A 144,179-nucleotide genomic window follows, 5' to 3' on the forward strand; every position below is an offset into this window, starting at 1 on the left:
CTTAAGCATTTAGGATATTTATTTAAATAGGTCTACTGGGCCTATTTCTTCAGAGTAGCCTCTGTAGAACAGCCTTCCAGGATGCCACCCACCCCCCGGCCTTAGTAATGGCAATGGTGCACAGTCACCTCCCAGACCTTCTAAACGTGTTTATGTCATAGACATAAACCCTCCTACTCTGTCTGAGAGCCATTTCAAAGTGCATTCTCCACTACGTCCAGAAAAATCACCACTCATGGACATAGTTGCTTTAATTCATTGGAGCTAGGGTTTTTAATACCATTTTAGTCCAAATACAAAGGACTCGAGTCATAAAGTCTTATAAAAAAAAAAATAGTTTGCCTGCCTTTTTGATGAAATCTCATTCTACAAGCCTCAGGAAAAAAAAAGACCAAAGTAAGTTTTACCCTAGGGTATTTTAAGTAAAAGTGGGGAAAAGAAATAAAAGAACATTTTCAGCCCAAAGTTCTGTCAATAAATTTATTTGGCTTTTATTTGGAAAAGGGTTAATGCAAATTCTTCATAAATATGGCTAGGTAAATGTTTCTAATGGAATAGAACTTGCTCCAGCATAATTCCCAAAGGCTGTAATTCAAACTGTGCTCTCTGAATTCTGTTTCCTGTAAGGCTATCTAGTCTGAGGCAAACAGCAAAGATTAAATCTGTGAGAAATAAATGTCACACTCTCTTCCTGAATAGTCTTCTGACATTTAAGATGTCCATCCACTTCAGGAAACCCGTCTCTGCCTAAATTCATGATTGGTGCTTTGGGCATAGATGTCAACAAAGAATTATATAAATCGATGTTTTATTTATTTTCTTTTTAAAGATTTTATATATTCATTTACTTTAGAGAGAGAGAGAGAGAGAGAATGAAGGGCAGAGGGGGAGAGGGAAAGGGAGGGTAAAGAATCTCAAGCAGACTCCTCACTGACCACAGACCAATGCAGGGTTCAACAGTCCTTGAGCCAAAACCAGGAGTCAGAGGCTTAACTGACTAAACCACCCAGGTGCCCCTAGAAATTGATGTTCTAAAAGGTACTTTCCTCTTCAGAGATTTTGAGAGAGTTTCATGAATTCCAGGAAAAGCATAAGCCATAGAGAGGTAATTTATTAATTATTAACTATTAGATAATTGTTCTCTGCCATATGTCCATACAAAGCTAAAATGTAAGAGAATGATTCTTATTCCCTCATTCCCAACGTTATGTTTGCCACTTTTTCCTGCTGTGAACAGTTTTTTTGTTTTATTTTAATTTTTTTCTTCCATTATTATTATTATTACTTAATTATAACTCTTCTAAAGGAGAATAATACTTGGTCCTGGAAGTGAAGGGAGGTGAGAGATACAGGAAAAGAAAGAATGGTCCTCCAAACGTGTCCAAATTTGAATTCTTGCAACAGGGGACTGTGTCGCTTTATATGGCAAAGGAGATAAACATAAACATTTTCAGCTATATCCTGTTTTCAAGAGATGAAATCTAAGTATAGATACACAAATAATTTATTTTTAAAGATTTTATTTTTTATTTGACCGACAGAGAGAAAGCACAAGCAGGGCGAGGGGCAGAGGGAGAGGGAGAAGCAGGCTCTCTATTGAACAGAGAGCCCGATGTGGGCTCAATCCCAGCACCCTGGGATCATGACCTGAGCTGAAGATAGATGCTTAATGACTGAGCCACCCAGGTGCCTCAAAACACAAATAATTTAAAAGTAAAAGGAGGAGGGGCACCTGGGTGACTCAGTCAGTTAAGTGTCTGACTCTTGGTTTTGGTTCAGGCCATGATCTGAGGGTGCTGATATCAAGTCCCATGTCGGGCCCTGTGCTCAGCAGGGAGTCTGCTTCTCTCCCTTTGCCTCTGTCCCCACCCCCACTCATGTTCTCTTGTACTTTCTCTCTCTCTCTACCTCTCCAATAAATAAATAAATAAATAGTGGAGAAAATGTGTACCATTGTAAATAAAAAAACTATAAGAAAACTGGTTTGGCAAAATTAACATTGACCAGGTTAACTCCCATACCAGAGATAAAGAGCATTTCATGTTGAAGAAAAGGTCAAGACGCAATAAACATACACACACACACACACACACACACACACACAGAAGCAGAGCTTTAAAACACATGAAACAAAAACTTACAAGCTAAGCAGAGAAATAGAGAAATCGACAATCATAAGGAAGTAATTGATAATAACATGTAAATTTTTGAAAAATATGTAAGGATATAGATTTGAAAACTATTGACCAGTTTGTCGTAATGGAAATCTATAGGATATCATGCCCAGCAATTGTAAGATCATGTATTTTTTCAAGAGTTCATGGAAACTTCATGAAATGCAATACATTAAATGCAACCACAAATGAATTGTCCCTCCTCTCATTAAAAGGTAGAACTCATTTTCCCACTTTTTAAATCTGAACCAGTCTTACTATCTGCTTTGACCAATGAAGTATGGCCGAACTGATGTTACACTACTTAGGAGTCAAGGCCTCAGAGGCCTTGACCCATTGTCCCCACACTTTTGCAATGCTGCTACAAGGGAGCCAGGGCTAACTTCTGAAGTTGAAAGAGAAGCCCAGCCCCACCAGGGTCCCAACTGTGCCCAGCCCTAGCGAACTCTCCAACTGAATGCAGTCTCAGAGTGAGATCAAAAGAAATTAGCATGAGGCTCACCCAGCCAACCAACAGAATCATGAAATAATAAATTACTGTTTTTATACCAGTAAGTTTTGAGGTAGCTTGTTTTTTGGGGTAGCTTGTTATAAAGCAATAGATCTGTGATACTCTTAAGAAAGACCATATACTTGACCATAAAAGCATCTCAATAAATTTCAGTGGATTTAAATTATACAAAGTATTTTCTTGACCTCAGTGAGTTAAATTATAAATATTATAAATTAAGAATGAAAAGATAGCTAGGATATTTACAGATTTTTTAAGTTAAGCACATCATTCTAAGTAATTTATGGATCAAAGAAGAAAGCACTAGGGAAATTATGAAGTATTTTAAACCGGATGATAGGGAAAACAGTAGTCAAGATGTATAGAATGCAATTAAAACAGCACATAGAGGGAAATTCATATTTTCATGGGCTTATATTAGCCAAGAAGAAAGCTTTTAATTCCATTGATCTAAAACCACACCTTAAAAAGCTAGACAAAGAAGAAAAAAATAAAACCCAAATCTCAAAGAATGAAGGAAAAATACAGTCATAATTGACAGATATGGATCTGACTGTGTATGTAGAGAACACCAGGACTATAACAACAACAAAAACCTTGGAGAATAATGAGAGAACTTAGTGAAGTCTCAGGATACAAGGTCTACATAGAAAGATCAATATATTTCCACCTACTAGCAATAGACAGATAAAATTAAAACATCATTCACAAAAACATAAAAATATGAAATACTTAGAATAGCTTTAACAAGAAAAGTGAAGGAACTCCACCCTTTAAACTGTAAGATGAGATTGAGATAAATCAATGAGATCCTAAATAAATGTCTAAATAAATGTCTATGCATTGAAAGATTCAATCTTGTTACACATATTTGCCCCTAATTTCACATTTACCTCTGGTAGAATTTTAAGCAAGAGACCAGCATGCTGGCCAAAGCAGTCTATCTTGGTCTGTGTGGGGCTGGGGGGTGCTTCAGCCTCATCCCATATTCTAGGATTCTCTCAGGGGTGTCTTCTTCTTCAATAGTTGTTAGTTGTTCTTCTTGTAAGGAGAGCAAAGTTGGGAGAAACCTCTGTCGCCATCTTGGTTATCTTCTTTAGGAAACTCTCTCTGAACACTCAGTTTGGGTCGTCTGTTCCTTTCTATGCAGTCTTTTAATGGCATCAAAGTGCTTAAACCACTTCATTGAACTGCCAATTTACTTGAGATCATCCTCCCCAAGATCATAAACTTTGTGAAATCAACCGCTTATCCCCTGTTCCCAGGCAGCCTTCATTATCACCTCTCAAGCAACCCCTTGGGTTTGCTGCCACTGTGCCACACTTTTTCTTGTCCCTCCATTATGACTGCCTCTTCTGAATTCTTCCTTATCTCATTATGGGTGGCAGCCTCCCCAGCCCATCTGGGAAGCTGGTGCTTCTTGATATACCCAACTGGAGCAGCCAGGGACCTCATTGCGTGTCTGGGTCACAAGACTTTAAAAAATGGCATAAGGGTGATCATGCCCCTTTGTGGTCTTAAACCAAGAATAATGAATAAGTAGGGAGAGGAAGAGAAGTAAGTTTCTTGGGGACTGCAGCTAACAAAACCAATCACATGGTGAAGGGCACAGTTAAATGGAATTACTTTTTCTTCTCCTGGTCTCTGAATCTATGCTTTGGCTCTTTCTTCTTAATAAATCTTGACAGTCCCAAGAGTATCATGGAAAGTGTGCCCTGTAGAGAATTTCCAGCTTCCATCCACATAGTTCTTGTCATCATAGCAGCTTCTGGGCAGATGTCTTGTGTTCCCAAAGCCCTTGTACAGCTGTGATGAGGCTCTAGAATTACCTCTTATACAGACGTTTCTCCCCATGGTTCTACTCACCCACAGCTGATGCCCCTCCCATGGTTCAACAGCTCAGTTAAAAATTCCTGCCTCATAGCTCCATAGGGCAGGATTTGAAAACATCCAGGTCACCATGATCTACCTACAAGCATTAGGCTCCATTCCCTATGCATCTTGGAGCAAACCTCTTTTTTCTACTTGCAGCTCTAGAAAAAGATCATTTCCCCCTGAAAGGCCATGTTGCATATAGAAAAACTTCTCAGAAACTTGAAAAAGTTACAACAAAATTAAGTGACCACTAACTTGTTTTGGAAAATCAGTAAAAATCCTTTGAGGTATAGTTTGTGATGGTTTTAAAAAAATCACCAAAATTTTACAGGAAATCATGCATAACTTTCATTCTCCCACTGCCTCCCAGCATCTCTACTTCCTAAGGGGAACATCCCTTGAAATAACTTTGAAGTCTTTGACTAATTTACTAGATAAATCCACTGTGTGTAAAATGGCATCTTTACGAGATAATGAATTAATATCTACGTTCCACTGGGGCCTGGAACTTTGAGCTTTGCTGTAAATTATGACACCAGCTGCAATTCTGTATCACACACACACACGCGTGATGGGAACATTTTTTCTGAAGTGATTAACTGGGTCTGAACTAACTGCCTCAAGTATCATCTTAAGGTTTTAAACCAATTATTTCTTAATATGCTAAGTATCAAATTATGTTTATGTTAGGTCATTTATACAAATACAAATTGAAAATTAAAAAAAAGAAACTTTGCCACTGAATTTGGATAAAGGATGAACTTGGAAAGAAAAATTTTATGGATCAGATATTGGTAACCTACTGTCATTAAAATGTGCAAGTCAAAAAAAATTAAGCTACAAAGAAAAATACAAATTATGACCTCTGTTTAAAATGACACATCAGTTGTTAGATGATGGCTGATCTGATCTAATTCTGGATTAGTAAAGATGCATTCATTTTGCTATTTCACTCCATCGATAAAGGAGGGTTGATTAGCACATCATCAAAAATATTAGGCTATGCTAACAGTGTGGGGAAAAAACAAGAAGAATAGCAGTCCCAGTCCAAAACAGAAGCAACACAGAGAGCTTGCTTAATTTTGGCATATATTTAGTTAATGAGACATATAGAATAAAAAAATAATTAATCATGTTTAAGAGCAATCGGATGATAATCTTTATCCTGGGAAGCGTTTAGGAGTATTTTCAGTAATGGAGATGCTGTCTTCTACCTCACAAGATTTACAATGTGCTTTTCTCTTCAGAATTACGCATTTTGCTCTCTTCTGGGAGAGGGAGGAAAGCCCATTCCCTGCCCCCATATTTCTATTGCGTTATCTAACTTATAGCAGTAGATTTCTGTCTGGTCTCTGCCTACTACTTCATTTCGTAGGATTTCTCCAAACTCTTTTGAGGGTATGACCACAATCCATCATATTTTAGTTCCATCTTGAGAAGTGAGTGCTGCCCTTAGGTATGGGCCTAAAGGACATTTATTCTCCCAAAAATGACTTTGCCAGTGTTACCAGTTGCATGGTTCCCTGTGGAGTTTGGTCCCAGCTACCTAGTCAACCCCGTAGAAATGGATTGTGTCTTCACATGTATCCTCTGCTCCACAACGTGAAATCTCTCATCATTACTGAAGCCTGCCTATCTTCTACCCACAAGGAGCTATTCCCAGAATGTTCTTCTCTATTTGTTCCATTGGCAAACTTCTACTCATGCTTCAACACCCAAGTAATGCCAGCTCCTCTGTGATGCCTTCCCCAGCTACCCCAGGGAAATCTGCTTCTCTGGCCTGCCACTGCCTTTTGCTCACCTCTATCCCAACACATATGCTGCAGTGCAGCATGGCCCCACAGTCTCCCCGAGAACCTGAGCTATCCTGTGGCCCACTGCTCACAGCCTCTGGCACACAGGAAGTACTCTGTAAATGTCTGTCCCTCAGATGAGTGATTGAAAAGAGACAGAGGGCCTATGGGTCTACATTTTTACAATATTGATAAATATTTTTAAAATAATGAAAATATTTCCAACTCTTTCCTTAACATAAATATTTTTGATATTTAAGGCTGCCCAAGCTTGAATTACAGCATTTATAGCTGAAAGTTAATTGTTTATATAACTCATATTGTCTATTAAAATTTTAATTGTTAAGCAGTGAATTCAGTTCTTTAACTGCATGTCCCCTCCCCATCTGGAGCACTTCTTTTGAGTGTAATTATTTCACTGATGGTACATTTCATTGAGTGGTAGTTCTACCAGATCCTATTTGAACCTTGACTCGGTCCCATGTGGGCACGTGACTCTGTGTGGGTGTGTTAGGAGGTGGGGTTTGTGAAGGTGAAGAGGAGAAATGGCAGGTGTAGACAAAACGTACATCCAAAGGGCAAGGTGCTGGAAAGCAGGAGAGCCTAGGGGTGCATACTCCTTCCAGGTTGACAAACCCACTCTGCACTCTCGAAGTGACCTCTCCACTTCCTGCACCTACCTGAGGCTACAGCGAGGGGTTTCTCATCCATTCCCCTTTTTGTTTCTAGTGAGTTGATGTGAATACAAAAGTGCACGCTAATTAGGAAGGCAGACTTGCTAAATACAGAGCAGTGATCGTCTAGTCTGTGTCTAAGTCTCCTTGTCTAGTATTTTTAATGAGAGGCTCTGAGCAGTGCCTACAATGATTCTCCATTAAACGTGGTGTTGTCGAAGACTCCTCGTGGTGATTGAACAGTCCAGGACAAACACGAACACATGTGGGGTCCAAATAATGGACTGCTTCTTTGAAAACAGATTCGCATTCCTGGTGTCTCTATTCCATGGTCTGCTCTGATCGCAGGTGGCCACATTCTGAAAGACAGGGACCAAATTTATACCCAGTGACTCACCCAGGGTTGTGGTCATTAATATCGGTTAAAACAAATGACACAGAGGGGCGCCTGGGTGGCTCAGTAGGTTAAGCCTCTGGCTCCTGGTTTCCACTGAGGTCATGATCTCATGGGTCGTGGGATAGAGCCCCGTTTTGGGCTCTGCCCAAGACTGGTGGGGAGTCTGCTTGAAGATTCTTTCCTTCTGTCCCTCCCCCACTCATGCATTGTCTCTCTCTAAAATAAATAAATCTTAAAAAGAAAAACCACAAACAACATAAAGAATGAGCATGTGTAACACTCTTCCTACGTCTGCCCCTAAACAGTAGTTGTTTTCTTTCTTCTGTGACTTCTGGATTCCTTCCCATTTCTGCAAAATGATCACATCCTTAACTCCTTTGTGACAGTTTAACTGGGAAAATATTATTTCAAGTACTGGTGGGATTTGTTATGTTGGAATCACAGTGCTACCTATTCACATTAACTGTTCTATCATTAATCATTCAGAGGTCATTTTTAGAGAACAGGATGTAAAGCATTTTATTTCGTATGCTTTAAAATCTAATCATCAATTACTTCAAATGACTTACGTGTTCCACTCCTGTTTCTAAGGAAAGCATGACTGCCTGCCTCTTCATTTATCCTGTCATTGCTCATTAAACTGTGCCATTTCCCTCCATTAGGAGGATTAAAAGGTGGAAAATCTCCAGGTGCCACTAGTTAGCAAACTGTTCCTGGCGAATCAATAGCCTCATTTTTCTTTTCCTCTTTTCATTTAAAAATACTTATCTAGCGAAAGAGAAACATTTCTCGCTGCTGGTGAATATATTTCCAGGGACTTCATTAAACCAAGTAATAGAATCAGTGTTTAAATGATTAAGTAGGTATATAAGCTTTTACAAAAAGAAAATCTAATTAAGATAGGGCTCACAGAAATCAAGACACCAATAATTAACCCAAGTGACTATGATCGGTCTGTAAGAGGTTATGTAAATGTGAGGCAGTGTTACTATTATGCATGAGCAATGATGCAATGTGTTGGTGGGTTTTAGGGCTCGGAGTATCCAGAGTGCCTGCCTCCTTGTATGTAACACAGTACGTCATACATACAGGAGTAAAACTATTTTTTTTCCATTCATCTTTAACTTTTTATAAGCTCTCTGGGCTGTTTCAGAAGCTAGAAAACAGGCCAACATTCCTAGAACTTGTATTTCTGGTGACAGATTATTTCAACCCAGCAAAAAAGTCCCGCTCACATTTACCGCTAAGCACGAGGCACACAGAGGGCCAGTACGCAGCATCACGTCGCCGGTTGGCGCTTTCGCACCTGCCCACAGAGTTCCAAACTCTTTCCCGCCAGTAGCATGCCTGAAAAACTACACAGGGAGCAAAAAGTTTGACAAAAATATATTTAAAACAAGCAAGAAAAAATAGTTTCAGCCTTAAGGATAACTTTCATCATTCTTTTAACCAAGTAGAGTTAAATTATACGTAAAATGATTTCAAGTACCAACTTATAAAAGATGGGATAAGTCAGAAAACAAAGAACCAGAGTACTCTTTTTTTTTTTTTTCAGAAAAATGTATTTGCAATTCAAATGTTCATATAAAAAGCATAAATTTTAAAAAGTTCATAGATGTGTGTTTTTAGAAGTGCTATGGTTTTGCCATTCATTGCAATTACATTCCAAAATGTGCAGGGTGGTCTGCGCCACGCCGTCTTACACTGTGTCACACAGAAGTCACTCTCATGACAACCTCCCCTGAGCTATTATCCTCTGACAAATCTTCATGGGGCCTCATCCGATTGAACAGATGCAGCAACACGTAGCCACACTGGAACCTCGGGGAGGTTAACTGCGTTGGGTGGACCAAGTTCCTGTTCCGCAGAGCCGTCAACGGCAGCCATAAAGTCCTGCTTGTGGAGGACTCTCCCCGGCTACTTTCTTCGATGTCTGTGGCTTTATCGTAATTTAATACATCCCAGTGTAAGTTAACAGCTCTCCAGCGCTTAAATACTCTGTAAACTGCAGCTCCTTCATGGACAATGAGACCTAAAATTCATGGAAAAATAAAAAAGGCCTGTCATGATCAAAAAAGTTAAGAATGTTGTTTTCAGGTAAGGGATTGAAAAAAAATAGTCAATTCTCTGTTACTCGTCATCGTCAAAAAAGACAGTATCCTAACTTCTCAAATATTATGGCTAATGGTAAGCTACTTTCCAGATTACACAGGAATAATCAGTCTCCAAAGAATAAGGACACTAACAAGCACAGAGCAAAGTTCTCATGAATATAATTAACTTGCCTCATTACGGCTGAGAACATACCTTGGGCACGTACATTGCCGTAAGAGAATCATTAGGATTATTGATTCATTCATCATCTCTGGCTGCCCACTGTGGGCCAAGAAACGTACTGGGGACTTTGGTCTCAACTGGTAATTTAGGAAAGAAATACATATTCAAGTCATTACCATCTTCCCAATTCCTAAAACAATGTCTGACACACAGGAGGTATGACACACGTTTTTCTTATTTTTATTTTCTTCAGTAATTCAACAAAAATGTATGTAGCACCGACTTGAGAGTTTCCGGTATATTACACTTCAGTGAGTTTTCACCATGAGCCCATCCCCCATTTTACAAACAAGGAAGGAGCTCCAGAGCAGACAACGAGTAGCCGTGGAGGAGGGATTCAAACCCAGCCAGGCCTGTTCTAGAGTCCTTGCTCTTTGTTGCCATACAGTAAACAGGATGATTACACATTTCTGAGACAGACTCTCGGGAAAATAAACAAGGTCAGGGATCGTAAACTGGCAGCCTGTAACTGGGACACCAGGCTCCACCTCTACCATCCTGCCTAGATGCCACCACACCCTGCATTTTTCAGTTACATTCAGCCTGGTCCAAGAGCTTTTGAACTGGTGACCCCTCACAAAAAGAAATTCCTCGGGGAGGTCCCTTCATTTGAGAGGCGAGAAGGAACTCGACTTTATGAGACTCAAATTCCACTGAAAGTCAGTGGAGAGATCAGTAAGCGTCTTTTCTTAGATGGAAGATGGCACGTAAATACGGCACATCAGGAGCGCCCCGAGTGGCTCAGTGGGTTAAGCCTCTGCCTTCGGCTCAGGTCATGATCTCAGGGTCATGATCTCAGGATCCTGGGATCGAGCCCCACGGCGGGATCTCTGCTCAGCAGGGAGCCTGCTTCCCTCTCTCCCTCTGCCTGCTTCTCTGCCTGCTTGTGATCTCTATCAAATAAATAAATAAACTCTTTAAAAAAAAATACAGCTCTTCAGTTGGCTACAGGCACTGTTTAATTGAAAGTGAGCAGATCTACCTCCAGTATTTAGATCTTCGAGTACAGAGCCTAGAGAAACGCTCACAAATGAGAACAAGGAAGTGTGCTAAAAATGTTTACTATGTAGGGGCGCCTGGGTGGCTCAGTCGGTTAAGTGTCTGATTCTTCGTTTCAGCTCAAGCCCTGATCTCAGGGTCATGAGATTGAGCCCTGCATCAGGCTCTGTGCTTGGACAGGGCACTGGGGCAGGGGGTGGTGGGGAAGAGTGGGAGTGGATCCGCTTGAGATTCTCTCTTGCCTCTCCCTCTCCCCCTACCCCCTTCTTTCTCTCTCTCAAAAAATTAAATCTTTTAAAAAATGCTTATTCCATAATCATTTGCATTTGAGGGGGAAAATCCCAAACAATCTCAAAGTGCTTTCTAAGAAGAGTGGATCAACTGTGTTGTGTGGCTCATTGGATCACAGCCACACAAGTGAAGGGAACAAGGTCACAGGCACGAAGATGGAGAAATCTTAAAACACTGAGCAGAAATCTCAAAGTCACATTAACAAAAACAAAAACTGAAAGTTTCAGAAAGAAATGATGGGGTTAGTAAATCATTGTTAATTAAAAAGCCAATAGTGAATCTAAAGTATACTTGAGATTTAGTATACTTTACACTTTTATAAAGAATACTTTAGTATACTTTATAAAAGTATAAAAACATGCATAAAAATAATAACCATGAAAGACATGATGGTGGGGAGCTAAGAAAAGAAATAAGGTCCAAGAGAGGCTTCAAATAGGCTTTCTAGTCTCTAATGTCACTTTTTAAAAAAAATTTTGGGGGTGGAGATGTGGTTGCTCAACATATTCTGTATACTTTTTTCTGCCTGAATAATTCATATGTTAAAAAATTCAGAGAACTTATTAGGAAAATTTACCCAAGATGTACTGAGGGACAGACAACTACAGTTGTGGCGACAAATAGGGAGTTTAGCACATTGCACGGGGACAGCAGAGTGGAAACAGTAAGGACAATCTAGAGGGACAAAGTAATACACTTGCCAGATTTAAAAAAAATTGATAGAAATAGTAATGTGAGAAGCAGGAAGAACCAGAGGCTCACATTTTTAAGGCTGCATAAATGGGTGATTGAAAGGATGACAGTTATCTTCCCATAGCTACAAATAAGTGAGAGTTTTGAACATGGTTTTTTTTTTTGAGAGGATTACTTCATTTTTTGTCAATTGAAACAATGACAGGTAGGTGATGGAGATACCCAGCTTTTGTTTTTGTTTTTAAATCACAACTGTCTAATACTAGAATTTAAGTTTTATATTGCTCCCTTCCCAGGAGATAAACTTCTGACACATGTGGCTTTAAAGTATTCCAAGGATGGAATACATAGGCCACTAAAACAAGCATGTGGTCCAATAAATAAAAATAGATAATTGCAGAATATCACCAAAATAATGAGAAGGAATGGAAACTTCTGTTAATCATACCAATTGCAAAAATTGTGTTTTGGTCAGCTTCATTTCCTAAGGAATGACTGACAAAACTGATCAGATATTTTTTGGGAAACAGCCAGAATTAGAAGAAAGACTACCAGATATTAATTGATGATTCTATTATTAGCCTTCTGATATCTCTGTGGGCCATGATTTAACGTTTCTGGCTCCATGTTTCCTCATTAAAACACAATCAGAGTACCTAATCTATACTTTCAGCAGGATAGTATGAATATAAATTGAAATTCATCAATTATAAAGCACTCAAATTTCCTCGAGATGGTGGCTCTATAAACACAAGACATTATTATTAACTAAAAAGTCAATAGTGAATCTATGTGGTGAGAAACATTCAGTCACACGAATCACAAAACCATTACAGCTTGCAACAGGTCCATTCTGGGGGATGGCTTCACCCCAGGAAACCACTCATTTCACAGGACCCTATTCTTCTTTTATTGATTTCCTTTAAGGGGCCACAAATCAGATCATTTACTAGAGCGTACAGTCACTTTCTGGGAATACATTCCTGGTAGCCCTTTCCTAAATACATAAATGTACCCAATGTGCACAAATAAATGCCACAGGTCTTTATAGGACATTTTGAACGGAACTGAGAGAGTTACTTGAAGTTTTCACGAAGCCATAGTCCTCTTGAATTTTCAGCTCCACATGCTGCTTCTTAATTGCATTTCAAGTTATGAATGATGCTTAGATTTTGTTTAATTTCCCATGAGCGTTTAGAATGCACTCCACCCCCAAGTTGTCTTCTGGAAGGTACATTTCCCCCTTTCTTCTCTGAATCTTCTAGAATCACAGCAAATGCCTTTTGTACTTGATGTAATGAGAACATATGGCTACTCCCATCACTGAAATTCAAGAGTAAGGATTCATTTGACTTTAGCTCACAGGCTGAAAATCCAACAATTAAAAATCATGCTGCCATACTTCCTTACCGACGATCTTGTCTCCTCTTGTTTCACAACTGAGAAACTCACTTCCTCTAGTAGCTTCACTATCTGAGCAACACCTCAAATTAAGCTTTAAGTGAACTTGTCACCTTGATATTTCAGGTCATATAAGAATGGGCTTACATTTATTCTTAGATTTATATTTTTCATCTGAGCCACCAGACATGAAAGGAAAAGCAATGATAATTTCTGTAAAATGTAAATATTAAATATTTTAGGATACTTGCTACATATTAATAGCATGGATGTCCACAAGGTAGGATTCATAGGAATTTGGGGTTTTGAGAGTTCAGTAATTGTGTGTGTGTGTGTGTGTGTGTGTGTGTGTGTGTGGTGTTATCATTTCCCTGCCAGTAACATTTAACTAGAGCACCATTTTATTGATGTGCAAAAGGAACACTTTTGTTAGGGAATAATCTTCTTTAAAAAGAGCAAGTTTAAATGTTTCTGGTTTCACTGAAATTAAAGCACAGTATTCGTGTATAGGTAAAATATCTTCCAAATTTGTAAGTGGTGTGTTGGTTGAAATTCTTATATAGTAGTAGAAAATGAATTACCCAAAGAAATGATGGGGGAGACTATCCAGGTACATATATGCTCACACACGTGTGCACACACACACACACACACACACACACACTTGTTCGTATCTATTTCAATACAAACAAGTGATGTGTTATAATGAACAGAGACTTGCCAAATTTACAGTCAAAAACAAATTTTGATATTAACAACCAAACTACGGATCAAAACATTTCATTTCTTGTGTTACCTGTATCAGCTTTTGTTCAAATAAGTTTGGTTGTTTTTCAAGATTTAAATTTTTATCAAGGATCTGTTTTGTGCCAAGCACTGTACTAAGTGCTTTATTTGCATGATTTTCACTTAATCTTGACATCGACTCTACAAATAGACCGTGATTGAACAATTTCATGGTTGAGGAAATTGAGACATGGAGAGATTTAATAACTGTTGAAGCCCTAATCCTTCATGTGATGGTATTTCAAGGTGGGACCTTTGGGAGACTTATTAGAGCTATTTTAAGTCATGGGGGGAGGCTTTCATGATAGGATTAATGCCTTTCTGTAAAATGGAAGAGACACCAAGAAAAGGCCATGTGAGGACACATGAGAATGACAACCATCCTCAAACCAAAATGAGAGACCCGACTAAACACTGAACATGCTGCCATCCTGACCTTGTACTTCCCAGCCTTCAGAACTGTAAAAAAACAAAAGTCCTCTGTTTCAGCCATCCAGTCTGTGGTATTTTGCTATAAAGGCTTGAACAGACAAAGACAGACCATGAAGAACTACAACACCCTCATTTAAAATATGAGTAAATTAAGCCTTGGAGACTGTGATTTGGGCGAAGTTATATAATTAGCTGCCATTTTTAATATCCTTGTGTGTCACTGACACTGTTCTATCTCTAAGAGGCCCAATGAAATAGCCCTTTTCTCCTCTCCCTACCCACGGGAAGAAAGTTGTTGAGGGCAACACTACGTTGGTGAGAGCCTCATCTGGGAAGCTGCATCCACCCTGAGCTTTCCCAAGAAGTACAAGGTCCACAAAGGGATATAAAGGCTAAAGCCCTGTGTGCTGTTCTGTCAAAACGACCTTTGCGAGAGCTGAAGAATTTGCAACACACAGCAGATATTTGGCCAGAAAAGGCTCTTGACTGTGAAAATTCCAAGATTTCTAGATTAAATTTCACCACTGTCCACTGCCAAGATTTCTTTCAGTCTCTCTCCCTCTCTCCCCACCTCCCACAGTGAAATTTACACATCCTCTACAAAATACAACCGGTGTCATCCTGAGAAGTCAGTGCGCACCAGAAGCAGACCAGGGACTTTGGGTCCCATTTAATCCCACTTAAGAACAGTTTGGAGTCAATCTCATAAAGTAGACCCATGTTTGACCCCTTAATTTCCATTACTCGAAGACCAGAGCATGGTTGTTCAAAGAGTATTAACTAAATAATACTGTGGTCAAAGATACCCTTTGTTGCATGATCTTTGCTAGAGTGTCATAAAATACATTAATCTTCCTGGTGTATTTTCCCAACCTACCCCAAATTTAAATGCTCAACAGTTATGGAGACTTAGATGTGACTATAGAGGCAAACACTTTAAAAGTCACTCCCCCATGGGGCACCTAAGTGGCTCAGTTGGTTAAGTGTCTATCTTAGGCTCAGGTCATGATCTCAGGGTCCTGGGATCAAGCCTCAAGTTGGTGGGAGGTGGTGGTGGTGGGGGGGTCCCTGCTCAGCGGGGAATCTGCTTCTCCCTCTGCTACTTCCCACTTGTTCTGGCTCTCTTTCAAATAAATAAAATCTTAAAAAAAAAAAAAAGTCATTCTGCCATTGTTGAATCTTGTTAATATGAACCTTGAAGAAATAATCATGAGTGATTCTTTCTTTGTACACTGAATGCTTTTTTTTTTTAACTGAACTATATGCACAGCTTAAAGAAAAAAACAAAAGTGCAAAAATATAAAACTTACAGAGATGAGGACTGAAAGACGATATAATAGATACCGTCCCTGAAGTCCCTAGATTCACAACACAAGGCCATCATAAACTGATATCTTAAAAGTCAAGTCTCTGGGACCTACAATGTCCTGATTATATATGGGGATTTTTGTAAAAATGTATTTCCGGTGCTGCCCATATCAGAACAAATAATGTTAAGAAATAGCCCACATAAAATGCACTTACAACTAAAAAAGATGAGTTGATTTTTCCATTGTTGAATATAAATTTTATATGTATATGTCATTCTGAGAATATATTAATTCATAGATTTAAATTGAGAATGTCAAGCTCATCATGAGAGCATAAAGTCCAGGGACTTAAACACTCAAACTATTGGTAAAATCTTCTGTGCAAGAAATGTAATAAGAATAAGAATTATTCACAAACTTCCCACAGCACAAAAACTCTTGCAACTAGAGGCTGGCTAATTTCCAAATACTGATGACCTGACCCACCCAGCCCCAAAGCAGAGTACGCAAGAGTACCCATGGGGAAAAGATTATTACAATAGTGAAGACCCTGAGTGATTGCTCCTCTCGGAGTTCACAAAAGAAAACTGATGGTGTCTGTCCTATGACCCTGTCACTCTCCCTGTCCTCCTGTCTGCTCAGTGAAGTCCAGTCCTCAGGCTGGATGCAAAGAGCACACAGGCACTAGATCTTCCGTGTTGATGATGTCACCGCCTGGCGACTGAACAAGATGGCAAAGCCAAATTTTAATGAGGAAGATAATAGTTTACTAACTGGCAGGGAATGAAGTACACTCTTTTCCAAGAGGTCCCGACAAGGGTTGAATTTGTTTCCTTTTTGTTGTTGTTGTTTATTTATTTATTTATTGTTTCTTGACCTCCTATTCCTGTTTCAGTTACTGACCATCCCCCAAGTCGGTTAGGCTAAAACCTTGGAATCACTTAGGCTCCTCAATCCTCTTGCACTAAATTCTGTTCATTCTATCTTCTGAGCAAATCTGTGATAAAGCTGTAAGAAAGAGACTTCCCTGGAATGATCCCCTCTCCTACATTTTCACCATGAATTATTATTAAACATCTTCAAGGTCCAAATTCTCTCATAATTTCTTCTCTGGCCCACTCAAAATTAATCCTTCTCTCCTACCTTCTACCTCACCACAAAGGAAATACCTGCACTGTTTTCCTTATTACCTGCACTGGAATAATTTTTTTCTATGCCCATGACCTCAATCAGCCAGGTGCTCCCTGAGGACAGGAGCCCAACTCCCACTTCAATGTTTGAAACACAGCAGAAACTCAAAAATCTTCACTGAATGAGAAGGAATGAGAAAGAGAAGAGTAGCCATCACTGAGATTTAAGGGGTGACAAGGGTCAACTTAAGTCTAGTCATGATGGTGCCATGAACACAAAATTAAAGTATTGTTCTTTAAAATCGTGAAGTACTACCTGAAGATATCAAACTAAGACACTGGGATATGCAACATGCACTCCAAGACTAGAGATGAAAAAGGCTTAGGAATCGAGGCCCATGTTTCATACATAGATAAGCATATGTATGCCTACACACACACACACACACACACACACACACACACACACACACGGCCTGGCAGGGGCTAGAAGAGCTCAATTCCTTTGCAAGGACTTATTTTCAGTCCCAGTAAACTGTAGCCAACCCCTCCATGGTGTTGTTCCCTTGTCATCAAATGTCTCCCCACATCCAGCAGTCACAAACCCAGCTAGTCACAAAAGGACTACACTCGGGCCTAAGGCATAAGAGGTCAATGTGGATTCTTCTCTGCTATGTCCATGCAAAACAGGGAGCATAAAAGAGATTGTCCATTCATTTGACTATCTGCTGTTCTAAGAAGCCAATCCGTCAATCAATCATTTTAATTATTTCTTTTCTTAGTAGATGGGAGATTCCCGATCTTTCAATGGCTAGCCCTGCCTCTCAAATCTACCTCTGGCACAGTCACAGAACATTCCTCAAAAGCTGCAGATTTTGTTACATGTTACAAAACACATGATATGTTCATTTTCTAAAGGATTAAGAGAATTCACAGGAGAGAAGAATTGTTATATCATCTTAAGTTTCTACCCAAAAGTGTCTGTGAAAAAAAGTCACCTATGGACATGATTGTTTCAATAAAAGAAATGAAGGAATAAGCCCACTGCCCTAAGAGATGACAAAGATATCCTAGAGTCCTCCTATATCTGGGAGCATGGAATAGAACTAGTTTAATTTCTGCTGAATACAACTTCAAATCTGTCCTTCAAGTCATGAGCAGATGAAACACCTTGCAGCAACAGGATGATGTCATCTATCACAGCAATCAGCAGTGGACGTAGTCACTGAATTTCAAAATTAGAAAATACTGGGTATGATTTCATCTAATCCCTTTGTTTGGGGGCATGAGGACTCTGAGGCCCAGAGAAGTGACATGGCTTGCCCAAGGGTCCATAGTTAGTGCTAGAGCCCAGGATCAGAGCCAGACCTTTGATGCCTAGTCCAGTGTGCTTTATACTCTGCAAGGTCTCAGACCTCAAGAGCCATCCTTGGCCAAAGTCAGTCCACATTAGTGTCTCCTTGGCCCAGGAGATATTATATCATGAAGGAGATAGAATCACAGTCTCTTCAGGAACACCCAAAGCTGGGATGAATGGTAAGTTCTGCTCTGGTCTTTATCTTAAAGAGTACACTGTAGCACTGGGAAGGATTACAGTGACCCTCACAATTTACAGAGGTAACTCTGCAAACCTCAGCAGAGCAGTATGGGGTTCAAACCCTATCAATGTCCATTTTATGTATTAATTAAAGGTTTTAGAATTGGGGATCTACTTTGGTAGATTTCCAGTTCTTTCCCCCACATTCTAGTATATGGACTGAACACAGATCTTTTGTTTTTCTTAAGTAGGCTCCAAACTGAGATCGAGAGACAGAGCCTGAAAGGACTGAGCCACGCAGGTGCCCCCGAGCAAACACAATTCTTAGGAGACTGTTAGTGGGCTTTTCCTAGTGGCACGTAGAAACCCAGCTAATTTAATTTGCCTTCTTCTCCAATGGACAAACCGTCTACTGCAAACTCAAAAAACATGATTTTATTCATCTCTAGAGCAAAGCATGTATGTATTAGCTGTTCTATTTTTTAGGACTAGAACAATACTTTAAAAGATCTAAACTAAAATATCCAGAGCCTGTTTATCTTTAGGACTGTAATGGGCTACTTCATCTTTGTTGGCTTTGTTTTTCATTTCTTTTAAATCGTACAGGCAGTGAGTAAAAATTCCGAACAGAAGCAACCACCTAAACATAAATAAAATTTCTAACTCTTTGATTTCATTCATGCAACCTCAGTAAGGTTTTTTTAATCAAAAGTATTAGTGGATTTTTTAACCTGAATATTAAAGTGCTCAGACCTCAGCTTTCCCTAATATTCTATTCTGTGACCTAGCAACAAAATTCAAGGTTTCGATGTGATTCTTTACATATGTAATTCTTATTTGGAAATTGTCTCACTCAGATCAGTGGAAAGTGATTGCTCTTGGAATGCTGTATTAAGTCTTTCCTATTCTCTACTAGTATTTCTGTATGTTCTGTATGGCTCTACTGATTTAGAATACACGAGTAAAGGTTTCACAAAATGGCTACATTACTTTGGGTTTGGGAGGAAATTTTTTTCCCCATTCCTGATCTAAATTCAGCTCCCCCCTCCCTCAAAAAGGTATTTATTCCCATTGTTAGCTTCAGGTGTTTGAGACACCAACTGATGGTGGTTTCACTTCCTGAATAAACAATATCATCTTGCAAATGAACCATTCAAGCTCAGCATACATGAAGGGGTATTTACTAAATAATAAATAGAATTAACTGAATCACATAAATATTTGGACACAGGCTCTGGAGGACAAGGTCTGGATTCCAGTCTCAGAGCCCTCTTCCACTCTGTGTGACCTTGGGTGGGGGTGGTGAGGGTGTCCTGCTTAATGGTGCCTCGAGTGCTTTCATCTCGGAGACAGGAACAGCAACAGCACTTACACCTGGCAGGACAGTGTCGTGAAGATGAAATGGGAAATCTAAGGAAAATCCTTTTGTATAGTACTCAGATGAGAAAATAAAATCTGAGCCATTATTACAGTGTGGTCTTTAAAACCTTGTTCCTGCATACTGGCCCCAGGCCCCCAGCCTCCGCGGTGCGCACAGATGCAGCATCAGAGGAGGGATCATATTCACATTTTCTTTGGTGAATAAAGCTCTTGGCTGCAGAACAGCCTGGGGCCAGGAGAACCAGAGAGAGGCAGGTTCGGAAGACCCATCTCCAGGATTTTAGGCTCAGGAGCTGCCTCTTCATATCATGGTTCCCTCTGCCACACAATTGACTCTGATCTCTCCTCCCAGGAGAACTTCTGGTTCTGAGCCGGGGGCCTCAATACCAACCCTGTCTCCCACAGGCCTAGGGACATACTTGGATCCCTCAAAGGCTGCTTGGCTGTGCAGGAGCCTCACACATTTAAATTCCCACAGCTCTTCTTCCAGAAAGCAGTAAAGCCACGCAAAAGAAGGGGTAAAGTTGCACAAAACACGTGTGACCACGTGAGCACACAGGGTAGCCACGAAGGCAGCCCCTCCTGGCCCCTTGACCACTCTCAACCATCCCCGGTGCTCTGTCCCCTGGTTCCTGGGCCCCTCGGCCCTCTTGACACACACGACTTGGTGTTTCAGGCTGTTGTGGATGACCCGACCACGACCTGAGGTGCAGGACCTTCGCCCTCCGCTGCGCACCTATCACTCCAGCCTGGGCCCTTCCCTTCCAGAAACCGCTCCAGCTGCAAGCTTCGGGACTCTCCCACTGGGTGCCAACAGCCACTGCCTCCCGGGCTTCTTAACCACTTTCTTAATCTCTGCGCGCCCTCCTCCACCTTCTGAAGGCCAGGCCCCTGGACAGCACATTCCTTCCCCATGGGCCACTTCTTTCTGGCTTTGGTTCCTTCCCCAGCACCAAGAAGACACCGCCTCCCCCTCACCCCCGACCCCGGAATCACTCTCCCAGCCCTGGAGATGAAAGTCAAGACCGCCAGCAATACTCGGCTCTCTGCAACTCTGCACAAACCCCATCTCAGCCCAGCCTCCAAGTTCACCTCTCTCCACTCACTTACTCCTTGTCCCCAGTGAGTGAAAAATAGAGCCACACGGCCACCCTCATTCCAGCCTCCAGGGGGCGCTCTATCTTGTCCAGGGCAGGGACCAAACCCCTCACCCAGCATTGATTTTCATTTTTAATGTTCCCCTCAGATGCTTTCCCACACTGTGCCTTGACCCTACTACCAACTTGACTGAGAACGGGGGTCTTCTGCCAGGAAGCCCTTCAACTTGTTCTCCAGGAGCAGTACAGTCAGCCACGCCCCGCCATGCCACCTCTCTGCCTTCTAGCCCTTCTCAGGGGCACCACGCCCCTCCTGAGCAAGGTCAACCCCTCCCCTGAGGGCTGGGGGCCAGTTCTGCGTTCACATAGGCATCAAGCTGTTCATTCTTCAATCTTTCTCTGGTTTCTTCTGGATCTTTCTTCTCAGCATTTGTCCCCGCCTGGCTCTACCATTAAAACAAATAAACAGGAACTTCTCTCAATTCCACACCCAACTCCAGGTTCTGCCCTCATTTGACTGTGTCCTTGTTCAGCCAAGATTTGTGAACCTACATTCTGAGCCCCCTTCTGCCCGTCCCAGCCACTCTCGGCCACCATAACCTTTGTGTCCAGTCATCCAACACCCGCACTGCCAAATACAGTGAGTACATTTTGGCTTCATTCACCGGATTCTCCTGGCACCCAACACTACTGGCGTGGTGCTCCCCTTCCCCAAAGTTCCCTCCTTCCTCCTCACCTTGTCTGACCCACTTTTTTCTCCCCTAGTCATGCCCACTGCCTGTTCTTTGAGTCTCTGTGTTCCTGAAACTGCTGTTCATCTTGCCGAGACCACTTTTCCCTGCAGGCTGAGGTTTCGACTACCACTTGTCCATCTCCAGCTCAGATTTCTACCCTGTGCTCCAGACTCCTCTATCCAGCCACTTCCTGGCCATTTCCACTTGATTCTTCAGAACTTCTGCAAAAAGAAAATGCTCAAACAGAACTTATCATCTTTTCCTCCCATCTGCCAATCAGACTCTTTGAATTACACCTGATGGCCCCTCTCCTATACCCTCGCATTTCCGCCCAGCCTCCACGGATTTCATCACCGTTATCTTGTGATCAACCTCTTTGAATTCCAGGGGCTATCTATGTTAATGATGGGCCTAAACCTTGCCTGGCTTATTATCTTCTTGCTTTCCAAGCATGTCCTCTGAGCCGGCCACCCCCTTCGACCCCACCCCCACCTCCAGAGCTCTTTCTTTAACATCACGCTGCCCAATCATGTGCAGCGATCACCCTCCAGGGCTTCTCTGAGCTTTCTGGGTTGGGTCCCACACCCACGCCCCACCCACAGGATCCCTCTGGACAATCAGACCTCATTTCCTCTGCTACTCCCCCAGCAAGTATCTTTTGCTCTTGTCACACCCCATTCTCTAGGAGTCCTCCAAAATACACGTTTTCATGTGTCAACAGACTCAGGCAGCTGCCTTTCTCTGGCCACTTTCACGCTCTTCTTTAAAGCGTAGCTCAAATAAACTAAAGTGTAGCTCAAGATTGCTTCCTCCCCATAGATTCTGCTGCCCCGTGAGGATGTCTAACCAAACTCCTCACACCTGCCTCACACGTATTTGTCTCCTGGCACCTTCCATTTCCCATTTCAATTGCTTATTTCCCTGTCTCTTGCCAGCAGCTGGAGAGCAGAGAACATGTTACATTCCAGGCTCCACAAACCCTTTCTGGAAAGGGCCAGACAGTAAATATTTAAGGCTATGTGAACATTATGGTCTCTCACTGTCGAGATTGGAACTACTCATCGACAGCACATAAATGAATGGGTAGGTCTGTGTTCCAATAAAACGTTATTTATGGGCACTGAAATTTATATTTGATGTAATTTTCATATGTCACACAATAATATTCTTCTCTCAATATTTTTTAAACCATTTCAAAATGTAACAACCATGCTTAGATCATGGGCTGTTCAAAAATGGGCAGTGGCCCCTGTTCTATTAATACCTCTACCCTGCAGTCCAGGCGATGAACACAGTCAACACCCAGGAAATGTTGGCTTCATACATGACTGGTGCCCCTTCGGCTCCGCTGTCCCCAGTCGAGAGAGACAGCTGAAAGGGTCACCTTTTCTCGGGAGGAAATAGAAGTCAACATTATGAGCATGTTTGGTCTGTTGCTCTGCTAACTATTCAACATTTCTCCAAAAGAGCTTAAACTTTACAAGGTCAAAGGAGAGAAGGCAATGGCTTGTGTTTTCTCCCCCATGAGGAGGCCTAAAGAGTTAATTTGCTTTGAGGGTCCATTTCAGGTGCTATACTGAAGGACAAGTAGCAAAAACAAGTCCTTCTATTCTATTTCCTGGGGTTTAAAGGCAGCAATGTCTCTAATAATCAGCCATGATCATGACCTTTAGAGAAATTCGTAAACATCAGTATCATTAAGGCACAGAAAAGCCTTTAATTTGTACCTCCAGAGTGAAGTGATAATAATGGAGTACTTCTCAAAACATAGAAAAGGTGAAGGTTTGTTTTTCCTCCGACAGTTCTGAGTTACAAAGCTCCACTCTGCTCCTCCCCTGACGGGACTGACCATGATGTGCTCAGAAGCGAGAAATGTAGGGACCAGAGGACGGACTCCTGCTTCGGACTCTGTCTAAAGGAAGCCGTGGCATTTCCTGGGGCATGGTGCCTGCTCAGACACGCTCAAGTCAGGAAGGAATGATAGATGCTTGCCAAGGAGTTCTACTCTATTTAAGAAATGATTCCATATTGAACCAACCTTGCAGCCCTGGAATAAATCCCACTTGGTCGTGGTGAATAATCCTTTTAATGTACTGTTGAATCCTATTGGCTAGTATTTTGGTGAGAATTCTCGCATCTGTGTTCATCAAGGATATTGGTCTATAGCTCTCTTTTTTGATGGGATCCTTGTCTGTTTTGGGGATCAAGGTGATGCTGGCCTCATAAAATGAGTTTGGAAGTTTTCCTTCCATTTCTATTTTTTGGAACAGTTTCAGGAGAATAGGAATTAGTTCTTCTTTAAATGTTTGGTAGAATTCCCCCGGGAAGCCGTCTGGCCCTGGGCTTTTGTTTGTTTGGAGATTTTTAATGACTGTTTCAATCTCCTTACTGGTTATGGGTCTGTGGACATTGGGGAGGGTATGTGCTTTGGTGAGTGCTGTGAAGTGTGTAAACCTGGTGATTCACAGACCTGTACCCCTGGGGATAAAAATATATGTTTAAAAAAATTTAAAAAAAAATGATGTATTGTATGGTGACTAACATAACACAATAAAAAATAAATAAATTATTTAAAAAATTTAAAAAAAAAGAAATGATTCCAAACAAGCTAGCAGAGCACGCAAGTCTGGTAGCAGTCATGGACATGGTGGTACTAGACCCAGCAGAGCGGCCGCCCTCCCAGACGGACCAGCCTCAGCCTGGGACAATGGTTGAAGGGAATCCCAGAAAGGCTCTGGGCAAGAGTAGGAGGCTTTTGTCCTCCCTGCATTAGCGGCTGGACCACGTTCTCCTCAGTAGCCAAACTGTGGCACTGCAGGGATATGGATGCCTCGTCGAGCCACCGCTCAGGAAATGGAAGCGTTTCTTGGAGCAGAAGGGGCTGATCGTCTTTTACATCAGGAGGGAAAACTGTGATAGGAAGACTCAAAAAGGAATTACGGGGCCAGTCAAGTTCCCTAGTTATTCTGCCAACCGCTGTTTAAGCAGAGCGGCCTTTTCCAAATGCCTTAGGAGTCAGGCAGATACTTCTACATCAGCCTTTCCTAGGACACTGGACAGCCTCCAGCAATGCCATCTCCTATGATTGTAGGGGGGCTTTCCTTCTGGGGCAGCCCGAAGTGCTGTCCACAGAAGGCTTTCCACAGCTCAGATCCCAGACTTGGGGGTGCTGGTGCTGGTGTGACTGGGGTGGGGGAATATGAAAGGCTGGATCTGGGCTCCCAGTGTTCTATGATTTCAAAAAAAAAAAAAAAAAGAAGAAGAAGAAGAAGAAGCTACATCTATTTGGAGTCTTGCCATAAAACTTGCTGACAGTTTTGAACGGGGTGGGGCTCTGAGAAGAGGCTGTGGGGGTATGGGTGGCGGACATCTGTCCTCCCCACTTCCATAGAGGAAGCCCACCCAGTCATTCAGGATTCTAGGGTCATGGCTCTCCTGTTCCACCAGGCATCCTCAAGCCCTCTGTGCAGAACAGCGTCTACACGGGCCCTGAAGAACGTGAGGAATGGGACTATTCCCGTGGTAACTACGTTTTTCACTCAGAAACTTTTGCTAGACTTTATATGTATCCATAGATAGTTTGTCTCTCTGCAATAACCCAAGGGTTATTTTTTTTTAACGTTTTATGAATTTTGCCTAAATTTCTCTTTAAACACACTTATCCATATGGTTGATGGTCCTGCCTGACAACGCGAGAACCAAAGGCTCTACTGGGGTCTCCGGCAAACCCATTTTCTTTCTGCCCTATATTATGGCACTTTCCAACTTCCAATGCTAATTTCTTTCAAACTCCTTAAGTAAATATGTTGTTTTTCACTGAAACTCCTTCAGGAAATATTGTCAACTTCTGAATCATACTGAGAAGTGCCAGAGAGCATGGAAAATTTTAAACAAGAGAGATTCCAAAAGTCATTTATATTTTGCTTGGAATGCATTAGAATTCTTTTTCCCGAGTTGATTTACTTTCTTAATCATGCTTTGCTTATGCTAATTGGTTTATATTTGTGGAGAGCGAGCCACAGGAAGGAAGACAATCTAAAAGCATCATTTTAGGAACAAAACAACCCAGGCATGACCACTGGCCCTCTGCAGTGAGAAGAACTCATCTGTGGTCACCAAGAGTTGAATTATCCTGAAATTCTTGGACAAAATTCTTCACTTTTCCTCATACAATATCACAGAATCAGAAAAGCTGCATTTTAAGCTCCGTGTCAGTAAAAGGTTCGATCACGTGTAACTTTAAGCTGCTTAGCCTAGTGGGAAGAAAATAGCACAGTGAAGCAATATTGAAAGCAAGAGAAAAATATTACCTTGGTTTTTAACATATAAACATACGTCTCATATAATCAAAGAATGCAGGAATATGCAGCATTTATTTATCTGAAGTTCTATAATGAAATGTGAATATATTACCAATGGGTAACTCTACCTGGTTTATTTGAGTGTGCCCAAGAACCTTGAGCTAGACAGATCATCAAGTTATGAAAAACAGATTTTTCAAAACTAAGAGCTATAAAAATTCACATGAATTTTTTAAATTAATTAGATGGAGACTAGAGGAAAATAAAACCTGCCATTGGAGGTATGAAATTTCTGCAGAAGGAGAGTTGGTTTTTTCCCCTACTACTGACTATAATTGGCACATGAAGGAAAAGTTATTTTGATCTGATCTTCATTCAAGTGTATATATCAGGTTATTTTTTAAAATTCCCCTAATCTCTGCAGTTTTCAAAGGCAGGGTGACATAAGCAATCTTAGTATAGTTTATTGCATTATTTAAATGGAGCCCCAAGAAGGACTTCTGGTTCCCAGTGGGTCTGTGTGCGTGTCTCCTCCATCCAGTGCGCCTCTGTTTTAATCTGAGAAACAGAATAAGAGGGAGAACAGGCAATAGTAGTCTCAGTGCTTTAGCCACAGACCCAAGTGACAGAGGGAGGCAATTTTCTTAAAAGCAATTTCTGGGAGCCCTTTGTACATGAAAAAAGAGACAGAGAAGTGAACTCCTGGAGTGTTTCATGGTATCAGTGCTAGGAGAAACTGGTCCTGAGCGCACATGTCGGGGAATGTGGGGTGTCTGAGAGGCAGTCATCTCTGACCTTGATCCTGTCTTCTGAATTCATGTTCAGGAAGAAGAAGTGGAGTACTTACAGGACAGAGCTAGTCTGGGCCCCTGCCCACCACACCCCAAGAGACGCCAGGCAGGACCAGCTGCCCTAAGAGCAGGGGCCCCAGCGTGGATGTTCTTATTTTCTTAAGGGAAAATTGCCCCACAAACCTAAATAGTTGCAAGACAGACTTTAAGGAAAGCACTTAAATATAGCTCAAACTACCAATGAAAATGTCAAAAGAAAATGGATATCCATTTTGGTCAAGGCGTGGGGGAATGGGAATTGTCATACAATGCATGGAGGGCAAACTGGCAAAGCCTTTTTTAGAGAGCAAAAAATGGGGCAGGTACTTGTTCGTCAGCCCAGACTTTGTACTTCTTGGAACCTTGCCTACGGAAATACTCATTGGCAGCATTGTTTCTAATGGCGAAGACTGGTAACAACCAGGATATCCATCAGTAGAAGAAAAGTAAACAGTTGTACATAACACAGGGAAAAATCTCTAGATCATGTCATTGAGTGAAAATGCTGATTTTTTAAACAATGAATAATATGATCCCGCTTATATTGAATTACCTATGTGTCTGTATCCCCACATGGATGTAAACCCAATAAAAAAGATCGGGCAGATACCAAAACACTGGGGAGCGGGAACCTTTCCGTAAAGGGGAGGACATAACAGAAAGAGCAGTATGAGTGAAGTGGTCTTCTTTTAAACTTTATATATTCATAAAATGGGCTTATTTCAATACATAGATGTTTATACTACGTGGACAATTAAGAAATTTTTTTAAAAGAACAAAAGTGATCCAAGTTTTTAAATTTTATAAGCATATCTGGTCCCTTTCCTTGGTGTCTCAGGGAGGATCCAAACACTTTCCAGATACGCAGTTGGCACGAGTTTATAGTGTTAGTGAGATTAGACATAAGTACTGCTATTCCTATTTCAGGAATCCCACTGACCTAATGGGGTTTCAGTCTTATTTTGTTGCTTCAACAAGAAACAGGACTCACCTCATCAAGTTCTACCAGACACTGAAATGACTTGGTAACCTTTTAGAAGCAAGTTAATCATATGAATCCCTGTCCTCATGGCTGACTCCAGTCATTTTAGTCATCACTAAATGCCATCTTCATTGGAACAAGCTTCATCTGAATCTCACAACCAGTGAGAGTGACAGCCTTCTCTTTTCTCAGTGTGTGGAGCATGGAGGTCAGAACCAAATCCGGAGCCCACAGCCTCCCGCCACGCATTTGCTCTTCATTTCCCGCCGGGTTTGCTAATCTTCCTTTGTCCGCTGTGCAAATCTCAGGAGGGAGCCAACATTCGGTGATTCGCCCTAAATGACTGCCCCGGGCTAACACAGCTCAGTGATTTAAATCCTTCATATTAGTTCCCCTGGTACACAATCATAGTTGGAATGCCAACTGTTTCAATATTTAAAAGAGCCCCCCAAGTGTAATATAAAGTTATCTCTTAGCACTTTGAGTTCCTGCAGACCCGGCCCCCTTTCGCGGCTGTCTGTCTACCTCTTGGCCTCCTCCCACACCTTTAACACATTTCTCTTAATCCTCTTCAATTCATTCTTTTTTTTTTTTTTTTAATATTTTATTTATTTACTTGACAGACGGAGATCACAAGTAGGCAGAGAGGCAGGCAGAGAGAGAGGAAGGGAAGCAGGCTCCCCGCTGAGCAGAGAGCCCGATGTGGGGCTCGATCCCAGGACCCTGGGATCATGACCTGAGCCGAAAGCAGAGGCTTTAACCCACTGAGCCACCCAGGCGCCCCTCTTCAATTCATTCTTACTTTCTTCATCTGTCTTGGTACAAAGCTTGTTATTTAGGAAATACAACCTACTTATACAGGTGAGGGGAACTGCGCTAATCAAACCCTTACACATTTAATTTGAATCATCATCTAGGATCTGTGCTGTCCAATACGATAGCCACTAGCCACAGGTGGCTATTTATTGAAATTTAAGCTAATTTAAAGAAAATAGACTTTAAAACTCAGTTTCTCTTTCTCACAAACCACGTTCAAGTGCTCAGTAGCCAAATAGAGCCCATGGCTAGTGTCTGTGGTACTGGACACCAGACAGACATCTTCATGACTGTAGTAAGTTCTACTAGACAGCCAAAGTCCAGGCATCTCAACCCTAAGAGTACCTCGGCCCCTGGGAGAATTCAAAACTTGAATGCAAGAAAAAACTGAATCTTTGCTTGACTTATTTCACTCAGCATAATCTCTTCCAGTCCCATCCATGTTGCTACAAAAGTTGGATATCCATCCTTTCTGATGGAGGCATAATACTCCATGAGAGACTATGGACTCTGAAAAACAATCTGAGGGGTTTGAAGGGGCGGGGGGTGGGGTGGGGTTGGGGTACCAGGTGGTGGGTATTAGAGAGGGCACGGATTGCATGGAGCCCTGGGTGTGGTGCAAAAATAATGAATACTGTTAAGCAGAAAATAAATAAAAAATAAAATTAAAAAAAAACCTGAATCTTAGAAATGCAGAAAGGGTATTAACTAATAATAATGAATAAAAGCAGAAGACAAATTCACTATGTGTACAAAGGAGTAAACAGATTTCCCCAGGTAAATACATTTTCTACAAAACTTTGTATTTAACATTTCACCAATAATCTCTTCCTCAGCAGTACAACCACTGGCTGGATTGTAACATTTTTTTCATTCAGGTATAAGCTTCTGTGGATTTTCAGAATTATTTTTTAAACAACATTTATGAAGCTGTCAGTCTGCTCCTTCTCATTTAGGTGTAAACCAGTTTGAAAAATTTACCTTAAGGCCCTCTGCATGGGGAGTCAACTTGACATTGTCCAATGGTGACAAGGGGGCCACTTCCCCATTTGCTAAGCTGACTCATCTGTGAGCCTGCTTGGCTATCCCTCCCCCTTGAAATCTACCTGGAACCACCCCCAGCTCGCATACAACACCCCAGTACTCATGTCTCGCCACTTTGTCCAACTACCATTCCCGTTCCTCCCTCCAGAACCAAGTACATCCCACCATCTTCTCATTACCTAGCCGCCCGCCTGTCCTCCTCTGCGGCTGGGAGCTCCTCCGGGGCAGGAAAGGGACTGACCCTGATTTGTATACCCAGCACCTACCTGGCACTAAGTCTGACACAAAGAAAGTTCTCAATAAATATTTATTGATCTGAGCTCAGCAAACTGGACATGCTTTCCACCCTAACTCAGACTCTTAAATCCTGTGGTGAGGGATAATCTGAGGCATAATCAGTATAAACTATCTTGTTACTGTCTACGATTAATTCAACAGACATTTGAATTAATTTGAAACATCAGCAGAAGCTATTACTGGCTATGATCCAAATGGTTAGTGATAGCCTATGTGTATTTGCTAACTTGACTATAGTAGTTTCCCAACTTCTCGAGGAAAAAAAAGTGATTTTCTCTGGGCCCGAACAGACCAATTAATGTGATTATGAAGTGACAGGAACAATGCCATTCCATCCGAATTCTTTAACATTTTTCAAAATACAAGTAAATGCTTACATGATGAGATTTGAATTTCATGAGTCAAAATGTAATGAAAGGTACTGTCAGTATTTAAAACTTCAGTAAAAACTCATGGTCCAAAGTGTAAGCCAGGAAAATATCAACTGGCTTTTGTTCCTAAGAAACTTATCTTTATAAAATGGGCAAATACCCAAATTTCAAAAGGAAGCCTGAATATGTCATATTCTGCCAAAAAATCATTAGCTCATATGTATGTGCTTTTAAAACCAAAGTTGAATAATTCTGATTAAAAGACTGGCATTAGCAATCAAAATTTAAGACCTAGTAACTCAGTACTAAATGTAACCTGTAAAAACCAGGAAAGTGAGTTCCCAACCAGAATAGTGTGTGTGTGTGTGTGTGTGTGTGTGTGTGTGTGTGTGTGTGTATTCCTCATTAGTGCTGTTATGATATCATGGTTCAAAGTCAACTGGACTCTTTCCCTCCAGGTTGGACTGGAAACCTAATGGTTCCTTTGTTTTTCATCTCTCCTTTTCGTATCAGTGAAATACCACATTTCATAACATTGATGCTGGAGGACTGAATGAACACAGTCTATCTCTGAACTTACTGAGGAATCTGTAGAACAATTCTGTGACTCTCCTTTATTTAAAGCGGTGTCCTGGAGACTATATTTGTATAGAGATGTGGCATTTCCAAATGCTTCCAAGTGCATTATCATATTTAATGCAAACTGTTTGTATACATGATTAGCTCAATCACTCAGGCAACATCTGCTCAGTTTACATATTATTCTTGACAGTTCCCCCTCCCCCCATTCTTTTTCCTTCCTGGCCTGAAATGTGATCGTTTTCTTTCCTATTAGTCTTGTACTAGTGGCAAGGGAGAAAGAAAGGAGAGGAAATTCAGGCTAATCCTATTTTAAAATTTATAGAGTTCTTTTAGAAAAAAAAGTCACTGAGAATATTAAAACTTCCAGTTAAATTAAGGCTCTGGTTAGTAGAGGCATGTATTCAAGTGATTTGAACTACTTTAGTATTTGTGACTTATTCAAATGCCTTTCATTTATAATTTCCAATTAATAACAGCATTGTTTAGAATCATCATTTCTTTTACTTAGTCCCGTCTGCTAGGGAGTATTATTTCCGTCTTCATGGGCGAGGAAAGAGGACACGGAGAAACAGAGTTGACCTGTCCCAGCGGAGGCCCAGATTGGAAACCAAGTCACTGGATCCCAAATCGCACCCTTCCCTGAAACCAGTGGTTCCCAAGCTTGAGTGTTTGTGCGCATCTCAGCGGGCTTGTGATGCACAGATGGCCAGGGCGGGGGGTGGGGGGTGGGAGTGGTGGTATTTGTCCTAACCCTGAAATTTCTGATTTGGCAGATGGGGTGGGGCCTGAGAACATGCATTTCCCAGCGGGACCACACTTTGAGAACCACTGCTGTCAACTATGGCTGCCTCTTTCAGCTTTCTTCTACAGCCTACTGAGCTGCATCAGGGCAGAGAAAGCCTCTTTGAGACCCTGTGGCCCTCTACGTCCCCACCCCCCACAGCCGACCAGACACCGTTCACAGCGCCAGGGCCAGGCACCTCACACACTTGAACCGGCTTCCGCTTTCTCATGGTACTAGGGAAATAGCGGATCGGCCAAGAGAAACGTGTAAGTTACCTTTTCTGGTAGGATCTGTTTAAGCTGAAATGTTTCATCCTTTTTCTCTTCTAAGCCACTGAATTGATTAAGCAAAGCAAAGAAGCCCAAGACAGAAAGGAAAACTGACCCCTGGTCCCCAACCCTGCAAGGAGCACTTATGTTCTCGAGGAATCTGTGTCACCTCGCCACGAGGTAAGCCCTCCCAGGGACTGTCGGTCCTCCCCCCAAACACTCAGACCACCACCGGCATCCGTCAGTGCTTCCCCGGTTTGCTGAAGAGGGGGCTGAGGTGCTCTCATTCCCTGGAAGTAAATGACAGTCCTTCTCCTGCCCACCCCAATCATTTCCTCCATTCCTCCTTCCTTTCCGTTGCAAAATAAGTCCCTTTAAATGGGCATTTTCCTGTTCATTTTTTAGACTGCATGGGAAAATAGATACTATGCTTTTTGAAGGAAGTGTCCAGATTGTGACACCCCTGACAGTCAAGTAGCTGGAAAACTGAGATCATGTGAACCACAACAGTCTATACGAGATCCCACTGGTGGAAACGTAGTAGCTGCAAGAAATGGATTACCGACAAGTTAATGTTCAACGTCAGGGTCTTACCTATGCACACTAGATCCATAAAACCATACATTCCATAGCAGATTTGAAAAAGGATGTCCTTCCTCTGCCACACTGCATAGGGGCTGAAGGCTGACCAGAGGAGCCAGGTCACACTCGCTATTAAGAACAGGGATCCTAGGATTACAGCAATCATCTGAACTTTCTCAACCAGTGTTATAGATATGCTTTGCCACTAAAAGAAAAACAGAGGCATGTGAGAAAAAGGTGCTGCATTTAACTTAAAAAGAAAAAAAAAAAAAACACATTTTCAGCCCCATGTTTCTCTCCATCAAGTTAGACCCTTTTCAATCTGATCAGCCCCCAAATGAATTTTTCCATTTCATCAGGCTATAAAAAATAGACAAGCAGATAAAGATTAATGAATTGCCTTAGCGTCATTATTTTCCATAATTCACCATTCTGCAAATTTAATCTAGTTTTATTCCAGATAACAGTTCTGAGAGCGAATGGCTGAAGAATATTTAGTACCTGTGATCACATTATTACCTTTCATGCATGCACAAAATTACATAGACTTTGAAGATACGTCTTGAAGACTCCTCTATTTGGAAACATATTTTGTTCTTTAACACATTTGGCTACTGCAAAAAGGGTCTCTTTGTACACCAAAAAAATGCATAAGAAACAAATAAGTAACTTCAGAACATCAGTGAAAAGTCATTAAAGTAACACACTAGAATTATAAGGGAACTGTAGGGTTGTACAATCTGTTATTGGTACATTTCATGTACTCAGATATTACTGAACTTTAATTATCTAAGGGGTGATCTGTGAAGCCATTTTTGTCAAGATTTAGAATTTGTAAACAAATGGAGAATCTTTGAAATTTTCAAACTGCGTAAGTACCGCACTAGTCAACGGGGAGGGTAATTTGGTGCCCGAAGTATCCGAATGTGGGAGGATTTTACAGTACAAATGATCAAAAGTCTTTCAAGGGTGTTATCTACTTGAAACAATTAATTAGTCATGTTCTCCCTTTTGCATCATTGAGAAGAAACAAAACTAGAATCGCTATTAGGGTTTGTCAGTAAACAATGAAACTCCAAACAACCTGCACAATTTCATTCTGTGTGAAAGAGCTCTGGCTGTTGCAACATATGGCTTGTCAAAAGAATTCCGAAGCAGTTTAAATAAGCTTTAAAAGCAAATGAGCTTGAACAATCAGTATCCATTGGGTGAATGTGATATTTCCTTAAACTCTTTACTTACCTTTCAGTCTGAATACGAGCATCCCAAATGGCAAGTCTGTCACTACTTCCCTTTCTCCCTCCCTGCTTCCGTCTCTCATCATAAATACTTCGCGTACCGTATTTAAATGTGCCCTTTTCCTTGCATATTCATGGATATTGTCAAATTCTACATTTGTTAAAAATTAAGTATCAAAATGCATTTGAAATATTGAATTCTCTAAAGTCATTTATTTTTCCTTTAAAAACTTCAGAACCAAAGGACAGCTTGGTGGAATTCTACAAGAAGGGGATTTCTAACGATTTTAATATGCAGATTCATTTACTGAAAAATGACTTCTGCTTTTACAATTCTAGATAAGTAATAATTAAATTTGTCAATATTATCTTATTATACAACTGAATCAATTTATTTCAAACGTGTATATGAATTTGATGTCTTTTTTTTTTTTAACTAGTTTCCTGACATAATTTTAAACAGCCAGGCATTGGAATTTAAAGCCATTTTAAATCTGGTGTCACCAAACAGGTGTGAAGTGTCACTATTTGTTGGTTTTGTTTTGTCTCAGTGCTCACTGAAATCCGCATTAAACACAACAACATGGTAAACATCACAGGAAACCACTTCCAGCTAACATCCACCCCAAATGGGTGCTATCATGTCTACATGCATTATGTTACCCTTTATCAATTTATTAACCACATCAGATAGATGAAACAAAGCATACTTTTAAATTCATGGGGCAAAGGTACACAAGTTGTGTGTGTGTATGTGTGAGAGAGAGAGAGATTTTCTCATGGTGAACCATTTGTTTCAAAACTCATAAGCCTGAATCACAGAAGTCTTGGGTAAGCCCCAGTGAGTAAGGATTTATCCAGAACGGTACAGGGTGCCTGGGAGGCTCAGTGGGTTAAGTGGCTGACTTTGGCTCAGGTCATGAGCTCAGGGTCCTGGGATCGAGCCCCATCTAGGGCTCTCTCTGCTCAGCAAGGGCCTATTTCTCTCTCGTGCTCTCTCTCAAGTAAATAAATAAAAATCTTAAGGAAAAGAAAATGGACTTAAGTTTTTCCTTTCCCAGAAATCCCTTACATTCCACGTTCATTCTGTAGTTTTAGTGGAGTTAAATTTGGACAGCTCAATATTGTACAACTAATCATATTTAGCTTCGGTTAGGCTTACTAATTAATTGATCCAAGACTGCCTGCATGTCAATTTAGAAAAACATGGTGGCCAAGGGCATATGTAGGGAGATCCTACCAACCACTCGGGAGTTTGGGGAACTGGACAGGGCGGAGGGATGCAGCTGAGCTATCTCCTGGGACACAGGATATTACAGTGGTTCCCATCGGAGAGTGAACGTGACTGCCAGCCACACTGGACCTGGAAGCTTCTGACACACAAGGCTTAGGCTGTTCCTTGGCAGGGAAGGAGAATGAGTGAAGGGACAGACCTACCAGGAAATAAGAAACACAGATGTTTCACCCTTGTCTGAGGACATCAAATTTAAAATGGTTTAAAATTCAAATACCTGGCAGGTTGAAATTAATGTGTTTTAAAATTATGCCCAGAAAGCTCGGGGAAAAAAAGAGAACAACTCTCAATTTCAATACACTGAGATACTTATTTATTATTATCAGAGAAATTGTTTTTTGTGGTAGAGATGAGAAATAATTTGAGATTTCTGAAGCTTCTTTCTCAAGAAGGATAAACTGCTCAAAATCTATAATAAGCTCCCTGAAATTTCTGGTTTTATATCACTCCGGTAACAATGCAAATACGCCAGTGTCTGCAAGTGTATCGATGTTCTTTATACACTGATGGACCTTAAAATCAGCACCATTCCACTGAATAGCTAATGAGGCAAATCCTTATTGAAACCAAAATCATTAAACTGATTATGAACACAGGGATTTTCCCTTTGAACGCTGATATCATCTTGGTAATTTCTTTGCCCATTATATAACGCTCTTTCTTACTGTTACCATTATGCAGAAAAAGTGGGATTGCTCACATTCTTCCCCTAGGAGAAATAATGCTGCTTTCCACCACTAGGAAACACCCACCTGGCATCTTTGCCCTGGGAGGTACACATTATCGAGCGGGCTCAGACTCAAGAAGCTGTGTTAATGGACCATTAGCTTAGACAATAAAAATAGAAAATGAGTCTCTTGAGGCTTCTCTCCCCATCCCAATGGTATCCAAGGCCTAGATTTCAGTCTGTAAGATATTTCTGAATCTTGAACAGAATTTGTCAACTGCTGAACATACCTTTCACCTCTAAAACTTAGTATGTATGGATGGATACATGTATGTGTCGTATGTATTTCTTTAAATTTCTTTCCAAGTTTGTTAATGTAAGTACCATACCAATAAGCAGAATGACTCTGAATAATTGTTACTGGGCACCTGGGTGGCTCAGTTGTTAAGCGTCTGCCTTCAGCTCACATCATGATCCCGGGGTCCTGGGGTCAAGCCCCGCAGCAGGCTCCCTGCTCAGCGGGAAGCCTGCTTCTCTCCCTCTCCCACTCCCCCTGCTTCGGTTCCCTCTCTTGCTGTCTCTTTCTCTCTCTCTCTCTCTGTCAAATACATAAATAAATCTTTTAAAAAATAAATAAATTATTATTATATCTATTATGTTTGACTTTTATATTCCTGAAAAGACGTTCATATCTATACAATCTATTGGCTGTATTGTTAGAAAAAACGGGACCAAGTAGTTCCTCTTCTGAAAATTCATCCTCATCTGTTGTAGAGAAGCAATTTAATAATTACAGTCTATATTTATAGAGGGCTGACATGTCCCCGGCACTTTTCTAGGAGTTTTTTTAAATTCATTTAATCCATTTAATCCCCACAACAACTCTGTGAGGAAGGTACTCTTATTATCCCCACTTTAAAGATAAGTAACCTGAGGCAGAGAGAGGTCAAACAATTTTCCCAAGGTTACACACCTAGTAAGGGACAAAGGCTGACATTGAACCCAAGTAGTCTGGCTCCTAGGTTCACACTTTTATATTATATTTATATTATATACTTCTATGTCCTTGAACAACACAGAGATTAGAGATGCCAACCCCCCCACACACACACAACCAAAAAACCCATGTATAACTTCTAAATCCCCCAAAATGTAACTACTAATAGCCTACTGTTGGCTAGAAACCTTAGCAATGACAAGGGCAACTGGGTGGCTCAGTCAGTTCAGCATCTGGCTCTTGATTAAGGCTCGGGTCATGATCTCAGGGTTGTGACCTGCATCGGGCTTGGGCTCGTGCTCAACAGGGAGTCTGCTTGGAGAGACTTGCCCTCGGCATCCCCCACCACCGCGTGTGTCTGCACGGTCACTCAGATAAATAAATAAATCTTAAGAAGAAAAGAAACCTTAGCAGTGACATAAACAGTAAACGGACTCATATTTTGTAAGTTTATATATTAGATGCTGTATTCTTATAGTAAAGTAAGCTAGAGGGGGGAAATGTGAAGAAAATCCTAAGAAGAGAAAATACATTTACAGTACTGTACTGGATTTATCCGAAAACATCCATGTATAAGCGGGTTCACGCTGTTGAAACCTGTCGTCCAAAGGTCGTCTGTACTATACAGTAATTCTGAGCTCTGATGACAATTAACTACATAGATCCCATTCTGATGACAACTACATATATCCCATCTTTGCAGTGACACTACAGTTTTCCTGGGAACAGCTTCAAGTCTCCATTCTTTGGTCCTGAAATAGCTTTCCAGTTGGATTGCTGGCTATGAGCCATTCCCTGATCCCGAGTGGCACCCCCAAGTCTACATTCCTAATGAAAAGAGCCCCGTGACGGAGGGCTACATGTGTGGCACTGTGCCCGTGCCTGGCATATAACTCTCGCAGGAAGGATGAAAGGAAGGGACAGAGGCATATGATGAGGAAGAGAGGGAAGGAAGGGAATGGGGGGAGGGGAGAGGAGGAGCGGGAGGGTGGGTACACTCCCCACTTTTGCTTAATCTGTCTCCCCATATTATCCGAAATGTCACGTACTTTTCATTTTGGTCCCTCTCTGTCTTTGAGCATGTTCCTTTCTCAGCATGCTCTGCCCTTCTCCCTTTTCTCACGGGCAGAAATCTCTCACCCATCCGTAACTGGTTCACATGCCAAGTCTTCTCAACAGGATTCTCCCCTTGTGCAGAATCCCTCTGTCTGGACCCCATAATCCACTGTTTATATTTCTGTTTAATGCAGATTTCTCTCTTGCATCCCAGATGATTATATCCCTATCATTGACAGCCTGTAAGTTTCATGAAGGCAGGTGAGTCTCACCCAGAAAATGCTTGACTCCTTGGTATTCTGACTTCAGTTCCCATCATCTTTCTGATGTCCACAATCTCATTCTCTGCACATCCATTCTGTCCTTCCTATGGGATCAAGTCCCAGGTCTGGCCAAACCACCAGTGAGTAGAGAAGCGAGAATTTAAACTCCAATTTATTTCCAAAGCCCAAGTTCTTTCCAAAATGCCCTTCTCCCTGCCTACATAAACTGACACATCCTACATCTGAAAACAAAAACAAACTGAGCATAATCATACCTCTTGAAAAGGTGGTTGTACAGCTAGGGAAAAGTCAACATACGCAAAAGGCTGTTGAGCAGAGCAGAGTGCCAACAAAATGGGACCAATTGTTTTCTAAATGGCGTTCTCGAATACTTCTTCAGTCTGAAAGTTGCAGTTTGTTATATGAATATTAACACAAAGAAGATAAACTCAAGGAGCTAGAGCTCTTTTATTTTACTGAAATTTAAAACCAATGAAATAAATTCACATTGGAAATTATTTAATATTCTCACTATACACAGCTGCTTAGAGATGTACCAAGTACAGTCCATCGGTCATAAAAAGACACAGACAAGGTACATGGCCCAGAATCGGGTATCACTGTGTGTGAGGGTTTATGTCAGTGTGGCATTCTTCATGAGAAATTAGACAATTACCCCAATAATTACCACAGACTTCTTTGAAGTCATGGCAAAACGGCTGCCTTTCCCAAAGAAATCCAACTAATTGATACAGATTTATAAGTTCCTTCAGAGAAAAAAGGATGAAAGAATAAGCTGGGAATTTTCTTTAAAGAAATGATGGGAGCCCAGTCCAAGGTAAGACCAAGTCATCTCCTCATATAAATCACTTCCAGCCCGTAAGATAAGAACGGGAGAAAGGCATCCACTCCATCGGGTCTCCAGGAAGCTATTTAGAAAGATGTACCTGTCGTTCTATTGTCTGAAACAGTTAATGCACCTTCTCAATTTAGAACCCAATTTTCTCCCTGAAAATCACACATGCTCAGAGGGAACGAAATTGAACTCAAAGAAAGTGATTTGTTCGGTGTGCATTAAATCCTTCATTCTCGAGTACTGTTTCACCTTTGTTTTTAAAAGGCAGGTCAGATATGAATCATGAGCTAATAGATTTGTAGTATGATGATTTGTATGGGCACGTATGACAGCAGGATTACTTAACAGTGTCACAGAAGAGAACACCTGCTCTTAAGAAATGTCCTCTTCAGAAAAATGAATTTAGCTAAAACCTATTTTCAATCATCTCAGATGGTGTTTAAATTGAACCACTGTAAGCTGGGATTTGAAATGCTGGCAGAAAACATCTCTGTGTGTAATCAATGTGACATGAGGATACAACATTCAGTTAATTATATGCCTATTCTTTGTAGAGTTGTATTTATAGGCTGCATAGTAAACAGGATTTCTTGCTTTGGTATGGGTCCTCTCTGCTAGAAAAACTTCTTCAGAAACTTATCAGAGCTGAAATTAAAATCAGACAAAACACATTTGCTTTGCCTGAGGTGAAATCTTTTTTTTTTTTTTTGAGAAAGGTGAAATTTAAATAACTCAGAGAAAATAAATAGGAAAAAAAGAAATACTTCTTTAAAATAATTAAGAAAAACTGATAAAACTCTACTACAGGTAATGAGGGAAAAAAAGAGAAGATATAAAATGACTGTTTCTACAGGTAAAAAGAGTAATAAAGGAATATAATAAACAACTTTATGCCAGTTAATTCAATAACATAGATGAAATAAATTATTTGAAAAACATAAGTTATCAAAACTGACTCAAGAAGAAATAGAATGTATGACTAATTCTTCGAAAAATGATTGAACTTATAATTAAAAGCCTTCAACAAATAAATGAACAAATGCCTCAAGGACCAGATGGTTTTACTGTAGAATTTCGTAAAACATTGAAGAAAAAAAGAATCAAAGTTACATATACTCTACCAAAAATAAAAGACAGAATATTTCCCATCTTATGTTATGAGGTCATGCAAAACCCTGATACCAAACCCTGAAAAAGAAAAGAACATTTTAAGAAAAATTTCAGACTGATATTCCCTACGAGCATAAATGAAAAAGTAATCCTCTACAAAATATTAACAAATCAAATCCGGCAGTAAATAAAAAGACTAATGCATCCTGAGTGAGTGGGACTTATCCTAGAGTTGAAATGTTAATACAACAAAATGTTAATCAATGTAGTTAATGATATTAAGAAACTAAAAAATAAAAGAGAAAGAAAAAGATCCTCTTAAAAGATGCGGTAAAATCGGGGCACCTGGGTGGCTCAGTGGGTTAAGCCTCTGCCTTCAGCTCAGGTCATGATCTCAGGATCCTGGGATCGAGCCCCAAGTCGGGCTCTCTGCTCAGCAGGGAGCCTGCTTCTCCCTCTCTCTCTGCCTGCCTCTCTGTCTACTTGTGATCTCTGTCAAATAAATAAATAAAATATTTTTTTAAAAAGATGCCGTAAAATTATATGACAAACACTCATTCAGGATAAAAACTAGGAACAGAAAGAAAAGTTCTTAACCTGAAAAGGGCATCTGCAAAAGACTGAAAGCTGGGATCACACTTAATGGCGTGAGGAAAGAAACGATGTTTTCTCCCTACGATCAGGAAGTGGGCAGAGATGTTCACCCTTATTACGCCTATTCACTAGGGAACTAGAATTCCTAGTCAATGGAATAAGTCAAGGGAAAAAAAAAGGTATAAAAATTGTAAAGGAAGAACTATAAAATTATTTCTATTTGCAGATGACATGATTATCTATGGAGAAAATCCTAGGGAATCTACAAGAAAACCTAACAGAATTAGGAAGTTAATTCAGCAAAGCCTCAAAAAATTTTCAATAAACAAACATCATTTGTATAAAATACCACAGCAAGAAGTTGGGAAATGAAATTATAAAAATAATACCACATAAAAAATACCATAAAACATTAATTACTTAGGACTAAAATTTTTGAAAGATAATCTGCAAATCACTCTAAAAGAGATTAAAGAAGACCTAAACAAATGGCACTTATGAAGACTTACTACTGTTCAGATAATTATTCTCCCCAAATTTAGGTTCTACAGTTAAAGCAGAAGAAATTAGTATCAGAAAAACAATGGTTTCTTGTTACTGTTTACAGTTACAAATCAGAGGCCACTGGTTTAGAATGATCGCTAATCAGCTGACATCATCAATCTAATTTTAACTCACAATGATTAAAAGAAAAACAAATCTCCAAATCGTTGGTAGCAATCTCCACAGAAGTTCAGCAGAAAACCCTCTGGACCTACTTTCTTGTAGGGAATCAACTTTCCCACAGTTCCCTTGACAGGTCCTTAACACATATCCTGTGAGGCACCTGAGTCTTGGCTACAGAACATCATTTTGTTTAATTAAAATGCCTGGAACTAGATCGCATGACCACCAAAAAAGCAGAAAAGTGGAGGGCACCTCCCTGTGTGTACTAGGGGATGTTGTGAGGGCTTCATATTATTGTGCAGTACTCACAGCACCAATGAAATTTTATTCTTTCTTCCAGAAACCTGGAAGTTCAAGAGGTTTGACAAGTCATGTCTCCTAACTAGAGATTGTAGTCAATATGGTTTGCAGCTCAACGAGAAGAAACTGAGAACCTCAAGGTGAGGTTCACCATGGGGGATCCTGGGATGAGTGTCAAGGACTATGTGTCTGGGACCTAGGATTAAGTGAAGTAGGAGATTTTCTTTCCCCAGAATAAAGCCCCTTAGAAGATGGGGGTGGGGTGTGGGGCAGGGTTAGGGTGGCAGGTTATAGACATCGGGGAGGGTATGTGCTATGGTGAGTGCTGTGAATTGTGTAAGACTGAGACCTGTACCCCTGAAACAAGTAATGCATTATACGTTAATTAAAAAAAAAAAAAAGTTAAAAAAAGAAAAGAAGAAGACGACGACGGCCTATAAGACTTCACTCTGGTAAGGAGGTTCTTCCCGGTTTTCCTCATGACAATTAGGCTTGATTGCGCTAGATGTAGGAATAAGCAAGGCTGCCCTTTGACTTCAGGGTCAGGAGAATAAAGTCCTGTATGAATAGGGACAAAGACAAAACTGATCCAAGGCCACGGAGAGCACCAAAGGGACCACAGATCCAGAGCTAGGTAGGCCACTGTGACCAGAGAGTCTGCAAAGTGTGAAAATTTAGTTCTGGTGGCGGGGGTGGGGGGGGGAGGGAAGGGAAGGGAAGGAAAAGAATCTAAAATCAAATCAAGGTTTGGTTACTGAGAAGTAAAACTAGGGGAGCCCAGAGATGTGTCACGGGAAGGGAAGCTACACGGGAGGGGCATCTGTGAACGGCTGGGGGCCACGACACCACTGCGCATGTGAGAGGAGCCTTGTAAAGCACCCCATGTCCAGAAAAAACCCTGGAATAAAAGCTGTCTCTTATCTCGATGCCAAATTTTTGGAATAGGAGACTAAGTCCTCGAGAAAATCCTCTCTCGCTGCCTCCAGATTGGCCGGATGATGGTACGCCAAAGAAGCTGAAGGTGTGAAAAGTTTTCTTCTAAGAGATGAGGATCATTAATTGGAAGGTTTCGTCTGAGAAAAATCTCTCAAATGACTATGTCTATCCCCGACAGACCTCACTGCGAGTTCTCTACTGGCAGGGATGGACCTTACAGATGTCTGAGTCTTTGTCTCTTGGCACTGTAGGGACAGGCCAGCAGAAACAACAACTTTTGAACTAACAAGCATCACTTTACCAACTATAGGACACATAGTCCGCATGAGAAATACCAAAGATTCTGGATTTCCCTTAAGATAAAGCATATTGATTCTCCCCTTTTTTTTTTCTTTTCATTCTTCCAGAATTATTCCCCACCTCATCTCTCAATGTTCTCTCTTATTCAATTGTTTCGATTGTTACCGATTTTCATAATTGTTAAAGGTGTATTAAACCACAATTTATCCAAAAGTTAGGATAAAAATACACTTTAGTACTTCAGTGTTCCAGTGAACACTGCCTTTTCTCTCTGTGTTAACTCTTTCTGTAACAAAAGCAGGTGCTATCCATTATTTCAAATCAGGGAAATCTGCTCCAAGTGCCAACTGTCCGATAGAGCTAGTCTTAGTAACTAGATTTTGCCCCATATGAATCTAAAGTGTGTCTGTATATAATCCATTTTTAGTTCATTACCCTTCTCAATATTTGATATTAATTATGTTTAAACACAGATTCCCCTGGAGATTTCTATCTAAGTAATTAGTCGGTGGTCATAACCCTATTTACATGTTTTCTCCACCAAGACTTGAAAGCTACCTTTGCTAAAGCTTATTTAAACTCTCAGTGGACTGCTGCTGTTTTCAATCTTGATCTTGGAGCAAAATTTTCATGGAAAGCAACTATCTTCCCATTTGAAATACTTGAGCTCATGTCACCCAAACACTGTATATTCTCGTAGTCAGAACAGTACATTCTTGTAGTCTTTTTCTTGGGTAATTACAAACCAGACCATGAGGAGCATTAGCTCTTCTGTGGAATTTATTCAGAGTCTTAACAAAGTGACTTTTTCTTAGCAGTGGCAAGGCAGCATAACGTGCTGGTACAAACACACAGCTGTGAATTGACTCTGATAACAAGTGAATTATTCTTATAAGGATCTCCAGTGTTCTCTATAAAATGACAGTTGACATTGTATCTCAGAATTATTGTGTACTGACACTCCATGCTTTGCTCCCCTTCCTTAATTGGGTTCTGGGGACTGAACGAGTGGCCATAAGACCATGAAGTCAGGAACAGGGAAGACACAGCCCATCACACTGAGTACTGAATGCACAGTGTCCACTACACGGAACTGGGCTTCGCCTCACTTCTTGGCCAGGGAAGACTCACCATGAGAGGACACCACCAGCAGAAAGGTGGACATAGAACAGCACCTGCTTTAAATTTCTGATGTGTATAAATGTATCCCCCCTTCAGCATATACTTACCAGATGCCTGGTACCTGTCAGGCACTACAGCAGTTACTAGGCTGGGGAAAAATCCTATTCTTACGGGAATCACTATCTAAGTATTAAAAAGAAACCAAAAAGGCTTTTAGGACAAGGCAATGGGGGGAGCAGAGTTTGAAAGGATGGGCAAGAATGTTGACTCAGTGGAGAGTATGCTGCAGACACGGGGAGTGATGGGAAAGGCAGACACGAGCTGCGAGGTCTGGAAAACAGTGAGATTTTTACTGTTGCTGGAGAGTAGGGTCCATGTGGACAAGCCATGAGAGCCAACTCCTGAGGGGATCCCAGCATTGGTTATGGAGTTTGAGCTTTATTCTCTCAGGCAATGACTATTAGAAAAATCACAAGGAAGAACCAGGTCTGAAGATGACAGGATGTCTCCGAGGGGTTTATCTGCCTGGCGCTGCTCTTGCTTCTGGTGTTTTCCAAAGAAGGACACAATGTACCCCTTCCCACATGCTCTTCTGCTATCTGGCCTTGCCCATTCCTGTCAAGAAGGAGCACTGATTTCTCCACTGCCTTGAGTAACGGATGCTTTAACCAGCAGAATATGGCAGAAGTGACCCTGTATCAGTTCCAAGCACAGACCTTAACTGTCATGGCAGCATTTCTTCTAAGAAGTGTGACCACCTCAAGACCGCCATCGTGTAAAAATCTCAAGCCATGAGAAGCCCTGGGTAGGGACAGCATCATGTGAAGAGGGAGCCGAAAGAGCACTGAGGCACTAGACATGTGAATGAGAAGCAATCTTGGAAGTGGCTCCTCCAATCCCAGACCCCCAGCAGATACCACAGTGATCACAGAAGAATCACCCAACTGAACACTTTCTGACCACAAAATCATGAGCAAAAGAAAATGGTGGTTTCAAATCACTAAGTATCGGGATAGCTTTTTCAACAGCAAGAGAGGAGTGCGATCCCTCCCTTCACTGATCATTCTTTGCATCATGGTAATTGCAGGAGCAACAGGCTGAGAATCAGAAAACCCGACTCTTGGTGGGTCACCAACTCATTCCATTTCCTCAACTTCTCGACCCTTCTCTTCCTCACTTAAAATGAAGATGTCAGTGAAATCACCTGGAAAGCTTCCTTTCTGCTCTATAATTCCCTCAAATACCCCTTTCTATTATGTAACCTTACCTTCCCACTCTCATCTCCCTCTGTCTCCTTCTCCCCGTATCACCTCGGGGTCCTAAGACAAATTGTCTTTAAAAGCACAAGGATTTCTTGGGGGAAATGGAAATGATGTAAAACTGGAATGTGCTGATGGTTGCATAAGCCAATGTATTTACTAAAAATCACTGAATTGTGCATTAAAAATAGGTGATTTTAATTACATATAAGCTATACCTCAATAAAACTTATTTAAAGATATATTCATTTGTTTTAGAGAGAGAGAGAGCACTAGCAGGAGGGACAGAAGGAGATGGAGAGAATCTTAAGCAGAATTCCCACTGAGCGCAGAGTCTGACACAGGGCTTGATCCCAGGACCCCAACATCAGGTCCTGAGCCAAAATCAAGAGTCAGATGCTCAACCAACTGAGCCACCCAGATGCCCTTCAATAAAACTGTTTTTTAAGACCTCAGAAAGTCCTTAAAATAGCAAAATGAGTGAAATCTTTTCAGCAATTACTTGCTTGGTTAGTGTGTGCTATCTTTTATTATAAAATACTAGAAATGGGTTTAATTTTTTAATTCCATAGAATTCCCCATGACCCAACAGAGAGAGGGCCCCTCAGAAGGCCATTTACCCAAAATCACTCTGCTCTATCCACTATCCTCTGCTTGGAATCTGGGTGAGATTTGAATACAGGGTCTGATATTTCCAGCTGGTTGCTATATGACTTTGGACAAGACCACAGGGACTCCTCAGCAATCACATCTGTGCATGCAATGCTATCAAAGCAGATACACTGTATAATCAGAAGCCACAGAAAGCCTAGAGGCGAAGGTAACATGTGCTCTGGGGTCTTGGAGCATCAGCAGAAGTTCATTAGGCAGGAAAGAAGGTGCCAGATGGAAGACCCAAGGACCTGCAGTTCTTTAGCTTCAGGTCTGATTCACCTTCATCTTTCAGTCACTGTTCCTCCTAGTTTTGAGTTCTCCCCCGACACGGAGTTTGCAAGCCAACGACAGTCAAAGAGTGGCTCGCTTAGCCATTAATGTGAATAATCCAGTGTAATATCTGGTTTCCACCTTCAGGTAGCCCAGAGTCTCTTGAGTGATTAGACCCACGGATGGTAAGCAGGGGGCAACAGGCTGTACAAACAATACAGTATGTCATGAAGCCACAAGCTGAGCAAAAAGGATTGTGAGCTTCATGGGGGGAGTTTGCTGGATAGACACCGACACAAGCTAACGCAATACACAACAGCTTCCTGGAAGAGACGGGCTGGCCAGGGACTGGCAGGGAGAATTCAGAGGTGTGAAAATCTAAGCTAAAACCTTCCAGGCAGGAGCAACTCAGCAAGGCTCCAAGGCGGGAGAATGAGCAAAAGATGTTTCTGCCGAGCACAGGTTTTTAAAAGGGACTGATAATGCAGGATGCTGGAAGAAAGAATTTGAGAAGTAAAAAGTGTCATCTGTGGGATCAGGCTGGAACATCCAGCAGTAGGACTAATTTTCTCCCTGTAAGTCCTATTGTCCGTGACTATCTGTTCACACATCTGTCCTCGGCAGACCTCACTGCGAGTTCTCTACAGGCAGGGCTGGACCTTACAGATGTCTGAGTCTTTGTCTCTTGGCGCCGTAGGGACACGCCGGCAGAACTCAAGAAACAGGGGGTCAACAAAAGGACAGATTTTGCTTTATCTCTTTACCTGGGACTTCCCAAAAGTCACTTTCACTTTCTCATTCCAATGCAGCTCTCAACCAAGGATGACTTTGCCCTGCCCACTCCCCAGGGGTCATCTGACAATATCTAGAGGCATTTTCACTTGTCCTTCCTGGAGATGGTGCTGTTGGCATCTAGGGGTCAGGGGTCACAGATGCTGTCCAACATCCTACAACTTGTAAGTCAGCCCCCACAACACAAAATTGGCCCAAAAGTTTGCTAGTGCCAAGGTCATGGAACACTCTCCTGGTCTACCACACTTAAGACTAAAATAGATGCTGTGTTTCGACCGTTGGTGTTTTAGTTGTTTCCCTTCTGAACACAAAGCAAAAGAAACGAGAAGGAATGAGGCTGACTCTTCAAGATAATTGCACTTAGTTTCCTGGGAAACTGAACAGCAGAGACACCCAAGGTGTGCCACGGGTCAGCGTACCAGCCAGCAAACCACATTACATGGTCACTGAGTCTGGAAAATGTGTGAGAAATGGTGCAGAGAGGATGTCAGGTGCTGACTGACGCGCCCGTCTGTTCGCAGCGCTGGCTAAACGCAAGTGCACACTCTCTGTGATGCTGTAGGCAATCAGCTACGTGTATATATTAGCACAACATGCTAATTTTTAAAATATATGACAGAGGATTCAATAAAGCGTTGATGAAGGAGGGAAAGGCATGTTGCTTAAGGAAAGATTTCTGTATAGCATGGGAGAGATAGATAGCAATGGATAGAGAGAAAAAAGGGAGGGAGGAAGGAGAGAGTGAGGGAAGAAGTAAGGGAAGGTGGGTGACGGATGGACGAATGGATGGACAGAGAGACAGACGGAACTACCCTCATCCAAGGCCAAGGCCTTGGTCACTATAACATCCGTAATACTGTATGGCCTTCCCACACTGTGTCTCCATACACGGTGATCACCCAGATTACTGGAAACTCTCGGCCTTCTCTAGTTTGGACTAGGAATTGGAAGAAAGCTATACAAAAAGATTAGGATGCTGCTAATCCTCTGGTACCCACCTGGACCAGGCCACTTTTAAGCCTTGGAGAGAGGAGCCTGTCCTACAGACTAAACTCCTGGGTTGTAGAAGGAACAACCCTTTAGACAGGAGAGAAAGGCAAAACACTCTGGTTCTGAGATGGTGAGCACAGAAGAAAAATGTGTGCTCTGGGGACCAAATTCAGCCTAGTCCAGCTCTGAACACACACAATTTAGAACTTGTCCTCGTAAAAGCACATTTGGAAGGAGACAGAACTCTCCTCAGAGGCCCTTCATTTTAAGGAGGAGAAGAGAGGAGCAGAGCTCTACGGCAAGGCCACCGAGCTGGCCGACGGAACGGGCACACGAGCATCACGCATGGGTCCTCAGCTACGGGGACTCCAGCCGGACCCCGACGCCTCGCCCTTCCTAGCTGGCTCCTCTCCTTCCTGCGGGCTGCTACGATTCACTCGTAACCCTGCCTTCCTGTTCCAGGAGAGCCAGCCGGCTCCTTATGATGGACGCAGAAATCTCCTGCCCCATGACCATCGACCGTGGCTGGATCCCTGGGCAGCATGCGACTGTTTTCACAGAGCTTCACCCCTACTTCTTATGAGAAAGTTCTATCTGGAAAACATCCTAAAAAATGAGCATCGTTGAAGGAATGAGTATGAAATTATCCTCCTGACAGCCCAACTGGCTCCGAAGCCACTTTACTGATGAACAAGATTTGTCTGCTAGAAGATGTGAGAGCAAATTTCCTAGAGTTTTCCCTCCCGGGAAAGGTATGTAAGAGTGAAAAAACAAAAATAAAAACAAAAAAACAACTAAGTGATTTGAAGATAAGGAGAGGGCTTGAGGGAAACACTATTGCTATTTTTGGAAATCCTATTACCATATTGTTGCCTTTTAGGAGGTTAGGTCCCTGGTGAAGGATAATTTATTCCTCAACAAACGTCTCTGACAAGTTTTACAACCCAAAGCAGGAGCACACGACCAGAACTAAGCATGTTTTGCAAATAACAAAAAAAGGCAACTTGCAATTCCACAAAATTAATAAATTATGAAGTAGCTGTGATAACATTAAACGAGTTCCTCGCTAAAAGAAATAAAGCCTGTATCTGGGCATTTTAAGGCAAAGACCAGGAGAGGGAGGGCAAGCATCAGGTTGTGGTAGTGGGTCCAGAACTTGGAAAGTCCTGTCCGGACATGAACCACGGAAGAGAAAGGGGACCTGCAGGGGTGCGGAAAGGTTCCCAGGGAAGGACAAGCTCCAGGTGGAGAAAGGGAGGAGCCCGGAAGCTCACATCCATTCACTTGCAGAAGCCCCAGCGGTCTGGGACAGGGAAGGCGGGCTGAGAAGGAGACGCAAAGCGAGAGAAGGCAGCAGGGAGGGCCGCTAGCACAGTGGTCCACAGTGGTCCACGCTGTGAGCTCTATAAGCTGCTCCCACTGACGTTACAACTCCAGGAAGGTGAGAGAGTGGGCAACACGGAATAAGGCCAGTGTATTTCCAGGTAGCTGGGACCTGGGAACAAAGCGTCTCTCCTGCAGCCACAGAAACGGAGCTCTATGTGAACAGCTTGATAGAGACAGCATCTGCGTAGTGTGTGCACGTGGGTGTGCGTGCGCGTGTGCAGTCACGGCCACGTGCTGTGTCCTCCAGCCTGATGATGGTCACCATCAGAAGTCCCAGCGGAGCTGGACCTCAGTGAGAGTGCTCACTGCCATTTTCTGTATAACCTGGGAAATGTACTGGACATTTCAGAGCCTCATTTTGCAAAACAGGGATAATAATACCAATCTGTAGAAATGCTGTGAGCATCACAAGAGATCATTTTTATAAAATGTTTATTAGCAGCATCCCTGGCACGTAAGTGCCCAATGAGCGACATCTAGCTATTAACTGCGAAGAGGATGGACTTCCCAGAATCGCCCCAGCTGAGCTCTGCGATGGTTTATCAAATGCACAAGTAACAGCAATGACCCTTTTTTCCCAGGACCATCAGTGTAACTTATCAGTGAAGTCCCATTTGGGGAATATGTTTTCTTTCTGGTTCTCTAGAAAAACTGGGCAAATTATATTCATCTATTTTGGTACTAATTTAGAAAATTTTAGAATATATGCAATTTTTAAAGGCCCCCTCTGAAAGACAAAAATGATAATGCAAAGAATACTAAGGGAGGCCAAGTTCACATAATTCAGTTTGTAAGATCACTTTTTAAGGGGGGGCAGGGGTGAGGGAGAGAAAGAGAGAATCCCAAGCAAGCTCCACGCCCAGCCCAATGCAGTGCTCAGACTCACAATCCTGAGATCATCACCTGAACCAAAATCAAGAGTAGGACCCTCAACTGACTGAGCCACCCCGGGGCCCCAGTAAGATCGTTTTCCACAAATGAATCACTAAAGCATGTCACTGAAGCAGAGGGGATCAGATATAATGACGAAGACCACTCATCCCACAGACTTCTGCATTTTTCCACCAGTGACATAGGGGCTAATAGTTGTAGGTAAAGAGCAGCAGCATCATATGTGAAGCACACTATAATACAATATAATCAAACAACAGAGTAGAAAATGGATATTTATTTAGACTAGAGAATATCAGAGGTTTAAAAAAGTACTTAGAAACAATCTAGTCCAAATTCCCATTTTACATAAACTGAGAACAAATGTAAAGTAACTTACCCAAGATCACACAGCTAGTTAACGGCCCACAGAACAGAAGTTACAGATCTTTTTTGTTTTTATTACAGATCTAATTTATCACTATAATTAATAACAGCAGACTCAGAAAATGGTGTGATTTTATATTATGAACCCCCAGCCTATGAAGTAATAGTTATTATACTCCTTCAGGTCCAACAAGAAGATAATTCATTCCATATCAAAAGCTGAGGAATTGATGACACAACCAGAAAACATGAGTGTTACAGTAACCATAATAGGAAACTGCTCACACCGTGGCCAACATCCCCAGTAAACTAAAGCCTTGGCAATATGTGATATATTTAATATAGATTTATCTCTGGCAGATGTATTCTTTTTCCTTAAAATTATTAGTAGTTTAACATAATTTATAGAAAGCTCTTTATATACTGGATTGGCAATATTCAAGGTATCTCGTGCTTTCTTTTTCTTTGGGTGGTGGGGAGTTGAGACTTTCATTCCAAAGGAGCTCATCTGTATCTAACATACCATTAACCATTTCAATGCAACAACCATAATTAATGTTATCTAGTGATCAAATGAAAAGCATGACTAAAATTTGGAATATTCCCAGGCATACTGAAGAAATTCACTATGTTAATATTGCTCCATTTTTTAAAAGACTGAATTTTATTTATTTTTTAAAAGCTTTATTTTTAAGTTATCTCTACACTCCATGTGGGGTTTAAACTCACAACCCTGAAATCAAGAGTTGTAGGCTCTATGGACTGAGCCAGTCAGGCACCCTCAAAAGATAGAATTTTAGAAAGATAGTTTTTAAATCAAAGTCTATCTTCTCCAGCTTAAAAAAAAAAAAAAAAGTACACATATTTCAGTGAGGATAAAAAAGGGCATAATTAAAGAATGACATGTATTAAAATCTCAACACCGCACTGTCTTTGAGAAATTGTTAACAATATAATCCACCCTCCTAATTCCGATATTTTGTATCAAGGGAGTATTTTTATTTTCCAAGGATGGTCATTATCTTACTTTTTCACAGAGCCACAGAGACTTTGGTTTTTAAGATGAAAGCCAAGATTATACAACTAAAGATAAATGGCATAGAAAGAACCTAAAATCTGAAAAAGATTTGTTGGTGTTGCATTTTTGTACTAATTATGTTTGCACATCATTTCCAATGTGCCCTTTTTTCCTTGCTTCCAGCTTGTTTATCCCCCAGAAAGCAACCTTACTCTTGGTAGAGTGATCACGTCTCCTTCATGTCTGGAATTGCTGTATTGCACGACCGGGAGATACGGAGGTCCGACTGGCGTGAGTACTGGGACTGACTCTCTAGGAAGTCTCTCTCTCACAAGCAAGAAGAAATGGCTGCCTACATTATTAATATGAAAATGAAATACAACATGATTTCTCATATTTTTCCCAAGATTCAATTTACTTTGATTATTTGGATTATTGTTTTTAAGAATAAAACGTCTGTGTGGTGGAGTGAGAACCAAGCTCAGCTTGTTGACAAGACGCATCTGCAGCATTTAATTGCACACCATGGTTCACACCGTGGTGATTCTTTTACCCTTTTGCAGTGAATACATTCCTGTCACCAGTGAAGTCCACGAATAGGATTATTAGTCTCGACTTGGCAGTAACATTTTTAACGAAGACTGAGGTAGAACTTTGCAAAGCGCATTTTGCAAGAAGAATAGCGTCAAATGAAATATTTAGCCAATCTACTTATTGAGATAAAATTTGTGAGTCTAATTTAAGCCATTATTTTGTAACGCATGCCCTCTCCTTCCCTAATTCATCCATTTCTGTCATAACACTCGCACTTAGATTCTCTTCCTGTGCATCCCTGAATGGCGTGTTGTGTGCGGCTGGCTTTCTCCTCAGCTGTGGAACACTGTCAAGTCCTGCTTGATGTCACAGTCTTGTCAGTTTATGAGAAAAGAATGAGCTCATCATTCTGAATCAAGAGCGGATTGTAGAAAACAGGACAGAAGCAATAGCGTGAAAGGAGAACACTTTTTCTTAAGGAAGTATTTTCAGAAAGCACGTACATTACCAGTGATCTAGTATTTTCATTCACTGGGTGAACAGCAAAGGAATAAAAAGGTTTATATAAAAATTTTATAGCACTTATATTGAAACTTGGGACTTATTTACATTTCTAGATTATTTTTTCTAGGAAAATGTTAATATAAGCAATTTTGCTGAGACTGGTTTTGCATGGGCATCTCTGAGAACTAAATGCTCTTGTAAGCTCAGGTTGATTCACATTTAGCGAGGTTGAGAATTACTAGGGGCAAGAAGGGAAAAGTTGTGTGTGGCATGACTCTACCCTTTGGAACATGCACATACTTAGTCATGACTGTCAGAAGAGAACCAGCAGGCAACAAAGGAAATCATCCCCTTTAAGTAGATCAAGCCAATGAATGGGATTCTTGAAGTTAGTGTCCTGAAATGAAGCATTTTGATCACAGGATGCTTTCTGACGACAACCACAAAATTGAATCTATCCCTGGGAAATCAAACTGACTGCACTACAGTGCTCAGGGCTGGGATTCTCCCTCACTAGGGGATATTCTGCACCCACAGTGCTACCTAAATGACAGGTGCCCCTAAATATCTAACAGGCAACTGGGGTTGCCTGCTTTTCCCTGCTTATGATTTCCTCAAACAACTGAATATCTCAGATGGCTTAGTTCAGCGTAACTCCTACCTCCTGAATTGCAAAGAACTGTCATTATAGGGATACAGAAAAGTTTCTGCCACCATATGAACTTCGGGGGGGGGGGGGCGGGCGGGGAACAGTGCTGGGCTACTGATTACACTTTGTCTACCTTGATAGAATAAAGAGATCCTATGACAATATTAGAGAAATTAATCTTTTATAAAAGATTTTAGTTATTTATTTGTTTGTTTGTTTATTTATTTATTTCGGGGAGAAAGAGAGCATGAGCATGCATGAGCTGGGGGAAGGAAATAAGGAGAGGGAGAAGCAGACTCCTGGCTGGACGAGGAGCCTGATGTAGGGCTTGATCCCAGGACCTGGCATCATGACCTGAGCCCAAGGCAGATGTTTAGCTGACTGAGTCCCCCAGGTGCCCCTCAAAGAACACCTTTATAACAGAAGTTGTTTTCTCAGAAACAGTGCTACCCCCTCATGCAGGGGCAGCACAGGGACAAAAGCCCTGGAGTGCTGACATTGTCCTACCAGGACATCTGAGTTCGACAGAGACCATGGAAGAGAACCAAACCCCAACTCAAAGTCATTCCGGCAATTGGAAGCACAGAGCATTACAAACTCCAAGTCAGAGGGGCGCCTGGGGGGCTAAGTCCATGAAGCATCTGATTCTCGATTTCAGCTCAGGTCATGATCTCAAGGGTCATGATATCAAGCTGTGGAGCCTGCTTAAGCTGCTCTCTTTCTCCGCCTCTGTTTCCCCCCACCCCCGGCAAATGTGCAAGCACGTGCTCTCTCTCTTCCATAAATAAACACAAACAAGTAAATAAAATAAGTTAGAAACATGCTAAAAAGGACAGACGTGTAAGTCCTGCAGTGGTAACTGCGGTGGGGATCTTACCAGAAGTAATAAGAGCAAGAGAAAGCATGAGTTTTGCAGCTGTTCTGTCTGAAAAGAATCACCCAAGTTTACACATGGAGGAGTGGGGGTTGGGGGAGCGGAGGGGATCAGCTAAGCACAGGACTGTTCTGGAAATTTTCTCAAATTGATTTTCTTCAATATAGAGATAAATAAAATATGACTGGATTGGCTGTGCTATAATATGGCTCATTTGGGATGCTGTGAATTATTTATTCCTGACTGTACCCACTCGGCATGTTTATTCACTAACCTTTTAAAGCCATCTGATAAAATGGGGAAAACTTTTCTTAAGCTGATTTATTTGGGGAGGCATGCCTCAGGACTAGCTTCCTTCTTTGCTCTCCTGAAGAATTTTCGTGTTAAGCATCCAGAAAAAACATCATGCATCTTGGAAGAGCTCTACACGAAGCAACAGGGCACAGTCTGGTCCCCACTTGCATGGTCCCTGGGGAAGGCCCACAGAAACTGATGACTGGCTTCTTCAAACACGGTTGTCTTCCATAACAAAGTCGGATATAAAATTCACGTGTTCACCCAGCAACAGTGCTCACTATGTACCTGATGCTGGGCATGTGTTGGTGGAAAGTCAGGCAAGTTCCTGCTCATGCGGTGCCTGCGAAGAGTGGAAGGCACAGACCCTGGACCAACATGGCACAGAGTAAGTCAGCACGGAACTACGAACTGTGACAAGCGCGCTCAAGCCAACACAGGCTGCTCTGGAGGAGGAAAGCAGGAAGCGCTCTTTTGGGTTTGGGTGTTTAGGATCAAAAGGCACTTTCTCCTGAGACTGAGGAACGGGTAAGAAGAAGTCATTGGGAGGAGAGCAGGGGAAGAGGCGTGCCTGGCAGAGGGCAGAGCCCCAAGCACCTGTGGCCTTTGGAGGCACATGCATGTGCACAGATGAGATGTGAGAAGAGCTCCCAGCCTCAGGCACCGCGAGGGTCAGGCAGAGCCTGTGAGTCCTTTCAAAGGCTGAGGTTTTCTCCCAACGTCACTGGGGAACCAACCACTGAAGAGTTTTAAGGCGGAAGGTGAATGCTTCCTTCATCGCCATGTAGAGAATGAATCTGAGCAAGATAGAAACAAAAAAACCCATTTAGAAGGTCAATCAACGGGTCCAAATAGGAGGTGGCTGTGATTTGGGCCACATGGTGTCTTCAGAAAGCAGGTGAATGGAGAAGCCACACATCGAGATGGGGAGCCTGGGGAGGGCAACTTTGATGGGAAAGCCCAAGAGTCCGGCTACAGACATTTAGATCGAAATTCCCATAAGCATTCTAGTGACAGCATTAAGTGGGTAGTTGGATTTATGAGAATGAAAGAATTTACCATATCTGAAGGGGAAAGAAGAACCAAGATAAAAACCAAAAGGAAACAGAGCAGTAAGCGAGATAAGGGGAAGGAAGAGAGAGGCATGAGAGCAAGACAAGAAAGGGGGGCATCTCTCACGGCGCCGTGCTCCTCAGACATGTCTCAAGACCCACCTCTCTTCCAGGTCTGACTGGCATCAGCAAGGACAGTTTCAGGGAAGTAACACAGAAGCAGTTTCGAGTGGGCTGAAGAAGGACAGGGAAGGGAAGACGCAGGAACAGTGAGGGGCTCCATATTTTTAAGTGGAACATCCGGGGAAGAAAATCAAAGGAAGGTGGATTTGTAACCATCTTTCTTCTTCCGTTCTGTTGCTTAGAACGGGGCTGGGGGACATCAGAATTCTACATAACTACTCCTGGGGATATTCTAATGGAGAAGAGAGTCAGGCAAAGAAGAAAAACAACTGAGGAACAAAAGCCTTGAGCCATAGAGGGGCTGAGCTCTGGAGCAGGAGTAGAAGGATGGGTCCTGAAGAGCCTGATACGTTTTCTCTGGTACGAGGAGCAGAGACAACCTGCAGGAATATCATCCTCACATGCTTTCTATGAGGGACTTGAAAATAAATTGATTTCCATTGTTCCAAGTTCCTGGAGCCATGAAGGTTGGAGGCCTTGAGATTTTTAAAACGTTAAAGGATGCCTATTCATGAACACAATATGTTTTGGGGATGCTGAAGTCCTTATCAGTCAACAAAACAACTATGTTTACTGACTTGCTAACAACACTATTTAAGAATGCTTAAATTCTGAGTTTATCCCACCGATTATTCCTCCAAGGCAAAAAACCCAAGGCTCTGTGTTTTATTACTTCTATTTATAGTAATAAAAACTCAACCCACAGATTCAAATAAACATGCAGAACGCAATGAAGCAAAATGAACTAGCTTAAAATGCACTACTAAATAACCCTTCACAAATGGATTCCCCTAGGCTTTATGTCCCTACATATGCCACTAAGTGCTCAACTCAAGGACACTCCCACCCCAGCAGCCCAGTCCAAGGACAACAAGCAGAGGCCTTCAGCAGCAAAGCAAGCCATGAGCAGCCACGGGCTGCCCAGGGCCACTGGGGTCCCAGGGAGTTTCTGAGAATGGGGTTCTATTTCTTTCCATAAGTTGACCTTGGAAATCACAAGTCCAGCAGATCCATTTACTCACCCGTTCATTCAACAAGTATCTATTGAACACCTACTATGTGCCAGCCATGGTCCTAGGTGTTGAAAACACAGTGAAAAATAAAACATTCCTCACCCACAAAGAGCTTTCAATCAAGGTGACAAAAAGAAGGAACAAGCAGGGGAAAGCACCCGAATATGGTCGTTTCTCACCCCCTTCACCACTACCCTCCAGTTCAAGCTGCTGCCAACACTGAAACGATGATTACACCAGCCTCCTAGCTGCTCATTCAGCTTCCGGGCGGCTCTCTGGTTTCTTTTCCAGACGAGCCAGAGACCGAGTTTTCAATTACGAAGTCAGATCATGTTAAAGCTCTGCTCTAGACTCTCCGGTGGCTTTCCAACTTACATTATGAATGAAATTGAAACTTACACTTACAACTTACGAGGCTGCACCACTCCCTGGCCTCATGTGGTGCCACTCCCCTTACGGGAGATTGCAAAAATGGCTCCAGCGCTTCCCAGCAGTTCTTCCCATTAGGAGGTGGCGTTCCCCACCCTTTGAGTCTGGGATTGGCTGTGAGACTTGCTTTAGCCAATAGAATGTGGCAGAAGGGACTTGGCCATGTGGAGAGGCATCTAATGTGGACCAGACGCAAGCCAACCTGCCTGAAGGCCCCAGTCAGATGTCACCTTCCTGGCGGCTGCCAGAGATGTGTAGGCGAGTCTAGTCAAGACCAACTGAAAAACTGCCCACCTGAGCCCAGCCAAACTGCCCACAAATGAGCCACTGATTTTATGAGCTTCTGAGCATAGAATGACCTGGGATGGCGAGCCTGGGCCTAAGGAACGGGATTAATCATACACTATGAGGAGAAGGAGGAGGGAAAGAAAATGAGGACCTGGTACACAGGACCCGGGGCTTGGCACACAGCAGCCCAGGAGAAGCCAGCAAGGGCAGGGATGGAGAGGAAGGATGGAGGGCCTTGGTTCATGGAGGCATTTCTGGAACTTAATTTCTCTTACAGAAAAGGAAGGCTAGTTCACACAAAGCTCTGGAAGGATGGCTCAAGGGGCTCGCCTACTAGAATGCGGCAGAGATGATGGACTTACACAAAGGCAGGTCTCAGTAACCTAATTAATCTTCATTAATCCAGGAGAAGGCAGAACCATGAGTCTGGGGGCAAACAGTTGCCCAAGAAGTCAGATGAGAGATGGAGCGTTGAATCTGGAGCCCACATAATGGATGACAGGGGACATGCAGGAAGGACAAGAGTATGTTTTCTAGAAGTAGAACCAAACCAGAGTCATGGCCTGTGACCTTATACGCTCTACTAGTAAAGCTTTCTACTCCTGTTGGGAACAGTGAAATGTGCCACATCAAGGAGCCTCACAGTAGTCACTTGAGTGCTAACTAAAGGTGCTTGGGTACTTGGGGCATCTCATCTTAGCTGCCTAATCCAATTAAAGTCCAAGACAGCCATGATTCTTGGAAATGCAGTCATTCAGGGCAATGAGAACTGAGATCAGCCTAATGCAAATCTGTAGGCACAGAAATAAATATCAGCTTCTGCAAGGGTTTCTTTCTTTTTTTTTTTTAAAGATTTTATTTATTTATTTGACAGATGGAGATCACAAGTAGGCAGAGAGGCAGGCAGAGAGAGATAAGGAAGCAGGCTCCCTGCTGAGCAGAGAGCCCGATTCGGGGCTCGACCCCAGGACCCTGGGATCATGACCTGAGCCGAAGGCAGAGGCTTTAACCCGCTGAGCCACCCAGGCGCCCCTTCTGCAAGACTTTCAAAAAGCTTCCAAGCGCATGAATAAAACTGGTCTGCCCTGTTCAAATGTGATCTGAAACTATCTTTGCAGGAACAACATAAGAGACTTGTCTCCCTGTCTTGCATATTACACTTTGAAAGAGTCTTGGTAATTATCTTGGATTTAGAGCTGAAGGTCCCAGATTTTCTAGGTTCACGGAACCTTTGGTATGATAGTCAATTTTCTCACAATGCTCCTAATCTAAAAGAAATAGCCTATAGTTCTGTTTGTTGAGTAGTTGGAGCCAGACAACTTAATAAGTATTTATTCCCTAACTTAGTAGCTGTTTGGAAAAAATAATTTAGTTAAGTGTCACTGTTAAGTGACTGTAACTATGTGTAACAGGACGTGTGACCCTGCGCATCTTCCCAGACCTGGGACTGAAATAAGACACTGCCATTTCCATTCCCAGTTCCACCTGAATTGTCGAGGGTCACGTGCATTATATCATAGCACGTGCTGAAAATCCAGCTTCACAAATGTATGACATCATCAAACAGAATGTGCGGAAATCCGAAATCCTGAGCTACCTCATGCTAGTAATTCACCCAGTGCCCGGAAGGTGGCGCTGTATTTTCCTTGACATTTTACAGTCTCTTGGTGCCCTTGGGAAGTCTTTTCAGAGGCAGGGATTTATACAATCATTAGTTTTATCTAGTACACGACAATGCACTTAGGGGAAAGATTTGTAATTAATAATAGAAGATGCAAATCCACATTCCTAAACACCTCTTATTCATTTCTAGGTTTTTAGCTTTTTGTCAGATAGGATTAAATTCGTAATTTTTTTTCCTAGAACTATGACTACACTAGTACTAGAAATGCCAGCTTGGAAATGTTTTTATTGTTTGATTAGGTTTGCAGTATTATAATTTCCATCAACCAAAAGTTTCTTTGCAGGAATATTTTTTAGCCTCTTGCCAGTTATGTGAGGATCAAGTGGAGTTCTGTTTGTTTGTTTGTTTGTTTAAGATTTTATGTATTTATTTGAGAGAGAGAGAGAGAAAGAGAGAGACACAGAACACAAGCAGGGGGAGTGGGAGAAGGAGAAGCAGGTTTCCCGCCAAGCAGGGAGCCCAATGCGGGGCCCAATCCCAGGACACCAGGCCCATGACCTGAGCCGAAGGCAGACGCTTAATGACTGAGCCACCCAGGCGTCCCTCAAGTGGTGTTTAAAGCATGTACTGTAATCTGCACTATCAGCTTCACAGGGCCCTGATGGCCGGGATAGGTCTCTTCAGCCCGGAGTGTAGTATGCATGTGGCGGAAGAGGGTGCCAACAGCTCCTTCTCTGAGGCAGAGCGGACAGCACACTCAGGACTGTCCCAGGTTTGGACTGAGCACTGGCACAGATGCCCACTGTAGATTGAAAACTGGAAAAGCTTTTGTGTGCATTGGGGATAATACATGCAACTACTTAGAACCAGGACGGCATGTGGTTCCAGTTCAATAAATCCTAGTATTATCTATCCTTGAGCCCTTAGTGCTGTACAGAGCCCCCGAAATGGCCCTCTGCCATGTGGCTTTTAAATGTTTGTTTTAAAGATTCATTCATTTGAGAGAGAGAGCATGCGCACAAGCAGGGGGAGGAGCTGAGGGAGACGGGGAGAACCCCAAGCAGACTCCCCGCCTAGTGCAGAGCCTGAGGCAGGGCTGGATCCTACAGCCCTGAGATCAGGGCTTGAGCCAAGGTCAAGAGTTGGTCACTCAACCGACTGAGTCGCCTAGGTGCCCCTACTAAGTGGCTTTTAAAGCATGGAAGCGCTGTCCAACAATGCTTGGGCGACCATGAAGTCTCTGGTCCCAAGTTTGGCATCCAGGGATGGGAGCTTGTATCAGTAGCCGGGGAACCCTGGCTGTCTGCAGTTTTTGCACTGACCACTGCTTCACTGCAACACCGAAGGGAATTATGCCAAGAAACCCAGAATATACGGCCTGATTGTGAGGAGATCTAGCTATACTTGCTCAGTGAGAAAGACAAAAGCTATATAAATAAGTCAGCAGAGATTTAATATAAATTGCTTTCAGGTTCCATTGATAAATACCAGTAGCCCTGAGGTAACCTGCATTTTTACTTTCCTCAAGAGAAGAAAGTTACAGTGAAGACACGACGCCCATGAAATCTGCAGCCACTGAGCCAATGTGATGAGAACTTCCTCATTCTGATTTGTGGACATAACTTCCTGCTTGCACATCTTTAGAAAATGATCATTCTGAAAGTTCCTTGTGAAAGATTCAGATAAATCCCTTAACTTCATACTTGTTAGTTTGGATTTCTTGAATAACATCACTCTAACCAAGAGTTACTGTGCACACTAAGGGTTGCAGCCTGGTGCAGTCGAGGAGAAATCAGAGAAATCGTTAATGAGTGAACAACCTAATGTAAATCAGGGATGGTTTTAAGTTGGGGTGGTGGATGGAAGGGGCACTCAAGGACACTGATATCTAATAAAAAGAGAATCAGAAAGGAAGAGAAATAATTTTCTCATTTGCACCGTGTTCACCAATTCCATGAATTCACATGCCAAGAATGTACCATATAAATGCCGCTAATTAACAGCTAAAGCATTTACGAGAAAATGTTGGCAGATAGACTAATTTTTAACACATGAATTATTTTGTAATTTATTTCAAATTATAATACTTTGCATCTGGATTTGAAGTTCTTAATTGCAAAGCCTCTATTTGATAGCATTCTTATTGTTACAACAGCTCCTTTTTTTTTTTTTTTTTTAGTGCCTTACATAGACATTTTATAAATAAGAACTAGCTGCTTATAAGAATGGAAAAAATAGCATCAGATTGTGGGACTATATTTCCTACGGCGAGGAAAGCTAAATGATATATTCTTCCTCTGGATTTTTCTTTGGTCCTAAAAATTTGGTTTCAAATGCTTCAAAATTTCTCATGTAGTAGACATGCAGAGTTGAGATTCTAATTGCAGAGTAAGGATTCTGAAAGCACTGACAGTAAATCAATTTGCCATATTAACCGTTCCCCATAATATGATTCACTCTTTGTTCTAATCTTAAGTAATGGCATCTGCAAAAGTTCTGAATCTGGTTAGCCCCTACCTAAAATAGACATGAACATTTTATAAGGAGTCAAATTAATATCTTGATTAAAGCATTCATATTTGCCTTAATTAATATTTGGGGAATATTTTTAAAGGACCATAAATCTTTAATGACATAAATCTACCTTCTTCTATCATCTCAACTCAATCAAAAGGGAAAAAAAGCAACTTCCACAGTTCTTCCAAATAATGAATGGTGGAAATAATTAAAGTTGCCTATAATTTAAAAATTAGATAATTAAGGTAACACGTCTAGAGTAACTGGTCAAACATTTCACAGGACATGCTGATAACTCCTAAGACAGCAGGAATTAACGGGTATATGCGAACAGGGGAGGTGAGGATTCCATTACCCAGTTCACTCGAGGGTATGTTCCTTGTTGGGACTGTCATACCCTCCAAACAACCTGCCTTTCTTCTCATTCAGTTTAGAGCCCTGTGGCTAAGTGGTCAACAGGAGGTGAGTGACCGGAGGTGAGCCATACCAGGCCTGGCCAGAAAGTCATCTTATATGTCCCTTTCTCTCTCTCTCTTCCTTCTCTTCCTATGCAAAAATTACTGCTCCAACCCAGCTCCTAAGACCATAAGCCAGGGTGGCATGGGACAGCGGGAAGGAAAAGAAAGGCTGTGTGCCAAACACTCTACAGTTACCCCTCCAGGCCTCTTTTCTGTCTTTTTCCATGTTCTTCATGAAACCATATTAGCTCCTTTGTCCTCTGGCTCCTGGTTGGATGGGGCCAATGGGCAAGGCCCGCAGGAAGCCAAAGGGAGGAAGTGACGTGAAGTCAGAGTGTCTGCGCCCCCGGCTCCCTTCCTTCCTGATCAGGAACAGGGCAGTGGCCACGTTCTGCTACCCATGAAGCTCATGTCCTCTTCCACAGCTATAGCTCCGAAGGCGCTCTGGGAGCTCTCCACCTGCCCTTCACTTCCCAGTGCCTCCCATCGGTTTGGTTCTCTTAACCTGGCTCATCCCACCCACAAAAGCCATTAAGGTATCCATGTGTTTCCCACCAGGGCTGACGCGGGCTACCTGCAGTTAAAAAGGCGAGTATCTTTATTGAAAAGTAAGCCCCAAAATACAAGGCAGCACGATCTGGCAAAGAATGACCAGAGAAAGTAAGGCTTTCCTCCTACTCTGACTCGGGCACAATGCAGCCTGACTATCTGAAACAGTCAGGCTATCAGTAACACCCCCTTATCCCCGGGCCCGCAGAGGCAGTACCCGCGGGCCTGGCGGTGAAGGGATAGCGCCACCTGCAGGCAGTCCAAATATGGGCACAAGAGGCTAGCTGGGTTCTTCTGCACAGCGTCGCAAACAGCTTGAACAGCAAGTGAACAGCCACAGCAGCCTCAAGCCCACTGAGAGAGCCCCCGGGGATACCCAGAAATAGACAGGAAAGAGTAGGCAGCCACTCAGGGTCCCATTATAGGAAGGAGGGATGAGAGCCAGATAAACAGAATCGAATGTTCTTTGAGGTCAGTCACCACCCATGTAATTCTCAGCTGATGTGGCCCAGAAGATCATCTTTCCAGGAGAAGGTGGTGTGGGAAAAGTCTCTGAGCAAACAATGTGCTCTAACAAAAGAAATAACCTCCTCGGAATGGACTGTAGAGTTCACTGGTCATATGCCAAACCGTGTGTGTGTGTGTGTGTGTGCGCGCGCGCGCGCACGCACGCGCATGCACACTTGTGTAAGAACACCACTTTCAAATGTGTGTTTCAGAGCTCATAAAAAATAACTGATCCAATATTCAAAAATTTAGAGGAAAAAAAATGTGAGCAAGCTTGGCCATCTGTTCATTCAAGTAATTCATAAAACATCAATTCCAGATGGATATTTAAACCTTAGACATTCACTTATTCTACCCTTTCGTGTCCGTTGTTTTCATTTACAAGATAGTCTCTTGTATTTTGTATGTAGAACCACTCCTCTCCCAACATTCATAGCTTACACAGAGAAGTCCCATTAACCCTTAACTAGCAAGGGCTGATCGGAAGATGACCATCACTCCCATCATTCAGTCCTTTCTGGCTAACACGGAACTTACCAACTGTTTGGCACAGTTCATGCATCTGGCATGTGATTGCCGGGAGCTGGTATTCTGCTGGTTATCTTGGTCCACTACTTTGCTTTCATTTCTGAGCAGTCAGACGTCTTACAAATGTAAAAGTGTAGATCGGAGGGTTCAAAGACATGTATAGGTATTTAAAGGTGTGGAATAGTTAGGAATGTTTTCCATCACCTTCACACTATTACTGGTGTTTCTCTGGTTATATTTTCATGGCACTGCTTGGGAAAGCTTGTTCTAGCATATAGTTTGTGCCCTTCATTTTTTTTTTTTCTATAAAGCAATGTATTACTATAAACCATTTTTAAAGTTGCCATTTACAAAGGGAAAAATTGAATTTTTAAGCTATTATTGAAATAGCCAAGTCGAATTTAGTGTTTTTTATTTTTTTAAAGATTTTGCCTATTTATTTGAGAGGGAGAGAGAGAAAGCGTGCACAAGCAAGAGCACAAGAGCAGGGAGAGGGAGAAGCAGGCTCCAGGCTGAGCAGGGAGCGTGATGTGGAGCTCCATACCAGCACCCTGAGATCATGACCTGAGCCGAAGGCAGCCGCTTAACCAATTGAGCCACCAGGTGCCCCTGAAATTTAATTTTGCTTAATATGAAGATGTTCAAATAAAGACTTTTAAAATATTTATCTTAAGATTATTTCACATTCCCATTACTTTGTAAGTAAATTATTTTTCAAACAACTTGCTAGCTCAGCAATACTTTTTTTTTTTACTTTATTTTTATACTAAGTTACAGCAATTCCAGAAAAGATTTTATAAAAGTTAAGTGTAAAATTGAAGAAGATATTTGCAGCACCCTGTTTGAGTTTTTTTTCAATTATTTCAATAGGGAAACAGTGATTTCCAATTGACATTCATTCCAATGAGTTGCATAATTCTTTTGCTTACAGTCCTTTCATGACACCTGTCCCCACCTCCTTCGATCTGTACATGGCGCAGTGGGGATGTTACCCGAGTGAGGAATACTTATCAGTGAGACAATGACCAAAGAAAAAATAAATCACAGCCACAGAGAGTATGCAGTCAGATTTGTGCTATGAAATCCAAAATGGCTTAAATTTCCATGCCTTCTCCTTTTCAGACATATTTTTTGTCAGTTACAGAGAAAATGAGAAGTAATTATCTATTGAGCCTAAGATTTTATCTAACTGCATTATGTAAATAAATACAGGTAAAATCTCATGTTGATAAATTTAATAATTATATTTAATTTAAGAAATTTGGTTTATCTCACAGCCAACAACTCATATTAACTGTGGTACAGATAAAAATATCATAAATTCTAGGTGAGTAACACCCACATATAATAGGTGTGTTCATATTTTTATTAAGCATTTATTAACCATGATTAGCCCATGTTTCTAATCAATGAAGATCATAAGCTCTTCAGTAAGAATGAGTGTGCATAGACCTTGAACTTGAACACTTCTGCTCTGCTAAATACGCTCACCAATTAGAATACTGCGATACAGGGCACCTGAGTGGCTCAGTGGGTTGGGCCTCTGCCTTCAGCCCAGGTCATGATCTCAGGGTCCTGGAATCGAGATCCGCATCGGGTTCTCTGCTCAGCAGGGAGCCTGCTTCTGCCTCTCTCTCTCTCTCTCTCTCTGCCTGCCTCTCTGCGTGCTTGGGATCTCTCTCTCTCTGTCAAATAAATGAATAAAATCTTTAAAAAAAAAAGAATACTGCGATACAACATGTTATGCCTGGGACACTGGGCATTGGAAGTGGTTTTACTGTTTGGCAGGCTTCTGCAGTGCTGTGGACTGTTATGGACTATAATCAGTGCAGGGTGTTCCTAAACAGAGGACAAATCACTCTTTAGAAAATAAAACATCCTTGGTTCTGGTTTAAGAAGGAAAAAAAAAATCTCCTGATGATGATATTCAGGAAAGGAGCAGATATAAAAGGGCAAAAGGCAATAACAATTTCATAGATGGAAACAACCAAGAAAGCACTATCAAAGGACGTCAGGGATGCTGGAAATATGCTCCTAGCTTGCAGTTTCTAGCGTCAAAGACAATCGTCATCAGCCACAAATCAACCCAGTCTCACTGCCAGAATTGGAACCAGAAACTGATGCTATCTCCAAATACGTTTAGGTGGCACCACATTTTCCTATCTGGCAAAATTTATTTTAATCCATATACCTGAAGGCTCATGTTAATTTACCAAGCAAATATGATCTGATGGATCCTTCGTTTTATTTTAAAGATTTTGTTTATTTATTTGACAGAAAGAGAGAGAGACAGTGAGAGAGGGAACACAAGCAGGGGAGTAGGAGAGGGGAAGGGAGAAGCAGGCTTCCCGCGAAGCAGGGAGCCCCATGTGGGGCTCGATCCCAGGGTCCTGGGATCACGACCTGAGCCAAAGGCAGATGCTCAACAACTGAGCCACCCAGATGCCCCTTTACATGTGTCTTTAAATACACATTTTAAAGCCAGCGGTACTTCCTTGATTGTCCCATTTAACAGAGGATAGCCTAAAGACAGGAGCAAACGAACATGAATCCATAGCTGAGGAAAGAGCTACAACACCTAAAAGCAATTATTTTTTAAGAAGTTCAAAATACTACGGACACCTGGCTGGCTGTCGGGCGAACATGGGACTCCTGATCTCGAGTTTGTGAGTTTGAGCCCCATGTTGGGTGTAAAGATTACTTAAAAACAAAATCTTAAAAAAAAAAATAAAAAAAAAAGTTTCAAAATTCTAATCCTAATGGTGATAACCCTAGTTAATTTGTAAGGAAGAAAGTGAACAACCATCATGGAAGACACAGTATGTGGCTCAGAGTAACATAATCCCCACCAGAATGACCTCATATGGAGAAATGGAAACAGAAAATAGTAAATTACAGTTTGTTATTTGTGATATTCTAGACAAGTAGATTCTGAAAATAGTTTCACTTTTGAAATATAATAAATAGGCAAGTGTGTAATTATACTAGGACAAGGGTGGAAAAATGTGTACTGTAGTAGCAGAAAGGGAAGAAAAAATCTAAAAATGTGATGTTATCGGCAAAGCAGTGTGAAGACCTGTTGGGGCGCAGATAAAGAACAAAGGGCAGCAGACTGGGGGGACCTGGGTGTAAATCCTGTCCTTCAACTGTCCACTCTGGAATCATGAAAGAGTCAGTCCCAACCTCCTGGGGCTCAGGTTCCCCCGGTTCAACCTGAGGATCTATCAGATCCTTGTCAACTCCCATATTCTGGGAATACTGCCATTTCACCAAGGATGACTTAAATAGAAAGCTCATTTTACTTTGTGCTTAGGAATGGGAATACATGTCCTTTTTTCCCCCTAAAATTCCTAATTTCTTCCAACTTCTGATGGGAGATACTGACTGGTGGCAACATGCTACCATTTAGGGTAAGCACAGAGGTGAAGCCGCAGATGCCCCCAGGGAGGGCAGAGTTCACAGACAAAGAGAACAGAAAAGGAAAGCAGAGGTGAAGACCACCGACTGAGGTCCTCCAGTGAGTCCAAGCCGGCCCCAGAGGATTCCTTTCACCCCTAAAAGGGAGAGCCCCCCAAAAGAGCTCCAGGCACCCCAACTTTGGTTGGGGAGGTTCCTTGGGGGAAGAGGGAGACTGCAGCAGGCACAGCTCTTCCTCGTCTGCAGAGCAGGTTTGCTGCCGTTCGGAACCGAGTATAACAAGAGCTCTTTAAATGGTCCAAGAGCAAAGATAATGAGAGGAAATAATTAAAGATCTGAAAAGGAGAAGGGATAAAGTGTGAGGAGCAACCATCGGATGCGTTCCTCTTGGTCTGATATCACCAATCGTCACGCGGGTCCTGTGTCTCCTAGCTGTCCCACTTAGGACCTCTCAGGGCTCCATTTCTTGCTTGTCTAGGACCTTTCACTTTGCACCCATCTTTGGCTGCTTCTTCCTTAGAGGAGTCCCTAACCTTCCTCCAGTGTCTGGATTACCAGAACCAAAAGGAGTCAGTGATGGAAAGGTTGTGCACAGAAAGCTGGTTGTACTAGTAAAGTTTTTTACAAGCAAACTACTAGGATATGGAAAAAGTCTGAATAACATGAAAATAATGGGCTGCATTTGGATGTGGGTGATTTTTATTCAAAGTGTCAGAGGATACTAATAGCATGATGAGCTAGCCTGGATGGAGACTGAAAGAAACACAGCTGATATCTTATGAAAGGAACCCAAAGAACATTTTAGAAGACTTCTTAGAGGCTTCAGAAATATGAAAGAAGGGGCACCTGGGTGGCTCAGTTGGTTAAGCGTCTGCCTTTGGCTCAGGTCATGACCCCAGGTTCCTGGGATCAAGTTCCAGTTGGGCTCCCTCTCTCTCACTCTCTCAAATAAATATATAATATATTAAAAAAGAAAAAGAAATATGAAAGATGTATGCCCTGCAAACGCTGGAATTAGAAAGTAACAAGGAGAAAAAGTCCTCAGATGAACAGTCAGTGGGAACAGAGAGAAACAACCAGCTACAACAGAGGTAAAAATAAAAAACTGCAAGGAAATAAGACATAAAAAGACAAATCAAAACTCACATTGCAGTAAGAAATTGACATGATCAAGAATAATAGGAATAGATGTGATAATCAAACACATGCTGAAAAAAAGCCTTCCTGGACAGAAAAAAAAAAAAGCAAAATTATTTTTTAAATGTCTCTTAAATACATTCCTTTTGAAACAAAAGGATGAAGAAATACCCTAAAAAGAGACAGTGAAAAATAAATAAAAATGAAAACCACCACCAACAAAAAAAACCATTCACCTACTGTGGAAAACTAAAAAGGCCACAATTAACCACTCCTCCCATTGTCTTTCGCAGCGTATTTTGCAGCTTCTCTCATGAAAAGGTAAGAGTCCATGTCACCATCCTTTGAATCAGTCTGGTTCTGTGCCTTACTTTTGCCATTAAGAATGTCAGGAAAAAAAGGAAAAAAAGAAGAAGGAGGAGGAGAAGGAAGAGGAGGAGGAGGAGGATCCCTGAAGTGTCAGACATAGCTGGGTACCAGTTCCAAGGCTTTCTTGGAAGCCGGCCATTTAAACAAACCATGCTAGTCTGGAGACAGAGAGAATGCCCAACTGGCTTAGTTCAGGTCATCAGAGTCCGGACAGCTTGCCAAAGCCTTAAATGCCTAAATGTGAGAGATCGTGTGTAAAATCAGCAGAAGCAGGTCTACCTACAGGGGGCCACAGAGGTATGAGAGAATCCAACCAAGACCAGAAGAATATATAGACTACCCCAAAACGAATAAACAATAAGAAAGGATTATTAATGTGAGCCACCAAGTTTTGGGGAAGGGGATGTTTGTTACACAGCGCTAGCTAGCTGATTTACCTAAAGAGAAACAAAAAATGTAATGTGAAATTTGGCAAAGATCTCTTTAAATAATTCACAGAAAAAAATACATATGGTTAACAAACAACAATCTACTCAATTCCATTGATTAAAATAAGCAAATTAAAGCCAAGAAATGCCATTTTTACTGTATGAAATTGACAACAAAATTTCAGACTCACATAAATGCTGAGGTTGGCATAGGCAAGCGACCACACAAGCACGTTCTCCTGGTGAGAACATAAAACGGCACAACCATTCTCATCAGTCTCACATTACATCTTGAGACTAAAAATGTTCACACTCCTGTCCTATTTCTGTATGTGCAGTTTTTCAAAATTAAACACTTAGAAAACAAACCAAAAAACTTGGCACCAAAAAAGTCTTCATGCTCACCCATTAACTTTACTTCTTGGACCTTAGCTCAATGAAATATTTATAAATATGGACATTTGGTGAAATAAAAATTTCAACAATGAGGGAGTGACTAAGTAAATTCAGGTATAGCCTTATAATAGCCTTATCATTTAAAAATTACGTAGTCATTACAAAAACCACATGTAAAGAATATGTACCAAAATGATATAACGTGGCAATAGAAAAAGGAAAAATTTTAGGGGTACAGAGCAGGACTATAATTTAATAAAATTAAACGTGTATATACATACTTAAGATTAAAAGGAAATATAAAATCATGCTAAATAATCTGTATGCCCTCAGGATTAGGGGTCATCTCTCTCTCTCTCTCTCTCTTTCACAAACACACACACACAGAGTTTTCAAATTCCCTATAGTAAGCATGCATGAATTTTATTATGAACAATAAATTCACTTTTTTAATGACTGGTTACGATTTGGGGTGAACCTAGAAGTCATTCCTGGCTGGGGGCATTTTATAATCTTGTCATCAGTGACTACACTTTGGACAGTGCATTAACTTAACAGGTTTGGATCTTTTACCAAACCTGGAGACTTTATGAATTCAGAATGACGTGGGTAAATGCTGAGGTAATCAGAAGCAAAAAGGATGAGGTACAAAAGGGACCGCCGCTGGGTCATTCACAGAGGATAAGTTAATTACACAATGTAATAGACAATGAATGCAGGTGTGCCTGAAATGGATCTAGGAGTTAGTAGACCAGAAATTGAACAAGAATTAAAAAGCTGTGTGTAAAATCAAGTGCATTACTGAAACATATTGACAAGTAAAACATGAGATTAATTCCTCCCCACCTTACTGGTGGTCATGTATAGTCTTTTATGAATATCACCTATAGTTTTTGGATTCACAATTTAAGCAGATTCAAAGGAAAACATAAATAATAGTATTCTTTGGAAAAAAGATCATGCTCCCCCCTCCAAAAAAAAATGTTGAAAATATTTAAATCTTGGGATAGATGAAAAGCAATTATTACATAGCTGGCAATGGCCAGGTGGTCTACTGAAAAAATGTCCCCCAGATAGCATGAGTCAATCATGTGATAATCACATCATCTCCCTACCTCTCACCATGACCACCTCTGCCCCCAAACAGCCGTTTTTATAGTGAACATAGTTCCCCGGTGCAAAGATGTGGGAAAACATATCAACAGTAAGAAAGAATGAAGGAACAGAGGAAGAGAAACCAGAGCGACAGGAAGAGAGAGAGGGGCCAGGGGGCGAGTGAGGGAGGAAGGAAAGAAGGAACGTGGGACACACTAGGAAGGATCTGAAGTAGGAAGAAAGGTGCTCATGGGAAAAGACAGATAAAGGAGGCACACGTGGTTTTTAATGCCAGCCAGTCCTGTCACTTACCATGCCTCCGTTTCTCATCTGTAAATTAAGCAATATGCTCTTTAAAATTTCAAGGAGAAAGTGGTAGCAGTTTGACAGAAAGAAACTGTATCTGTACAAAATTTGGCCCAGAGTAAGAAAAGGGAGCAATCAGGACAGAGAAAGAAAGTAGGGAGAAAGGGAGATAGGGAAGGACAGGTGGGAGCGGGTGAAGATGATGTAATACAAGAAAATGTTTAAGAAATGAAGAAACAGATTGAAAGTATACCTTGGATGCCAGAAATAAATCTGATATATAACAACAAACATGAAGTTTATAGACTTCAGTGATAAAGAACAATCCTTTGGGCATCCAGCTAAGCGAAAGAGGTAAATTTATCTCGAAGAGGAAGACATCAGCTAACCTTGGACTGCTCCCCAGCAACATTCAATATTGAGATATGGCACAAGGTGTCCAAAGTCCTCAGACAAAGAAACTCAAGAGGCAACTAAAAACCCTTAGCAGAATGACTAGTGGTGATCCTTCGCTGCATTTAAATAAGGAATGAGAGTTAAAGCACTATGAGAACTCTAGAACAGAATGCAAATGTTCTGTACTGTGAGAAGGCAGAAAGAGGGGGCAAACACCAATTATTTCATCCCTTACAAACAGAGCAAAACTATAACATTTAAATCTGGTAAAGGAAAAGAAAAAAAATAAGTATATGAAAAATATAAAGGTAAATAGAGAATAGCTAAAAAAAATAGAATCATCTAAAATTAGGTGGTAGAAAGAAGGAATGGAAAACAGAAACAAGTGGAATGATACTTATTTCTTCATGAGTCTTGGGGGCATAAATAGATACTGTCTAAAGAAATATTAACTAAATCTATCTAAGAAGCTATAGTTATAAAGGTTGTTACCAAAAGAATTATGCCATAACAGATAGGAACTTTCTAAATAAGAGGAAAAAACATACAATGAAACCAAGACCATATGTAAAAAGTCAAGAAATAAAAGAATAACATAAAATATGATTACAGAGTTAAGACTAAACGTGTCTATTTTATAAACAAACATTTACACTATATTAAGAAATAAAAACAAAAAGACCCTCAGGCTGGCTCTCAGAGAGAAAAAAAACAGATGCCATTACCTATTTAATAAACACCTAAAATAAAGTGACTCAGAAAAGCTGAAAATAAAAGTTCTGGGCAAAGACATGCCAGATGAGTACCAACCAAACCTTGGAATACTGATCTAAATTTCAGACACATTGAATTCAAAGCAATTTGCATCTAATAAGAAAAAGCTACTTTAAAACTGTAGAGACTATAATCCACAATGAACATCTAACAGTTATAAATATGGCATCACTGTTTATATAGCAAAACCTATATGAAGAAAAAAGTATGAAATACAGAAGTATTGAAATTTATCTCTTTCTGCAGAAGAATGATCACATGAACAAAAAATAAGAATAAAATCACAGGGCTATTCTGATTTATAAATGGAATTCCATATCTTAAAAGAAAGAATGTGACTTCTTTCCAAATTAATGGAATATTTTGATCATTAATTAAATCAAAAATAAAGCTTCAGTCAGAAATGGAGTAAAAAATAGCTTCTGCTCACAATGCAATAAAAATTGAAATCTGTAACAAAACCAGAAAATCAAAGGACCCTACCATGTGAAAATTTTAAGCCTCCAAAATAAACTTTGTGTCAAAAATAAAATTAAAACCCAGAATTATGGACTATGCAGAAAATAGCAAAGATGGAATGCTCTAGATCAGAAACTCTGGGATATAGCTGTGATGTGCTCAGAAGAAATTACACAGATTACACTGCTCGTATTAATAAATAAGAGACAAAGAGTCTTTTTCTCAAGTCAAGAGACCTCGGGCCAATATATGAGATTAAACTTTTAGCTCACCAAAATAAAGAGGAAAAAAATTGAGAATATAGAAATAACCATAAATTTTTTATGGAATATATGAATCATAAAAAGTACTGGGCTCCAAAATATTATAATAAATGTAAAAACCTAAACGAATGGATGATGTCGTACATTACCAATTACCACAAATGAAACTGAAATACGTTTTCAAAGAATAACTCCTCCCAAAATGCACCCGATTTAATCAATTTCACACTTGAGAATTCTACAAATCCTTAAAGGAACAGATAATTTCAATGCTATTTACCATGTACATAGAAAATGAAGGGCAGCTTTTGATTTCTCCTAAAAATACAGCATAACATCCACACCAACATCTGAAAGAGACAACACACCCACACGAGAAGAAACTACAGGCAAATTTTACTTATGTTCTCAACACAAAAAAATCTCAAAGTAAATATGCACAAGCTGAATTATGCAGCACAATGGTGCTCAGAACAGGTGTGCAAGGAATGTTCAACATTAGAAAATATGTCCACGTAATTCTTCATATTAGTAAGTAAAAAGAAACTGTGTTCTCTATTAACACTGGGAAATAATGGGACAAAATTTAGTAAAATTTAACGTTTATCCCTTTTTTATTTTTTAAGACACTTAATGAGATAGAAAAATGTGGAGACATCACTAATATCATAATAACGAGTAATGTAATATTATGAGCATTTATAAAGTGCATATTACATGCCTGGTGTTGCTGTAAGTGGATGTGTACCTATTCAAAATTGTTCTCTTTCCTTTTTCTAAAGTCATGGTTAGATAAGGCAAGGGCAGTGGGAATGAAGGGGCAGTGGCCAGAGCCAGCACTCCAGGACTCTTGATTTATTCTGAAAGGAAGGAATCATCTAGTTGCCAAACCAATGGAAGTAGAAACATCCAAAGTCCACCTCACAGAATTCTTTCAGTGCTCTTGACAGGACACCTTAGAGACTGTATAAAACACCCCGCTTCCTCTAATTACGGGTGTGTAACACATCAGATGGCAGACACATTCATTCAGCATGCAAATATTTATTGAGTGTCTGCTGGGTGCCAGGCACTGCTCGAGGTGTTAAAGTGGTACAGATAAACTGTCCTCATCCAGCTCTCTTTCTGGTCCTAAATCTAAAAGCAGAGAGAATACAGCTGCATAAACCCTCTTTATTGGTAGAAACACTCCCAAACAGATCTCAAGCACTCAGTGCAGTAAAAACAAAAGCATTGCCATTCTCTGAGGAGCCCACAGTGTCCACAAGGACATGAAGGCCGTCTGGAAACGAGCAAACTGCAAATCCCTCAGCCATGTTCTACTGGCAGAATCAAAGGATATCCTTGGAAAGTCATCAAACAGAAATGTGAGAGAAAACACATCCTTTAAAGGAGAAAGAGCTTGGGATACACTCATCTACACGGCATGTTCACTTTAACATTTTGGAGAAAAAATTATATCTTTTTAAAAAACCATAAACTTGGGGTGCATGGGTGGCTCAGTGGGCTAAAGCCTCTGCCTTTGGCTCAGGTCATCATCTCAGGGTCCTGGGATCTAGCCCCACATCGGGCTCTCTGCTCAGCAGGGAGCCTGCTTTCTCCTCTCTCTCTGCCTGCCTCTCTGCCTACTTGTGATCTCTGTCTGTCCAATAAATAAATAAATAAAATCTTTTTTAAAAAAAACAAAACCATAAACTTGAATTTCCATTCACCTTGAAAATGTGAGTTGAAACTCAAGAGCCAAGAAACTCATGAGAACGATATATTCTGACCTTGAGCACAAAAAGTAGCATGACCTCCAAAACACGATGCTGTGGAAAGTACTTTCCAGTGCCCAAGTTCACGTTCATTACCTCATGGCACAAGGACCCCCTCGAGGCATTCAGCAACCAGGATGTTGCCTAATTTTTGGAGGGATCTCTTTTCCATCTTTCTGGAAAATCACTTTAATACAAAAATTTTAAAAGGTGAAACGAGCCACCCTATGGTTCCCACATGACTCACTGCCAGAAAGTTAGAAGAGAGCCTTGTGATCATTTTTAAGAGGAAAAACAGCAAATTCTATCTTAGTCTCACAGTATCAACTCAGGCCAATATGACTAAAAACCTCACTGGAAGGGGTTGGTATCCCTATTTCCGAAACCAAAATGATTATCAACAAGTAGTTAAAATTGGGGGGAAATTATTAAATTGTACTCTATTTTAAAAAGGTAAGGCATTTCTAAGGTGAGATTTTTAAGGGGCAAAGGCATCCAAGAACATCCAATCAATCCTGGTTTTCTGCATAATCTAGTGTGTACCCATGCTATCATCTCTTCCACTCAAGCTCACTTTCCTTGTTACAATATCGACATTAAAAGCAATTCTACACTAGGACAATTGGGACAGATTTCAAAAATCCCTCCTCTGAACTCAACAGTGCCTTCAACCAAGTAGATGGTTCAAAAGGTGACCGGAAGACAAAATATACCATGGAGTACAACAGTGCAGCCTGACTGTGCCCTGAGGGTTCAGACAGCCTACAAGCCGTGGACGCCAGGGCTTCCGTGGAGTGTGGTGTGCTGGGTCCTCTGCTGGACCTGGGGAAGTTCCCGTTATTGCTTCCAGGACCCTGCCTTCCTCTTCTTTGTTAGCACCATTCAGAAGGACAGCACTGCTTACTCTGTGCAAGCTACCAGGTACTGTATACAGGCAACCAACATCAGACCTTAAAAGCGGGGAAGCAGGGACACCTGTTGGTTAAGCATCCAGTTCTTGGTTGCCGCTCGTGTCATCATCTCACTGTTGCGAGCTCGAGCCCCAAGTTGGGCTCTATGTGGGGCATAGAACCTCTTTGAGATTTTCTCTCTCCTCCCCCTCTGTGTTCTCCTCACCCCTCCCCCCAGCTCAAGCATGCTCTCTCTCCAAAAAAAAAACAAAAACAAACATGTGGGGACATCCTATGCCTCTCTCTTCCTTTCTGTGTTCCTCCGGTCTCTTATCCACCCTTGAACATTCATTCTATTCACAGCTCCTCTAGCTTCTCCCTTTGTTCTGTCGCCAACTGACTCCTATTTTAGCAGAGACAGGCAAAGACTGACAGGACACCATGCAGGTGGAGGCAGCTGATGGGGACACATGTCTTGACCTACCCTCTTTGCTTCTATTTCCCAGCTATTCCCTGTCCCTCGAACAACCCAAATCTGACCCACTGGGCCAAGGCAATGTGGCTATACCATCCCCCCCTCTTCCAGGAGTGGGCTCACAGCACCCCTGAACATTGACAACCCTTCCTTGGTTGATCTTGAGAGATGCTTGAGAGCAGCAGATCTACAGAACTATGAAGTCTTAGTAGATACTGTAGTAGATACTTAGTAGATACTCAGAAAACAACTGTCCTACCCAAGAGCTGGGCTCTAGTTAGTATTCCAAGGAACACAGGCATTTTTCCTTAACTATAACCTAATCCTTTTAACTAAGCCAGAGAGACTAATTATACAACAGAGCAAGGTCAAAGAGAGAGATGCAGGCATTTGGGAGAATTTTGTTCAGATCTAGGGGAATGAGACCAAGGAGTGGGAAGTGCAGTCAGAATCCTCAGGCCTTGGTTTGGGTAAGCAACCTCTTCACCAAGAAAGTTTAAGCATCCTGATAGCAAAATCTCTTCAAAATACTGGTGGGCTTCAGGAGACAGTTTTAAGTGGACTGTAGTAGATTCCCCCGTGCATGGCTCCCCCAGGCTCAGCTGGGAAGGCTGCTCCCTTCCCTTTGCTGACACAATGGACTTCAATTGAAAGAGTGAAATTCCTAGTTCTTTATCCCTGAACAAGTGAGACCTCCGTAAGTCTCAATGAACTCATCTGCAAAATGGGCCTGATGATGAATTAACACCTCGGATTCTTCCTAAGAGATTAATGGGCCAATGCAGGCAAAAGCACTTCACACGTGAAAAAAACAAGAAGTAGATGTTTGTTACTACTTCTCAGAGAAACTCAGAACGAACACCGTAAAGTGAGTTTAGTGAATACAAAAGTGGATAATGTATTCTTGAATACTCTCTAAATATGCATTAAAATGGTCGTGCTCTTTGAAACAGAATTTAGCAAATTGCTCCTTAATGCCCAGAGCATACGTTCTCTCCCAGTGTCCTATCTGCCTTCACGTACAATCAACAGCGGGTCCCCACGGCCCTCCCCACAACAGTGCGTCTCGACAGCATCGCCCCGCATCGCCCCGCCTCGCCCCGCATCGCCCCGCATCGCCCCGCATCGCCCCGTCCTCTCCTTCGCTCTCTACCATTCACTGTGAAACATGTGCTCACTGACCTTCTCTCCTCTTTATCCTATAATCCTACCTCTTGTTTTTCCATCAGCCTGTTTGATTGATCTGGGGGTTTTAGCTCTTAGTTAAAGAATGCATTTTGATTCCTAATCAAAGCAACATATTGCAATCTGTTTATCGAGCGCACACAGGAATGCTCAGATGAGTCACACGGCTCCACATCCAGGGGAATGATATCCTAGTTTCATAGCAGAGTGAGGCATTCACTGTGCCAGAGGAAGTGTCTCACTTAGCAATGCCAAACACTGTGATTAAGAAACGCTTTTCAGTTCGCTATTTGAATTTTTAGGCTATTAGGCAAACGTTTACATTAAGTGGGAACAAGGGGATAGCTGACTAACTTTTTCAGCGTTACTCTAGATTTTAAATGCCATGTGCACACAGCGGAAAACCTGCAAAATTAAGAGTGACAGCTGCTAGAAATGAAAAAATAAGATGGTACGTAGAGCTTGTGAGACAAAACCTTCCCGCTAGAGTTAGAATTGAGATGTGCTTAAATGTTGCAGATTAACAGAAGACCAAAGAATATGTTCAATTTTAAAAGTTCAAGATCTTCCACCCTTTGAGTGTGGGCTGTATCTATGGACTGGTTTTCCAAGAGTCTGTTATGGAGAGGGAGAGAGGAGAGGGTAAATTTATGGTGGAGAAACCTTACAATCATGACCTCAAGCCAAGTGGTCAAGGTCACCATCAACAGTGCTAAGTCGTGTTGACAGCATGTATCCCTTGATAGGATGTGATGTGGCACGTCATCTAGGCGGGTCATTCCCCAAAATCCCACAATCTTGGTCTACCTAAAAGAAGAAAAGTATGCAAATCCAAATTGAGAGACATACTAGAAGACTCCTGACCAATAATCCACAATCTGTCAAGGTCACCAGCAACAGAGGAAGTCTGGAAACTGTCACAGCCACAAGGAGCCTAAGGAAACACAAACCACTAAACCTCATGTGGTACCCTGAAGAAGATCCTGGAACAGAAAAAGAATATTATGGGAGAACTAGTGGAATTTTAGTAAAATGTGTAGCTTGGTGTCAATAATAACACACCAATGTTTCTTTCTTCATTAAGACAGGTACACCATAGTAATACAAGATGTTAACAAGGAAAGTTGGATGTGGCGGTGTACAAGAACTCTCTGTACCATCTCTGCAACTCTTCTGTAGACATAAAACTGTTTTAAAATTAAAAATTGATCAACATGTCAAAGATCACTAACAACTGGAAAAACTAAACTACTTTCTTTTTCTTTAAGCTTTATTTTTAAGCAACCTCTACACCCAACGTGGGGCTCAAACTTACAACCCCAAGATTGAGAGTCACATGCTCTACTGATTGACCCAACCAGGTGTCCCAAACACTAAACTAACTGCTTTCATTGCAAATGTTTTGTAGGGCTGGAATAAAAAACAGGTTAAGCTGTGTCCTGCTGTTCATTTTCTATATCCTCAAATTCCAGACCGAGCTTCACTTTCACCTTCTTGTCCTCCATGCCTATCTAACCAGCTGTCCCTCACAGGACCCTAAATTCAGTCTCTTTCCTGATCCCCACCTTGAACTCCCCTCTCTTTTCTGTGAGAAGAGCTAACCCATTTGTTGGTGTTAATGTATCAACAGCTCTGAAGTAATCTATGATGCCACCTGGAATAATTTAAGGGGAAAAGGTCAATAAACGGGGCGGGGGGGGGGGGGGGTGCGCAAAGCAGGATTTTCCGGATTTTTTTCCTCATGCCCAGGGAATGTGAGGGAGCTCATTCTTCACCAAGACATCTGGATGGAATTTATAAACTCAGTTTATAATTTACAAATCTCAGCATCCTCGCCAGACTTCCAATGAAACTGACAACTAAACAGCTTGAGTTTTGTAGGTGCTCACTTTCAGTCCAACATAAGTTCTCATTGCAGACAGAACTGCGTCCCCCACAAAATTCATTGTTCAAACTCTAATCACCAATGAGGCCATACTTGGAAATAAGATCTTATAACGTAATAAGATTAAAGGTCATGAAGATAGGGCCCTAATCTGATAGAATTGTGACCTTTTAAGAAGATAGCCCTCCATGGAGAACACAGTAAAAGAAGGTGGCATTCTGCAAGCCAGGAAGAAAGCCAGGCCAGGAATGGAATCAGCCAGCACCTATCTTGCACTTCGTGGCTTCCACAACTATAAGGAATACATTTCTTAAACCCCCCAGTCTGTGTGTTGGTTACAGCAGCCTAAGCAGACTAATAGAGTTCTTTTTGAAAGAAAAGGTGGTTTTAAAATACAGGACCAAACATAATTACAACATAAAATGATACGTATGTTGAGAAGATCAGTTTGTCAATATTGACAGAAGTATATTTGGGGAAAACTATAAATCCTGTCCATTTTTTCCCCTTCTAAAACATGCCATTTACCAAATAAATGCAGGAAGATATATTCTTCTTCATGAAGAATTGTGAAAAGTGCTACTTTTCACAGAATCACTATCTGTAAATTTCAATATTCACAGTATATGACCCCAGATGGGTGTCCTAGTAATGAATGGCCTTCCATTTTTAGATAAGATTTATCCATATTTGCCCAGGGGGAAAAAATTATATATAAACTTTACCTTTTTTTAGGCCTTGGATCTTTAAGAGGGTTCTGCGTGGAAGAATTTTGAGTTTCTTCTACCTAAATTCAATGAACATTCTCCCCAATTTCATAAATGTGGCCATCTTTCAAGAACAGCAGAAAATTGCTTGAGTTCGTCAATAATCAAAAGAATCGGAACATAAGGTCAACCTCCTCAATCATGAGCAGGCGATGATGTTAATTTCACTGTCTAAATGTCAAGACTCAGTTTGTTTCTATCTTGTCAAAATAAAGGGCCAGGCAGTATTCCTTACAACCTCTCTCAGTGACTGTCTTTATATTTACCACCGAATCATTCCAACTCATGGAAGTTAATGCCTGCTACACATCAGTTAAGATCACAAATGGAAAAACCACAACAACAACAAAAAAAAAAAAAACAAGGTACACTTAAGCAAAACCTTTAATTTGCAAACAGAATTCTACCTTTTCTCTTTAGCTCTGTTTGTTGAAATAGTCTCACAACAAGTATTCACGCGGAGAGAAAGATGTCAACTCAGAACTGGAGAACCCTCACTGGTTCGCCACCACTAGGAGAAGGAAAAGGCCCCTGGATCCCAGAAGCCAGGATTTTAGGGCTCACTCTACCAGCTTCATGACCCTGGGGGGTTTGGAGTATGTGAGGACTAAGGTACCCTAACTACTAAAAACCTTAAATTAATCCCAAGTCCTAATTTCAAAGACTGTGAGAAGAAGAAGAAACGCTTCTGGGTGGGCTGTTCCCAAGTTTTGAAGTTTGTGGCACAAGAGCCCAACTGGAGGGTAACCAATAACTTCCATGTAGGCTTGGAACATGTCTGCTGGAACAGTTTATAGCAGTCTGGCTCGTGCAGAAACACAGGCTGAGCGCTCACAGGTTGTCAGCAACACAACTCTTGCCTTCCATTACATGGTTCTCTGGAGGAGACGAGGTAACTGGAAATCTTAGATTAGCTCTTCTTAAATAACACTGAGAGACAGACAGACACAGAAACAGAAAGAGAAACGATGCTGACTGTGTTGAAGTATACCAGGGTGCCAATCATGAAATATCTCAGTAGTCCTTCCATCAGTGTTCTCAAAGGAAGGAACAGTTCAAAGAACTCTCCCGCACTTGACACCGTGGTAAAGGCACGTGTTTGAGGGGACTGCGTTTAAAGTAGGGCAATGCCACAAAAGAGCAGTTTTTCACTGGGCAGTCTAGAGGGACTTTCAAGAACACCTTGAATCAGTACTTGGTCTTTCTCTGCCTTCCACCACTCTGCTAAGTGCATTACATGCATATTCTCATTTAATCCTCCAAAACGCTATGGCCCAGTTACTACTATTATTACTAACCCCCTCTGACAATCGAGAAAACTGGGGCACCAAGAGGTTAAAAAGCAGGACCAAAGTTACAGAGCCAATAAATGCGGAGACTCGAAACCTGACCCATAGGTTTATTAAATCATGCTCTTGTCTCTAACACTTCCTGGAAGAAATAGCAGATCCTGGTTCTAGACACGGCTTAGCCACTAATTATCGTGGGGAGCTTGGCTCCCACATCTCTTCTTTCAGTAAAGAGGGCTGGTCTAGAAGATCTTTAACGTGGGTGTCGAACGACCATAAATCAGCAGCCCCCACTCCTGTTAACTCAAAGGAGCCCGTCCTAGACAGTGGAGTCTACTGTACTGGATCTATTTTTGCTACCTAAATATTGTGTGGCACACACAGCAATTCCAAACACTCTGCACATGGGTTTGCTGTGATTTGGGTTCGTTGTCTATGTCTTGAATATGATACCCATTCAATGAGCACACGTGAATGGAGGGAATAAGCCACAGAACCCAAGGAGGAACAGCTTGTTCGTGGTTTACAAGACTGTAAATTCCAGAAAAATCTCTGCCCCCCACAAGGCCACCCAGTACACCCTTGGCCATAAGCAAAGTCTATAAAGGGAGTTTTTCTTCGTTGTCTGCCCCTGTTTTATACTTCACACTTTAGGAAATATTAAGGAAAAACTGGGGGAGGGGCAATCAACAGCAGATTTAATAAATAATCAGAGTATGAAGCAAGTGCACTGTTAGGAAAGAGAAGGCATTAATTTAGTTGAGAGAAAACCAACATGTAGAATTAAAAGATACATATATATGAATATATATATTGAGTAAAACTACAAACATCATAAATGTACCACTATTTTTTAAACTCAGGTATAATTTCCATAGACCTGACAAAAGAATGGCTACCAGAAATCAACCAAATTCAGGGACTACATGGGATTTTCCTCTCCTCTTTCCTTCTTTCCTCACAGGTCCACACACGCTCACTAACATTTGGCCACTTTTCCCTACCCCTAGTACCAACTTCCAACTATAATCAGTATTGACCCTCATCCAAAAACATGCGCACAATGGCGAGTCTGGCGAAGAGGGAGCAAGCGTCCTATCCTTCCTTCCATGACGTGTTCTCCACGCCCCTACTGAGTCTTTCCCGCCATCACCAAGGCACCTTGCTAGCAGGCCCCTCCCATCTCCTCACCCAGTGTCCTGCTAACCCCAGCCCAGAGCTGGTCCATACCTCCCCCAAGCCCTGGCTGGCCTCAACTTCCAGGGCTTTCTTTTGAAATAGAAGTGGAGTTTTTCCAGAAAGTCACTTGCATTTCTTGTTTTAAAGACCTAGGATTCAAGTGAAATGAGGAGAAAAAGCCATGGAAAACGGAGATGAGGGAAGAGCCCTTTTACCTTACAGATGCTTCTTGATGAGGATGTGGAAATGATCTCTTATATTCCCGGTGGGAGTATCAATTGTACAAGCACTTGGAAAAGTTCTTGATAGTCTCTACTGAAGCTGTCTATACAATATGCCCCGTGACTCAGTGCCTCCTAGAGCATATGGCCCCAATTCTTCACCCTGCCCTGTGTCCATGGCAGTCACAAAGCTGGAGAGAATGGAGATGAAGAAAAATATGTCTCCCACCTCCCCAGACCCAGAAAACAATTCACCTAAGCAACTTGATATGTGGTGTTAAGCCTACAAACTAAATGGCCTCTGTGGGCAAGCCGGAGAAGACCGCATGGACTCCGTGAGTGGAAAAGTAGTGCTATTTCCAAACAGGTTCAACACACTACCTGTCAGTGAGCTGGAGAAGGTATTTTCCATCCATGTAACGGTCAAGTCTGAGGTAAGCGTTCATGCTTGCTTCTAGTATTCTTTACTCTCCACATAGATAACTCATCCTGAGTTTCAACTCATGTTCATCTCTTCTAGAAAGTTCCCTCATGCTGCACCTCACTGTCTACCCCTGTTCACCCTGGTCCACTCAAGGCTTAGGCAGGTACCCATTTTTAGCACCCCCACAGTGTCTTTAGAGATGTGTTTTCCACATTGGACTGTAATTTCTCTGCTTTCATTCTCCAGTGGGCTATAAGCTCCTCCAGGCTGGGAGCTCTAAGTTACACATGATTCCTGGCATCTGCCTCATCGCTTCACACAAACGTTGCAGGACGAACACTGTTACCCTTCTCTATGACGCTGCTCCTGCCTCTCCAGCCAGTCAAACCCCGACTCTGGTAAATGAATTAACTCAAGTGCTTCCTACTGTGCAAGCCCCTCTTTGATCTCTCTGGCTACACTGATCTTTCCCGGCTCTGAAACCCTGTGACCTTGAGTTATTGCAAATATCTTCCATTATTCTCCGGCGGCCTCTTTTTGGCAGGTGTCTTCCCAGCTGGATTTTAATTACCAATGTCCTTATTTTAGCATTTTTTCTAGCTCTCTCTATACATTCACAGATATGCTTAGATATATAGCTCTAGGTCTACCTATCTATTCAACTACTAAGTGGAAGTAGTACACACACAGGTTCTGTAACCTGCTCTTTGTCCTCAATAAGAGGTTGCGAAAATTTCTCCAAGTCAACACATTTCATTGGCTTCACAGTACTCTACCACATAACCATTCACCAGTCCTTACAAATGAGCATTTAGATCTTTTTCAATATTTCTCTGTCACAAACAAGACTGAAACCAATATCTTCATACATACATCATTTCAGACTTGTATAATTATATCCTTAGAGTAAACCTCTTGATGTATGATTGCCAAGACAAAGAGCTGAACATATTTTATTTTATATTCAGATAAACATTTCTAGACCACTCTCTAAAAACACAGTATCAGTTTATAGGCCCCAAATCCTTTTCCCAGAATCACTCCTCCACCATACCCCACTCTTTGAGTCTGATTCATTATTTTGTCTTCTAGAAGGACAAAAGCCTGGCAGATTACAGTCTTACATCTTTGCCTTAAGAGCCTGTGTGTGTGTGTGTGTGTGTGTATGTGTGTGTGTGAGAGAGAGACATGGAAGCTATTGAAGGCCAGTGTCAATTAGAATTCTTCCTCCCATGTCTCCAGTTATTGCCACAAGTAAACATTTCCTATCTCACTCTTAACATTGCCAATAAAACATGAAAAGATATCTAATCTCCCCACTAACAAAGGAATGCAAATAAAATAAAGGGGCTTTTGGGGGGTTTTGTTGTTGTTGTTATTTTGGGGGTGAAAGCAAAGAGCGATATTCTTTGTTGATGTTGACTGTGAAGAAGGTGCCCATGCCCATTTTTTGGTTCTCTTTCTTAACTGCATTAGTTTGCACTTTTAGAATTACCTCAGATAAGAGTGTGCTGGCTGTGTTTCCACTATCTCACTCACTAAGCATGAAGAGGTTTTTAGTTGAGCTTTATATTTTAGTCACAGCTCTATTATAAACAAATGACTTTTACCAAATGCATTTTGTATTTGTTAAGATAAAGACACGGTAACTTATATGCATATGATGGGTGTGAGGCAAGTCAGACAGTTTCTACCTGCATACCTGTCTAACAGAGAATGTTTGTTCAAACTTGGGACTTGTTCCAAGTTTTCAACCAACATGGGAAAACATAGTTAAAATTCACATTCTGAGTTTATATATGGCCTAAGAACACTAACAGCGTTATCAAGAGCGATGTCACAAACCATATCAAGCCCTGTTTACTAATTCATCTTAAAGAAACTAAGCCAAATTCTGGCCAGATCCAGTCACATACCAAGAAATCCCAATTGAAAAGAGAAAGGTTTAAGAACACAAGATCAGATCACCTACAAACAGTTTTCACAGCAAAATCAGGGATCCGTTTCTTATCCTCAGTCAGAGACACAAATGGAGCCCAAGAAGTTTCATCACTCCCTCCCAGTGTTGATGGAATAAAGTGTCCCCTGATGAAGCCAATGGCAGGAACTGGCATTGTTTCTAAATTCTGCTTCCTCTATTTGGCTAAGAACAAGTCTATTAAAATATTAAGATGTGCCAGTAAGTGGTATCCTGCTCTCTCCTGCCGCCGGCAGCCACTAGGGCTATCCTTGAACTAAATGCACTTTTTAGCTTATTACAATGATCAAGTAGCAACCGTGTCATTTGGATCACAAAGAACATAAGTTATATTAATGTGATATGGTAATTGACACTGTATAAAATAAGCATTGTGACACTAAATGCACACACTTACCAGCAGTCAATCATTCACTTAATTTCCTGTCTTGACGGTTTGTCCAATGTTATACACACGGTAGGACACCATGGAGGACAAAACACTAATTTGGGTACCAGTCCTGCCCTCAAGTGCCAAGATAAAAATGTGTGCACCATCACAGAAGCACAGAAAATATAAAGTGCCATGGCAGGGCAGAGAAGATTACACACATGGTGGAGTGTTCAAAGATGTCTTGATAGACAAGTGGCTTTTAGTTTAGACTTGCAAAGCAAGAGGGAGCTTCTCCATGTAGAGAAGGGGCAATTCTAGATGAGAAAGGAGTGTCTTCAGCTCAGGAACTAAGATGGGCCTGGTTTGGACTGGAGAAACAAGGATAAGTCTTTGGCAGGATCACAGGTTATCAGAAGCATGGAAGTGGGTATACATTTGGTAGCCAAGATGTGGCTAGCTCCTTAAGACCCGCTGCCATGTTGGGAGCATCAGCTTCACTCTGCAGGCAACCAGGCACTGCCAGAGAGGCTCCTAAGAAGTTGTGCTTTAAGATGTAGCAGAGGTGAAAGTCTAAGCATTTTAACAAAGATTGCACAAGAAATGAAGTGTGGTATTCTTTACACTTCAAGACACTTGTATTCGATAAATTAGGTATTAACTGATGGATGTACCACTGACAGAATATGGCAAAGTCTGCTAGCTGTTGCTCAGTACCTATCCATTCCTTTCTTGTTCAGTAATATTCCCAAAATTCGGTTGGTCACAGGCTGACCAGAATGAACCCCACACATTCCCCCTAGCTTGCCTTGAAGCTAAATGTGATCATCGTTAGTCAAGTGGCCCATATGTCCATTGCCCATGGGATATAGTCTGATGTGCTGTGCACACCTTCTGGGAAATGGCCTCTAGATATGAGTAGACTTTTCTAGAGAGATGTGCTTTTCTCTCTTTTTCCTTCTTCCCAGCTGGCATGTGGCTATGAGGTGAAGCAGTGATTCTGGACAATAAGATGAACTTGGGAATGGAAGTCTCATGTTATCAGGACACTAAGACAGGAAGAGCCTAGGCTCTGACACATGGAGCACCTTCAGAGCCCAGGGGCATTTTATCTGACACTTCTTTGAAAAGAAGAAAATCCTATCTCTTCTGAGTTTCTGGCAGTCTGAATATCCACCACTGACGTCTAAAGCAGATCTTATCTGAAATGGTTAGGAAGTAACGCAAGGAGTTTTCTATAGCTTCATGTCCAGCAAATGTTAGTTCCTCCCTAGGTAGGAACTCAAAAGAAGTCTGTAAGGGGTGGAGCATGTCCTACTGGAAAATCCAATCAAACCTGAGAAACTACATCCAATGACTAGAGAAAAAAACATTATTTTCCAGCACACGTGAAACATAAATGTAAATATTAACCACATACTTGGCCAAAATTCAAGTCTCAGCAAATATTGAAAGAATGAATTCATAACATCTATGTTTTCTAGACACAAGGCAATTAAGCTGGAAAGCAGAAACACAAGGATAATCCTAATATAGAGTTTAAAAATTAATGGCATGATGATTTGTTAATTCCTATCTCCCAATTAGATTGTAAGTTACATAACAGAAATTGAAAGATCAAGCTGGCCAAAAAGAGGGGGAGAAATCTTAATGATGTAAATATAAATTTTTTAAATGAATAAGCTTGATCTCAATAAAAACAAAGGATATGATTCACAAGCACAGAGAAATACCAATGGACAGTAAACATGGAAAGCAATGTTCAACCTCATTAGTAATCAGAGAAATGCAAATCAAAATAACAAGAGATCACTTTTATGTAACATTACTAATTAATAACTGGTAATGCCCATGTTGGTCAGAACAGGGGAAATGGCCACTGTCCTACAATGCTGATGGAAAGTCATATTCATAGAGTGCTGATAGTGGGCAATTTGGAAGTATTTCTCAAAAATCTAATGGTACACACTCCATAACCCAACATTACTCCATCTGACCCTACTCTACAGTAATAGACACAATGTGTGTATAGAGTTCACTGCAGCATTTTTACTACAATGAAAATTTATAAACCACCTAAATGTTCCTCAACAGGAAAACTGTTAAATAACTTGTTAGATTCACTGTGAAGAAGATATTCATTGTTTTAAAAAATAATATGTACTGATACACTGTCAAGTGAAAGAAATTACAGAACAAGGCAGGTAGCAGGGAAAGAGAAATACTATAAATACACAGACCTTGAATATACATGTGTAAATGCATTCTTCAGGAAGTCTTAGAAGGTGAGAGAAAGTCATAACAGGGATCACCAGGATTGTCATAAATCAGGGGTGGGGCCCGGGAGGTAAATCACAGGAGGGATTATCTATTTTTATTCTGCTGGTTTCTTTCCTGTCTGAATAATTTAAATTTTAACATATATTTTAACTGGGATTCCTGGGTGGCTCATCGGTTAAGTGTCTGCCTTTGGCTCGGGTCATGATCCCAGAGTCCTGGGAACACCTGCATCAGGCTCCCTGCTTGGTGGAGAGACAGCTTCTCCCTCTCCCTCTGCCTGCCACTCTGCCTATTTGTCCTCTATCTCTCTGTCAAGTAAATAAATAAAGAAATAAAAATCTTAAAAAAAAAATATTTTAACAATATCACATTTTCCTGAACTATTTGTGCAGTTTAAATCTGTTTAGTCCATCATTAGACTTACTCCACATCCCACAGTGGCTCAGGAACTAGTATTCAGCCTTCCTCACTGATCACTGACAGGGAAGCGTTCTTCCCCTTTTCCCAAACTGATTTCAGTGTGATCGTGTAAATTTTGGCACAACTTAAAATGAAGCATCTGAGTAAGATACATTTTTCTAGACTGCTCATTTTTACAGCAGTCTGGGAAGGACAAAGGCCAATGCCTCTTAAGCACTTTGCAAAGTGACTGGTGCACAAGTGCTTGAGAAAATGGCGGCTCCTATTATCAGGAAGTATCTCTAAAAATAGCCATTGACACAGACTTTGTAACAAATGTGCTTGTTTCCCAGGCTCATCCAAGGTTCAGGGGTGGTCAGTCTGAGAAAGTGTGCCCACGGGGAGGTGCCCAAACAGATTCTTAACCTCCCACTCCAAATCACTCTCGACCATCCTTAAGAAATTCTTTCGGTCCTGGAAATGACTTGTTGAGTTTCACTTCAAGTAAATATGTGTCTAATCTACATCACTTTCCATAGCTGTTTGCTATGCAATCAAGTCATCTTTAATCCTTAAATAGCTGGAAGTCAATAAAGCAATATAGTCATGGCACTAAGTTCTGAATGGATTGACTATACAAAAGTTAAAAGAGATTAACTGTATCATTTCATTATGGTATAGTCTCTTTGCCATCACGGTTTGGTTTTGATCAGACATCTAGAAGCAATTCTATCATCGGACTCTGATAACACACGAGCAGTGAGCTCGCTCACGTCTGAAGAGCTAGAAGAACTCAGACTCATACTTGATAAGGAATTCCATATACTTTTCATAGCATACAACTGTACCATGTAGAGTTAGCCCCTTATCTGCATAAAGGACCTTGTCTTCAAGTTACAAACTAAAACTACCTCCAACAATAGCCAATATTCTCTTAGTCCTTCATTGGAATAGTGACCTGTGAGCAGGGAGCTACTAGGAAATGGTGTTAATACAGAATGTGCATTGTGGAGACATTATCAATATAAGCGTTTCTCTCCTTACTTTCAGTGAAACTTCATGCTATTTTATTGAAAACCATCCCAACTCTGTACCAACCCTTTGCTGTAATATTACCACAAAAATTCACATGCTCAGCATTTGCTCAAGGCTTAGCTGCTGAAAACGTGTTGTTGACCATGCAAAACAATTTTAATTTACTGTGTGTGTCATTTAGTACCCCATGGTTTGCAGCTGAAAGAAAAAAGACACTTAATAAGCAATACAAATCATTTTTCTTAGTGTATCAAAATCTGGTGAAGAATATTTTTCTGACCATACAAACTAAAATATACACACTAGCTACCAAGATATTGAGCTGCAAATTAACCATGCTAATGTATGCAATTATTATCATGTTTGGCTTTATTAAGTATTCTCTAAAATTCATTTTGGCCTAGAAATACATTTCAATTTTTGATAAGACAGAAGTACCATATGTACATTTTTATGTAAAAGATACTGTTTTTATTTTATCTATTTATTTATTCACTTATAATCCCCCATACTTTAACCCTATTTAATATACATTTAATGAACATTATGGCCACATCACTGTCTAACAGAAGCTTAACATTCCTACAGTCCCCAGTCCCACCAAAGACACTTGAAACTACAGTTGAAATGGTCTTCCCTGACCAAATATAACATTCTTTATATCTTTTGCCATGCTCTCCTGGACTATTTGATAAAAGAGTTACTCAGTCAAGGAGTCAGAGACAGTGTTACAAACCAAGTTCTTTGAGTATTTATGCATTGTTAATTTTTAGTAACTAATATGTCTTATTTTCTATGCATCAAAACAAGAGTAATTGTAGCCTCCTTGATATGGAAAGGGCATGCAGGTGAGTCCAGACAAACAGTATTTGTCTAATGTTCACTGTTAGTGGTCTTAAAACACCCATACCTCTAAACTGAAATTATATCTCCCATTTAGAAAAAGAAAACTCTTCGTATCTCTTTTTCCTTCCTCCATTTCTTGGTTGTTTCCAGTTATTTACAGAGCAACAGAGACATTCCTGGGGATTCACAACCAGAGATTCATTCTTCACATCCTCTCCCACCAGGGATGAACCCCAGGAGATGGCCAGTGAGTGCCTAGTTACTGCTTAATTACAGTTCCTCTGGTTGTTAACTAAGAACTCAAGCTGCTTGGAAAATTTTCTCCCTCAAGCAAGATGACTTGCCATTAGTAAAACAATCAGTAGTAATTAAAAACCTCATTTTCAAATATAGTTCATAAGTTTTACATCAAGAAAATTGCTTCTCTTCTAACTCTCTTTTAAAATGTTACCGTAAACAAAATAAAAAAGACCCTCTTAAAAAAAAACTAAAGCCAACACCCCCCCCCCAAAAAAGCGAAAATGCAGTTCACTGTTTTTCAAGTAAAAAACCTGCTTCATGGGGCACGTAGGTGGCTCAGTGCATTAAAGCCTCTGCCTTTGGCTCAGGTTATGATCCCAGGGTCCTGGGATCGAGCCCTGCATCGGGCTCTGCTTGGCGGGGAGCCTGCTTCTTCCTCTCTCTGCCTGCCTCTCTGCCTACTTATGATCTCTGTGTGTCAAATAAATAAAATCTTTTTTTAAAAAACTGCTTCATTATTTATGAACCCAAATAAAGGATTTTTGTATCTTGCTGACAAAAGTATCTATGAAATATTTAATCATCAATATATTGCAAATATTTTGGCAGAGACGAATAGGTGCTATAATTATCTTCAGTTTAAACTTGTGCCCAGATAGTCAATGGGCAATCAAAATGTGAATGCATTCCCAAAAATTACTTTAAATGGATTTAACATTCTGCTTGAGTTCACATACTTTACACTTTTAAACCATTTATAAAAAGTGGCTATTCCAAAATCTCTGAACAGAATAAAATCTAACTCCCTCAAATTGCAAAGTGTAAAAAAAGAAAACAAATACTTGATTTAATCAAATAGAAAAAGACACCTTTTTTTGAAACAAATCAGGTGAACCAATAACAGATGTCAATTAAGTAAATGGAACCTGGGCCAAATGTATTTTCAAACAAGATGCAAAAAGTAGAGAAACGTCTGTAAGATGACGGAATTCTGTACACCTCAAGACACATTTCAGGAATGTAACTGGAGTTAACAGGAAACACTAGAGGGCGGAGTTGCATAGTGAAGTTCTTCTGACATCTCACTGGGGATACCTACACTCAGATGCCTGCTCAGACAAATGGACAAGACCCGCCAATAACTGACTTATTTTGAAAGACTTTAAACTTTGAACAGATGACCTGAACTCATCTACTACAAAGGCAATCAAGCAAATTCAGGGAGACCCAGAGAAGGACTCCATGGACAATACATATCCGCAGGATGACCTATCTCACCTCTTGCTTGTGTTGATAAATACAAATCTTACTCACCATGAAATGACCATCACTTTTCTCCTGAATAAAGGATTTGTAATAACCCACTTCGTTTATGGCCTTTGAAAGCTAAGGGTTATACGTTATAGATGGCACTTCCCATCAAATTTGCAGAACTGATTATTCCATTTTCGTTGACTAAGTACCACAAGCTCAAACAAAATGTCTCCATATTATGGAGTGTTCACCCTTCAAAACTCCTTTATATTCATATTCTCTGACAAAGGCAGAGATTTTAAAAAGATGGGCTGCCCAGCATCCTGTTGCACTGATGAATGGAAGCCATTTATTTCAAATGGATTTTGGGAGCCCAGATGTCCGTTTCCGTAGCTCCAGAAGCGACATAAAAAGCCATTTCCCCTCTTTAAGTCAACACGAGACTTTCATAGTGGCCAACTTATGTTCAGCTATCTCCCAATTATATTATCTTGAAAACCACAGCCTCAAACATTCATTCTCCAAATAGCTAAGTTTCCTACATGACATTCAATGAGATAATGGAGCTTCTCTTTAAAATGATCCATCTCAAAAATTGTATGTTTTTCAACACCAGGAGAAAATTGGCCCAATACTCATTTTTTACTTATTTTATTATCGCTATACTTATAAAAATCATTATTAAAAACAATTATAATCCAGGGGTGCCTGGTTGGCTCAGCTGGTGAAGTGTACGACTCTTGACTGCGAAGCCTTGAGTTCAAGCCCCACATTGGGCATAGAGATTACTTTAAAAAATAATTATAATCCAAAATAACTGAATTTCTCAAATATCATAGTTTTTATTTTAAAATCCTAACCTCTTGATAATTCTGTAGATGGAACAGCGAATAACTCAAGAAGAATCTTCACTATCCTCCTTCTCTTAATATCTGATTGTACTCTTTTTCCTTGCTCCTAAAACCAATATATTGAATCTGTACCATGATATCCTGGATAGTACAATGGATTAGGAGATTGGTCACTATTGAGGCTTTTAATATATTGATACAAATCATAAAAATATAGGCAATAAATATTGACCTTGCCAATTCATAGAAAACTGAAACCCAGAATAAAATGTGTTTCAGTGGGAAAATTAGTCATGGTGAGTATTCATTTGCATACCCTATCTCTAGAAAGCCATAAATTAAAATATTCTGAGAATCAAAGTCAAAGATCATGGATTGGTAAGCCTTCCCTGACCAACCTAAAAATTTAACCATCCTTTCCCAAGATTTCATGTCTCTCGTTCTTTCCCCAATATTTTTTTCCTTAACACTTAGCACTAACTAATTTTATTTAGAGCTTATTTATTTATCCCTCTCTGGATTATATGCCCTCTGAAGGCAGGGATTTTATTTCTTTTGTTTACTCTCTTGTTCATCTGTAGTCCTGGAACAGTGCCTACCAATTAGTAATTAAAAATTTGTTGTAATACTTAAATAATGAATAAACAACAAATACAAAATCTGGCAGAATTGCATGTGTTACAACTCTTGTTCTAACAAGGTTAGAAGTCTGGAATTAATAAAGCACTATCACATGCCAAGAACTCTGAAACTGTTACTTGATTTAACCGTTCTAAAACATGATGAAATTAAGATCTATGGCATTGCTGTTGATCACAGAGCTTGGTAAGTGACTGGGCTAAAATGTGGACCCTGGTCTGCCTATTGCTAAAGGCTACACTTTTGTCTATTATATCACACTGACCCTCATATAATCTCAATCCCTCTAGAAGATGTGTAACAATATTTTTAAAGGATGGGCTTAAGTTACAAAAGCTAATTTGTCCACATACTCATATTTGGAAGGCTCTGGAGACCTTAGAAGGAGCACTTGAATATTTATGAATGGTAGTAAGTATCTCCCACTTACTTGAAAAGCATAGAGTCCCACAATTCCTCAATTACTCACACCAAGTCTCAGGTGATTGGGGAAAGAGAAGATAATGAAAAATCACACAATTCCTTCACGATTGTGGGAAAGGACAACTGCACAAATACATGGGTTAACAGAAGAATTTGATTAGGGATTTGAAACACATAATCTCATTTAGCACATAATCACCATGATTGCAGAATCACAGACTCTCTCTAAATTGATAACTTCACAAAGAAGCTAGCTCAACAATATTTATTGATTTTCAGAAGGCTCCATTCCAGGAATAACCATATGCAGGTCCAAGCTCCCTTAGCCACCAACAATCCAACTATATGTTCTTTGCAAGGATATACTTTAGATTCAAAGACCAAATAGGGTGAAAGTACAAGGGTGAAAAAGGGTATATACCCAAACAGTAACCAAAAGAGAGTGGAGTGGCTAACACAATTGAGGAATTGTGTTGTACCAACCCTGTGGTTGGTACAACAATATCAGACAAAACAGACTTTAATATAAAAATTGCTACTAGAGACAATGGACATTTTGTCATGATAAAACAGCCAAAGTCTCAAGAAGATAGAACACTCATAAACATATTTGCTTCTAATAACAGAGCCATGAAATACAAAAAGCAAAAACTGACAGAACTGAGAGAAATAGACATTTCAATAATAGTTGGAAATGTAAGGACCCCACTTTCAACTGACAGAAGATCAACAGAAAACAGAATCTTCAAACAACACTATCAATCAACTATACCAAGCACACATTTATAGAATACACCATTCAACAACAGCAGAGTACACATTCTTCTTAGAAATACATGCAACATTCTCTAGGATAGACCGTGTATTAGGCCAAAATCCCTTACCCCAAATACTTTGGACCACATATGTTTCAGAATTTGAAATTGTCCATGTTTTTAAAATATGATATGGTGCATTTCAACACAAATGGCATATTCCCACATCATCAGCAAGGTCTAGGTCAACATCCTATTAACTAAACACAATATTTCTATGACAAAACACATGAATATTGATCTTAACTGATAGCTAAAGACCACCAATAGCCTCAAGTCAATTCAGATATTTTGTCTTCGAATAAATTACAAACAAAAACAAAAACAAAAACAAAAAAATTAAAACAGACCTGTTGCTTCAACTTTCAAACATTTTCCAAACGGATCCACTTTCCCTTGTTTCTACCGTCATCATGACCTACTATTATGTCCTTCCTATCCACCCACCAAGGAAGCCTTCTAACAGCATTCCTGCCTCAGCCCAGCATCTCTCCAACCCAGTTTCCACAAAACAATCAAAGACAACTATTATTACTAGTATATTACTCCTCTACCTCAGACTTTCCAATGTCGTCTCCTTGCTCTTAGAATGAAACGTGAATTCCTCATGACAGCCTACATGGTGAGCTACACTCCTGCTTCCCCAATGACATCACTTGCTCCTCCTCCATCATGGTCCTCTTTTTATTTCCTCCAATGCACCAAGCTCTTTCCTACTTAAGAGTTTTTGGTTCAGCAGCTCTCCCTCTCAGCACACTCTTCAAAGGGTTTTTCAAAGGTGGGATTATCATCAACCTTTAGGTCTAAGCTCAGACGTTGCCTCCTGAAAGACTTTCCCTGCCCCTTCTACCTAGATAGACTTAGACTTCCCCATAACTTTTTCCTAAAAAAAGGGACCTGGGAATATTTTTAGGTTTACATAAAAATTACAAAACTAGTATAAAGAGTTCCTATGTACTCTACACACAGTTTTCCTCATTAACATCTTAAATAACTAGGATACATTTGTCACAACCAATACGGTGACAGTGGTGCATCAGTATAATTAAGCTCCACACTTTACTAGGATTTCTCTAGTTCTTCTCCAGTGTCCTTTTTTTTTTCTGTTCTAGATTGCATCCAAGACACCAACAGGACATTCAGTCATTATATCCCTTGAGATATCTTCTATCTCTGTCTGTGACAGTTTCTCGGACTTTCTTATTATTCCTTTGCAGTGTGGAAGAGCCCTGGTCAGGTACTTGTAGTCTCTCTCCTAATTTGGTTGGGGCTGATGTTTTTCTCATTATTAGACTAGGTTATAGGTTCTGAAGAGGATGACCACAAAGGTAAAGTAGTCTCATTCACATCATAACAACAGCATACATTATGAATAGGACTCATCACAAGTAATGTTAAACTTGACCACCTGGCTAACATTGTTATTTGCCAGGCTTCTCTACTGGAAGGTCACTCCCCTGCCTCCTTATACCTTGTAACCGATCTACTCTTGGGAAGCAGGTCACTTAGTATATCCCATACGCAGGAAGGTACAGCTGGAACACAACTCCATCATGCGATATGCAAATATATATATATATATATATATATATATATTTGGAGTTCTTCAGTTAAGGAGATTTGTCTCTTCTCTTCCATTCACTCATTCAATCATTTATTTATATCAATATGCACTCATGGATGTTTATATGATAGTATGAGTTATCATCCAATACTACATTATTTAGTTCATTGCTCAAAGTATTCCAGATTTAGCCATTTCAGATTGGCCTTTATGTTGCATTGCTATTCCTCATCCTTTTGTTTTTTGAGCATTTCTTTACCTTCTAGTATGAGGTACTCCAGCCTCATCTTGTGTAAGAACACCATTTTGTATGTGACCGGTTCCCTTGATTGGAAAATGGAAACCAAGACCTAGTGCTAGGTGAGTTTATTATTACTGGAGTGTCACAACCATTAGGCCCTCTCAGCAGACAGAGCTAGGAAATGGAGGTATGAATACTAACCCATGCATAAGCACATATCTATAAATATTTACATCTATCTTGAGCAAACCATGAATTTATACAGATGTCTCCAACTCTAATCTAGGGCCATGCGGCTCACTCTAGCATGCCCTGTTTTAACTACTCAGTTTATTTACAATAGAAATATTAACATAATCTATAATTACCTACTTTTTAAAATTTGCTTACTTTTTTATGGTCTATCTCTCACCATCAAGGATTTAAAATAAGAAGCAAAGGTTCACCTAACTCTGTAGCTCTAGGGCCTAAAACTGTCTGCTATGTACTGGTGATCAATTTGTTGGATGTGTGAAAAAATAATCAACAGAAAAGTATTGATTACATAATTCTAAGTAGGAAATAACAAAGATGGAATATTTTGAAATTAACCCCTGACATGAGTAAAATCATCATTTAGACCAAAAATAAACACATATTAATCCATTGCTATGCCCTGTTATATTAATAGCCTCTACATATTCATCATCACTTAGCACTGAAATTTTCCCTACAAGCAATTCAAGGAATGGTTGGTGTTTTCCCCCTAAAGTTTACTGTAGCAGAGCTTAATCATGTCCAAAATGAAGGTAGTAACTTCTTCTTTTTTTTTTTTTTTTAAGATTTTATTTATTTATTTGACAGACAGAGATCACAAGTTTGCAGAGAGGCAGGCAGAGAGAGAGGGGAAAGCAGGCTCCCCGCAGAACAGAAAGCCCGATGCAGGGCTCCATCCCAGGACTCTAGGATCATGACCTGAGCTGAAGACAGAGGCTTTAACCCACTGAGCCACCCAGGTGCCCCAAAAGTAGCATCTTCTATCTCAAATTTCCTTTTCTGTAACAGTAGAGTTCAGGTCAGAGAGAAGAGCCAGGCAGGAAGCAGGGAGATGAGATGAGTCACCCACTGCTACTTGTTTCACCAAATTACTCAAAAAGTTCTCAATATCCAATAGTCTTTCCCTTCATAGTCTAAGAACCATTATGTCATCCAAAGCTACCCAACAAATTTTGGCACCATTACTTAAAATCTTGTTGGCTTAGCATTTTTTCACTTTTTACTCCTTCTCAAATCGCTGAGAAGTCTTGTCTAGATCTGAAAATGACTTTAATAGAAGTTAGAGCAGTAGAACTGAGAGTCTACCATCAAAGTAAAAAAAGGAACAGTTTCAATGAACTATTGGGATTTCATCAAGATCAAAGATCAAAAGCTTTTGCACAACAAAGGAAACAGTTAACAAAACCAAAAGACAACTGACAGAATGGGAGAAGGTATTTGCAAACGACATATCAGATAAAGGGCTAGTGTCCAAAATCTATAAAGAGTTTAGCAAACTCAACACCCGAAGAACAAATAATCCAATCAAGAAATGGGCAGAGGGCATGAACAGACATTTCTGCAAAGAAGACATCCAGATGGCCAACAGACACATGAAAAATGCTCCACATCACTTGGCATCAGGGAAATACAAATCAAAACCACAATGAGATACCACCTCACACCAGTCACAATGGCTAAAATCAACAAGTCAGGAAATGACAGATGCTGGCGAGGATGCGGAGAAAGGGGAACCCTCCTACACTGTTGGTGGGAATGCAAGCTGGTGCAACCACCCTGGAAAACAGCATGAAGGTTCCTCAAAAAGTTGAAAATAGACCTGCCCTATGACCCAGCAATTGCACTACTGGGTATTTACCCTAAAGATACAAATGTAGTGATCCGAAGGGGCACATGCACCCAAATGTTTATAGTAGCAATGTCCACAATAGCCAAACTATGGAAAGAACCTAGATGTTCCTCAACAGATGAATGGATAAAGAAGATGTGGCATAAATACACAATGGAATACTATGCAGCCATCAAAAGAAATGAAATCTTCCCATTTGCAATGACATGGATGGAACTAGAGGGTCTTATACTGAGCGAAATAAGTCAATCAGAGAAAGACAACTATCATATGATCTCCCTGATATGAGGGAGTGGAGATGCAACATGGGGGTTTGGGGGGTAGGAAAAGAATAAACAAAACAAGATGGGATTGGGAGGGAGACAAACCATAAGTGACTCTTAATCTCACAAAACAAACTGAGGGTTGCAGGGGGGAGGGGGGTTGGGAGAAGGGGGGTGGGGCTGTGGACATTGGGGAGGGTATGTGCTTTGGTGAGTGCTGTGAAGTGTGTAAACCTGGCGATTCACAGACCTATACCCCTGGGGATAAAAATATATTATATGTTTACAAAAAATTTTAAAAATTTTAATAAAAAAAAGAAAGAATAACAGTTTCAGAAGGGATGAAAAGGTGATTTTATTTTTTTTTAATTTTTTTATTTATTCATTTGATGGAAAGAGATCACAAGTAGGCTGAGAGGCAGGCAGAGAGAGAGAGGAGGAAGCAGGCTCCCAGCTGAGCAGAGAGCCTGATATGGGGCTTGATCCCAGGACCCTGGGATCCTGACCTGAGCTGAAGGCAGAGGCTTTAACCCACTGAGCCACCCAGGTGCCCCTGAAAAGGTGATTTTATACTCAAAATTTTCTTTCAGCTTCCAGGTTTGAGCTTGGTCCTAGAGGATACAATGTGGGTAAAGATCAATAACCTTTCCTCTCTAAAAGGACAAGAGCTTCCCCTGGCAATCTCCCATCTACTTGCTCCCAGTAAAACAATAAGGGAAGATGTCAAGAAAAGGAAGAGAAAGATGGAATGAGTGTGAAACAAATATTTATTGAATGCCACATATATTCCTAGTAAGCCCTATGCTCTTGTCTATCAACTTTTTAAGTTCTTTATTTTTTTCTTCATACTAATAGAGAGATGCCTCTTACATGCATATTTATGTAAAAAGTTGCAAATGTAACATTGAAAAGAAGTTAATATTGGGGGGAGAGAAAAGAGCACAAGAACAAACGTATTTCCTGGAATAATCTGGAGTATTCTTTCAGAAGAGAGGAAGTAAAATTCCCTGATATTTGTGAGAAATGTTATTATGCTTAAAAATTTTTTGAACAGGCTGAACAAACCAAGGCGAGCCTGTATACATTTCTTGAAATAGCTCCTTGATTATTTGAACTATATTGTAACTCAGAGTCATGACACAAATGAGCTTTGTGGCACAAGTGCATGTCCATATATAACAAAGGAGTGCCCAGAAGGTTCCTGTAATTAGAGCTAGATGCATATGGGAGGGCCCCCTGTGCCCAAATTAAGCTTTGGCCACTTGCACAGAATTAGCATACCAAAATGAGAAACAAAACTGAAAGGCATATTAAGGCAAGGGCACTTTTTACTATGATAAGGATACACTGCCCAACTGTGATCACAGTGAATTGTCTTGAAGAGATTAAAAACTGGAGAGAGCATGGTTTTTATACAGTAGTTTCCAGAGCATACCACACGCAAAAGGAAGGATGGAATAAGAAGTGTCTCCTCAGTAAATTCTCTTACTTTGTCTATAGAGAAACGCTGCCAGGTTTCCGGCATGTCTTCCCACGTGACTGCTTCCTGCGGAGGCCATTCACCTCTACTTACATGGGACTTCCGTTTCCATAAATCTTGTCGAACAGCTGTTGAATTATAAGTTACGCTCGCAGGGGAGATGCTGTCAAATATCCAAGGATACAGAAAGCTCAAGCCACAGTACAGTTTTTCCTGGAGAGATCTCTGAGTCTGCCATCCATTTACTGGTAATTGTAGGTGACCCTCTCCTGTTGGTCCCCTCCCTAGAAGCACACTCCCCTGGCCTGCAGGCATACCACGTATTACGCTTACACGGTCCAAAGACAGAAGGAAGCCAAGTTTATCAGTCACATCACAACAAAGCCACACACCAAGCAGGAAATGAGCAAGGAAGAAACAGTCCATTCTCTTACTACATTTCCTTGTGTTGGAGTATTGTTATCACCAGTGGGAAAGCACCTTTGAAGTTATCTTACAACTGTACAGACCTTTTGTCAAAGAAAAAAAAAAGTCACCTTGTTTTCAGCCAGGTGAAAAGATTCCACACCAAAAAAATTCTACCAAGAACACGTTCTTAGCAGCCCATCTATACCCATGATCATACAGCAAAATTTCTGACTAATTATTCAAATTCTCAGGACAGACCTTCGATTAAATCCTTCAACCAATGACAACCTCAAGAATTTCGCAAGCGTGTTCCACATGGATAATTCCACATTCACAGGGACTCTTTTCATGACATTTTATTCTGTGAAAAGAGCAAACATGTCTCTCTGGAAACTTTTTTTTTTTTTTAATTTTAGGTTTTAAAAATAGATCCCTCTATTACCCTTCAGGTTTTTTCCCTGTGGTCTGAAGAACTGAACATACTTTGCCCTAGCACGTTGAGAACAGAATTCTTAGAAGAGCAATTTAAGAACGAGTTAAGAACTAACAACCAGTAGATGGCTAACGTGTGAGCAAAGAAGGTAATTCGTTTTCCTTACGACACATTCTCACTGCAGGAATAGGAACATAACCCCCATGGTTCAGTTCCCCTTTCAAGACATTCACTTAAGCATGCATGCATTCATTCATTCATTCTACAAGTATTCACTGAATGACCACAGAGTGACCAAGAAAGAGAAGTTTTCCCAAGCTATGTTGAGCTGTGTTACATTTGTTCTGAAACCCTTCCCACTCACTGATAAGCTTGCCCTCCTAGAAGGCAAGCTTAGAAACCCCAATCAAACTAAATATTACTTTAAGGCATTCAAAAGGTGGTATTCTAAGCATATCTGTTGGGTTGCAGATAGTCTGGAAGGACTTGTTTTCGGAATGGATCTGTGAACAATCTCTAAAATGCATTCTACAACTCAAGGTGATGAGAAGGTGGCCTATTCCAGGGATGCTGAGGGCTTACTCTGGGATGTCTCTGCCTTCTGCTTCTAACTTAACTAAAGCTCCTCCTGGAAATGGAGGGTTGAGTCTGACACAACCAAAAAATGGTTTAGAAGAAACAATGGTTTTAATATTTAATATTAAAAAGTTAATAGCATTTTGTTTTTGGAGCTACAGTGCCACCATTTTCTGAATGACAGAGGTTTATGACGATTTCACTTAAAATTACAAAGAAACACAAATTTTGGAACACTTCACCCATTTCATTTCCTAAGAGATCAGAAAAAAACACCTTTGTCCATACTGATACTCAATTTGTTTAAATCAGGGGTTGGCAAACTATTGCCAAATCTATGTGGGCCCAATCCAGTTCACCACCTTTTTGTGTTGTCCACAAGTTTTTAAATTTATTTTTTTTAAGATTTTATTTATTTATGTGACAGAAAGAGAGAACAGGAACACAAGCAGGGGTGGTGGGAGAGGGAGAAGCAGGCTCCCCGCTGAGCAGGGAGCCCGATATGGGGTTCAGTCCCAGGAACCCAGGATCATGACCTGAGCTGAAGACAGACACCCAACAACTGAGGCACCCGGGCACCCAGTTTTTAAATTTTAAATGGTTGGGGTTGAGGAGAGACAAAAGGAGGGTCTGATTTCCTGACACATTACGGTTACATAAAATTCAGATTTCAGGGCCTACAAGTGAAGACTTCCTGGAACACAGACACACCCATCCCTTTATACAATGTTTATGACTGCTTTCATGTTAGGACAGTAACTATAATATTTTAGGCCCTCAAAGCCTAAAATATTTATTCTCAGGCCCTTTATAGAACAGATTTTCTAAACTCTGGTTTATATAATAAGATAAATGTCATCAAGCGAAGACATTTTGGAGCTACAGCAAGGTTCCTCGACCTCACTACTCCCAAATTTTCTCGCCACCACAACTTGCTTTGACCAAACACATCTGCCCAAGCTCCATCCCAGCGGGGGTTGTGGGCAGGGGTTCTTTCTTCTACAGGCAACTCGGTAGAGGGGCCAAGAGAGTAAAGAAGAGGAAGATATCAAAATGGAAATACACTTAAAAAGAGGTAGGAAATGAAGAAAAGCAAATGTGTGTAGAAGAGAGTTCTGGAGAGTTTCATCCATCTGGGCGACACCATCCCCAATCCTCTTTCAACAAAGGGTAGAGGCCCAGGCTGACACACATTGCCTAAATGGACTCCATCTCTTTTTACTATCAACTCAGAACAATCTGGCTTTGAGACAAATTGTAAAATCCCAGTACATGTGGCCTATACAATAAGGTAGATGGCTTATAAGTAGTACACAAAGGGTAATTTACATATTTTATTCAGCAGAGAATCATTAATCTGTTCTAGTGAGTAAAATGAAGATTCATGTGTTTTGAGAATTAGTAAGCAAATGAAACAAAAATGATTTCAAAGGCGAGCAAATTGCCTCATGATGTGTTCTTTGTTTATTTTGACATTTTTAATTACCTATAAAATATGCCAACATATGCATTTAAATATTACATTTTAATGTTGTTTCTCGGTTGTTCAGGCGTGGTAATGAAAAGCTTCTCCTCAACTTGCCATTTGCTAGCAAACCTTCAGAGAATGTTAGTAATAGCAACAGTTAGAAAAAGAAAAAAAGAAAAGGGGACGCTCACCACGCCAACATTTTTAAGCCATAAAATGCAAATGCTCTGAAGCACTTCAAATGACAGCACACAATAGTGCTAAAGTTCATGCTCTGATGTTTTCTTATTACATTTTCAAAACCACAGTCATTTTTCTAGAGTAACTTGCCAACTTCTCCTAGTGCATCAGCTACACCGTGAGAATGATTACATCACTTCTGAAGGCAGACCACCCCTTTCGTGACACAGCCCTGGTCCTTGAGAAGTTAAAGTTCTATAAACATTTTACAAATATGCCCCAGAACATGAGCCCTGAGGAACCTACCTGGTGCCAGCTTCCTCTGTAATTCAAAACTGTCATGATGAGCACCAGGGTTTTAAGAATATGGATAAAAATGAAAAACACTCCCAAGTCGTTCTCCCTCCCAAGAGACTTTCCCGTCATTCTTACTGCTCTGAGCCGACCTGTTGCAGACAGCATGCTGTAAGTGTTGAAAGGAGAAGCCATAAGGGGAATGCAGATAAAAATGTTACAGGCTAGTAAAAACGTCCAGGGGCCTAATATTCACAAAGGTATTTGTGCCCATGCAACTTTCAGTGCTGTCCAAGGCAAGATCCTTCTTAGACCTTTCCTACGGTACTCTAAGTAAGGCGGGAAGAAGGAAAGCTGATGGACACCACACTTCACCCTGACTGATGCTCTGCCCACTGTCTGTGCCTCTTCGGGATGCTCCCCAGGGATCTCTGGGGGCTTCTCCAACCTCTTCTTATGCACACACACATCCCACCCAGCACGGAGATTTCCCAGTGTAAACAAGTGACACCTGAGAAGCTGAGCAGCGCTGTATGCTTGGCTACCTGTGGAGGCATCTCGTAACTCCACTTATGAGCAGACTTCAATAAGGACCCCTGGGGAGGGGTATCTGGAAAGTACAGATGCTCCTGTGTGCTGAGAACATTATATTGCATTACACCCCTGAGTTTTTTAAATGCTGATTCATTCATTATTTACAAAAACAATTTTTTTCAGACACTGAGATGGGCTCTCCCAGAAAAAGCGGAGAGGTAAACATAGTGAAAAAGAATGATATGGAAAGAGAAGTCCTTAAATTCATGTTGGTGACAAGAGACTGAAGGACACGGCAGGGACCCATGAATGACTGAACGTCCCCATCTGTTAGCTGAATAAACAGGTAATAATAATCAGAGCCAATATTAAAATGGCACCTACTCTGTGCTGGGCACTACTCTAACCAGTTTACAGATATTATGTATTTAGTCCTCAAAACATACATTATATTATATATTATATATGTACATATATAATATATATGTTATAATAAATACATATATATTTAGTCCTCAAAATAGTAGATAAAATAGTTGCCCTTATGATCTTTTAAAGATGAGTTAACTGGCTGGCCCAGTCGGTAGAGCCTGAGACTCTTGAATCCAGTGTTCCAGCCTGAGGTTGAGTTTAGAGATCACTTTTAAAAAATGAGCTAATGAGGCACAAAGAGTTCAGTAAATTGTACAAGGTAATACCAGGAGTACCTCCCATTTACAGTGTATTTTTCTGTTTAGGCAATGCGCTTAGTCTTTTATAACAAGTCTTGAGTTTCCCATACAATATGTTACCAAATAAACGCTATCTCTTCAAACATCCGTATTTCTTGAAAAAGTTCTGAAAGCATCCATAAACTTGAATATAGCTTAATTAATGTCACCAATATCGCAAGATAAATTTGATCTGATATATTCTTAGATTCCATTAATTTTATACCGTGCTATGAGATTCAAAGCAGAATTAGCTTTTACTCTTAAAATATTACTAGTGCACCATCTTGAATATGTTAACCAATGAAATAGATTCTACAAGTAGGTAGGAGGGTAAATGCATGTTAATTACTTGGATTGTCTTAATTAACTCCTACTGCTAATGACACAGCAATTAAGGTTTAAATATGCTTAGAGGATACATCAGGTTTTCTACTGGGTCATGCTGCTGAACACCACTAACATCCAAAGGAATGGGGAGTTTTACACCCAAGTTCTCAAAGAACTCTAATCTCAATGGGAAAAACAAGTAAAACTTAAGTTTTAGACTGTGCAGCACAAGGTGCGTGTGCACGCGCGCACACACACACACACACACACACACTTTTGGTTAGCTGCCCTTCTCTGTCCCCATATCCCTCTGAGCACCAGGAGACACTCCATGGTAGTAATCATTTCTGAAAGTGCTTCAGGGTATGCATCAAGCTTCACTGATGGAGTCAACCTCCCATACATTTTTTTTTTTAAGTTTCCTTATTTCTGAGCACTAGGAGGTACATCATGGTTCCTGTTGACCTATCTGGGCTTAACAAGTACTTGAAGCAGAGACCAGGGTAGGTAGATAGAGCTATTTTTAGAAGCTATCTCCTGTTGTGAATTAAAGATAGCGATTCTCTTTTAAAGAAGGACAGACTCCAAAGGTGAAGTCTATTTTCCCTTCTCTTAAATGTGGGCTGGTCATGTGACTTGCTTTAATCAAGAGAAGGCAGCATACATGAAACTGTGTCACTTCCAGGATTGGACCTTAAGAAATCTGTATGCTGTGTACAGTATACTGTGAAAACATGGAAAGAGAACTGAGGCACCAGGTGACAGCCCCAGCTGGGCTTCCAGCTGACACCCAGCACCAAGAACAAGTCCTACGAGTGAGCCATCTTGGATACTCCAATCTAGTCAAACCTCTGGATGACCATGGCTCCCAGCTGACACCAAATATGGAGAAGAACCTTCCAGCTGACCTCAATCAGCCCGGGCTTTGGAGAGATCATGACAGATTGTTGTTCAGACTACTAAGTATTTGAGGTGATTTGTTATACAACAATAAACGGTCAAAGCCCTTCTAGACCATCTTAGAGACCCAGGGTAAAACCGGTTCCTGACTCACCTTTGCACAGGACAAGCCATGATGGAATTGAGATCACCTTCTAATATGGGGCATGGAGACTAAGACCATGGACCTCAGAACCAGACTGACTAAATTTGGAATCCTGGCTTTGCCTTTGACTAGATATGTACCCGTAGAAGTTATGTAACTTTTCTGTGTCTGTCTCAGTTTGCATCTGTGTAAAATAATGATTATACTATTCCCTACCTCATAGGTTTGTTATGAAGATGAAACATTAGTATCAGCATATGTAAAGCACTTAGAACAGTGCCTCGCACAGAGTACGTATTCAGCAAGTGTTCTCTGTTAATATTATTATTGATTCTCTCTTCTGTTCTACATCCAAGGAACCACCCACTCGCAGCCATGGAGGGCTCTATACTTAGGACAGAGGGATAAGGAAAGTGAAGGGCGGGTGCCAAAACATACTTCCTGTTTGATCCTACACCATGAAGAAATGGATTTCTGCCAGGTCATAAAAGTGTGCATGTGATAAATGCTAAATCTGATAGGCCTCACACCAGCAAGGGAGAAAGCCAAAAATCAGAGTAAATGCTCACTCTGTAGGTGATCCATAAGAGAAGCGTCAGACAATTAATAAAACTTCCTCTGAAAATAAATTGCTCCTACGTAAAAGAATCCACACTCTAGGAACCTTATAACTGATTTCCGTTCATTAAATGTACTGAGTTTTTAGGCATATAACAAGTTATTTTCTTGGGTATGATCTAAGTGATTATCATCACACTCATATCAACTTTGTTTCTGAATATTATTTTGTAATTCACTCTAACAAACAGGTCACCTCACAGATCAGGGTAGTATTTGCATATGTCATAATAAAATTAATTCTAGTGTATTAGTAACACTGGGTTAGTTTGGGGGTTTGGGTCATTTTTTAAATTTTTTGGTCATATTGTACACGCACTTTGGGGAAATGTTTTTTGTTAAAATGATATTGAATGATTTCGTTTTATGAATGAAGAAAACATAATAGCAAATCAATTCATTTTGCTATAGAATTACCAAACAGTACTTTTTGCTCTAGCCCGTTGTCTCTTCTCTATTTTAAAATTATATCAAGGACCTATTTCTGTTTACTTCAAAATTGATCATCCCACATGAGTTAATATATGATAGCCATACGTTTCTGAAATACTTAGCATTCTATTTGAGCTCTTGAACTTCTGGCCATAACACTTCTTATGGACTTTTCACTAGAGTTCCAAACTCCCCACTTCTCATCTCCCCATGTTTCTAGTCACAGAATTATTGGAGATTCCGTGATACCACTCTTATCCTTATATCCAGACATGATTCCATGTGTTTTTCAGGACAACTTTGATAGATCTATAAATTGATACCCAGGGAGTTCAGTCAATTGGAGGTTCTGGGAACAAGTGTCAGGTTTGTGCCTATTTTCAGCATGATAGTATCACTTTTCCACATGAGTTATTCTTCTCTCCAAACTATTTATAAGCCTTTGGTCAACTTGAAAAAAATCCACATTTTCATCTCATGCCTGCTAATCATGCTTTAAATGATGACTATCAGAGATGCAAATTAATTGCAGACCATATGAAGGATGTGCAAATTAAAATCTATGAAATTTAAATTATTAATGCAGTAGTAATTCAGCTTCCAGTTTCCTTCTGTAGTCACTAACAGTTTCACCTATTTTATAGTGCTCAATTTAAACTACATTTTTTAAACAGAAACAAGGGACACTAGATTCTATGACTTTCTTCCCTTCCTAAGTTTTCAGTTCCCTTCCCCCTCTTCCTGCTACTGCAGCCTTGGTCTCTGTTTTGAACTTAATCTTTTATGTCTGCTTAACTTCAGCCCCATGTTACTACCAGATCTCATCAATTACACACTATTCTGCTTTAATTTAATATGTCATTCTTAATATTTTGAATTTTACATCCCACGGGTCTTTTCAAAGAATCTGAATCAATTCCACCGTGAAAAAACCAAAGCCTGTTTTTCCAAGGGCATTTGTAGGGTTATGGGTATTTTGTTTTATGTGATTATACACAAAAAGTTTAAGAATATACGCAATTTCAGTGGTATTATTGAGAGTAACTGTTGGAAATATTTCTGCATCCACTATGCAGTTGAACACAGCAAATGAAAGTAGCCAAAGTTTCCAAATGCAGCATCATATGAAAAGAGCCCAGTTAAGTGAAGAGAGTTTTCAGATTAAAGCTAATAGATTCCACTGAAGTTTCCAGACTCGTAAAGTTCTGCTTTACTTGCGTGTGTTTCCCGTAAATGGAGCCCATTCTGAGCTTCAATGCTTAAATTAACAAAAATATTATTAAAATAAATTATGTAATCTTTCGAATTAATAATAACTGATTTAATTGAACATAAGACAGTTTACCAACTTGCCCTTTTAGAAACAAAGATGGATATAACTTTACCAAAAAGCAACAAATTAATAAAGGAAACCACTTGAATAAACTGTCTCTTGAGTTTCTCAGACAAAAATGTCACAAATTTCTCAAAGCACAACTCAACAAATTCTAAATCTTGGCTTATTTTGATTTGCATAAAATGTTTGTAAGTAGCATATATAAATAAATATCCTTAGTAGTCACTAAACTCAAATGCACACATGTTTAGCAAAAGCATTTCAGGAAAAAAAAAATGTTATGGATGTTTACCTGGCAAGGCTGTTTCATTTTAATGGCTATGACATGGTATCTGTAACAGCAGAGCTCACAGGTCCAGGAACCCCTCTCACTGATCCACTTTAGCAGGCACAGCTGATGTGTATATCGAACTGACCCATCACAGCGGCAGGGGTTTAACAACTCCCCCTGAAAAGAAAACAGCTCATGAGAATATTTACACTTGTGTGTCAATTTTAAAAACAAAACAACACAACACAACACAACACAACACTTGCTTTCTTTTCTTTCAAAGCCATTTACCCGGAAGGATATCAGCATCAAACTATCCTAGAAAATAAAATTAAATTTTTATACCTCTGGTGGGAATGAAACTAAAGTCTTAAAACTATTTCAAAGATATTGCTTAGACTTATGACATAAATGTTCTACCAACATTCAAAATGTCTGCAAGATATAGCTCCCAATACCCTTGGGGGAAAGCTGTACTATTAAATCTCTTTAATAACTTTTAAGTGGATGGTCAGATGCATTTCCTCTGCAGTTATTCTTAATCATCGCTAAAGAAGAAATGCATGGCATCCCAGAAAGTAGCTTGCAATAGCATTATGCTTTTATTTTTTTCTAAATGTAGCATCATAAATATTGACTTAGGGCACTATATTCCTGAAAGCCTGCATATTCTTATGCAATTTCCTTACTTTTAAAAATATTAAACCTAATGTATTCTCAGATCGCGTAAAGACAAATTATCCTCTTGTCTCTATGATTACTCTCATATAAGTTTGCATGCACCTCTAATGGAGTTTTTAATTTTAATTTTTAATTTATGTTTCTAACAAAATACAAAATACATTGTTAGCTAAATAGGCTTTCTTTCACAAGGTCAAAGTACATTCCTATTTCTCTTGTAAAAACTGTACCATGTTCTTCACATCAGTGAGATTAAGTCAACATTATTTGCAATATATAAGAGCTCTGTCCTTTTTTGGTTCTGGCATGCCTCACCCCCAGTTTGTATTCTAAGACTATCTGCCTCAGGACACATTTGTAGAAAAAAGGATATAGGTTTGTTTTTCTCTATAAACCAAAATCCATTTAGCAATTTACAAAAGATACTTAGGACCTGATCCTTAAAGCACCTGAGGAATGCGTAACTGCAAACCAGGTGGGGGAAAAAGTAAGTTATAGATCAAATTAAACCTTGCATTCGCCCCCGGGACATTTTCATCTGCCTTCGCAGAAAGGGAAAAGGGAACACAAGTAGCAACGGCTCAGTTGGCCGGACTAGATAAGCCCGACTGGCGAGGAGGGAGCGCTGTCCGCGGTGCTGAAAGGTCGACCGTCCGGGGCAGGAGCCGGTCCAGTCCAGACCCGAGCCCACTGCCAGCTGCTCTGAGGTCCCCCAGGGCCTTACCTGCTCCGCGCCCTGGAAGCAGATCTTGCAGATGGGCTGGTGGTGCTGGTGCTGGTGCCCGGAGCGCTGGTCGCCACCGCCGCTGCTGCTGCTGCGGCTGCTACACACCGAGCGCGTCTCGGGCTGGTCGCCGGCGCCCCGCCGCTCGCCCTCCCCGCCCGCGCCGGCCTCAGGCTCCCCGGGGACGCCCTTCACCGCCGCCGCCGCCTCAGGGATCGCCGCCTCTGGAAGGCGCCTCGGACCTTCCCCCGAGTCGCCAGCCGCGGACACCTCCTGGCCGGCCGGCGTCAGGGGCGGCGGCGGCAGCTCGTCCGCGCCCCGGCGCCGCGGGACCAGCTCCGTCGGCGGCTCGTCTGGTCCCGCGGCGCGCTCGGGGGACGCGGGCGGCGCGGGCAGCGGTGGCAGGTAGCGTGGGAGCGCGGGGACCGAGGCCGGCTCTCCCGGCGGCGGCGGCGGCGGCGGCGGGGGAGGCGACGGGGGAGGCGACGGGGGCGGCTCGGTGTCCCCGCTCTCCGCCCCGCGGCGCAGACTGCCGCTGAGGCCGCCCTCAAAGCTCATGGTGGTGCCGCCGCCGCCCTCCTGCCAGCCCAGCCGGCGGGCCGGGCTCGGGCAGCAGCCGAAGGGAGAACGGAGGGGGCGGGAGGACGGAGGGAGGAGTGGAGGGAGGGAGGAGGGTGGGGAGGGGGACCAGGGCGCCGGGGCTGGGGGGCGGGACGGGGAGGGGAAGCGGAGGGCCCGGCGGCGGCGGCGGCGGCGGCAGAAGCTCCTGCTCCGCGGAGCCGCCGGCTCGGCTCTGATGGAGGCGGCGCCGAATTCGGCTGCGCGTGAGAGCCGCGCCGCGGGGGGGGGCGGGGGGTCGGGAGAGGGAGGGGGAGGGGGGACTGGAGCCGCGCCGCGGGGGGTGGTGGGCGGGGGAAGGAGGCGGAGGGACCGGGCGCGGGGCCGACGGGGAGGAGCGGAGGGGGCGTTCCGGGGGAGTGCGGGGGGATGTGGAGGCGGCGGGTGCGAACCCCGGCTGGGGTGCTGAGACCTCGGGCCGGAATTCAGGAAGGGGACATCCCCGAGCCGCCTCCGCGGACCCCGCCCCGGGGCAGCTCACGTCGGTTCCGGGGCGGATTACCCCTCTCCAAACGGCGCGGCACTGCGGCTCTCGGGAGCCTGGAAAGGGGGGAGGGGTCGGAGGCCACGGGTCCAGAAACCGTTACTGGGAAGGCAAGTGGGATGCGGCTGCGCCGGGCTGGGTGGAGCCGGGATGGTCGAACCCGAGACCCGCGTGGGAGTTGGGGGGCGCAGGCTGGTGCCCTGGGCTCACCCGCGATTGCTTCCAGCCCTCTCAAAACCTTGTCCCTCAAGGGCACTCTCACGGATCCACTAGAGCCCTAAAAACCGAAGCCTCTGGAACCTATATCCTCCCTCTGCCCGTCTCGCCCCTGAATCTTCCCCGCGTCCTCCTCGCCCCCTCCTACCTGCAGTGAGTATCCTGGCTTATTTGTAAATATCTTGGTGACATTGTCACAATCTTGGGTCATTGCCTGGGATGGTTCCTCCTAGTGAACCCTGGTGCCACGTTGTGCGGCGGTGGTCACTTTCATCCTTGCCCTTTTTTAAAGGCTTCTCCTCTTGGAGAAGTGGCTGTGTCCTCCGGTCGGGATTTTAAGCATCCCAAAGCTTCCGTATCTCCACTCCGCAAAATCTCTTTGGGACTGCTCTATGGGCAGGGCAACTTTACCCTCAGTTCTTTTCTGAAAAAAAACTGCCATACCTGCATGAAACTGAACGGAAAAGCGTGCACATGCAGTAGTTTCCAAATCCGTTCAGAGTAAACTCATGAAGTACTGGATTTATATAGTGCAATGTGCCCATCCAAATCAATGGTGATTTTCAATGTCCTAACAATTTAACGTCTTTGGCACAATCTGCCCTCTCTGGGCAGGCATTTTGGGCTGCATTTCATAGCTGAAGACCCAGGATCAGGTAGGCAAAGTAACTTGTTCAAGGTCACCTGACTATTAACAAAGAACCTCTGAGCTCCTTGACCTCAGATTTTCTGGCTCAAAACACCTAATGATTTCCTCCCCCATCCTCTATTGTCTCCTAAAACAGTATTATAGTACATGGTATGTTTGATGGCGCTGACTCCCATTAATAGATGCTCTGAAACGATTGAGACAAACTACCAGCTTAAATTAATTTGTCCATTACACATTTTGGCAGTAAAAAAAAAAAAAAAAAAATGTTTGTTAAAATATGAACAGCAGCAGCAGCAACAGCAAAAAGAACAATCCTAGCTCTTTTGACATAAACTGGTTTGGCTGCAAAGTAGAGAAAGAAAGTAGTAAAAAAGAGTTCAGAAATGCTTTGTCACAAATGGTCCTGAATGAAATAGTTCCCAGGAATGTCCTCTAACACTTAGCCCCCCCTCAGACTAGCTTATTTTTGGTACCAGAGTGGCAGGCAGCAAGCATATTTTTAAAATAATAATCCCTGGGTGCATTCGGAACTTATCACATTGAAGAAATGTTGGTTGTAGATAAGCTTTCATTTTCAATCTGCACCTGTCAAAATGACATTGCCACGTTTGTATGCTGCTACAGTCTTATGATAGAAGCCTTGATCCTAAGTTATTGAATTAAAACTATCTAAATTGTCTTTGAAAAAAAAACCCTGAATAATTCAATTTATATCCAGTAAATTTCTACCCAATGTGATACAGTCCATTATTATTATTTGAAGGACAGCCTAGAAGCTGCGAATTCTGTATAAAAACAACATGGAATGATTCAGACAGCAGAGTAGCATGGAAAAAGGAGGAAAGAACCACAGTGCTGGGTGTGTCCTCTTGCTTGATTGTTTCTGAAAAATAATTCCAGTAAAAGAAAATTAATTTTCATTGATACGCTGAGAAGCCACATAAGAACATTATTTTTTCCAGCTATGACCTCCAAAGCTGACCCTTTCCTGAAAAAGGGAAATTTATTTGTTCGTGTGATCCTTCTTCAGTTAACTCAGTGAATCTTAAATGGATCAAGGAAAAATACCTTTGTAACTTTGAAAGCATTCTCTGCTGTAGAAATATAGAGCATTGGGGAGCACAGAAAGGATGAACCACTCTAGCTGCTGGCATCCAAGGGAAAGAGATGATAGAGACAACAGACATCTGGTAACATCAGGGAACCAGCAGCCACTGACAGGCATCCAGTAGCCAAAATGCATCTACCAACTAAAAAACGAATGAGGGGAGAGGCAATTCTATCAATTTGTGGAAGGGACATCCAACCTGCATCAACCTATATGGAGAAGAAAGCTATAAATAACATAACAAATGCTTGGCATCTCCCTTATTATGTCTCCCTCCCTCATGCACACACAGAGTGAAATGTACCCTTCACCAGAACAGGTCTCTCATTATGAAGTTGCAAACCCCTTAGATACCCAGAGTTTCTTGTGCTGAATCCAAGTATGAAGGAGAGAGGAAAGGGCCCAGGCAAGTATGTCCCCAAAAAGTGACTTGGTGATATTAGTGGATATCTTTAGGAATTGTCCTTGAACTTCCCTTGTTACCACATCCTGAATCTGTCCTCTGGGGTCACATTAGGGATTTTAGATAGAAAGCAATTCAGGTTACACTAGGTCAGAATGGTTTCAGAATGACCTTGAAGCTACATTATTTGTGATCTTGAAATGCCCTTCAATAGGAGGGTTAGCAATAGGAGAATTAGTCTGGAGAGCACTTCAGAATTGCTTTACAATTCTTTTAAGTTAAGCTCTTCAAGGTGTTCCAGAATTGTACACTTGGCAACTTTGGGGTGCACTGATTTGTTTTGGGGGGTTTAGCTTCTTTATTTTTTATTTATGCCATAAATCCTGCCATTTAATTTAAGATAGTCTAGCATTTACACAAAATTATTTAATGGTAACATTTTTCTCTTTTCCAAACTGATGACAAATGTTCTTTAAGCTATAGACTATGCCATATTTGTAAATATAAATTCATGGCAAATATTCATAATACATATTGAATAATTTAGTGATTAAAAGATGAATAAATATGGGGTGCCTGGGTGGCTCAGTGGGTTAAAGCCTCTGCCTTCAGCTCAGGTCGTGATCTCAGGATCCTGGGATCGAGCCCCATATCGGGCTCTTCGCTCAGCAGGGAGCCTACATCCTCCTCTCTCTCTCTGCCTGCCTCTCTGTCTACTTGTGATTTCTGTCAAATAAATAAATAAAATACTTGGGAAAAAAAAAGATGAATAAATATATGCAGGGACACATGGTAGTGGTTACATATATTTGAAAAATGTTTTAGAGAATATTTGGTTGGATAGGGTGCACTAATTTGTCTTTGTGGTCACTGAGTACAACACATAGAATTCTCAAATGCCTTCAAATGTCTGAGAAAAAAGAACTCTATTTTATAGAGCAATCAGGTTAAGCTGTATCGGTGGGAGGGTGATTTTTTTAAAGAGGATAGTGAAGTGCATTCTGTGTATTGTGAGTATTCAATGCAGAATGTCGCTTTGTTGTACATCAGTACTAAAACTTGGTCAGTATCCTACAACACAGTGCTATGTGCCGACCAGTCCACAACTTATATCTCCTATTTTAACCTCTCCACTGAACCTCAGACTCATGTATCACAGTGTCTTCTTGACTCCTCTCCTGAGATGTCACAGAGTCATTTCAAACTAACCCTGTCCAAAAGCAAACAACATCCCAAGCCTGTTTCCCAATCTACCTTGTGCCAGTAAGCTAGTCGTTTCTTCATCCAGTTACTTAAGCCAAAATCCCTGGAGTCATCATTGACTTGAATTTTTCACGTCATATATCAGGGTATCAAAAAATTCTTTCAGATGTACTTTCAAAGTATAATCCAAATTCTACTACTATTTTTCCCCACCCCAACATCCCAATTCAAACTACGATCATGGTGCTTCAGGAAGATCAAAGGAGCCTCTCATCACTCTGCTTCTTACTCTTGAATCCATCCCCTGTGGCAGCCAGGATGATCCTATTCAAACGTAAGCCCAATCACGCACACCGCCCACCAATGGCTTCCCCATCACTTGGCAACATCAAGAATCTTAGCCTGCCCTACAAGTCTTCAAATCTAGCCTCTGGCTATATCTCCAAGACATATCCATACCTTCCCTACCACCCTGTCCCCCTCCCTGTTATTCAGTGCTACTCCTCTGAGCTCCCAAGCTTACAATTTCCCAAGTATACTCCCTCTTCGCTCTTCCCAGTCATGACGGCTCTCTCCCTCACTTTGTTCAGAGAGCCGCTCAGAGGCACGTCGTCAAAAAGACCTTCCTTAACCTTCCTATGGGAAATAGGGTCTTCCACTACTCAATATTCACTTCACTTCATTGAAGTGAATACACACAGATCTTCTGTGTTTTACAAACTGAAGGATTGTGGCAACCCTGCACTGAGCAAGTTTGTTGGCACCTTTTTGCAGATAGCATAGTGTTTTTCTCACATTTTGGTAATTCTCATGGTATTTTGAACTTTTTTCTAATCATTATTATATTTGTTATGGTGATCAGTGATTACAACTCACTGAAAACTCAGATGATGGCTTGCACTTTTGAGCAATAAAGTTTTTTAATTATGTATTTTTTTAGACATAATGCTATTATTGCATGCTTAATAGACCACAGTATAGCATGAACATAACTATTATATGCACTGGGACACTGAAAACCTCATTAGGCTCACTGTATTGTGATATTTGCTTTATTCTGGTGGGCTGGAACCAAACCCATGATATCTCTGAGCTATGCCTGCATTTACATATTGTGTGTATTTTGTTTGCTTATTTTCTTATCTAACATCTTCCACTGAAACACTTGATTCATTGGAGACTTTTGTTCACTGTTCTTTTCCCAATGCCTAGAACAGTGCCTGGTCAGAGCAATGTTCAGCCAAATTTTATGGAACAGATAGATGAATAGTTCAGTCAATCAGCCAGGTGATCACTAACCAGCCTCTGTCTTTAAGGTGCTGTGCATCTGGTTAAACCCTAGTTCCCAGGTGGGACTGCAATCTGTAGGACAATGAAGGATATACGGTACTATATAGCACATTTTTTTCCATTGCCTAACCAAATTAACTAAAATTATACTGTTAGCAATTTGTAACTAGTTAGCCATTGGCTACAGGGTAGAAGTGAAATCAAAGTCTTGATTGACCTTTGATGGGGAACAGAATATATGACACCGAAATATGCCATTTTGGCATGTGCATTATTTTGGGGTGAAGACAGTGATGACCCAGCAGTTTTGAGAAAAACTTTTACCTCTCCCTTAACTACCTACAGAATTTAGATAAAGGCCCAGAAAGAGAACTATTACCAGAGGTAACTTTTTTCTAAAAGTTAGGTGGCAAGGAAAATATCTAGTTAGCAAATATCTTCCCTTCATATTGTCCTGTGACTTGCCCTCATCTCTTCTGATGCCCCATGCCCCTATTCCATTCCTTAGCTTAGGGTGGCCTGTAAGCCACAACTGCTTCTCTTGCCTCTGGGTGTCCTATTTTATGGGCCTCCCATACCTACCTAATTAAATTTGTTTTTCTCCTATTATCTGTCTTATCTTACTTTAATTAGTAGACCAGCCAAAAGAACCTAGAAGGGAAGAAGGGAAAATATCGCCTCCCCTACACCTTGATTTCACATTCAATGAAGACATCAGAAATTTGAAAATGCATGGCATTGGTCTTAAAGGAAAGTGAAGGAATATGGATGGAGGGGTCTCCATATCTAACCAATCTGATTGATCACTCATGATGCACCCCACATGATGTTACACAAAACTGCATTCTAGCATTCATCAACTCTACTCATGAGTTTAGTACTATACTTTCCTTCAAGTGTCTCTATCTCTGCCTCCTCTTCCATCTCTCCACCGTCCTCTGTTCCTACTGGCTCGTCCATTCCTAAAGGCTTCCAAATCTAAGCTGACTGGCTAGTCCTCACTCAACCCTTCATAGGTGCCTTGATCTTCACCAACCTCCTTTGAACTGTTAGCTTTCCCAGAACCTGGTGTCTTCTCTGGATGCTCAACAGATGCCTAAACTCTGCAGACAGAAGTCTGAAGACAGAAACTCAGAAGACAAAATCTTCAAAGCTGTGAAATAATTAGCTTCCTAAATTCTACCCCAATCCCCTCCTGTATCTTCTCCAATACCCTGAGAACTTCAAAACAATAAAATAACATACTAAGGTTATATCTGATTTGTAAAGAATCATATTGCATTTTAAAAATTATAAAACAAAACAAGACATTATTTTCTATCTTGGTTGTGCTACCTTGAAAGTTGGTAATCCAGAAGGGATTTTTACAAGACAAGTTGAAGACATAGAAATATGTTGAGGGGCGCCTGGGTGGTTCAGTGGGTTAAGCCCCTGCCTTCAACTCAGGTCATGATCTCAGGGTCCTGAGATCAAGCCCCACATCGGGCTCGCTGCTCAGCAGGGAGCCTGCTTCTTCTTCTCTCTCTGCCTGCCTCTCTGTCTGCTTGTGATCTCTCTCTCTCTCTCTGTCAAATAAATAAATAAAAATCTTCAAAAAAAAAAAAAAAGAAAGAAAGAAAGAAAAGAAATACATTGAAATACTACATATGCTGAATATCCTAAACCTGGCTAAGATCTGGAATGCAGTCGAATCAGCATAACCCAATAGGGCCACCCGAGCCTTCCAAGGACCTGGAATAAACAGCCCTGATTCCCCTCAGCTAAAAATCATGTATTTTTATACCAAACTCACATGTTAAATTAGATTTTTTAATAACCTTTATCACATTATACCTTGCATTGTGGTTAGGTATGCACTTACTGGGATTTTTTTCACTCTTGTGCTAGACTGTAAGCTACCTACAATTCAAGTCCGTCTGTTTAAATGGACCTTTTCTCGGGGCACCTGGGTGGCTCAGTTGGTTAAAGCCTCTGCCTTCGGCTCAGGTCATGATCCCAGGGTCTTGGGATCGAGGCCCGCATTGGGCTTTCTGCTCAGCAGGGAGCCTGCTTCCCTCTCTCTCTGTCTCTGCCTGCCTCTCTGCCTACTTATGACCTCTGTCTGTCAAATAAATAAATAAATAATCTTTAAATGGACATTTTCTCTGAAACATGTGCTATGATGGCCGATACTAGTGGGAACTCAATTAATGTGGATCAAATAAGTAAATATTAACTGAAATCTTATTTCAAAAGAAAGATTATTTACTTTTTAAAAAGTTTTTGATAGAGTTCCATGAATAACTTAAAGATACCTGTGCTTCCATGATGCTTGAATAGAGAGCAGAAAACTAGTTTGCTAGATAGACAAACTCTTCTACAGATACCTTCATCAGAGTCCCTAAGGATCAATCCAAGATCAATAAGTACAGTGAAGGACAGCTGGCTTGCTCAGTCAGTAAAACATGTGACTCTTGATCTTGGGGTTGTGAGTTCAAGCCTCACATGGGGTGTAGAGATTACTTAAAAATAAAATCTTCTTAAAAATTAAATAAATTAATGAAGTAAGTACAGTGAAACACCCACATTTCCTTTTTCTTCTCCCTTTCCCTGCCCACTCTCCCTCAGGATACTTCTCTTTCTCTCTCTCTCTCTCTCTCTCTCTCTCTCTTAAGATTCTATTTATTTATTTATTTATTTATTTATTTATTTGAAAGAGATCACAAGTAGGCAGAAAGGTAGGGGGGTTGGGTGGGGGAAGCAGGCTCCCTGCTGAGCAGAGAGCCTGATGCGGGGCTCAATCCCAGGACCCTGAGATCATGACCTGAGCTGAAGGCAGAGGTTTAACCCACTGAGCCACCCAGGTACCCCCAGGATACTTCTCTTAACCACCTGGGTACCTAGTCAGTTTCCCACCATTTTGAGAAGAGTGGAGCCATGAAGCCAGAAACATACAAGGATGCTCTGCTGGAGCTTGGCTTCCACTGGATTCTGACCTGAACCGCGCTTGCCCTACTCATAGAATCCTAAGATCCTAACCTCTCTCTTTCTTCTACAGGGTCTCTGCCTGCATGAGGGGTACTGGTCTGCTCTTATTCCCCTTAGAGGGTCCTCATTTAGATAAAAGGAGGGGACAGCTCCATGTTTATACCAGATCACATGTCCCACCTCCAACCCTACCCAACCCACTCCTTTTCCAGACTTTAGAAGTTTCAGAAAATGACTGTGACTCAGTCTGGATCAAGAGCTGCTGACCAATCACCAAAGTTAAACTTCAACAGATTGACATGGTTGGTATGGCCAAACAGCAACTCCTCAAAGGAAGAGAAATGTGTTTCCAGGGAAATGACTTTTTGACAGATACAAACAAATGTCAACCCTCCCCGCATCTTGGAATTTGACTTCTAGCCCATTCGATATACAGTACTTGTCAGCTCCTCCCTCCTGTCTAACAGAACTCCCAAATTTACCCTGCCAGCTAAAGCAATAAGATGAAACTTCACTCCAAAACATATTGAAATGCAAAACCAAGAGTTATAAATGGCAGCTCTATACAAGGCTTCTTATATGGAGGAGTTTTGAATAAGTGAACTAAGTTAATACAATTAAAAAATAATTTTTGATGCTATAAGCATGAGTTCAATATGCTGGTGGGGGGGATTAAGATGATGGGGGAATTGAAGGATCCCACAAATGATAGGCATTATCAAAACAGGATTGAGGGCAAACCACAAAACACCATGTTTTATAAAATCAACAACTACCAAGTGACAAGTTTTTGTGTAATGGACTTTGAGAGATGGATGGACCTGACCTCAAAAGAGCCATAGTCCAAATAAAAATATAGGCACATAGACATAAATGTGTTATGCAAATTAAGAGTCACAGTAGAAAGATTAAAAGCCTGATGGAAGTAGAGATATAAACAAATCTGCATGAGAAAGATGACTGTCCTCAGAAAAAGTTTCTCGAAGTGGGTCGTTTGAACTGGACTTTGAAGGCTAGATAGGAGTGTGCCAGGTTTCCTTCCATCTCAGCAACTAACAAAATCAAGAATCTAGAGAAACTGCTGTGGCAGACTTAAGTTACGAGGACTGTAGAGACAAGGAAGTGTGATTGAGGATACGATTCAAGTTCATAAGAAATAAAGGCAGTGATAAGCAGGATAAAGGTGAACCTACTCCATACTGAAATCCTGGAAGAGGAGCACTCCTTCTCTCGGAAAAATAATCACTATAGAAGAATTTGGATAATTCTTGGTAATTTAATTACCAAGAAGTCACTATTCCATCAAATGCAACCTAGAACCATGAAATAAACAAATCAGCCTCCAGAAGACCACTGCAGCCCACCCCAGTCACATTCACTAATGCTTTTACTTTCCTATCAAGTGAAACCACTAGATCTGTTATATTTGATTTTAAATATAATCCCAATACCTATGCTTTATTTCCCTATCCACAGCAAACTACAAATAACAAATTTAGAAATGTAAGCAGAGTAGGAGCTTCACCAAACAACAGCTAACATTCCAGTTCTCCTCCCAAAAAAACAGACCCAATAATTTAAAAATCTTAGCAGGGGGGCACCTTGCTGGCTCAGTCAGAAGAGCATGTCACTCTTGATTTCAGGGTTGTGAGTTCTAGCCCCACGCTGGATGTAGAGATTATTTTAAAAATAATAATAATAATAATAAACTATTTTTTAAATAAGGTATTATAAAAATAAATTTTAAAAATCATAGCAGTAAGAGTTCATTTAAGAGCAAACAGCTCTATACACAGTTTATTAAGCTGCTGGAGGTGTGTATGCCTTGTAGCCTTGCATAATCACTGGTATTTGTAATGAAGGGTGTGAATCTGCAAGAAAAGTTTACACCTTGGGCAATCTGCAAAGAATGATGAGGCACGTGTTCAGAAGATTCCCTTCCAGTATTGTTAGTTACAAATTTCTACCACTGGGGTACCTGGGTGGCTCTGTAGGTTAAGCCTCTGCCTTCAGCTCAGGTCCTGGAATCAAGTACCATATCAGGCTCTCTGCTCAGCAGATCGTGCTTCTCCCACTCTCTGCTTGCCTCTCTGCCTACTTGTGATCTCTCTCTCTGTCAAATAAATAAATAAAATCTTAATAAAAAAAAATTTCTGCCACTTAAAGTAACCAGAGTAAGTAGTTGTTGTTTTAAAGATTTATTTATTTACTTTATTGAGAGGGTGTGGAGAAGAGGGGCAGAGGGAAAGGGGTAGAGAGTCTGAAACTGACTCGGAACCAGATACGGGGCTTGGGCTGAATACCCTGAGATCATGACCTGAGTCCAAACAAGAGTCAGATGCTTAACTGACTGTGCCACCCAGGCACCCCAAAAAGTTTTCTTAGACTTTTCTTTGTCCCCTTCCCGAGTGGAGTGGGGATCACGCAGGGCCCTTTTGAGCCTAGGCCACAGCGCACTCTCCTCTTAACTCTCCACTTGTCTCTCTCCACCAGCAGATCACAAGTTACTGAAGCCAGATCATTTATATACATATGAAATTTATGACTTGCTCCCAGTGCTAGGTACAAATGCATTGGTATGTAATGGGTAGCCAAAAAAATTTTATATAATGAACAAGAGAAATAAAGTGATTGTAGTACTTTTAAAGAAGATTTATGCCACAAATGAATGAACCTTTATCTACATGAACAATTCTCTTGCACTTACCAATGATAACTGAAATTGATCATTTACTGGGTCAGGCACCATTCCAAGTGCTGAACATGTGTTAATTTATTTAATCTTCACCACAGTGCCGTGGGGCAGGTGTGATTATTCTCATTCTACTGATGGGGAAAGCCAAGCCAGAGAGAGTGTGTGGTGTCCATTCAGGCAGCTAGTAAGCTGCAGAGGCCATCTGACTCCCAAGCCCATCCCTTGAACTACTCTGCTACATGCCTTTCATGCTATCTAATTCATAGCAGACCAAAAAAATTTCTGTTGCTAGAAGTGGCTAAGATCATCCATCCTGCTTCACCACTTTAAAAAAAAAAAAAAATCCTCTGTGTTTAACCACCCTTGTAACCTCTGCTTCTATGAGTTGGACATTTCTGGATTCCATATACAAGTGAGACCATAAAATATTTGTCTTCCTCTGTCTGATTTATTTCACTTAGCATAATATCCTCAAGGTCTATCCATGTTGCTGCAAATGGCAGGATTTCTTTCTTTTTTAAAGCTAAGTGATATTCTATTGTGTATATAGATCACATTTTCTCCATCCATTTATAGATCTCCGCTATCGTAAATAATGCTGAAGTGAACATGGGAGTGTAGTGTTAAAAGATACATGGAGGTATATTAAAAATGTTGAGTTTGAGCAAAAATCAATACTAATCTGGTAGCCAATCCAGCAGATAGAAAGGAGCTCTGAGAAGCTGTACGAAATGAAAGATTTTGACAGGCAGAGAGAGCAGGAGCAAGAAAGTTGTATTAAGCAAAAGAGCGAGTTGGTTATTGCAAGGTCACTTTCCCTTAGGGGCTGGCAGGGGTCTATCACGCAGAAGACCTGACTCTTGCTGAGCAGGAGATTCCTGATTGACAGGTTTAGGATTCCATTTCTGGAAGAGCAGAAACCATCATTAAATTTTGGATTGGTGATGCCATGTTAGCATAAGAGACTCCATTTGGGCCCTGATGTGTTTTGTTTTGTTTTCTTTTAAGATTTTATTTGACAGAGAAAGACATAGTGAGAGAGGGAACACAAGCAGAGGGAGAGGGAGAAGCAGACTTCCCAAGGAACAGGAAGCCCAATAAGGGACTCTGGGGGACTCTGTTCTGCGGGACTCTGCGGGACTCGATCCCAGGACCCTGGGATCATGACCTAGCTGAAGGCAGACACTTAGTGACTGAGCCACCCAGGCACTCCAGGTGCCTGATGTTTTTAATAGAGGTAAACTTGACTTTCATCCACATTTTCAGAGCTCTGCTCCTGAGTAGCAGGGAGTATTAGGATAGGGGACTGGGGAGGTGGGAGTGTTATATGCCGGAGATGGATAGAGAGATTTTTGAGATTGATAGAATGAAGTACCATGGCCATATTCTTTCAAAATTGTGTTCTGATGCCAGTGGCAGAGAGAAAATAACAGAAATGAAGAGTCATTGAGTTGAGTAAGTATGATACTTCTTAGGCTCTTACCTGTGTACTGCTTGGAAAAAATAACCAGGTATAAAAGGCTTAGTCACTTTCATGTTTCAGAGAATAATTCATTTATACATCATGATTGAAAAATGGCAACACAAGCCTAAAACTCACCCTCATTCTGTGGTTTTCCACTGGGAGCAACTTTGCCCACTTGTATCTTCCACCCCTATGGAAAATTTGTCCATTCAGGAGATTGTAGAGGCTGCTTTTAGGCAACTGGCTTGAGCTATGGAAACCTGATCAATGGAAAAGGGCCCACAGTGACCCCTGAGCTGAATACAGACAAGCCCATCAAGCAACCCACCCAAAATATCCATGAGGAACTACTTACAACCAGGCACAGGCACAAAAAAAGGAAGAAGGAAGGAAGGAAGGAAGGAAGGAAGGAAGGAAGGAAGGAAGGAAGGAAGGAAAGAAAATTGCATGTGTTCCATACCTCTTCACCTTCCTTCCCCACCACCCCCTAGTGATGGATTCTGTCAGCTTCTAGCTCCTTTGTTCTGCCTTGGGTAAATCCTTTCACCACTGGTGCTGCTGGCCTCCACCCTATTGGGTCACCCCACATTTGGGGACCCTTGTCTGATTGGGAGAGATGCCACAGAGAAGTGCTGGTGTGTCACAGTCAGCGGTGGTGCTTCTGGAAAGGAGTTGGGTAGGGACTGTGGTGTTGCTTTATCACCTACCATACAGAGAATTGCTCCCTCAAAAAAACGTTTTAGACATCAATAATACTGTAAGGACCTATGTAGCAAGAGACTTTCATTAAACTGTCCCTGCTCCCCTTCCTCCAGGGGATTCCCTTAAAAACAAGCCCCAGAAACCAGCTCCAGGTAACCAAGCCCAGATACAAGGGTGGGTCAGGCCATGTGGAGACATCCGATCAGTGGGGGGGATGCATACTGTCTCCTTGGTTACCAAGGAGTATGGGTCCCCGCCCTTTGGGAGCCTTTTTGGCGCCAATCCCAATCAAGGTGTAATAGGCTGGTTCAAATGTCTTATAGGGTAAATTGTAACTCAGTTGGTCACCTTGCATCACTGTGGAGTTTCCTGTGTGTATTACAATCTCATTGGCCACCTGTGCGTGGCCAGGCCTGACCGCATGGCCTTTGCCCTTAAAAGCTAGTCTGTGAAACCGAGAAGGGTCGCCCTCTCTTGTAAGAGGTGCATCTTCGAATGTTGAGTCTGATTCTTGATGCTTGGCATGAAATAAAGCTTTGCTTGACCTTCACTTTCTATCAGTCTCGCTCCTTTAATCACGGACCCATTACTGGGGCACAGCAATACCAAGGTTCCACCCCCAAAAATTACAAAACTCTTATGAAAACACTAGTTTTCAGTAACATAGGAGAAAAAGTTAAAAATTTAAGAGTGATAGGGAAAAATTGTACTCTAAGATGGCCGACCAAACCAGCAAGGGAATTCCAGGCCCTGTCTCAAAGCCCTTCCGGGTTCTTCTTTCCTACCCTGTTTCCGTGCATGTGCCAAAGGTACCAAGTATGTGGAAGTCGAAGGGTATAAATCCCCCTCCCTGCTTGTGCGTGGGGCTCAGACCTTGGGAGAACAACCTCGTTTGTGCCCACCGGTGTTAAATAAACCTCCGATCCTCCGAAGTCTCCGAGTGCTCCTTGGTTCTTCCATCAGGATCCAGTCCAGGTTCTGCAACAAAAGCAACCCCGAAAAGGAAATTATAAACTACACAAAGAAGGATATTCTGAAAAGTTTCAGAAGAAGTAAAAAAAATGAGAAGTTGAATATTATGAGAAGTTATTTTTTTTTAATTTTGAAAGAAATAGCAACAATTAGGGAAGAAGGACAGGGTCCAAAGACGAATTGGACCAGCAATGCATAATACAAGAACACGTGCTTAAAGAGCTAATTTAAGATAGACGGAAAGTAATGCCTGTGTGAAAGGTAACCCCTCCCAAACAGGTGAGAGTCACTTTGGGCTTATTTTTCATCTTTTCCAGTGCTTAGTGAACAAACCTCCTACTGATTTCAAAGAATATTTTGGTTTTGACATTAGCTTTATGGAAGCTAAAATTCAGACTTAAAGAATTATGAACTCACAATAATTTAGACTTCAAAACTCTGAAAATGGACATGCTTATCTAATTTCGGCCGAAATTCGTGTACTAAACAACAATAAATATTTTCAGATGAAAGCAATGGCAAGGACACCTGTATTTCCAGGAGAGGCGGTAGTAATGAAAAGAAAAATTCTGCTGGTAAAGAAAAATGTAGCCCTCATGAAGTGGGTTTAAACACGAAAATACTCAGAAGAAATCCCTAATCATCAGATGTCATGTTAATAACTCTTAAGACAAGAAGAAAAAAATTTAATAACATTGATTATACTTTTTCAGATTTTTTATAAGAAGGGGAGTCAAACGTGCCACTCCAAAATACTCGGTTTTTGGCCTAAAGATTATCTTGAGTGGATTGATTGATTTTTATTTATTTATTTATTCTTATTTTTATTTATTTTTTAATTTTAATTTTAATTTATTTTTATTTTGTTTATTTATTTATTTTTAAGAAAAATCAGCCACAGCAAAAGCTCTGGAAAATAAAGAGGTTACCCACTCCTAAGGGCCATTTACATTTAGGCAGAAAATCTGCATGTGTAAGGATGTTTCCCTCTGGGGAAAGGTGCCTCTAAATCCCATCCAGAGAATCTTGACAAAGGAGATGGCTTCAGTTTAGATCTACATAACAAGTCTCACCTTCTGTTCTGAGCTTTTCCTGGTCACATCCCCCCCCCCACATTTGGTCTTTACCTTTAAGGTGATGTTTGGGGGGTGCGGACAGGAGGGAGGGTTGTCTCTCCCATGTATATACATGATTAAACTTCTGTTTGTTTTTCTATTAATCTTTTTTTCGCGGGAGGGGGGGGGCGTTCTCAGCCAAGAACCTAGAAGAGTAGAGGGAAATTTATCTTTCCTTCCCTACATGTTATTGGTTGAAATTTTGAAAAATACAGAAAACAAAAATTAAACAGTTGATGAGGGAGCACGAGGCTGGCTGAAGACCAAGCAAAAGCTGGAGCCTTGCACCCCCCTCACCCCCTCTCCCTCCGCTCCCCCTCAGTCCTGTGTGTAGCATCCCTCAGGCAGCCCTGACTGCCATGAACAATAAGCAAATAGTTAACTCACAGAGCTCACCATGCTGCTAGACAGGAGTCTCCCTTGGCTTACAAATGTCCTAAATCTCACTAACAAAGATGATGGATAGCAGGATTGTGACATCCCACCAAAAAGTCTCCCAACTATCTTAATGTTAATGGCTGGTCTAAAGACAACACTGATCAAGCCGCAGGGGCAAGACCTCAGGTAGGCCTCGGACATCCTGGCACCTTGTAGGCCCTCTTTAGCATATGAAAACTCCACTGAACCCTCCCTTCCCCTCACCTTCCCCCAACCGCAGGGTACATAACCTGCCATTCCTCACAACCCGGGGCAGCTGCATCTCCGCCTGCCCATGGGTCCTGTCCCCGTGCTTTAATAAATCACCTTTTTGCACCAGAGACATCTTAAGAATTCTTTCTTAGCCGTCGCCTCCGAACCTCACCCCACCGAACCTGACTTAGGTTCTGGGACTTCATCACAGTGACCGCGCCTCTATTACCCAGGCATAGCAAAGGTGCCTTTGTAGTGTTGCAACTTTTCTGTCCATTCCAGAAACCCCTTGCTAGGAAGGGTCTTAGGTAAGAACAGGAAAAGAGCCATAATCTTCATTGGAATAACAATGCAGCAGTGGAGGAGCCAAAGAGGGGTCTCTGCTAAGAGAGCCAAGTAGTATATGTGAATAAATCCTTTCTTTTTGTTTCAGAAATGCTTCTCCCTGAAGGGCTGGAAGCATCAGAGCCCTTCTCCAACACCCTCAGGAAAGACAGAAGAGGGGTTTCCATGGGGATATGGTATGGGGTGAGCGTAAAGCCAGAGAGAGACTGACTGAGTTCTATAGGAGGGGGCACAGGGACCCAGAACACCTTTATGGTAATAGGAACACCCTTAAGAGAATATGAAATCTTCTCCACAGCCTACTCTTGAGGAATGCGTACTTAGAGAGGTTTCCCCTCTAGTGAATCAACTAAGCCCCTTAGTCCTCCCAGACCCTATGGCTCAGCTAAGGGAAGTCCACGCTATAGATCGTGTATTTTGATCGTTTTCTCACATCCTTCTAAAATATACTTTTTAATGTTGAGATTGATGAGAGTGCAAAAGGCAAGGTGACACGCCACTTACCACCCCGCCCCACTAAATGTGCAATATATGTGCCATTCCTCAGGCACCCAAGACGGCCCAAGAACAAAGGGCCGGGGAGAAACAAATGGTAAACTGATGAAGATCGCGGTCCTGCAGGACATGAAACTCCATCACAGTCTGTAACTGTCTTAATGACTTACAGGTAAAACACGAGTTTAATAATAGCCAGACCTCCAGGAAGAACCTATAGGCTCAATTTCCCGCAGTCCTAACGTCAAGTTCCCCTCCACAGGGGGGGATCTAATCAGTCACTCCTCAGAATCCCAGCGCCATACTTTCTGCCCACAGGACCTGTCCCCATGCTATAATAAAACCACCTATTTGCACCATAAACTGTCTCAAGAATTCCTTCTTCACCACTGCACTCTAGGACCCTGCTCGACGACCCTGCATCAAAATGACACTACATTATATGGAGATCCTGTTTAATTTTTTCTCCTACAACATTAACAGTATTTATTGTTCACTCTTTTCACTTTTTTCCTGTGTTTGTCATTGTTATTTTGCTTTTGCATATTTCAATAATATTTGTGTATGCATAAATACAGAAAATTTTCTCCATGTTTTCTGATGACTTCCTAAAGAAGAATCACTGTATGACAACTGTTGGGCTGGCAGGAAGGGCTACTAAAGATGGCGAAAGTTCCCGCCACAAGACCTGAGCTCGGACAGGAGAACAAAGGCCCAAGCAGGAATCTGAGACCCCCGCCCCGGGCTCCTGTGGACCAACGGGATCCCAAGGAGCAGGCGGGATATCCGAATAAGGGAAACTTGCCAAAAGACCCCTGAGCTTTCCCCAAGACCCCTTAAAGGCCCCCTCCTCCCTGCCTTGGGTGCGACTTCCCCCACTCTGCTTTCTAGAGTCATGGAACCTCGCCCGAGGGTGCCCACCTCCTCCCGGTGCAACTTTCTTGGTTCCCCTTCATCTGGGCCCTGAAACTTCACCGGACAGAACCTTTAATAAACCTTGCCTTACACCCACTTCGCCTGGTGTTGTGTTTATTTCATCGGAAAACTTTACAACAATCAGTTTGGAACAGAAGCCGCATTTATATTAATGATGGAAACAGTACAACGGTAAAACCAAGTGACAGTCACTCTTTTGAAGCACCAAAATAAATAAGAGTACTTTTATACAATGGTTGCATTAATTCCTTAATAGCATCTACGATGCCATTACTGTGGTTCTGCAGGGCTTAGCTCTCTGCGCACTTGACATGTCTGTTTATGGCATGATCAGTTCTACGGCCTCAATGTTCACGTCTGTTTCCTTAACGTCCTTCTCTTCACTCTCCTCTGATACAGTCGGGGTCTTTCTTTTTCTTGAATGTTCTAGACAGCTTCCCCTTGAACTCTGAATTTCTCAGCAGCTGCTAGCTATGCTTGCTGAGATAGGCCCTTGACCTGTTACGAAACCTGGACTGGATCCTGGTGGAAGAACCAAACAGCACTCGGAGACTTTAGAGGATCGGAGATTTATTTAACACCGGTGGGCACAGACGAGGTTGTTCTCCCAAGGTTTGAGCCCCGAGCACAAGCAGGGAGGGGGATTTATACCAGAATTCCCTGTTTTATTATGCCCTTAGCACCCCCACTCGTTTTCCAGTATCGTATGGGTTTAATTATTTATTATTATATTTGACTAGGGTTTGAAAAGAGAAAGACTTTATTATGCTCTCATTATCTAAACGGGACCAGAATTCAAATGCTCTTTATATAAGAAACTTGCCTATGTTCAAATTTAGGATCTGTCACTTACCAACTGCATACTAACTGGACAAATTATGGTGCCTCAATTTCCTCATTGATAAAAGTGTGGATAAAAGTACAACATAGGGGGCGCCTGAGTGGTTCAGTGGGTTAAGCCTCTGCCTTCGGCTCAGGTCATGATCTCAGGGTGCTGGGATCGAGCCCCACATCGGGATCTCTGCTCAGCAGGGAGCCTGCTTCTTCCTCTCTCTTTGCCTGCCTCTCTGCCTACTTGTGATCTCTCTCTGTCAAATAAATAAGTAAAATCTTAAAAAAAAAAAAGTACAAGATAGTGTCATAAACAGACATCTAGAACACTCCATAAATGCTACCTGTTGTTATTATTTTGTATGTTATATATATTGTGAGTTTTCTTTTACTTGTAATAGTGTGTATTTATACATGGGTAAATATATGCATATATATCTTTATGCTTTTCAATAATAAAAGCCAGCACTTATAAAGTACTTACTATGTACCTTTTTAGCCCTTCGTATATATTAATTTACGGTCCTAAAGGAGAAATCACAATGGCAATTAGGAAATTTTTTTTAGCAGATAATGAAAACACAACCTAATAAAATGCATAGGGTGCTTTTCCCATGATGTTTCCTAATTAACCATTGTCGGTGTCTTAAAAATATTCTAGTTTCAGTTCATTTATTTTGAATCCGGTTTCAATACTGAGCAAAGCCTCAGGCTGAAGTCTTACGAGCTATTAGTTTATTAGGAATTAGCATTCCGGGGAGTAGGAATGAGGCCCAAGGGGGTGAGGCCAGGCTGTCAGGCTCTCATGAGTCCATGAGAGCACGGCTGCCTGCAGGGGGGCTTGCCCAGTGCCTGCGAGCCTGCCCTGAGGAGCTCTGCAACCGCACCTGCACCTCCGCGTGGTCTTTCTGGGGAAGCGGAGGGGAAGGAAAAGGAAATAGTTAATCTCTCAGCTTCCGTCTTCCTCCTTCCGTCTGGGATATTAGCTCCTCAGTTCCCAGCCTTGGCAGAAATCCGAGTCAGTAAGTTGGCCTTTCTCCAAGAGCATGGCCCCTTACTTCCAAGTGGCTTCTGCAATCTCTGAAGTCTTCAAAAAGATTGTTTTTCAATGCAGCCAGCTTTTGTTGTTCTTAACAAAGTACCCCTCAGCCACAAATCTGCCACTGAGGTCAGAAGTAAAAACTCACCTACATATTTTGGTAAGTGATTTTTCTGTAACTGCCCCCCGCCCCTACCCAGGAATCAATAGTTTTAGTTTTGGTTAACTCTTGCCCTAAGAATCATTAAGAAGTAGGTTGGGGTGTTTTGTTTTGTTTTGTTTTCCAACTGGTTTTCCATTGCTTCAGAACAAAGTCTATAAAGCCTAGTAGGTTAAAACAACATATACTGCTTCTGTGGGTCAGGAATCTGGGCACAGCTCAGCTGGGCGGCTCTGAGTCAGAAGCTCCGCCAGGATACAGTCAAGGTGCCAGCTGGGGTGGAACTCATGTCAATGTTCAACTGGGAAAGGCTCAGCCTCCAAGCTCACTCACAGGCTGTTGCTTGCAAGATTCCATTTGTCCACTAGATATTGAACAGAGAGACTCTGTTCCTCCCTAGCTTTTGGCCTGAGATGCCTTCTATTTCTTGGGATGCGGCAGCTCATCATGGCGGCTTATGTCACTAAATGAGCGAGTGTCAAAAGCCAGAGAGCAAGAGTCCAACAAGCCGGCAGTCTTTCGCAGCCTAACTTCTGAAAGGCTATCCCATCACTTTTATTGTATTCTCTGTATTAGAAACAAGTCTCTAAATCTAAATCTAGCCCACATTCTAAGCTTGCTTTCTTTCTTTTTTTTTTTTTTTTTTTTTTCATGTTTGGAGATTCCCCAGTTGTGTCTGGAAAAAAAGTCTGTGCTCACCTCTACAGAGAGTGGAAATGGCAGACACCACAGACTGGGCGCCTTCTCAGCCTCTGGGATACAGGGACAGGATCTACACTTCCCCACTCAGATGCACCACTGCAGACTTTGAAACAAAAGTCACTTGCGGGAAGAAGCTGGAGGGCTGCAGCGGGAGTAGCTACATCCAAGTACCAAGAGCAGCAGGAAGCAGGAGCATCCCGGATCCTGCACTCAGTCCTTCTGCCTCACGCTGTACCTCCTTCCTGGTTACCAGGACTCCAAGCCTGATTCCGGTACTGTGAGCTAACCACCATTTGTACGTAAAGTCTTCTCTCTGGTTAAATGACCCAGAGTTACTCTCTTTAGCTCTCAGGGAAGAAATCTGAAGGCTAGAATGTCCTCATCCTTTAAGTCCGTGTCCTCCAGGGTCTTCATCCCAGTCAGTGGCTCTCTGCTTCTGCTTTGCCTCCTCTCTCCGCATTTTCCTTTTGCTCATTTTGGTAGTATTTCTTTCCTTTCCCTCTGTCTTCCGAAATATTTTTGTTCTCTTTCACCTAATGATTTTTCTGCAGTCTCAGGAATTAAATTAAATTAAAATTGTCCCAAGGACAATTTTACCTCCATAATTGTATCTTGACGTTGTTTTCATTGCTCTCTCTCTCATCCAGTTGTCTTTTATTTCTACCCACTTCTCAGGTATATCCCGACTCGTGCAACACCGGGATTTTCATCTTGTCATCGGTCTATTATTTCACAGAATTCATGTACTCCTACACTTTACTGAGCATGGAAGCAAATGCTCCCCCAAATTAATCTCTGTTTTTTCACAGTAGATTTTTTTAAAGATTTTATTTATTTTAGAAAGAGGGAGAACATGTGTGAGAAGGGAGAGGCACAGAGGGAGAGGGAGAGTCTCCAGCAGACTCCCCACTGAGTGTCAAGCCCAATTCATGACCTGAGCCAAAACCAAGAGTCCAACACGCAACTGTCTGAGTCATCAGCTGTCCCCACAGAAAATATTTTTAAATGGGGTCTTTTTTCCTCTATCTTAAGGGCTATGCTCTTTATCATCCAAAATGTAAATAGAACCTTTTCAGAGATCAACTCTTTTGTGGTCAGATTCCACTTGAGTGTGGTCACTGTCCACTGGGTGATGCTAAAATCTTCTGGGCTTTCACCTAGAAGGCATGCCCCCATTCATGGCTCCTAGCAGTTTTTAAAAATTTAGATTAAATTGAAATTCTCAGAACAAATATGATATATTCTTTATAGCGTTGACTCTCAGGGAACTTCAAAGGTTGAATAATTTGCTTATAAAATAAACTAATGATATCAGAAAATTCCACAACATGATCTACGTCAACTGACAAATAGGAAACTACAAAAAAATATTGGCAATATTTACATTAAGTTTCATGTCCCTAATTTTATAAATACATATAATGGTTACTATAAATATTATTGATTTATTATAAATTATTAATAAGAAAAAGGGGTGCCTAGGTGATTCATCAGCTAAGCATTTGTTTGCCTTTGGCTCAGGTCATGATCCCAGAGTCCTGGGATCAAGTCCCATGTCCGGCTCCACGACGAGTGGAGAGCCTGCTTCTCCCTCTCCCTCTCCATCTACCCCTACCCCTACCCCTGCTCATGCTTTCTTTTTCTTTCTCTCTCTCTCGCTCTCTCTCAAATAAATAAAAGAGTATATTTAAAAAAGAAGAATCCTATGCACACAGGCAAATGCCATGAATAGGTAATTCTCAGAAAGGAAATATAAACATTTTTATTCTTATGAAAAGATAGTTACATCAAAATAAGAAAATTGCAAATGAAAACTACAATAAGGCATCATTTCTTACCTATCATATTGGCAAAATTCTGTGACACACTGAATAGACAAGGGTTTGAAGAAATAAGCACATGATACATTTAATTGGTGATATAACTTTTATATAATGTCTATAAAATTTGACAATATGTATTAAAATTTAAAACGTGTATATCTCAGCGATTCTGTTGGAGTGCTTTTACCTTACAGATATACTTACACATATGCCTAGAGACAGTGTAGTAGACTATTAATTCTGGTATTTTCTATGGCAGCTAAAGATTAAAAAAACTTAAATATCCATCAATAGGAAAATGATAAAATAAATTATAATACATCATATAATGGAATCCTATGCAATCTTGAAAACAATGAGGAAGCATCAGTCATTGTAACATAGAATGATTGCCAACATATGCTGGATACAGTGGGAAAAGAAAACAGGGCATTGGAGAGTGTTTATAGCATGTTATCGTCCAAATGAGAGAAATAAAAGAGAGGTACCTGCCTAACGTTTTTGTGTGCATTGACTATCTCTACAAAGGTAGAAGAAACAACTCAGATGGCTGACTCTTGGAAAAAGCACTGTGGGACAGGTGAACAAGGGTAGAATATAGGGCCACTTTGTACTCTATTTCCTTTGTAACATTTAATATTTGTCCATTTGCGTCATTTCAAAAATATAATAATTAAGGTCTTAGTGCGGTGTACAATACAATCACGTATTGTTTTATGCACAAGCTTTCTTTCCACTGTTTTGTTTGTCTATTTTTAATGGTAAAATTTTTAATGGTAAAAATTGAAGCAGGAATAATACAGCATTTACAATCTCACAGGTTTTGATCCTTAGGTTCTTAGGCAATTCTGTAAACTGAAAAAAAGACTACTTAAAAAAAAAACAGGGGGCGCCTGGGTGGCTCAGAGGGTTAAAGCCTCTGCCTTCGGCTCAGGTCATGATCCCAGGGTCCTGGGATCGAGCCCTGCATCGGGCTCTCTCCTTGTTGGAGAGCCTGCTTCCTCCTCTCTCTCTCTCTGCCTGCCTCTCTGCCTACTTGTGATCTCTCTCTGTCGAATAGATAAAATCTTAAAAAAAAAAAAAAAATGATTACAACGGTAATCTTTAAAAAAAAAAAAAAAACAGAAGCAACACTGTCTGGAGAGGTATTTTGATGGTAAATTAATTAGATAGTCAAAAGTTTTGAATAATAAGGGCTGATGCTCAACTAGTGGTACTTTGAAAGTGAACTCGATTCAGAATTTGAACCGATTACCTTAAACGCGTTTGTTCAGTTGAGAGGATATAAGCCTAGGGCTCCATATGTGTGGACCCACAGGGCACATATGGTACATTTCTTGGTTTCCTCACAAAATATCAGGACTTTGATCTTTCCTCTGAAATAATTTTCACCTGTGTGGTTGATTTCACATAAAAAAAAAAAAAAAAACTTGGTCTTAATTTTGCATTTTCTTTCATTTCTTCTTCCTTACCAGTTACATTTAATTGTTTTGTTTTGTTTTTTCCTCTCCATTCCAAATGCGAATTTTCTCTTTATTCAGACTTCTGGACTGAGTTCATAATGTGGAGTTAATCTAGAGCAGTCTTCAAAATGATGTGCCAAGAACCTGAGACAGCGGGAGTTTTGAGTAAGTGCGGCTGCTTCATTTGTAATGTTGTATTTAGGGAAAAATTAAAAGGTCTTCAAGTCATTTTTCTCTCTAATAGACCAAGGATCAACTGAGTTAAAACACAGGCAGACATACACACATACCTTGTATCTACAGGGTGGCCATGCTCAGATAGTTGAGAAAAGTTTTTACTCTGAATAAATGACACAATATTGGTCATAAATTTGTAATTGTTGAGGAAGGAGTTCAACTTCAGGAGCAGCATATTAAACCAGCTTTTCTACTTTTGTGCAGATTGAAATTTTCCACTCTTAAAAACATGTCAGTTGTTGTTGACTGCAGCTCACCCGGGCGTGTGATCCCCTCACTTCTCCTGACAGGGCCTCCTTCTCTTCTCTCTCTCCAGCATGGAGGAGGAGAAGCTGAGGCTGCTCCACCAGGGCCCTGCAGGAGATTTTCGTTCATTCAACACATATTTCCTGAGCGTTTCTGTGGGTGGCTTCCAGACTCTGTTCTAAGCTTGCCAACCCAAGTGTCAACAAGACAAAGTTCCTGCCTTCGCAAGGCTAAATCCTAGAAGAGAGGACAGTGACTAAGCAAATCATCATACATAATTTCAGAGAGGGATATCTGTCTGTCTTTCATTGCCATTCAACCCCGAAATTTAGTAACATAAAATGGCAACCACTTCTTTGCTCATGATTCTCGGTGTTGGCAATTTGGGCAGGAATCAGCTGGGGAACAGTCAGCTGTTCCAAGCCATGTCAGCTGGGTTTGTGTGTTTACTCGTAGTTAGTTATAAAATTGTCTGTAGGCTGGCTGGTCCCAGAGACTCCATTCACAAGTTTACCAGTTGGCTTGGGTTGTAGGCTGGGACACCTCAGTTCTCCACCACGTGGCCTCTCCAGCAGGCTAGCTCATGTATTCAAGTGGTGGTCTCAGATTTCTAAGCGCAGCAAGTGAGGGCAAGACCTAATACACAAGAATTTTAAATCTATATGTGTGTCATATTTCTTATTCCCCCTGTTACCCAAACAAGTCACTGGAGCAAGGCCAAAGTCACTAAGAAAGGTGACTGAACAAAGGCATGAACATAAAGAGGAAAATTGTTGTACCTATTTTTTGAAAAAAAAAAAAAAAAAGATGCATACATGTATGATATATAATTATATATATATATTTTTTTCATATATATCATGTACCAAAGATCTCAGATTCAGGCATTTTCATGCAACCTTGAAGGCTCTTCATGAGGCTCTCATGAAGGCCTGCTTACATTTTGCTTCTACATGTCTCGAAGTCTATTTTTTGAAAACGGAAAAGTTTTCTTGCCTGCTGGAAATGCTGCATTAAACAAAATTACACAGTGATTATTATCATTAGCATTATTATCAGCATGATTTAGGGCTTGCCAGGGAGTTTAATATGGCCTCATGGAATGGGAATCCCCAAAATGGGGACTCTCCCTTGCACTACACAGTCTTTTTCAACCACATAGTCTCTTCTAAGGGAGATGCTCCCTGATTCCTACAACTGCTGCTGTCAAGATTGGGGATCCCGTATAGCTAGATCTTTCAAAAGAAGCAAGTAAGTTTATTTTATATGAAATTTCTAAATTTTAGATATTGACAACTTGTTTGAATGTCTTTTAAAGATTTGTTTTCCTTTTTTAAAAAAAAAAGCAAAGTACAACGGCAAATCAAATTTGACTGGTTGGTGACTTTACATAGAAGCCCAAGGAGCCTCTTGGGAGAGAACTCATGTTGATGGAAGGCAGAATGGAGGCTCAGAGATTTGGCCTCACAGGAGACCTGGCTTTAAGGGGAGGGCAACAGAAGAATGAACACCAGGCAAAGAACTATTGTCCATAACCTCCGTGGGGACCAAGAGCTCAGAGAGTGAGTATCTCTGGTGAAAACACTGGTGGCTTTCACTCAGTGATCTCAGCATCAGTAAAGACCCTAGGCCACTGTGTCACAAGGAACTAGCAGGAGGAGAAGCCCAGTTCTTCCTGATAGACCCACCTGTCATGGATTCGTAGCTTGTCAATTGTACCAGAGATGGGGGAGAGGCAATTGTCCCTCTCAGCTTTCCTATCAGAAGCATACTTTTTTCTATAAAGCACATTGAGTGGGTCCATTCCATTCCCCATCTGCATTTTATATATATATTCTGGACCCCAACTTTGCTGGCATTCAGTGCTGTCCCCCCATATCTGTTTTATGCTTCCATCTCTGTTAGAGTAAATTGTACTTTCCTAAATCATGTTGTCCACATGCTCTAGCACAATGTCACCTTGCCAATCCCCAACAACAGGTAGAGTCTAGTCCCTTTCCCTAGACTTGCTTTGTGCACCTCCTGGAAGGAGTACGATGGGGGAGAAGTGACTCTCTGTGGCTTCCGAAGGCCTTACAGAGGCTTCCTGTTTCTCCTGGGCCCCTGGATCTACCACAGAATTTCTCGACATCAGCACTATCGACATTTTGGGCTGAAGGACCCTTTGTGAGGAAGCGTGGGTGGGAGTTGTCCTCTGCATTATAGGATATTTAGCATTGTGGACCCTCTGACTAACCCATCTGCTGACTGAGGACCACTGAGCAATCTCAAAGTCACCAGACACAGAAGAATTACCCAGTTGAGCCATATCTGATGCCCCGCCTACAGAATCTGTGACATTTACCTTTCGAAAGGCTGCGGTTTTAACCCACTATTTGGAGATAGTTGTGTAGCAATAGTGACTAGAATGCCTACATAGCTGGAAGTGAAATGTAATGATATTTTGCTATTTTAAGAAAAAGGGAAATTGGGGCACCTGGGTTAAAGCCTCTGCCTTTGGCTCAGGTCATGATCTCGGGGTCCTGGGATTAAGCTCCGCATTGGGGTCTCTGCTTGGCAGGGAGCTTGCTTCCTCCTCTCTCTCTCTGCCTGCCTCTCTACTACTTGTGATCTCTGTCTAATAAATAAATAAAATCTTAAAAAAAAAAAAAGGGGGGGGAAATTAGTATCCATCGGTTGGCCTTGGATACTTCTTTTAATTTTCTAACTTGCTATACAGCAAATGAGGTTGCTCTCACTCATTTAACACATATTTATTGAGGACCCATCTTTGAGCCAGGAACCAGGCACAAACACATTTTATAATTGTTATATCTGTATAATTTCCTTCATCTGTACAATTTGTTGCTATCTATCCAACATTTTCTGTTCTGTGAATTCATGACCTTGAAATAACCTTCACTCTTGGATTTCATTCTTCTTCTCATTCTAGACCCCTTCCTGGAACTTATTCTTCTCCCCACCCCACCCCCCACTTTACCTCCATCTTGTCCACCTTAAGGCCCAATCCATCTCTTCCACAAAACCTTGTCCTATGGCATTAGTCAAAATGATTTCCATCTGTTTTTTATGGTCTTTCATATTATTCCTCCTCTTCTTTCACTCCAGGTAATATATATTACCCTCTTTACTTGGTATCTAGCCTTTCCTCCTACTTCATAGAGAAAACAGGGCTCATAAGCACTGAATTCTCTTGGCTTCTAGCTTTCTGAGCCCACAAACACATCTGTATCTGTGATGCAAACAACACAGCCATACGTTTTGTATTAGGGCTCTCCAGGGAAACAAAACCAACAGGAGATAGATAGAGCTATAGCTAGAGATAGGGGGAGATTTATTATAGGAATTGGTTCACACGGTAATGGAGGCTGAGTAGTTGTACAATCTGCCCTCTGCAAGACCAAGCACCAGGAAAGCCAGTGGTATGATCCAGTCTGAGTCTAAAGGTCTGAGTATCAGGCCAATGGTAAGTGCCAGTTTGAGTTCAAAAACCTGAGACCCAGAGGTATCAATGTCCAAGAGCAAAAAAAAAGATGTCTCAGATCTATCAAAAAGAGAATGAATTTGACCTTCCTCTGCCTTTTTGTTTTGGATAGGTCTTCAGTGGGCTAGATGATGTTCCTCCCACCCTTTCCCCCACCCCACAAACAGTGAAGGCAGTCTTCTTTATTCAGTCTACTGACTCAAACACTAACCTCTCCTGGAGACACTCCCATAGACACACCCAGAAACAGTGTTTGACCAGCTATCGGGGCACCCTTTAGCTCATTCTAGTTGACCCATAAAATGAACCATCCTACCTCTTTAGCTCTATTTTCATTGAACAAGTTGTTCTGTCTTTAGTTGAAAGCCACTCAGATCTCTGCTCTGGACCCATATTTTCCCTGTCTCTGAGAGCTAGATCCCTTTTTCTCTGAAATAATTCTGTCTCTCTGTCTCTGTTGCTATCTCTCTCCCATTAGCTTCAGTTTTAAATAATTACCGGAAGCCTCTGCCATTCACAAGGGAAGGATGTTTTCTTGATTCTATCTCTAGTTCTACCCACGTTCCTTCTTGTCAGAGTCAACATTCTTGAGTGACTTTCTCTACTTTTTAAGCCCTCGTTCCCTTAACATGATACGATGTGCTGTCTCCTCATCCCTATACACAGCCCTCATCCTCATCCTAAACACATTCTAAAACTTGTCTGCTGAAGGTGGCCACGGATTTCACTATTCCAGGCTCCATATCACAAACCTTTGCTGTCTTCAACAACTGCCCACTTCCTCCTGCTCACAAATCCCTTGGCTTTCCAGAACCCTGCTCTCTCTTTATTCCCACTACTCCTTCGTCTGTTTTTTGAGGGGGCTCCTCTCTGTCTACACATCAGCATTAACATGCTCTTCTCGCTATTTCCTGCTTCTCAGGCTCTCAGATACTTCCACAGCTTCTTCAGTCACCCACACAGCCCCTGATTCAGTGATTCCCAGTCCCAACCACTCTCCTGAGCCCTAAACTCACAGATTCAGCAGCCACCTGAACATACCCACTTAATTGTCCCTCACATATCTCAAATGCCCTAGCTTTAAGACCAAACTCGTTATTGGTGTATTTAAATATGTCCCCGCTAAGGTCTCCATCTTGGGGAACAGCACCACTCTCACTGGAGCATCTGACAGAGCCACCACACCCTACCAATGACTAGACCCTAAGGATTCTGTCTTCCTTAATTTAGCTCACTTCCATCCACACTGACTTTGCCTTAGCTCAGAACCACATCATTTCTCCCCTGGACACTTGCAGCTGCCTTCTCTCACACTTCCAACTGTGCCCTCTCTCCTAACCAATCTCCAATCTGCTGCCAAATTCATCTTTCTAATATAAACATTTGATCATCTGGACGACATGATGAAAATCTCCCTTGACAATGAAGTCCACGTTCCTCAGTCTGGCAGACAGGGCTTTCTGACTGGTCACTGCTCACTTTTCCATCTGACCTCTTGCTGCATCACCTCTTACAAACTGACCACACTAAATAAATTTACAGGTCCATGAAGACATCATCCTCTCTCATGTCCATGACTTCCCAGTATGATATTTTTCTCTATTACTATTTTCCTTTCTGGTATATCTTTCTCCTCTCTTACCCTTTTCTTAGTCGGCTATTGTTATATTAGTTAGATGATGCAACCACAAACAGATTATTGCCTTATTTAGATTTGTTTGTAACCCAGCAAAGCAATGAAAATATGAGAATTCAGGTATCTGACATTTTCTGTTATTAAGATGATTTGGCGTTAAAATATATTATTTTTGTCTCCACATACCTAATGTTTCAAAGCAAGTTTAGCAGCTGATATTATCTTATTTATCTATTCACTTATTCTCTTTCTCCCCACTAGAAAATATGCTCCACGAGGCCAGGGATCTCTGTGGTATCGTTGCTGTAGATCCATAGGCCTAGAGCAGTGTGAATGGAACAGTGAGTAAATGCTCAGTCTTAAAGAACTCAACCAACTGTCTTTGGGTAGCCTTCTCTGATGCTCCCAAAGGAGGACAGTATGGCATCATCTTCTTTTGTGACCCAGCATATTCTCGGGTTTTCTCTATTACAGCAAGTAAAACAGTATACTGTGATTTTCCATAGCCCTGTCTCTTCCTGCTGCCACCCTGCAACCTTATTGTTACCTCCTTGGGAGCAAGGACTATGTCTCTTATGTCTGTATTTGCAACTTTAAGCATAATGCCAGGCATATAGTAGATGTGCAAAATAAGTCTAAAACAATGAACCCCGTTCCCCTTCCTACGAAAGCAATCTACACCCATTCTTAATTGTCTCTTGTGCTGGCCCACCAATACTTGGAAAAAAGGAATTCTATCTTCCCAACAACCTCTCCCCTACCATGCTGTTCACATTCTAGACACACAATAAATGTTGAATTAAATTACCATTAGTGTTTCATATGCTCAGATAAACCTAAATGGTGTTCATCAAAAACAGCAAGATGTTCATTTTTCCAATGCTGACCAACAGCATGATGTCATGACGCCAAAACAGATGGTTAGTTGCAACTTCTATAATGATATGAAATGCATTCTTTCCAATAACAATTTGTTGTGGAAGTTTTGGCATCTAGTCCATATCTAATAGTCCGTGTTGTTTCTGTTAGGATTTTGTGCTAAGGTACTCATTACCTTCAATCAGAACTTTCTAGAAGGATAATGCTCTATTGCTGCAGAGTCCAATCTACCACAACCTGGATAAAATAGCCTACAGAATGATTCCACTCCCTTTGCTGTGGCCGCCTGCTCAACAAGCCTATGCATTATTTACGTCTTGGACTATAGAAAGCAGAAAACTTCCTGGTCTGCCTCCTGGACAGTGTTTATTTGGTCCTGAAAAATTCTGACTCCGAATCTCTCCTTGTACGATTTCACTTCTTTTGGAATATTACCCCTAACCTACTAAAATTATAGGCATCAACATTTATCTTACAGTGGCTATCACTTGGAATTTTTTTAAATATTATAAACAATCTTACACCAAAAATGAGATTTGGGAAGAAAAGAAGGTTTTCATATGATGTTGAGGGAAGACTGTTCAGCTGTTGGCTAATTTCATCCAAAGTATGTTTAATTTCTTATTGTTTCTAATGTATATAAAACATGTTCACTTTTACCAATCCAAGGTTAACATAATATATTGATTATCATGTAGAGGATACACATTTCAATCACAGTAGAGTTACACTCTACTGGGTTAGATTCTAAAGTCAGTCAACATGATTTGGCAAAAATCACACGTAAAAAAAATTACACAATCACCCAAATGAAGGTAGACATTCTTTCTCTCCCAATCCAAGGCCCCCAAATCCCTCTCACATTACCAGACTGCTGTTTCATCAGTTCTACACCAAATGGAGTTCCTGACTTGCATGTAAAGCCACTTTGCATGAATAACATCTATCTGCAAAAGAAGAATCATTTTCAGCAGTGTAAGATAATCATGGAGCCAGGGCCCCCAGGACGAACAACAGATTCGTCCTCCTTTCCATTCAAATGGAAGGTACATGGTCTTTGATGGCTAGCAAGCAGAAGCATCACAATGCTCTATCTCTTTCTCTTCCTCCTCTATCTCTTCTTCTTCTCCCTCATCCTCCTCCTCGTTTCTCTCCCTCTCTCCTTCACTCTCTCCTTCACGGTAATTCATTGAAGTTAAACTCACATATTCTGTGTCTAACTGGAAGTTTTCTTAACTGTTCTTAATAGCTTATTACAAAACCAACTGTAACCAAGAGCTTATCTGTCTACTCTCCCCCTTCCAGCAGTTGCCCATTTCTGATCATTACAAGTGTGATTTCTGTTTGGGGTTCTGAACTCTCTGTATCCTGGTCATATGAAAACAAACTGGACTTGTCTATTTCTTCCAGTTTTAATGAACACAGAAGAGAGTCCTGGTGGCATTATCTGCAGTTGTATTTTCAGGACACGGTTCATTTTCTCACAGCTAATGGCATCCCCTATGGTATACATCTGGGGAAATATGTTGGGTGTTTGGGGTATGGGAATCGGTCTGTTCACTTACAACAGGGGCTTCTTTTAAGATATTTTATGTTCTATCTCTGAGGATATACTTTAATTTGCTCCTTAACTGAGCTTCTACACATTTAATTAAAACTTCCTCTGGCATCTAGCTGTATCCAGCCCTCATTGAGAGGTGGTTCGCTGCAAAGACAAAAGAAGGGCAAGAATTTTTTTTAAGAAAAATAATGTGAATAGGATTTGAAAATTCCCCACAGACAAAGTCGAGCAGAAGGGACAAGGCCAAAAACATACAATCTCTCTCTTTAATTCTCTCTACTGCCATGAAAGGGGTTATCCCCACCGCCACCACCATTTTATAGAGAAAGAAACTGAGGTTTGAAAATATTTAATGACTTACCCCAAGCCCCCCAGACAGTAGGTGGTGCAGCAGGGATTCAGACCCAAATCTGTCCAGCTTGCACACACTCTGCTTTCGTTAGACCCTCATAATTAGTGCTATTCCTGAATCCCACGGTTTTGCCTATGTCAAAAAGGTACTTATTTTTATAACACTTTTTTCCTAATCAAGCCACAAAATTTGTAACTACTGATTCCTTTCAAAGATTTCCATACAGTAAGTGAGATTGCTAGACCACTCCAGCTTCTGAAAAGGACTAGAAATCTTGGATAAAATACAAAACAACAAGAAATCAATTCTTGGGCCGGGGGGGGGGGGGGGCGGTGGTCAGAAGAACACACAGTGCAGCCTTTGTGCTCAGGTCCTTTGCCCAAATAGATGCCCTAGAGCTTTCGTTTTTACAGCCTCGGTGGATACAGAGGACAGAATATAAGGTCCTAAGAGTCAGCCCGAGTTCGAGTCCTAAACAGATGATGGCCCTAAGAGAGGAGAAAGGATGAGTTTCCAAAAGGGTTACACCCTAACATGGGGGAAAACCGGAAAGCAAGATGCCACCCCCAGATTCAGGGGTTCTGCAGGGACCAGCAACACTTGGCTGTGAGCAGATCACAGGGGAAAAAAGCCCTGGGAATTTGGACATACCAGTTGGTCCCCGTGAGAAGGTCAGCCCTCAATCAAACTACCTGTGAGATCCCAAAAGCCTCAGGCCAAATAAGCATTGAGAATCGGGGTTTTCATCCGGTGCAGATCCCCCCGACAGAAGAGAGTGTGGACAGGTCTGGGGAGTTTTCTGAGTGCTCATCATGCCCGGGAGCACCGCAGGCATTTTTCAGGTAGAAGCAGAGACACGAAATCTCTATAATAAAGAAATGTCCCACCCAAGACGCTAATAACACACTCCTTGAGAAACACTGATTTAAGGTACCTCGATGGGCGGCAGCCACAGGGAGCTGAAAAGTGCAGCAGTATTTGCCTTCAGAAACCCACGCTTAGCTCAGATCTCACATTTTTTTCACAATTCTTAAGGAAAAATAAAATCATAGTCAATAATAACAACAGAAATAAGAGAAGAAAACGAGGCACAACCTAAAACTGACACGTCCCCCACCCCCTCCCCACCCTCTACCCCCCCCCCCCACCAGCCTGTTTCCTGAATAAGGAGTAGGCAAGAAATTCTGCAGAGTCCCCCACCAAACATGCCTTGCCACTACCAGCCTGGGTCTGGCACCTGACCCTGACCCTCCCCACACCTGCGCCAGGTCCTCCTGGTGTACCAGACAGCTCATACTAGAACATTCCACCCCAGGCAGCAGTCGCTGTGCGGCTGGGAACAGAACAGGAGGTTGAGTGAGGCACAAGGACTCAGGAGAACCTGTTGGGGAGAGACAGGCACCCGGATATCCGCCGCCTCAGCGTCTCCACAGAATAATTCTCTAGTCTTCTGCCAGGTCAGGAGAGCTGGAATCAGGATCACCGTGGAAGGTGGACGGGCCCTGGGGGTAACTGATCTCATGAATACTTGTAGACAGTCTCTGCCCTCAAGCCCAGGCAAACCCTATTTTCAGATGTATACAATGCTTTCCATTTATAAAAACTGTCATTTCTAGGCTTATAGGACTTGGCTTTCCCTTCCCAGCTGGCATTTCGACTTCCTCACATCGATGATTCGGTCACCACCTGCATCTCTTCCATTTGCATGTTCAGAGGCTCAGTGTAGAGAGCTTGAAGTTAGCCATGGAGGGGAGTACTGACACCACAAGAATTGGCAAATGCTACAAATCAGGGTTTTGGGGTTCCCTCCCTGGGAGAGTTGGTTCTTAAACATTTAACGGCACATCACTGATGGTAATCCTAGTTGCGAATTTCTCTGGCCCTCAGTCTGCCTGTCTGTGAAGTGCGTATAACCCTTCTGCTTTTCTTTCTTCTCAGAGATGTTGAGATTTACCCAAGATAAAGACGCTAAATGATTCAAATATTGAGTAACTTTTGACAATATACTTCAGTTTTTATCATCAATAACACTGATTGTTAATGACACATTTCCTTTCTTTTCTGACTTATAACTTATGGAAATAAAGATACTAAAATAACATTCAGAAGACACAAAAATAAGTGAGCAAATTCTCTACTCATTTTCTTCAGCAAAGTGCAAAAACCCTTGAGCAGAACCATAGAGAGAAGAAAACTAAGTTGCTTTTTACTATCCACCCTCTTCTCCTTGGTAGGAAATGGAAAGAATTTCTAAAAGATTAAAACACTCATCCAGTCTGAAGGTGAAAAAAAACCTCCAACTCTCTGTATACTACAGT

General features: G+C 41.4%; 1 protein-coding gene across 1 annotated transcript; it reads right to left on the reverse strand.

Moving 5' to 3' along the window:
- Nucleotides 1–8,892: 8,892 nt before the first annotated feature.
- Nucleotides 8,893–109,847, reverse strand: MARCHF11 (membrane associated ring-CH-type finger 11). Its single transcript, XM_059173436.1, has 4 exons — nucleotides 109,153–109,847; nucleotides 107,769–107,924; nucleotides 32,422–32,614; nucleotides 8,893–9,456 (listed from the first exon to the last, which is right to left on the reverse strand). The coding sequence occupies exons 1-4, from the start codon at nucleotides 109,708–109,710 to the stop codon at nucleotides 9,134–9,136; spliced, it is 1,230 nt and encodes a 409-aa protein (XP_059029419.1). The 5' UTR covers nucleotides 109,711–109,847; the 3' UTR covers nucleotides 8,893–9,133.
- Nucleotides 109,848–144,179: the final 34,332 nt, after the last annotated feature.

This window comes from Mustela lutreola, chromosome 5 (assembly GCF_030435805.1).
Source record: "Mustela lutreola isolate mMusLut2 chromosome 5, mMusLut2.pri, whole genome shotgun sequence".
NCBI classification, from domain to species: domain Eukaryota; kingdom Metazoa; phylum Chordata; class Mammalia; order Carnivora; family Mustelidae; genus Mustela; species Mustela lutreola.

Bases quoted from the DNA above. Each gene is read 5' to 3' on its own strand.
- MARCHF11 (XM_059173436.1), bottom strand. From the start codon at position 109,710: ATGAGCTTTGAGGGCGGCCTCAGCGGCAGTCTGCGCCGCGGGGCGGAG. The intron at 107,925-109,152 runs GTAAGGCCCTGG...TTTTCTTTTCAG, and splicing joins GCTTCCAGGGCGCGGAGCAG to GGGGAGTTGTTAAACCCCTG. The intron at 32,615-107,768 runs GTAAACATCCAT...TTTTTCTTTTAG, and splicing joins AAATGAAACAGCCTTGCCAG to TGGCAAAGCATATCTATAAC.